This window comes from Sorex araneus, chromosome X (genome assembly GCF_027595985.1).
Source record: "Sorex araneus isolate mSorAra2 chromosome X, mSorAra2.pri, whole genome shotgun sequence".
In the NCBI taxonomy this organism is placed as follows: Eukaryota; Metazoa; Chordata; class Mammalia; order Eulipotyphla; family Soricidae; genus Sorex; species Sorex araneus.
Genome location: NC_073313.1, coordinates 278304940 through 278447810, shown reverse-complemented (window position 1 = coordinate 278447810; position 142871 = coordinate 278304940). Strand labels below are relative to the sequence as shown.

The 142871-nt window shown below is 46.9% G+C and overlaps 2 protein-coding genes across 2 annotated transcripts; both read left to right on the top strand.

Annotated features, from left to right (window-relative positions):
• Positions 1–76099: 76099 nt before the first annotated feature.
• CALM2 (calmodulin 2) lies at positions 76100–91370 on the top strand. Its single transcript, XM_055122596.1, has 6 exons — positions 76100–76227; positions 81974–82004; positions 89106–89249; positions 89357–89463; positions 89635–89770; positions 90721–91370. The coding sequence occupies exons 1-6, from the start codon at positions 76225–76227 to the stop codon at positions 90747–90749; spliced, it is 450 nt and encodes a 149-aa protein (XP_054978571.1). The 5' UTR covers positions 76100–76224; the 3' UTR covers positions 90750–91370.
• Positions 91371–103728: 12358 nt separating this feature from the next.
• STPG4 (sperm-tail PG-rich repeat containing 4) lies at positions 103729–141193 on the top strand. The gene is made up of 5 exons (XM_055122599.1): positions 103729–103975; positions 120804–120847; positions 122372–122426; positions 138877–138981; positions 140836–141193. The coding sequence occupies exons 1-5, from the start codon at positions 103874–103876 to the stop codon at positions 140950–140952; spliced, it is 423 nt and encodes a 140-aa protein (XP_054978574.1). The 5' UTR covers positions 103729–103873; the 3' UTR covers positions 140953–141193.
• The last annotated feature ends 1678 nt before the right edge of the window (positions 141194–142871 follow it).

The following is a 142871-nucleotide window of genomic DNA, read 5'->3' as shown; positions in this document are numbered from 1 at the left end:
CTGAAATTCAGTCATGAACAACTTTGCAGCTATCTCACTATGATTCAATAAAATGAACTATTTTTTCAATGCAAGTCTGCTTGGGGAGGTTGGGAGACGGCACAGAGGGGGGAGACACAGTATAACTAACGGGATTCCCTGCAGCTTCAAGCGTCCTCAGGCCCTGTCTCTGGGCCTGACCTTGTTTGGGGGCTCTCTAGACCCCTGGGGCCGGCTGGAGACGGGTGCTCAGATCCCTGGAGAGGACCTCAATGTTCTAGGTGGCACCCTTGGGACGACACTGGCCCATGTGTCCCACTGGGGTGATCAGGCGTGGCCACAGCCCTGGAGACAACCCTGCCAAGTGGCTTGTCACAGTTGTGGCCCATGGGGCAGAAAGTGCTTGAGCTCTCCGGCCCACTGGGTTGCAAATGGGTTTCTTGGCAACCTTTCCCAGACTTAGTTCCCTGAAGCCTGGTTAGATGAGAACTTCCAGAACCAGCACTCAATTCAGTTTAAATGAAGAAGTACTTACTCCTCTTGGAGTGTCAGTACTGTTTTTGGAAACCAGAGGAGAATTTAGCTCCCTCCTTCTGTTCCAATCCTTTTAGTTTACATCTTTTTTTTTTTTTTTTTTTTTTTTTTTTAATTTTTTTTTTTTTATTTTTTTTCTTTTTTTGGGGTCACACCCAGCAATGCTCAGGGGTCACTCCTGGCTCATGGACTCAGGAATCACCCCTGGCGGTGCTCAGGGGACCATATAGGATGCTGGGATTTGAACCCGGGTCGGCCGCGTGCAAGGCAAACGCCCTACCCGCTGTGCTATCACTCCAGCCCCTTAGTTTACATCTTGCTAGTGACTGTCTTTCAACCTAGAATATTCTTGGGTTCAAATTCCTCTGCCACTCACTAATGACGTGACATTTACCATCCCTGAGCTTCAGTTTCTGGACCTTTCTTCCGTCTAGGAGAATGAAAAGAGATTATTCCAGAGCTCAGTCCAGGGTCCAGCTCCCAGAAGGCCACGCGCGGGCAGGGGGGCAATCACACCAATAAGCAAATCACACTCTCTGGCTCCCTGCTCTCCACTCCCTCCCCTGGCACCAGAGGACAAAGTGCCACCTCCCTTGCCTGCCCTCAGGCCTTGCACTAGGGCTTTGTCTCCAGCAGCAGCTGTGGTGAGGGCTGCCCTAGCGGGTGGCACGAAACTGAACCCTGCACCCTTGCAGACAGTCCCCGGGCAGCCTGCTCTGGTGGTACGATGGGTCGCTCGCTCGCCCCAAGCCCTGTTCCTGACAGTCAGCAGGAAGGTTCCAGAAGGGAAGAGCAAACCTCAGAAGGGAGCTCAGGTTCCCAAGGGGAACCATCCATTGTTTGTTTGTTTTGCTTTCTGGGTCACACCCGGAGATGCTCAGGGTTACTCCTGGCTCTGCACTCAGGAATTACTCTTGACTGTGCTCGGGGCACCATGTGGGGTGCCGGGTATTGAACCCAGGTCAGCAGCATGCCAGGCAAATGCCCTACCCTATGGCTCCAGCCCCAAGGGTCCTTCTAACACCTTTGGGCCTCTCCCCATTTGGCCTCCTGGGGCGAAAGGGGGTTGCTGAGAGCAGGGCAATAGAGAGCAATAGATAGGGGTCAATAGAGAGCAAAGAGGAGGCTGTGCTGGTGGGAGTGCTGAATCCTAACCACTAGACCACCAGGGAGCTTAGAGGCTGTGCTGGTGGGCCTCTGCCACTTCTTGCCTTTGACCCTCCTCACTCCTGCCTTCTCTGTCTCTGCTTCTCTAGCTGGCGGGGAGAGCAGAGACCACCTTACATCTGCCCAGACACATGGAGAGGATTTAGCACGGGGTATAGCCTTTGCTTACACTGAAGCAACCCCCCCGCACAGGAAAGGCTGTTGGGATGAGCGTGTGCTTGTGTACTTTACAAAGGAAGCCAAAAAAGAAGAAAAATGGAGCAGGCCTTTCCTTAAGAGAGAGTGCTGCCTCCCAGCACACGGTCTCTCCACTACCTTTGAAAACATCACACTGGGGAAGATGGATAAAAGAAGACTGGGCCTCAGAGAGCACAGCGGGAAGAGCGTTTGCCTTGCACGCAGCCAACCTGAGTTCCATCCCAGCATCCCACATGGTCCTCCAAGTATCACCAGGAGTAATTTCTGAGTACAGAGCCAGGATAAACCCCTGAGCATCGCCGAGTGGACTCCCCCACAACCAACAACATCAATAAAAAAGATTGACTTTGACATGGTCACTTCGGATGCTGGGTGAGAGCGAACAGCAAGGGCTTGCTGTTTGCTCTCTTTTTTTCTATTCTTTGAGTGCTTGAAATTTTTCATAATGAAAAGCAAGTTTTAAAATGATTGGTGGCCGCCCAGAGATGAACCGAGAGCCGTGGCACGAGAAGCAGAGCCTCCGCGCCTATTGACTGTGATCCTGAGGTCTCCTAACCCATTTTGGCACCAGAGCGGATGCTTGAGCCATGCATTTTGACTGTGAACTGAGCTACAACCTTGTGCAGCCCGGGGAGGGATTTTTTTCCCTCTCCACCCCATTTTTCTGAGCGAAAATGGCGGCAGCGGCAGCAGCCACGCGGTGAGAGCCACCCTCTAAGACCCCTCCACCAGGAGGTAGGACTTTCTTTAGTGACGTAGCCTGTAGGTGGTCCTGGGAGGGGGGGTGTTCCCGGCGCGCCTTCCGCCCAGAGATGAACCGAGAGCCGCGGCACGAGAAGCAGAGCCTCCGCGCCTATTGACTGTGATCCTGAGGTCTCCTAACCCATTTTGGCACCAGAGCGGATGCTTGCAGCCATCCATTTTGACTGTGAACTGAGCTAAAATATTAGAAACCCAAAACCGCGCGGCCGCTATCACGGCCGCACGGACTCAAAGTCTTCACTCTTACCAATGAAGAGAAATTATTAAGATGATGCCTATTCGGCAGGCCTGATTGTTGGGGAAAATTTCCAATCAATAATAGTGAGTTCTGTATGGAAATATGAAATGTACTCAACATATATAGAGAATAATGGGAATATCATTAGCTACTTAAATGGGGGGTAGGGTGGGAGGGGGGTGTATTGGGGTTCTTGGTGGTGGAACGGGTGCACTGGTGAAGGGATGGTGGTTTAATCAGTATTTGACTGTGACTTGAACCTGAAAGCTTTGTATTTTTTTCTTGTTTTCACGGTGGTTCAATAAAATATTTCTTTCAAAAAAAAATAAAAAATAAAAAAATAAAATGATTGGTGTACTTCCAGTAGCACTTCATGTTCAGGCTCTAGGAAGAGGAGGAAGAAGGTGAAGGAGATAAAGAAGAGGAGGAAGTTAAGGAGGAGGGGGGAGAGGGAGGCTGAATCTCTGTCAGGTACCCAGAGTGGGGAGGCAGCTGGAGGAGGCAGCGGGACTGTTACTCCTGGATGTTCCCATCCTATATCTGTTTATTTGAGAGAGAACCTGAGCCTCCGGCCTCTCTGGTGTCTCTGTTGATTCGCAGTGGCCTGCTGGTGCTCCTGACTGGGCCCTGGGCTAAGTGTTCTGGTTGCCTCTAGGTGCACGCTCAGAGGGCTGGGCCTGAGAGCCTCAGGTCAGAGGCAGGACTGAGGCAGGACTGAGAGCAGGAATAAGGAAGGACTGAGGCAGGACTAAGGAAAAGACTGAGGAAGGACTGAAGAAAGGACTGAGGCAGGACTGAAGACAGGACTGAGGCAGGCCTGACGAAAGGACTGAGGAAGGACTGAGGCAGGACTGCGGAAAGGACTGAAGAAAAGACTGAGGAAGAAATGAGGAAAGGACTGAGGCAGGACTGAGGAAAGGACTGAAGAAGGACTGAAAAAAGGACTGAGGAAAGGACTGAGGCAGGATTGAAAAAGGACTGAAGAGAACTGAAGAAGGACTGAGGAAGGACTGAGGAAAGGACTGAGGCAGGACTGAGGAAAGAACTGAGGCAAGACTGAGGAAAGGACTGAGGCAGGAGTGAGGAAAGGACTGAGGCAGGACTGAGGCAGGACTGAGGAAAGGACAGAGGCAGGACTGAGGAAAGGACTGAGGCAGGACTGAGGAAAGGACTGAGGAAGGACTGAGGAAAGGACTGAGGCAGGACTGAGGAAAGGACTGAGGAAGGACTGAGGCAGGACTGAGGGAAGGAATGAGGCAGGACTGAGGCAGGACTGAGGAAAGGACTTAAGAAAAGACTGAGGAAGAACTGAGGAAAGAACTGAGGGAGGACTGAGGAAAGGACTGAGGCAGGAATGAGTAAAGGACTGAGGAAGGACTGAGGAAAGGACTGAGGAAAGGACTGAGGAAGGACTGAAAAAAGGACTGAGGAAAAGACTGAGGCAGGACTGAGAAAAGGACTGAGGAGAACTGAAGAAGGACTGAGGAAAGGACTGAGGAAAGGAATGAGAAAAGAACTGAGGAAAGGACTGAGGAAATTACTGAGGAAAGGACTGAGGAAAGGACTGAGGAAGGACTGAGGCAGGACTGAGGAAAGGACTAAGGAAAGGACTGAGGCAGGACTGAGGAAAGGACTGAGTAAAGGATTGAGTAAAGGACTGAGGAAGGACTGAGGAAAGGACTAAGGAAAGGACTGAGGCAGGACTGAGGAAAGGACTGAGTAAAGGATTGAGTAAAGGACTGAGGAAGGACTGAGGAAAGGACTGAGGCAGGACTGAGGAAAGGACTGAGGCAGGACTGAGGAAAGGACTGAGGAAAGGACTGAGTCAGGACTGAGGAAAGGACTGAGGCAGGACTGAGGAAAGGACTGAGGAAAGGACTGAGGCAGGACTGAGGAAAGGACTGAGGAAAGGACTGAGGCAGGACTGAGTCAAGACTGAGGAAAAGACTGAGGAAAGGACTGAAGCAAGGACTGAGGCAGGACTGAGGCAGGACTGAGGAAAGGACTGAGGCAGGTATGGGGGCTGCAGACATAGTACCGCAGCCTTGCACATGGCTGACCAGGTTCCATCCCCAGCACCCATGTGCTCCCTGAGCCCCAGCAGGAGTGATTCCTGAGCATAGATTCAGGGATAAGCCCTGAGCACCACTGGTCGTGGCCTCCCAAACAGAAACAAAAGCTGGGTAGGACAGAGGCAAGATAAGTAAAGGGAGGAATGAGGGAGTGAGTGAATGGGTCTGACCGGAGGGAGCCCCTTCTTGTCTGTTTGTCCCATCCTCTCTTCCCCAGGGACTCTGAGGCAAGAAGAGCGGGGAGAGGAGGGGTGGGCAACTCATCTAGGCCAGTGGTCGCAGCAGGAACCAGCGGGCGTGTCTGTCTGTCTGTCTTTTACTGAACGCCGGCAACCAGGGAAGGGTAGTGGGTGCTCAGAGTCTCAGCGAGCTGCTGAGAGTGAACGGGAGGAGTGGGAGGGAGGAAAGGAGGTGGTGGGGGTGAGGAGCGGGACCGGGGGTGGGGCGCGATGGGATGGGAGAGTCTGCCAGGCTGCGGCTCTCCCTGGCACCAAGTGCTGCAGTTCTGACACCGCCCTGCAGTTCCAGTGGGAGAGCGAGTGTGAGATGACATCAGGCATCAATAATACAGGCCGGCGCGAGCCTCTGCAGCCAGCGTGGGGGGGCTTCCGAGCCCAAGGGAGCCCGGGGGCACCAGATGCCTCTTCTTTCCGGCCCTCCCCTTACCCCCTCCCTCAGGCCCTGGGGGATCTCCCCGATTTTCTTCCTTATGTCTCCATCCCCTCCTGGGGCTCAGAGAGGTAAGACAGCGAGTGGCCTGCCCCGGCCCAGCAGGTTCCAACCCCTGAGAACACCTCTGTCTCCTTTTCTCCCACTGGATCTGCATCTCTCCTGCAGGACACAGGAGCTGCCAGCCCATGGAACATCACTCAACCCCCCGTGTCTGCGCGCGCCCGCAGAGCCTGTCCGGGACAGTGCCCATCCCGGGCCGAGCACCTGCAAGAGCCAAGGGCACCCCAGACTTTTGTTTGTTGGTTTGGATTTTGGGCCCGCACCCGCCTGTCTGTGCTCACAGCTTACTCCTGCCTCTGTGCTCAGCCATTCCTGCTGGTGGGGCTCAGGGGACCCTGCATGGTGTAGGATCTGGCGTGGGGCCCAGGGCGTGCAGGCAGGATCCTTGCCATGTAAGCATCATTGGTGCTCTAAGGCAGTAACATTTTTTTAAATGTCAAACATTTTTTTAAATGAAAAACAATTTTTTGTTTTCATTTTTTTAAATGAAAAACAATTTTTTGTTTTTCCATTTGTCTGCGATATCCAGGTCTGGAACATCTCCAGACAACCCTCAAATTTAAGATTTGTCATTCTGGGATCCAAGGTGATGTTTCAGAGTGTCCTAGAAGGGACTCACTCCCACACCTCTGCATGGTTATGCAATATTCTGTACAGTAATCTTTGAGAATAGGTGCGTTCTTTGGAAAGGAGGGCCTACAGCACTGCCTGGTCTTAGGTTCTGGGATGGCTCCACAGCTCAGGTCTGCTGAAATGAGGACATAGAAATCTGAGGCACTAGGATGGGCCCTTCTTTCCTTCTCAGCTTGTTGACTCTAGTTGGCTCTAGACAAAACCCTTCTTTCTGCACCAGCAGTTATGTCAAACAGCTCAGAAAGTTAAATATAGAACTTTCACATGACCCAGTGACTCCTCTCCTTGGCATCTAATCCCAAAGGCACGAAAACATGAATTTGTAAAGATCTACGCATACCTATGCTCACCACAGCACCAACGACAACAGTCGAGAGCTGGAAACAGCCCAAATGCTCAGAGATGGAGAGTGAATAAAGACTTTGTAGCATACACACACAATTCATACGCACAATGTACATACTGCTGTGCGACAAGGCGAAATTCTGTCCTTTTGTTCCTTTTGAATGGAACTAGAGGGTGTCATGGTAAGTGGATCAAACCAGAGAGAGGACAAAATGCTGGTGATGTCACTCCTCCCGGTGTGGAGAGAGGAAGAGAAAGGAAACAGATATTGGTCAATAAAAACAAAACCCTGCACTAGGACAACAGAACTGAGGTTACTAAGGAAGGGGAGAGGGCAGGGGAGGAAGGGATGGTGGGAAATAATTAACTACTGTAAGAAAAAAAAAGAAATGAAACCTTTGTCACAGAAAAAGGGGGGTAAGGGTTAGAAATAAAGGAAGAAGAGGCCCAAGCTTCATTTCAGACTCAAGTGAGAATGAAAACTCAGGCTTCGAGTGTTGGCATCTGAGAGCATGCCGGAGGGCGTTTCTCGGGAGGGCTGAGTTTGTGTTGGCAAATGAGGTGTTCTCTAGAACCGCTTTCTTTTCCAAGGGAGATGAGCGTGGCCTGGCAGCTGTCACGGGCACATTCTTGAGACTCCAAGAGATAAAGGGACTCGTGTGTGGGGCTAGAAAGATGCTCTAGGGCTTAAGGCATGAAGCAGACTCTGGTTAGATTCTCCATATGGTCCCTGGAGCATGACTAGGAGCAATTCCTAAGCACAGGGCCAGAGTACTGTCATATGTGGCCCCCAATTCTCCCAATTCTCCCTCCACCACCCCGCCTGCAAAAACAGCAAAGAAAACCTGAGTGTGTAGCAGGTGGAGATGTGAATGTAGACCTTGGTGTTGTATTTCACTCTCTCGACACTGCCTGGGCAGCAATAGCTCTTGAAGGTGCTTTTGGAGCACACAGGCTTGACTGCTCCCCACCAATGGGGTTCCACTTCACACCCATGTTCTCCAACTACCCAAGTCTTATCACCCTTTTTAAAACCCAATTTAAACCCTTTTTCCTCCATAAAATGTTTTGGAGATAATTTTTTTTTTTTTGCTTTTTGAGTCACACCCAGTGATTTACAGGGGTTATTATTGATTCTGAACTCAGGAATGACTCCTGACAGTGCTCAGGGAACCATATGGGATGCTGGGAATCGAACCCGGGTCAGCCTCGTGCAGGGCAAACGCTTTACCTGCTGTGCTATTGCTCCAGCCCCTGGAGATAATTTTGACCCAGAGTGACCCCTTTATATGAACTGATGAGCATGAGTCAAGTAGCTGATGACTGGACTGATAAAGGGTGACTGAGCTGGACACTTTTGGCTTTAACCAACATCCATTTCTCCATTAATCAGTGTTGCATTCATGTCAAGATCCTGGTTAGTTATGTTTCCTCTTTTATCAGTGGCCAGTGATCTCATTCCCTATTCAGAAGTGGGGTGTGGTTGGTCTAAGCCAGTTACAGAAATCCTACTCTTCTCTCAGCGTGGTCAACTGGGACACAGGCAACCTACTTCTGCACCATGGCATGAGGCAAGAGATTCTTGGGAAACTTCTGAAAAAGAGCTGCAGGAAGAGACACTAGCTACTTCAGTGTCTGCAGTGGCTGTGAGTGCCCATCACTCAGCCAAAGGATGCAGCCCAGTCTAGCAGGGGAGAGTGGGAGGCAGCAGTGCTTAGGGGCTATCACTAACATTCTGAGTCTGCCCTTCCTCTGAACCTCTGCAAGGTGAGATAATCAGTTTTCTTGCAGTCAATGCCAGTTTGAGTTGAGGTTAGACTTTTTGTTTTCTGTGGCTTTCTTCTTTCTGGTTACTTGCTGACAAAAACATCACCGCTGATAGTCTCCGTCTTTTACTGTTGTCTGTTCTGTTTGCCTGACACATCTCATGTCTTGCCTTGTCATCACTATTGCATTGTTGTCTTGTGTTGTTTAACTTTTTCTGTGTTTATGTCTCAAGTGAGAAGTCTTTCAGCCCTCATAGATGTTCTCTGAATTCTTATAGAGTTTCTGAATGACAATCAAATCTGTCATGTATCTATTCATTGAGCAATATTTGTTGAGCCTCTATTATGTGCCAAACTCTGGGCAAAGGCTGAGGATACAGTAATTAGTGTGATAGACATGCTCCCCACAGCTAAGCTTATAATTGATTCAGGAACTAATGCTTTTGTGTCCTGAAATTTGTAGGTTGAAATGATTGTTTGTTTGCTTCTGAGCTGTGCTCAGGGCTTACTCCTGGCTCTGTACTCAGGGATCTCACCCAGTGGGCTCGTGGGGACACATGGAGTGTTGGGGATTGAACTCGGGTTAGATGCATGCAAGGCAAGTACCCTGTCAGCTTACTATCTCTCCAGCCTTCTCCTAGGTTGAAATGTTCACTCCCAATGGGATAGTATTAGGAGGTAGAGTTTGGGGAAGGATGGACCCCTTGTGAACAGGATTCGTGCCCTTATAAAGGGTCCCAGGGAGTTCTCTTGTCTCTACCAAGTGAGGATTCAGTAGGAGACAACTCTCTGTGAACCAAAAGGTTGACACATAGAAGACACTCAGTGCCTTAATTTTGGACTTTCCAGCCTCTGGAACCATGATAAAGAAATGTCTTTTGTTGGGGCTGGAGCGATAGCACAGCAGGTAGGGCATTTGCCTTGCACGTGGCTGACCTGGGTCGATTCCCAGCATCCCATATGGTCCCCTGAGCACCACCAGGAGTAATTCCTGAGTGCATGAGCCAGGAGTGACCCCTGTGCATCGCCGTGTGACCCAAAAAGCAAGAAAAAGAAGGAAAGAGAAAGAAAGAAAGAAAGAAAGAAAGAAAGAAAGAAAGAAAGAAAGAAAGAAAGAAAGAAAGAAAGAAAGAAAGAAAGAGAGAGAGAGAGAAAGAAAGAGAGAGAGAGAGAGAAAGAAAGAAAGAAAGAAAGAAAGAAAGAAAGAAAGAAAGAAAGAAAGAAAGAAAGAAAGAAAGAAAGAAAGAAAGAAAGAAAGAGAGAAAGAAAGAGAGAAAGAAAGAGAGAAAGAAAGAAAGAAAGAAAGAAAGAAAGAAAGAAAGAAAGAAAGAAAGAAAGAAAGAAAGAAAGAAAGAAAGAAAGAAAGAAAGAAAGAAAGAAAGAAAGAAAGGTCTGTTGCTTAAGAGTCTTATTCCCTTTGCACCAGCCCCTGCCCCAACACTCTGCTGTTGGGGTTCCCACCCATCGCTCTGCAGCAGAGTGAGAGGTTGTCGGCTCAGAGCCAGGTATGTGGGGTACAGCCCCTGACAAGAACTACCAGTAAAGGTGTGTGAGCACCCTGGGCTGGAGTCCGGGCCTCAGCCATCACAGCCAGCAACGGAGAAGGGAGTGGCGAGAAACCACTCAAGCCTTCTCCTCCTCCTGCCCTTTGGGAAACTACTAATGAGTCCAGCTCCTGCTGCCAGAAGCGTAAGGGCCGGCCCAGGAGGAAAGATTTCCTAGAAAAGTGAAGATTGATGGAGAATTCCCTGACCCCTTGCCTCCCGGACACCTTGACCGTCTGAGTGGGCTTCTCCTCCTGATGGAGGGGCCGGAAGGAGGGGTGACTTTGACGGTGTCACGCTAGGCCCTCTGGTTTTCTCTTTCCCGAGTCTGGAGATCCTCCCCCCTGGGCGCCCCCACTAATGGTCTGAATTGCTCTTTTCTGCAGGCCCAGACTCAGGAGGTCTCGGGAGAGGCCCAGCCTGGAGATGAAAGGCAGACGGCTCTCTCATGAGCAGGCGCGGCCTGAGACGGTCCGGACCACAGGCAGCAGCTAGCGGAGGAGTTGCTGAGTGAGCCTGCAGTGGGAAGGCAGGAAGGAAGAGGGAGTCCCCTGCGGTGTGTCCCTTTAAAAATCAATCAGCCCGGCCTATTTGTGGGCAGAAGTGAGGCTTCACCTGCTGCAGGAGCCAGCGCTCCCCAAGGGCCCCCTGCCCCTGGACTGGCCTGGACTGTAATGTCAGCCCACCCCGTGTGGCCAGAGCTGGGCCTTGAGCCACCCTTGCATTGCTGGACCAGGAGCTTATTCATGGCACTCGGGGCAAGAGGAACCTGCCAGGCCCTGTCCTAGTGCACTAGGAGGTCCAGAATGTATGAGGGCAACTGCAGGGTCCGTGTAAGTGACCCTCCCCTCGCCCCCTCGTGACACCACAAGCCTTCCCATGAAGCCCACCCATGGGCTTTACAGGAGTAAAGGGTTTTATAGGAGAATCGTTACCTGAAACAGCTCATGTGACTTACAGGCAACATGTGACTTACAGGCAGGGAATTCAGGGCCTGAGAGAATAGTGTAGTGTTGAGAGCGCCTGTCTTGCAACGGTGCCTAACCATATGGTCGAGAGTTCAAATCCTGGTGTCCACATGTGAATATGATCCAACCATTCTAATGCTACTTGAGTCAGCACAGAGTCTGTGATCACCTGGCACTACACACGCATACACATACACATGCACAAGCACACAAACATACATACACACACCCACACACATGCACACAGACATGCACAAGCACACACTTGCAACACACACATGCACAAACACACACACATGCATGTACACACATATACACATGCACATGCACATGTACACACATGCGCACATACATGAGACCTGCACACACTGAGGTATTTGGACTCAAGTGCTGTATTGCTCCTTCCCACAGCCTCATGCCTGGCCAAGAGCCTTGCCTTCCTTCTTTGCCTTCCTTGAATGTCACCACTCCCATTCACAGCATTAGTTTGATGAACCAGGAATTGTCGGGGTCACATGATCCCTCTCCAACCCTGTTTCCCTGGATCACTGAATGTGGGGACTCTTTCAGGGCGTGGGTATGAGAATGATGCTCCCATGCAGTGCTCCCTCAGGGGTGCGAGGTGGGGGACACTTGCAGCGCTACTCAGCCTGACTTCAACACTCTGGCCCAGGGGCCTGCATGGGGGCGCCAGGGCAGAGCCGGAATGGCCAGGGCTGAATGCAGGAACCAGCCTTTGCACCGACTCTCCCACCACAGGTGGACGTCCTTAGTCTCTCCCCTGACGTCCCTAGCAACTGTTCCCACAGAGAAACTCACTTCTCTAGGAATTAGCTTTGGGGAGTGAGCACTAGGAGGGGGGGGTGCAATCCCCATGGCAGCAGTGTTTCCTCCCAGAGCCCTTCCTTTTCGTTCTTGTCAAACCCTGGGCGCGCAGAGAAGCAGCCGTTTTTCTAACCGGGGCCGAGTCTGGGCTTGAGGTGGCTTCCTAATCTTCCTTCCCCACTCCATCCAGCAAAGACCATGGAGCCCTTGCTCGCTGGCTGGCTGGAGTCACTGCAGGGGTCTGGCTGGGACGAGAGAAAACCAGCCACGGTGAGCCCCGCCCCCAGCAGGAGTCGACGGGGGTCCGGCGTGTGGGCTCGCCGGCTCTGCGGAGAGAGCCATTTCTTATTTTAACACTGCGGCATGAACTGAGAGGCTCCCAGTGCTGCTTCCAGCAGGTGCTGCAGCTCAGGGCCCGCCTGGTTCTCCACAGGTCCTTGACACAGGCCTGCAGAGACACTTGGAGGAGCTGGCAGGGCTGGGGGCCTCTGCTCCGGCCCACACCCCTCCTCCCAGCCCCCTAGCCTGCTGCAATGCACCAGTGATTCGGGAAGACATTATCCCAGCCTTCCCGAGCTGCTGGCTGTGCGCTCTGACAATTAGACTCGGAGCTGCAAAGGAGTGCTCAGCCCCACGACATATGGCTTTTTAAAGTGATAAATTACATTAGCAAATTTCTTATTAGCTTTTCTGTCAGGAGGGAGCTTCTGCCACGGTAGCCAGCTGAGCTGCAGAGAACTTCCTGGACGTTAATTATCATGCCAAAGGGCTAAAGAAACTCAGAGGCTGTAGGGGGTGGGGTGGGCGTGGGGGAGGCCCCAGGTCTGCTCCCCCTCCTGTGGGAGGCCCAGCCGGGCCTTGGTGTTGAGCCATCTCGGCTCTGACGCTGCAGTGCGGCTGCTGGCCGGCAGAGTGAAGGATGCCCCAGGACCATCTGGCCTGGTTCGGGTTAGGCTCCCCACCCGCACTCCCTCCCCTCAGCCCACCCCACAGTGTCCTCAAGACTTGGCTTCCTGGAAGCTACATGGCCTCCTTTTTGGAGCTATGTGCTTCAGGCAAAGTCAGACCTGCCTCCCAGAGAGGCCCTTGGCCCTCGGAGGGGCCAGAGAGACTTTGCAGGTGACAGAACCGGTTTGATTCCTGGCAGCCCCTACGGTCCCCCAAGCACTGCCAGGAGTAATTTCTGAGTGCAGAGCCAGGAGTGACCCCTGAGCATCAGCTGTAGCCCAAAAACAAAAACGAAAAACAAAAAAGGAAGGGCCCATGGACACTGTCCCAGAGGTACAGGGCTGTTAATTCTCCTCATTTCTCCTCCTAAAGCCAACTCCTACTGCATCTCCTGTCCCATCTTCTCCTGGAAGTTCAGCTACACTCTTCAGGATTTCCACCCTCACTCTGCACACCCCCCCTTGTTGTTGTTGTTTTGGGGCACACCCAGTGATGCTTAAGAATGACTCCTGGCAGTGCTTGGGGGACCATCTGGGATGCCCGCGATGGAAACCGGGTTGACTGCATGCAAGTCAAGTGCCTTACCCGCTACACTATCGCGCTGGTCCCTGGTTTCCCTTTGTTGACACCAGGAATTGCACAAAACTCAAACTCACCACGGAGCAACAAGAGAGGGAGAGTATTTCCATTTCTTTTTTGTTGGATTGTGTTTGGAGCCACCCCCAGTGGTACACAGGGGCTGTTCCTGGCTCCAAGGTTTAGGGACTGTTCCTGGCAGTGCCTGGGGGCCGAGGGTGGGGTAGAGGGCAGGGAAGCATATGTGGTGCCAGGATTGAACAGGGATCAGTTACTGCGTCCAAAGCAAGTGCCTTGTCCATTGTCGTATCTCTCTGGCCCTATTTCCATTTTTTGGTTTACTATTGCACAAGCCATTTGGAGGGTCTTTGAGCCTTTGATGATGAGACAGACCAAGTAGACCCTCGTCTCCAGGAATCAATCAATACTCTCTCTCCTGTGCATCCTGGGTTCAGGCCTCCCATGATTTCTGCAGCCCATTCAGGAAGGCACACTGGACTAACACCGCCCATCTGGGTCTTGCTCGGTCCTGACTTTATGCCTGGGAAGGGCCCGACCGCCCCTGCCAGGAGAAACGGCCAGCCTTCCCCATGTGGGGGGCGGATGTCTGGATCAAGACTACAGGATCAAGATAATCACCTCAGCCGAGATGGGCTCCACACAGCAGTGCTTGTGCAGCCAGGCCTTCGGGAGATGCTCCTGAGAAGCCAGTCCTGGGATGGGAGGAGCTTAGGGTGACTGTCCTGGAGTGCCCCCTCCGGGGGAGGGCGGGGAGGAGGAGAAGGCAAGGCAGAGACTGAGGCAGAAAAGAGAAGGTTCTGAGATGGGTGCGGGGGAGGGTGCGTGCGTGTGTGTATGTGCGTGTGTGTGTGTGTGTGTGTGTGTGTGTGTGTGTGTGTGTGTGTGTGAGAAAGAGAGAGAGAGAGAGAGAGAGAGAGAGAGGAGAGAGAGAGAGAGAGAGGAGGAAGAAGCTGAGTTCCTCTTTCTTCAGTCCAAGGATGCTTGAGGTGGAAGCTGGGAAAGGGGCTGGCTCTGTGTTCCTTCACACACATGGTTTCCAGTGCTGCATGATCTGAACATTGGCTCACAATCATGTTCTGCGCTGAAAAGGAAAAAAAAAAATTGCCTCCCTGAGGGAGTGAAGGGAGGCAAAGCTGTTGTAAGAAGACGAGATCCCGGCTTCTGGAGGCTGCTTTGGGGAGGAAGACACTGATAACCAGCCCTTGGCATGTTCTCTTCCCCGAATGTGGGCGTCGGGTGGGTGGCACCTCTGTAGCTCTCTGCCCGGTGGCTGGCCCCAAAGCCCCCTCACATTACTGGGGTTCTGACAGCTTCACTCCAATGCTCCTCTTTGGGCTTTCAAGACCTGCCTCACAGGCCTCTCTGTGCCATTAGCTCAGGCTCCAGAAATAGGGACATTGCAAGCCATGTCCCTGGCACCCTTTTTGTCCCTCCCACCCCCCTGAATGAACACCAGTCTGCCCCAGAGAGAACAGACTTGTAAAGGGTTCGAGAGCTAGGGAAGAGGCAGGCCAGCTGATGTAGTTCTCAGAGAACCCCTGGGCTGGGGTCAAGTGAATCTTCTCCTGCCATGGACGACTGACCAGGGTAAGACAGGGAGGCAAGAGGCCCAGTTCAGGACCCTGCTGGCTACAGTCCCCTGCATCTGGTAGGCTTTATCTCATTGAAAGTGGGTTCCACTTTGGCTAAAGTCAGGAGCCCTTTGCTTGGGTCTTGGGAAAGAGTCAACTCACTGACCCAGTGAAGCCAGAAACATGGGATGAGGTTCTCCAATCTCTCTCTCTCTCTCTCTCTCCCCCCCCCCCCTCTCTCTCTCTCTCTCTCCCCCCCCCCTCTCTCTCTCTCTTTCTCTCTCTGCATGGGGAGAGGAGCATTTGGGCTGTACCTGGCTGTGTTCAAGGGTTAGCCCTGGCTCTGTGATCAGGGATCATTCTTTTTTTTTTTTTTTTAAGTCAGGGAGAGGTCACACCCAGCAATGCACAGGGGTTACTCCTGGCTCTGCAGTCAGGAATTACCCCTGGCAGTGCTCAGGGGACCACATGGGATGCTGGGAATCAAACTGGGTCGGCCGCATGCAAGGCAAACACCCTACCTGCTGTGCTATCACTCCAACCCCAAGGGCTCATTCTTGACAGTGCTTGGGACACCATGTGCCATGCCAGAGATCCAGCTGGGGTCGGTCGCATGGGAGCAAGGCCACTGTTCTAAGTTCAGATCCAGAATGTTTCAGGAAGCAGTGGGTTCTGGTTTCTTCAACAGGAACTTGCTTCTGCCTCAGTGCCTTTGCCAATGCCTCTTCACCTCCTGAAATCTTCTCTTCTCTTCTCTTCTCTTCTCTTCTCTTCTCTTCTCTTCTCTTCTCTTCTCTTCTCTTCTCTTCTCTTCTCTTCTCTTCTCTTCTCTTCTCTTCTCTTCTCTTCTCTTCTCTTCTCTTCTCTTCTCTTCTCTTCTCTTCTCTTCTCTTCTCTTCTCTTCTCTTCTCTTCTCTTCTCTTCTCTTCTCTTCTTTTCTCTTCTCTTCTCTTCTCTTCTCTTCTCTTCTCTTCTCTTCTCTTCTCATCTCAGGTTTAGCTTCTCTTCCTTCAGCTCTCAGCTAAGGTGTCATCTCTGGGGCTGGAGTGATAGCACAGCGGGTAGGGCCTTTGCCTTGCACGTGGCCAACCCGGGTTCGATTCCCCGCATCCCATATGGTCCCCCAAGCACTGCCAGGTATAATTCCTGAATACAAAGCCAGGGGTAATCCCTGAGCATCACTGGGTAACCCAAAAGGCAAAAACAAACAAACAAACAAACAAAATAAAATGTCATCTCTTCAGAGAGGCTTTTCTGTTGCTCCTTATTTGGGAGGCTTGGGTATTGGGGTCATGGGCTACACCTGGTCCTGCCCAGGAGCCATTCTGCTCTGGACCATTGGTCCTGGAGATCCAACAGGGCTGGCTGCATGAAGGCAAGTGCCTTGGCTGCTGTTCTAGCTCTCCAGGTCCCCTCTTTTGTGGGTCTGAATGAAAGCCGCCTCCTGGTTCCACCCCCCTCACCCCACCCATCTTCCCCCACCCCCATTTCTGTTTTGACGTTACTTTTCTTTTTCTCATCATAGCACTGATCAAGGTCTTCTGTTTAGTTGTCCATTTCCAGGATTGTTCATTTCCTGCTATCACTCCTTGAGTTACCTCACTTGAGGGGCCCTTACTGAGCTTATGACCATGTTCCAGGGTCCAGTAGAGCACCCGGCTCATAGGTAATATACAGGCGTATGACCAATAGTTGTGGTGTGAAAAGGAATGGGGGGATTCGAAGCAGAAACCAGGAGCCAAGACCATCAGCGAGGAAGGGATAAAAAGGACATTTGTCACTTCCTTTTCAGCAGCCTTCAGGGACTTTCAAGGCGAAGTGGGTGATGTTCAAATTGGTGGTCTTGTTGTTCGAAGCTCCAATCCACCCTTCTGTGCTCATTTCCTGCCAGCCTCCCTCCTTGCCTCCCAAACTCTAGCTTCTCCAAATTACCAAGCGGTGCCCACACTCTCTTTGCCTCCTTTGGCATATGTTTGCCCTGAGAATGCCTTTTCAGAAATACACTTAGGAGTTCCCATAGGGACGTTGTCTGGTGTTCCTATACCACATTTGAGGCAGCATGTAGTACAGGACAAGCACCTCACACAGCTCCTAGCCCAAGTCAGTGCTGTTAGCAAGCAGCCTCTACTTCCCCTGACGGGGGACTGCATCCACACAGCCCTTCCTCAGTCCTCATCGCCTGTACATGCTCGGACTCGGGCAGTTGGTCGCCCTGGAACCCCTAGTGCGTTGTTCTTTGCACAGCGAGAGATGAGCTCGGGGTTCAGTTTTTCTAGTCTGTTTTTCAGGGCAACAGCATCTGTATCTCCCGTGCTTAGCATGGTGTGTGACATACAGTAGTTACTAAATGTGGGTCCACTGAAAAACTGGAACTGAAGTGGATCGAGAGCTCACCGGGAGATTGGGTTCATCTTTCTGGAGCTAGAGCACACATCTCCCACTGACACCATTGGGAAGCAGGTCAGTGTCTGAGTCCTCTTAGGCTGGGAAACCCAGGAAGGTGGAGGGGGGAAGTGCCCCATCCCTACACACAGACACACACAGACACAGACACAGACACAGACACACACACACACACACACACACACACACACATACAGAGCCTAATCCACCATCTGGTCTACCAGACCTTGAAATCAGAATCCACATCCCAGGCACATCGTCCCATCCAACTTTCCATCAGTGGAATATTCCGCCCTCTGCCAGCTCATCTCTGGGGCTGCAGGAAAGCTGTCCCTACCTCCCAGTGCCTGGCTGTCATTCAGCCCAGCACACACCATCCTTCCACCTGGCGCCAGTCCTTCATTATTCTTCCTCAGCACCTTTTCGCATGCTCTGTGGTCCCATCCTTCCCAGTCAGGACAACATTTCCTCCTCCTTGCTGATGATCCAACTGGTCAGTTCTTTAGATATAGCGTGGGACCTTGGGCCCCACACTTCCCCTCTCTCCCCCAACCCCACTTCAGAAGTCACTAAGATGGAATTAGTTCTTTTTTTTTAATTTTATTTTATTTTATTTTTTTTTGCTTTTTGGGTCACACCCAGCGATGCTCAGGGGTTACTCCTGGCTTTGCACTCAGGAATTACTCCTGGCGGTGCTTGGGGGACCATATGGGATGCCGGGGATCGAACCCGGGTCGGCCACATGCAAGGCAAACACCCTACCCGCTGTGCTATCGCTCCGGCCCCAGATGGAATTAGTTCTTCATTGGACCCACTCATCCTCATTCATATGGAATAAAGACTTAGATTCAAAGCAGCTAATCTGGATTCTCCCTTGTAGTTTGGGTTCCTACCAAGCTTGGGTGCTTAGTAGAATGTAGGAATGGGAATTTCAAATGAAAATGATTGCTTGTATCTAGGAACCTCAGTCAGATTTGGGCTTCTTCAATCTTGTTCTGTTCTGTTCTGTTCTGTTTTGTTTTGTTTTGTTTTGTTTTGTTTTGTTTTGGGGCCAGCAATGCTCAGGAGTTACTTCTGGCTCTGCACTCAGGAATCACTCCTGACGGTGCTCAGGTAGACCATATGGGATGCTGGGGATTGAACCTGGGTCTGACATATGAAAGGCAAATGCCCTACCCACTGTACTATCTCTCAGCCCCCCTCTCCCTCCCATTTCATCTTGTCCCTCCTCCAAGCCACTGTACTGCAGTGCCAGGGCAGGGAACAGTGGAGCTAAATAGACCACCATTGTTCAGCTACAATGTACTGCCTGTTGGCCTCCATGGTCCATATGGTTAGCTGGAGATGCTCTGAGATTGCCAAGGGGCACAGCAATGAGCTGAAGGCAATATACAGTAGAGTTCTATTCTGAATAGTCAGGCTGGGAGCCCTTACTTTATGCATCACCAAGTTAGGTGTGACTAGATGCTCATAATCAAGCAATTTTTTTTTCTTTTTGGGTCACAGCCAGCAATTCTCAGGGGTTACTGCTGGCTCTGCACTCAGGGATTACTCCTGGCAGTGCTGGGGGGGCAATATGGGATGCCGGGAATTGAACCTGGGTTGGCCGCGTGCAAGGCAAAAGCCCTAACCACTGTACTATTGCTCTGGCCCCAAAATCAAGCTAATTTTTATACATCATCATCATCATCATCATCATCATCATCCCATTGATCGTCGAGTTTCTCGAGCGGTCTCAGTAATGTCTCCATTCATCCTAGCCTGAGATTTTAGAAGCCTTTCTTTACTCGTCCTTTCCAATGGTGCCACATTGGAGGCTCTTTCAGGGTCAGGGGAATGAGACCAATCATTGTTACTGGTTTTGGCATATGAATACTCCATGGGGAGTTTGTGAGGCTCTCCCACATAGGCAGGAAACTCTCCATAGCTTGCCAGGCTCTCCCAGAGGGAAAAGTAGGCCATAAGATGTCCGGGAGTTTGGTTTTAAGTTTCTGGATGCTGGCCGTTGGTGGAATTACACAGTGCAGGAGGCAGTCCCTGGGTGTGACCGCCTAGCTACTGGAAAATAGAGAATCTGGGCGGAAGAGGCCCAGTCCCGATCCAAGCTGCTTTGGAGGTCTCAGCCCCAGGTCCCACCACCTGGGTTCCTCTGTCAGTTCCTTCATGTGTGAGGCTCACCCAAACGTGTGGAGAGGGGCCTTGAGCATGGCTGTGGCTAGGCTCCGGAGGTCTTCGGCCGCGGGAGCTCTGCTGGGGCAGGAAGGGAAATTGAAGCCCACCCCCTCCAAGGGGCCCTGGGGAAGACAGCCAGGCATGCGGGCAAGAGACTCTCTGCAAACCATATACATACCATGCAATAATGTTTACCACTAGAAAGTGACTCGAGTTGACCCTTTGCTAGCAGCAAGGTGCAGAAACCTGGGGTTTAGATTGGGGGTCAGGCAGATGAGGCTTGAGGGCAGACTCTGAGTTTTACTCAGTGAAGCAACCAGAGGTAGAATTTTGCCTTTCTGAGCATATGTATATGTATATGTATATGTATATGTATATGTATATGTATATGTATATGTATATGTATATAAAGGCACTTTGAATTGATGTGTTCGTGTATGTGTGTTTAAACTCTTCATACAACTATCATGTTTTGGTATTTTTCTTTTTCTTCTAGTTTTTTATTTTTATTTTTTTGCTTTTGGGGTGACACTGGCAATGCACTGGGGTTACTCCTTCATGGCTCATGCACTCAGGAATTACTCCTGGTGCTGCTCAGGGGACCAAACGGGATGCTGGGAATTGAACCTGGGTTGGCCACGTGCAAGGCAAACGCCCTACCCACTGTGCAATTGATCCAGCCCTGTTTTGGTATTTTTCATTGTTATTTTGGGGCCATACCTGGCGATACTCAGGGGTTACTCCTGGCTCTGCACTCAGGAATCACTCCTGGTGGTGCTCAGGGGATCATATAAGATGCTGGGAATTTAACCCAGGTCAGTCACATGCAAGACAAGCACTCTACCCACTGTACTATCTATCTGGCCCCAATACCATCATGTTTTGAGTATTCTTTATGTGCTAAGTAGCCTGTGAAAGCCCTTCTTTTCTTTTTTTTTTTTGATTTTTTTTTTAATTGAATCACCATGAAAAAAGTTACAAAGCTTTCAGGTTTAAGTCTCAGTCATAAAATGATCAACCCCCCATCCCTTCACCATTGCACATGTTCCACCACCAAGAACCCCAGTATACTTCCCATCACACACACACAACCCGCCTGTGTGGCTAATGATCTTCACTTTATTCTCTCTATACTTTGATTCACTTGTCATCCTGTTGATCTTCGATATGCTCGAGCGGGTACCAGTAACGTCTCCATTTGTCCTTGTTGTGAGCTAGCACAGCCCAATAATATCTGCTTACTCCAGGCACAGGAAGAGCCTCAAATTGTTCATTCAGGGATTTGACGAAGAAATCTGACCATCTAGTTGGTGGGCGCTGAGAGGTCTTCTGGCATCCCGTGGAATCCAGTTGGTAACAGCTCTAGTCCAGCAGTTATCTTTGAATCGCATTACATGACCGGCCCATCTGATTTTTGATGCCTTGGCAAAGGAGACAGCATCCCTGATTCTTGACCGTCGATAGAGGTCAGAACTCCGGATTCTTTCTCTCACTTGAGTGAGATGTGATACTCCTAGCATAGCTCTTTCGCTTCCTCTTTGGGATACCCTAATAGCGTTCTCATCCTGTTTGCGTAGGGCCCAGGTCTCTGAGGCATATGTTAGTGTAGGAAGAACAGTGGCATCAAAAAGATGTGCCCGGACTCGGAGTTTCTTCGTTCTCTTAACCACTTCTTCGACGCTCTTGAAGGCATTCCACACTACTCTCTTCCTCCTGCGCAGTTCTGGCACCAAGTCATTCCTCATGTTGATTTCTCGACCCAGGTACACATAGCTGCTGCATTCGAAGATGTTCGTTCCATTGAGAGCAAATGGAGCTTCAGGGACCATTTTGTTTTTCATGAACATCGTCTTGTTGAGATTCAGCTGCAATCCGACCTTTCCACATTCGTGATCGAAGTCGGCCAGCATTTGTGCCACTTGGCTAATGTTTTGTGTTATGAGAACGATGTCATCAGCGAAGCGGAGGTGGTGTAATTGCCAACCGTCTATCTTCACTCCCATTTCTTCCCATTCCAGTTGTCACATGATGTTCTCGAAACTCTCATGAAGAGTTTCGGTGAAATGGTATCACCCTGCTGCACCCCTCTCTTTACATTAATGATCATTTCCTTGTAGAATGGTGAGATCCTGGTGGTGAATTCACAATACAGCTCAAGGAGGATTTTGATATACTGAGTTTGAACACCCTGTTTGGCCAGGGCTTCGATGACCGCCTCAGACTCAACAGAATCGAAGGCCTTCTTTAAGTCGATGAATGCTAGACAGAGTGGCATCTTGAACTCTCTCAAAACTTCAATGAGTTTGGTCACTGTGTGGATATGGTCTATCATGCTGTCATCCCTTCGGAACCCGGCTTGCTCACATGGTTGTCCTTCAGTCTAGTGAAAAAATCTCGGGGACGAACTAGACTGCCAAAACGAAGAAAGACTAAAATGATTGTCTGTACTTTCAACACACATATGCTGGCATCAGAATCATCCATCGAGGACCTGATGGTGCAAGCCCAGAAGATCAAGTATGACATCATTACCTGACCGAAACGAGGAGACATCAATCACATCACGCCATTTGCGACACTGGAGAAGAATTGTTCCTCGGAACATGCAACAACAGAAGCGTTGGTGGCGTTTGTGTCCTTGTCAACATGAACTTAGCCATGAGCATTGATTCATTTGAAGGCCTAACAACCCGAATTGGACAATTACGCTTGAATAGATGTGGCTCACTGCCTGCAGTTTCTATCTTCGTCATCTATGCACCAACTTCCAACTACGATGAAGAAGAAATTGAGAGGTTTTACATGGAACTAGAGAAGTTCTATAAAGAAGACCACACCTTCTACAAGATCATTGTTGGTGATTTTAATGCCAAGATAGGTCCGAGAAGGTCACCTGAAGAACTCCACATTGGGACACATGGCCTAGAATGGAACAATCAGGGTGAGAGACTGTCTGAATTCATCATGTTGACCAAGACCATCCATGGTAACTCACAGTTTCAAAAGGCCGAATCTAAACGTTGGACATGGGAGTCTCCCGGTGGACAGTTCCACAATGAAATTGACCACATCATATTCAATCAAAGGTTTTGCCTGACCGATGTCACTGTTGTTCCAAAATTCCAAATGGGATCGGACCACCGTCTGCTTCATGCAAAATTCTACTTCACAGAGCGGGGAGAAAAGTCTGCAAAATTTAAGTCTAAGAAGGCAACTCCCAGAATGAACACCAACTCGGAGTTCTTTGGCACTATTGCAGCAATGTAGGAAGATGCCGTCCTTGACAACATTGACGAAGAATACGATCGACTGGTTCAGCACCTCCATGACTATTCGAAGAAGTGAGAAAGTGAGTGAGAGTGAGAGTGATAAAGCCACAAACAGACGCCTGTCTTCAGAAACTCTTGAGCTCATTCATCAATGTAGTATGGCGTGAGCCTCAGGCAACCACAAGCTAACGTCCGAGCTCACAAAGCTGTGCAGAGATGTGAAAAAGGAAGACCTCAAAGAGAGAAGAGAAGCAGTGTTGGCCAGTGCAGCAGAAGCCAGGAAACGTATTCGCAACACTCGCCTGTCCTTCGCCAACTACAAGACCAAGATGACCGCCCTCCGACGTCCCGATGGATCTATCACATCCTCCAGAAAGGCAATGGAGAAAATTATTCACGACTTCTACTCGGATCTCTTTGACAGCCATGTCCACCTGCCCACATACCAAATTCCGCAGGATAGATATGTCGTTCCGAACGTTCTCCTTTCTGAAATCCAACACGCCATTTTGTTGGTAAAGATGCGTACAGCATCTGGTCTGGACAAGGTCAAACCCGAACACCTGAAGAATCTGCCGCCAGTACTCATCAGTACACTGGCTCAACTCTTCACACGCTACCTGTCTGAATGCAAGGTTCCATCTCAGTGGAAAACCAGTAGGACCATTCTGTTGTACAAGAAGGGAGACATCAACAACATCGGCAACTATAGCCCAATCTGCCTGCTGTCTGTCGTCTACAAGTTGTTCACTTGTGTCATCCTATACTTTGATTACATTCAATATTTCAACAGAAAACAGAAAACTCGCTATTGTTATTTGGAATTTTTCCAAATGATAGTTGAATCAAACCTGCTGAAAAATTATCAAAATTATCATTTGATAATTTGTTTTACATTGCTGAGAATGAAGAGTATATGAGGTCGCGCGGCCGCTGTTTTGGATTTCTAGTATTTTAGTAAGTCCAGAGAAATTTCTGCCAGAAGTTGCATCACTGCAAGCTCATATCTCAGTTAGTGGGCTGTATAAGATGGCGGTTGCCACACAGCCACCGCCGCCGCCACCGCAGAAAGGAAAAGCCGAGAGAGAAAAACATTTCCTCCCAGAGCGGCATGGGGTTGCAGCTCAGTTCACAGTCTAGAGGCATTTCTGTAAGAAGCCGCTGGGTGCTGAAATTAGTTAGTAGGCTTCTGGGATCATGATCTTTTAGGAGCAGAGGAGATGTTCATGTGCGGCCACTCCGGGTCTCGTCTGGTCTGTTATTTTCAATACTCACATTTCATGTTCAAAACAACTCTGGGAGGAAGATATTATCCCCACTCTACAGTTGAACAGAGATTTAAGTTAATTAACCTAAATCACATTGGCTACAGAGCAGACCTCAGATTCCATGTCCAGATTCCTAAACATTATGAAAGTTTGTATGCCTGTAAAATGGGATAAAAATACCTCCTTGGGTTGTCAGAAGTATGAAAGTTAGAAGGCAGTCTTGTGCACTGTAAAGCACTATTTCCCAAAGGGGAAGATGCAGGCTTTGCCTCCAAGCACTCTGCTTTGCTCTGATGCTAGGAATCAGACCAGGCCAGATGCACTGCAGGTAGACATTCTAACCACTGGGCCACACCCCAGCCGTGGTCATGCAGCACCTTGTCACCTGACTGGGGCTAATCCACAAAGCAATATGGTACTTAGCTAATGAAACCAAATGTCCAAGAGCACTGCACACCTTTCCCAAGTGACCCAACCTAGTATCATCACCAGTGGGGTAAACAGACATGGCGCGCAACACCAAACGCCAAAGGAAGGACACTGCATCAACGCATAGTATAGCAGTGGTAACAGAAGTATTTCAACCACACTTAGTGCTGTACAGGGGCTATCCTAGCTACACTCTGTGCTCAGGGGTCACTCAGGGGGTGCTCTGCAGTATATACTTGTACAAAATCTACCCACTCTAGTCTGTTCTTACCCCAAAATATTTAGTTTGAATTAAGTCAGCATAATCCATCAAGTGTGGGACATTTTATAAAACAACTTGCCTGGATTCTTCAAAGATGCTGGGTAACATAATAAAAAAACAAAACCAACCACCCACAGCTAAGACAGGGAGGCTGTTTCAGATAAAAGGAAGCCCAGGAGACGCAGCGATGGAACAGACCACATAATATGTGTTTCCCCCCTGAAAATCTATAAAGAATACTTTCGGAGAATTAGGAAAATTTCAATATCAACTATGGGTCAACTAATAGTATTGTGTCAATGTCCTGTCTCTCAGATAGAATAATATTGTGATTAGAGAAGCAATATTCTGCTCCTGAGTATTTGGGGTGAAATGTCATGATGCCACAATTTTCAAACACTTTTGCAAAAAGAAAGTGAACGCATGTATATATAAATATGCATATGTGTATTCTATAAGGAGAGGAAATGGCAAAATGTTAACACTTAGTAGATTTAGATAAAAGCTTTATAGAATGTGGGGGTTGAGGAGGGATGGGGTCCCCTAAGCCATGCTCAGGAAGCCCAGAGCCCCATAGGCAATTCTTGGCCCCAGGACCGGAAGTTTAATGCAAAGGTCTTGACGATGAGGCTGAGCACCAGGATTAACTAGCCAACCTGACAGTGCTTGGGCACCTGGTGATGCAAGATGACAGTAACTTCAGGGACAGTGTGATGCTGGAGATCAAACCCAGACTGAGGTCATGCTAGGCATATGCCCTAACCACTATACTATCCTCTGGCCCCTACAGGGTTGTGAATATGGTTTTTTTTTTTTTGGCCTTGTTTTGTTGTTTGCTGTTTTTGCAATGCTGGGCATTGATTGTGGTCTCACACATGCACGTCAAGGGCTCTGCCACTGAGCTACACCCCCAGCTTGAACAGTTTATAAGTGTTTCTATAGCATCCTTTCAACTTTTCTCTAGGTTTGAAAATTCCCCAGTAAAAACTGAGAAGTTAAGCAAACAGAGGTTTAATAGGGAGGGCTAATAACCAGCCATAAAACACATTTATTAAAGGGCATGTTTGCAATTCAGCCATTACAGTGCTAGGGGGAGAGAGCTATTTAAAGGAGCCTGAAGCAGAGCGCTTCTGGAATACAAAATTATCTCCACCAAACTTATTTCTTTGTTGGTTGCACTTTGAATCAGTGGGGAAGAGGCTCAAGTGGGGTCCCAGGTGGTCCTCGGTCTGAGACAGGGGTGATCTTGGCTCCTCTGGCTTCAGCAGAGTCAAAGCAATTCCCTGCCCGGGTTCCCAGGAGACCGGGAACCCTCTGTGGCCCCTGCCGTTTCCATGGTGCAAACAAAGCCCCAACATAACCCACAGGAGGTACAGCCTGTGAGAAGAGGACTTTGGCAAATGTGTCCTGCGCCACCCTCAGTGTCACCTAGGTGGCTTGTTTAAAAAGCCCCCTATGGGGGGGGGGGCGCAGGTCGAGCTCAGTCCGAGAGCACTTGTCTTGCATGTGGGAGTGCCTGAATTTGATCACTGACACTACAGGCAAAGCCAAAGTTATTTTAAAAAATCCTTCAGTGACTGGAGCGGGCCAGTTTGATTTGAACTCGCACCTCAGGGAAACCGACAACATTCCCAAACTTAAGAACCAGCAGTCTAGGCCAGCAGCCAACCCCTGACAGCTGGCATGCAAGACCGTGCAGCCTCTCTCCCCTTCCTCCCCAGATGGAGTCTCCCCACTGCCTCCAGCCTGGGCTTTTGTGCAGCCCTGCAGGCCTGCCCTCCTCTGGAACCTTCCACTTCCAGTCCCCGGATGCTTCAAGACCCAGTTCAAATCTCAATTACTGGGGCTGAAGCAATAGCACAGCAGGTAGGGTGTTTGCCTTGCACGTGGACGACTCGGGTTTGATTCCCAGCATCCTATATGGTCCCCTGAGCACCACCAGGAGTAATTCCTGAGTGCAGAGCCAGGAGTAACCCCTGTGCATCGCTGGGTGCGACCCAAAAAGCAAAAAAAAAAAAAAGATCTCAATTACTCCCTGAAACTTTCAGTCCCCCTATGATTGCTCTGTCTTCTGATTTTCCTCAGTGTTAAACTGGCAGCATCTGCCAAAAACTCGGCTACACCATGCTGTGGTTTTCCCTTGGTAATGTCGCATTACTGACCAAGTGTCCTCCTGCCAGCCTGTGAAGTTGTTCCGGAAAGGGGTCAGATCTTGATTAAAAAAAATTTCCTCAACCCACATCTCACTTTACTATCCCACTGTACTAAAAATTTCCCCCCCAACCCACATCCCAGTGCCTTACCCACCTACTATCTGCTATGTAAGTGATGACCCCAATCTACAGCTTCACAGCTGATCTCAGAAGAGGTGCTAAGCCAGGTTGATGGCACTCATTGGTACATGGGTCTTTGGGATGAAAACTCTGGGGCCCCCTCGTGAGGGAGGTGACTGAAAATCCTTCCCCGGCCTTCCTCCGGCCCTCGCCCAGGCCCCCACGTCTATTTGCATGCCCGGCCAGGCCGCTCTGGGATTCCCTGCCCCCAACGACAATTTGCATCCACAGATTTACATAGACGCGTCGGGGCTTCCGGCGGGGTGGGAGGGGAGACCCCAGCCACCTATTGCCCTGTCCAGCCGAGAGCCCGGCGCGGGAGTGGCTGGTGCGGAGACCGCGGCCCGGAGCCCCCTCCCCGGCCCGGAGGGCAGCTGGCGCGTTTCTGCCTTTCCCAGCGCGCCGGGCCGCCCTGGGCCTGCGCCCCCCCCTCGCTGGCCAGCCGCCGGGGTGGGGCCTGCGCCCTGCATCATGCCCCGCGGGCAGGACTCTGTCGGCCTTGGACGCGGGTGGACCCTCCGCACCCGCAGCAGTGTCACCCTGAGCACAGTCGCGTGGGGCCCCCACACCCAAAATAACTCCAAATAAGGCGGGATCCCCCAGGGGGGCGGCGAGCGAGCCAGCCCGACAAGGCCGCACAAAAACTGCCCTCTTCCTTCCACACTCACGGAGGAGGCCCCGAAACCCGCTGCCCCCGACCCACAGGGCCGTGGGGGTCGCGCCCAGGGCGGCTGGGGACCCTGTGCGATGCTCCTTCTCCCGGCTCCGTCCCAGTCGGACAAAGGATGCTCAGGGACGCGGCCCCGAGAGCCCCAAGCTAGCCGGGCAGGGGCAGGTCGGCGGCCCCGGGAAAATCAGCCCCGTTGGGACCGGGAGAGGCAGCTAGCTAGAGGGGGAAAGAGGGGCAGGGGGGAAGGAGCAGGGGGAAGGGGAGAAGGGGGAAAGGGGGGAAGGGGGAAGGGAACCAGTGATGCAGGGAGCGGCCCCGCGTCTCCGGCGGCGCTGCGGGCGCAGGCGGCGCGCCGGGTACCCGAGAGCGGCGCGTCCCCGCGGCCCCTCCCGAGACGCAGGACAGTCGCTGCTGGGGGGCGGGGGACCGCGTCCGTGACCCCTTCAAGGTTCACTCGTCTGTCCCCGCGCAGGTTTCTTGCAAGACAAAGAGCTCGGGAGGCGATTCTGCGTGGGCACCTCTTCTAGGTGGTGGCACTCCCTGCGGAAACCCTCGGACCAGCACGAGTGGGGGGCTTTCCCATCTCTCTGCTCTCTGCCACGCGGGTTTTAATTTCAAATAACGGTTTAAAAAATAAATAAAAGCTCCGTGTTCCTGGAATCCTTAAGACAGAGGCTGGGCAGTCCCGGATAACAGGGTCGCTAGCTCTCATTAGAAGTGTCTTCGCTTCTCTCTGGTTAAAGGCGGGTGGGCTGGGTTGAAATATTAATATGCGGCATTTAGACGAAGCTCTTAATTTGAAAAGAATGTAAGAATTAATGTCTGACTTTAATCGGAGCCTGAATCATCATGGATAGGTTTTTACAGTCTTCTCCATAATCAATTTCACCCTAATTAATTCTTCTGTGACTGAGTCTTGTTACATTAGATAGTCTGCTGATTATTTCCACAATCAAGAGACTGTATATTCATGCATTTTTAATAAGGAGCGACTGCATCCTTTTTTCATAAGTGATCCTGCCGCTTGGCAGTTGCAGCAGCTGAAATAATTATAGAGCAGATTACTTACTTTTAAAACAGTTTGCTGTCATTTTCATTCGAGGTGACAATTTGGAAGTACTCAGGAGACTGCTGTAATCGGGTGGAGGAGCTGGCTACTTAATGTGGCAGTTTTCAATGTCAAGTGCTGTTTATTCATAGGTCAGTGCCTTAAAAAAATCAAACACAAGGGTAGTTTGGTCTTGCTCGACGATGAAAGACCATTTTAATTCCACGCTTCGTGCTTCGTTTCTAATCTTAACTCTGGGAGGAAGCTACTTCTGAACTGCCCAGCATCCTCTGCCTTCAACTCAGAGCCCACCAGAGGTAGTCTCCACTGCCTCTACCCCACTACTCCACTACTCCTACCCAGGTGATAGGATATTTTTCTTATCTCACCCTAGAAGGCTTGAAGCAAAGAACGCAGAAGGTCCAAAGTTTCTGTTGTTTGCAGTTGAGGAAGAGGAAGATGGAAATTCCAACTGGGGGTTAGGGCGTGGAGTGGGAATCTGCTCTTTGTTTTTTGTTTTGGGGAAAAACACCGGGTTTTTTGGGTATGCAGAGGAAAGCGCCAGCTGATTCCAGAATGGACATGTTGGGACAGGAGGCAGCAATGGCCATGCATGCTAATGGGAAGGCAGACTCGCCTCTCTGGAGAAGGCCCCTACCCCCCCCAGTTCACTGGGCAGAGGGGAAACTTTCCTTTCCTCTCCTGGGGAAACAGAGCTGGCGCCTGGATTCCCAGAGCCCTCCTGTCAGTGGGAGTCAGGTCAGCCCTGCAGGTGAGATGGCAGAGCTGAGGGATGAGGACCTGGAGCCTCTGAAGGCAATTTCCAACTCGATTGCTTTTCCCATAATTATAACTCTCGCTGGCCCATCTCAAGCCCTGAGCAGGGGTATTTACCTTCAGTCTTAGGAAAATAAGACATGAGCCCATATCACTGCATAGAACAGGGCAGGGGTGGGCATCCAGGGAACATGCCTTTTCCGTAGACCCATCACCACCTTTAAAGCCTGTTAAAGGTGGGCCAGGAGCGACAGTACAGTGGGTAGGGCTCTTTCCCTGCATGCGGCTGACCCGAGCTCAATCCCTGGTCTCCCGAGCCCCATGAGGAGTGATCCCTGAGCACCACTGGGTCTGCCACCACTTCCCACCCCCTCCTCCCAAAAAGCCCCAAAACAAGGTATAGGGGTCCTGGAGGTCCTGTGAGGAGTTAGGGGAAGGAGAAGACTCATAAGATCCATGCAAAGAGAATGACTCAGGCTTGAGTCTTGGTTCAGGTGGACAAGGCAGAAGTGGAATGAGATAAGCTTCCTTCCCTCTTCCAGAGAGAGAGAGAGAGAGAGAGACAGAGACAGAGACAGAGACAGAGACACAGAGAGAGAGAGAGAAACAAACAGAGAGACAGAGACAGAGAGAGACAAAGAGACAGAAACAGAGATAGAAGCAGAAAGACAGAGACAGAGAGAGAAAGACAGAGAGACAGAGAGAGAAAGAGAGAGAGTGAGAGAGAGAGAGAGCGCTTCAGAAGGGAAAACCACAGCTTGCAAATCACACAGGCTGGGTGGTTGGCTGGCAGCCATCCGGGCTGCCCTTAATATACATGGCAGTTAGCTGGAGCCTCAGAGGTTGTCCTGCCTCCCTGCCCGCCGCACCAGCTGCTCAGGAAAAGAGCCAACCCTCGCAGTCCCCAGCTCCTCTCCCAGGAACGCCACCGCGCCAGCTGCTCTGCAGAGCCCAGAGCCAGTAACTGGAGGTGTCTTTGAGCCTTCTAGGTCATTTCTCCTTCCCCTGCTGCAGACAGGGAAGCTGACGAGTCGGGGAGGTTACTGTCTGAGGGGAAAGGATTGACTGTGGTCTGGGAGACATTGCAGGGTCAAGGCGGTTGGAAGGGCAACACCGGAAGCAAATTCTGGTGATGACGTAGATAACTGGCATGCTGGCTGAATGTCCTGAGCCAGCCCTCGGATCCCCGTTTCTCTAATGGGGAAACAAGACTCAGAGAGGTCATGTGGCTTGTGTGAAGCCATTCTACTGATCAGAAAGAGACCCAGGCCTTAGAGTCCACATTCCTCTACTCCCTACCTTGGGTTGGAGCCTCTTTAGCAAATTAATTAAACCCAAGAAGGAGGATATGGAAAGCCCTGATTTATAGCACAGATGATTACCTGGACTTGTTCTTGTTCTCCAAAGAGAAGGATCATTGTGGGGGACTGACTCCCTGCTTGTGGGGTCAAGGCTGTCTCCAGGTAGATAGTGTTAGAACTGAGTTCAATTTGTAGGACGCCCAGCTAGGGGGGACAGAACTGTCTAGTGGATGGAAGACCCACACGCGTGTGGAAGACATGAAGTTGTGAGAACTCTTGTGGGAAAAGCACATGTGTTTCTTCACGCTGGTGAAGCCGAGTTTCTCTGCAGTAAGCTTTTCGGGGACGGGGGTTGGGCCACACGTGGCAGTGCTTAGGGCTCACTCACTGCTTTAGGGCTCACTCACTGCTCTGTGCTCAGGGGTCACTCTTGGTGGTGTTTGGGGGACCATGTGCAGTACTGGGGAATCTAACTGAGTTCAGCTGCGTGCAAGGCAAATGCCTCAACCCTCCTCCTGTTTCTTCAACCTTGCCTAGAAGGCTTCTCAGTCAGCTCACACCAAGTCTTGCTCTGCAACAGACCACCCTGGTCACAAAGGGTTATTTCTCACTCATGCCCCATGCTCCTACTTTTCTCTGATCAGTGTCTTCTTCATTCTTGGACTTTGCTAGGCAGGTGAGACCTCTCTGGGACAAATCTAGCTCAGCGCAGAGACTGAAAACAACAAGAGCCACTTGGTGATCCTCAGGTGATCCCATCCTCTGGGAAATGAAGTCACTTGGCTAAGTCTGATCTCACAAGAAGGAGCCCCAGGGAGGGACCTGGGGGTGGTAGCAAACATTTTAAACTATGATACAATCTACCTGCAGAGCAGTTTCAGATTAGAAATGGACTCTGGCTTTCAATATATCATTACTGTAATGATACACTTTATATTTGCTATACGTGAAATCTATGTGCCTCTTGCCTATTATCCTAACTTTTGCCCCTCTTTCCTCGTACGTGTTGTCACCTTCTTTAAGCAGCCTTATTTACTGATTACAGCCTTGATTGCTCCTCTGATCCCTTCCACTGCTATTGCCAGCATTTTCCTAGCAGATCATCTATGTCTTATCTCCTCTAGTAGATTAGATGTCTTGAAGCTCAGGGAGGACTTCAGTCTGTCTATGCAAGGGATGCTCAGTCCTTATGGCGCTCCACTAAACACTTGAGGGCTAGGAAATAGTGACTAGTGGACTCCTAGCACGTGCCCCACCAGGTTTTGAAACAGGGTACCACATGGCCCCCCAACATCACTGAGTACAGTCCTGGGAGCTGCTGTGCCAAGCTGGGTGCAGGTCAGTTGTGTGTAAGGCAAGTGCCTTACCCAGGAAATTGCACATTTAGAGAGCAGTCTCCCAGCTAATGTGACATTATTTTTCATTGGGCAGATGGGGAAATCAAGGACTGGTCTTACACACACAATCAGGACTGGCCTCACATCTGTGACCCTAACCCACAGCTTTTATGGTCCATGCTACCTCTTCCCTATGGGATGCATGTCTAAAACACACTAAATCGGGGCTGGAGTGATAGCACAGTGGGTAGGGCATTTGCCTTGCATGTGGCCAACCCGGTTTCGATTCCCAGCATCCCATACGGTGCCCTGATCACTGCCAGGGGGCAATTCCTGAGTGCAGAGCCAGGAGTGACCCCTGTGCATCATTGGATTTGACCCCAAAAAGCAAAAAAAAAATTAAATTAAAAGAAAACCACACTAAATCTCGATGGATCTTTGCTAGGAGCCATTTCCAAGACTGACTGGGAGCTGTATCCCTGCGGGAAGATAGATGGCATCCCCTGCGTGGTCAGCTGCTGGAGCTATTGGGTTAAGAGAGCTAAGGAAGTAAATCACCCCATCAGTGAACTTAGAAAGGCCAAGATGCTAAACTCCAAGCCAGCTAGGATTTCATTTATTTGTTACTGAGGTCAATTGCCATTTTCACTGCATGCTAATAAAAGCCTGAGCTCTGCAGCCCAGCTTCAAGGGAGATCCTCATTGTCATTTTCCTCTCCACTGTTCAGAAAATGGAGACTGTCAATTCAGGAAAATAAGAGAAAAGAAGATAAAGGAGAAAATGGAGCTCGCCAGTCCCTTTTTCTCAGCAATGTCTGTGTCCAGGATGGACGGAGTCCTGCTGTCTTCATCAGCATCATGGCTGCTCTAGAAACAGAGATCTCTTTCAGGCCCCAGTGTTCCCCTTTTGGTCCCTGTTACGAAGGTCCAGATGCTTTGGACCAGAACATGATCAACTCAGAATTTGGGCAGATGTGAAGATCAACAGGGAGAACAGTGTTGAGAAGCCTGGATTTCCCCATTCCACCCACCCACGACTTCTGTCCATTGTCTTTAATGTCTTTAACTAGCAAAGCCACTGCCAACTCACAAATGCCTGGCTTTCCTTAATTCTAATTTTCTTTTGTTCTTGTGGGCCACATCCAGCTGTGCTGGAGGACCCAACCCAAAGTCTTACATGTGCAAAGGACCACTGGAGTACCTCCCCAGTCCTGGTTCACTTTAAACTGTAGGTCACTTAACCAGCTTCTCCCCCCACCCCAATGCTCTCTTCACACCTGACAGTCATGCCGTACCCCATGCTTGCCTAGAACAGTCTTTAAACAAGCTAGAGAAGGTAAATGAGGCATAGAAGTTTGGCTTAGGTTTATCTGGATGTCATCATTCCAGAGACCCACCCTCGTTTAGGAGAGTTATACAGAACCACATACATGGAATCTTCTTGACATCAGGCTGGTACTTAGAGGGCCAAGAGACTTAACTATCCAGCCCTTACTTGATTAATGCATGTAGTCATGGTGGTGACTGTGAGTTTAAGAAAGCAGATTACCTCTCTGGACTCAGTGGTTTTGTTTTGTTTTGTTTTCTTTTTAAATCATCTAAAACAATGTGTGTCTACCCATTAGACCTTATCCAAATGATTAAAACATTGTACCAATGGTAATAATCATGAGTTATAATATGTTTTTCATTTAGCAAATTCTATTTATTTATTTATTGCTTTTTGGGTCACAACCAGTGAGGTGATGCACAGGAGTTACTCCTGGCTCTGCACTTCTGGTGGTGCTCAGGGGACTATATGGGGTGCTGGGAATCGAACTCAGGTCGGTGTGTGCAAGGCAAACGCCCTACCCACTGTACTATCACTCCAGCCCCTCATTTAGCAAATTCTTACTGAGCATATCTCTTTCCTAATTCTAGAGAGACAGGTGTGAATGAAAGAAACCAATTTCCTACTTGGTTTCAGCTTCTGCTTCAGTAGAGGGTCATGGGAAATAACCATCATCGAAATAAACATGTGCCTGGCTAGCAATTACTGTGTGACACTTTGAAATTCAGCTTGAAACAACTATTGTGTTATTATTATATCTCTCAACTAGGTGATTCTTTATTTTTGTTTGGTTTCGGTTTGGGGGACACAACCAATGGTGCTCAGGGATCACTCCTGGCTCTCCATTCAGGGATCACTCCAGCAGTGTTTGGGAAACTGTGTGGGGGGGGTAGGAACCCAACCCAGGTAGGCCACACACAAGGCCAGTGCCCTAACCCCTGCACTATCTTTCCAGCCCCGCCAGCTACTCTTGTTCTTGCTCAGAGTTTCTCATGTGGTATCAGCCAGGAAATGACTAGAGGAGAGCTGTAGCCACCTCCAAGTCTTCCTTATTTGCATAATTATTAATGCTTGCATAATTATTAATGCTATCTCAACCCCAGCTGGACCTGTTAGCACAAACAACCCACTTGTGATTTGGCTTCCTTACAACATGGCAGCTGATGCCCAAATACACATATCTCCAGAGAGACAGGAGTTCATGGCATTTTGATGACATAGTCTTGGAATGCAAGTTGCTTCAATTTTGACATCCCCTACTAGAGAAGGTGGGTCACAAAGACCTACACTGGGTTAAAGGCAGGGACATAGGTCTTATGCCTCAAGTTTCTATTTGAAATGAATTAATGTCTGTATCATGTTCAAATTTAAAAGGAGTATGTATATCAGATTCAAAAGAAGACCAAGGGACTGGAGAGATAGCAGAGGATAACGTGCTTGCATTGCATGTGGCCAGCCCTGGGTCAGACTTCGGTACTATATAGAGTCAGTCCCCTGAGCACTGCCAGAAGTGACCCCTCAGCACAGAGCCGGGGGAAAGCCCTGAGCACTGCTGGATGTGACCCAACACCCTAGTCAAGGGATGTAGTAGGGCAAATACAACTTGCCACATTATAAACAGGAAATGATCAACAGGTGCTTTTAGATGCATGGAAGAGATATCACAAGTTTTGGTGATTCTATTAAGGTCAAAATGTTATGTAAATATGAGATTGACCTTTTAAAAAAAAATAAAATAGTTAACAAACTCACCTATCATCCTTTCGCAGGGTCTGACTAATCTCTGTATTATGAAAATCTTTTAAAAACAACTCTGGCTATAAGTTTTCTAGGAGAAAAGACCACAACTTTTCACTTTTTTCCTCAATTACCAGAAAACAGAACCCCCTTTTGGGTAAATGTTGCAAGAATAGGAAGGAAACGTCAAGAGCTGTGTAGTAAGAGTGTTCTGATAGAAAAAACCGTGGGGCCAAAGAGATGGAGATAGACAGCACATAAAGCACTTGCCTTGTGTGTGGCCCACCCAGCTTCATCCCCAGCACTACATACTGTTGCCACGGGGCCCCACCAAGAGTGACCACTGAGTTCAGGCCCAGGAGTGAGCCCTGAGCACTGCTGAGTGTGGAAAGAAAAAAAGAATTAAACTGTAAAATCAACACATAATGGATAAGGCCTCATGTATTTTACATGTTAATGTCACATATATAGTATAAAAATGTATATTCCAGTAACTGATTGCTATCTAGAAAATCACAGTAGGTCTACATTAATAACCATCTAGTCCATCAGGATTTGGGCAGGCAGGAATCTGGCTCAGCTGGGACACTCATCTTTGTATTCTCTGGTGTCAGCTGTGGCATCTTAGGAATCCACATGGGGCTGAGGAGATACCCAGTGGGCTGGAGTGTATGCAGAAAGCCCAGGTTCAGTCAGAGTCCTGAAATCACATGGCCCCATGGCACTGCCAGGAGGGACCCCTGAGCTCTGATCCATGCAGACGACCCCACTCCCAAGTCCTGCAGGCTAATAGCTGTCTGCTGACATCCTTGTTCTTTACCACATGGCTTCTTGCCCCCCAGACTTTCACTTCAGTGGTCTCCTCAATAGACCAGACCATTTTTCATTCCAGGAAACTAGCTTCCTAAAGATGCAAGGACAGGAAGACCTGGAAGATCCAGAGTGTTGCTTCTGCTATCGGACCAGCCCAGCGTCGAGGAGGGAAACAGTCCAAGCGGACAGGGGGGATTGTGACAGCTGCCTCGGAAACTGTCCTCCACAATGATTCATGGCCAAAGGCTTGCGGGAGCTCACGCCTGCACCACGGGCTGCTCGAACAGCTACTGGCAGATTGACTTATTCTGCCCTTCGGACTCTCTAAGGTGAGGCCTGTTAGGAGCTCTATGACACATTTGGGGAAACTGAGGCACAGAGTGTTTATACAGACCATTCATGAGTCCAGAACCCATGCCCTAGGCCCACCCTGTGCTCTGGCTGTTCCTAAAGTCTTGACAAGGACCACAGGCTGGGGAAGAACCGTCGCAAGAACGGGAACTTAAAATAGCTGACCCAGAATGGCCACTATCCACCAGGGGCCTGACTGAGCACGTTCTTGCCCTGATCTTCATCTCCATGTCAGAACTCTGCAAATGGGCGCTCATTGACCTCATCTCACTGCGAGGAGAACAGAGTTCAGTGAGGAAAAGCGCCGAGACAACTGAGCTCAAATAATTTGAAATAAGCTGCCCACGGCAAGATTCAAGGTAGCCACCAAGGGTGCATTGGCTGACCGGGGAGAGGATAGAGGAGTGGGTGCAGTGACAGGCCGTGGCTGCAGCACCGTGTGTCCACCCAGGCCCTGGGCAGCCTGGGTTCCTCCTTTGCCGGAGCTCCTCACGCACCTCCCTGTACTGTGTGTGTGGGGAAAAGCTGTGTGGGGGCGGCATTTACAGCCCGGACTCCCACCAGCCTTCTCTCTCTCTCTCTTGAAATAATTCTGTATTTCTTTATTTTTTTACATTTATTATTATTATTTTTTTACAGATTTACAGATTTTCGTGATTACGTTTCAGTCATACAATGTTTGAGTACCTATCCCTCCGCCAGTGCCCATTCTCCACCGCCAATGTTCCCAGTATCCCTCCCGCCCCACCCCCCCCATCCCCTGCCTCTTGACTCGGAAGGCTTTTCTCCATGTGTCTCTGGTGATGTGCCCCTTCTCCATATTTCCTAAGCCCAACCTTGCACTTTTCATGGGGCTCAGCAATTCTTCACAAGGATCTTTTTCATATTATTTTTTTCCCACCAGCGTTAGCACGATGGAGGTGAGGGTACAGAAAGGTTTGGGCAGATGCCCCCTTCCCCTCCCCAACACCCACTCCCCAGCTAATGTGATGCATTTGTTGCATCACTAGCAATGCAAATCATGTTAACATGTATATACCACATATGATACTATATGTGTTATTATACAGAATCATTTTACTGTTCTCCGAGCCCTCAGTGTTCCTCCTACCATTCCTTCCTCCTCTCTGTACCCAGCATTAATTGTTTTACTGTCTCTAGAGTTTTGCCTTTCTTAGGCAAATGAAGCCAATACTGGGCGATTCCAATTTAAGTTTCTTCCATGTCTTTTCATGGTTGAATAGTTTATTTATTTTCAGTGCAAAAAGATATTTCATTATCTGGATATTTATCCATTATCATGATAATGGATATTCATGATGATGATGATGATGATGATGGAGAACATCCAAATGGTTCCATGTTTGGACAATTATGAATGAACATGTGATATAAATGTGTGTGTGTGCATGCATGCACACTTTGAGATGGACATAAGCTTTCAACTCTTGGAGGTAAATATCAAGGAGTGTGATTGCTGGGTCATTTGATAAGAGTTGGTTTAGTTTTGTAAGAAATTTCCAATTGTGTCTCAGAGCAGTTGGAACATTTTGCATTCCCACCACAGGGCCTGTGTACTGTATTGCTCTAGAATGGCATTCTTCACCAACTCTACACCTGCACACCACCACCTGTCCTGTCCACATCACACACACCAACGGTTCTGACCAGAGGCTTTCGACCTTTCTGCACCTGCGGACCACGCTAGCTCACAGGCCCAAGGCTGAAGACCACTGGCCTAGAGCGGCAGTGTGTGTTCTCCATGGCGAAATGGTCCTGACCATTCAGTAATGGATTTGGTGCTCATTTGTTGCTCTTTAGATTTGCATTTCCTTACTGTCACCTGCTGTTGGGCGTTTGTCTTTGTTTTTGTTTGGGGGCCCAACTATGCTCTGGCTTGCTCTTGGCTCTGTGACCAGGTGTCACTCACATTGGAGTTCAGGGGACTGTCGATGGTAGGGATTTAATCATATTGGTTCATGCAAAGCACGCGTCTTGGCCATATTTTTCTGCTCGTTTCCATCTGTGTCTTCTGTAGTGAGGCTGCTATCTGTTCAGATCTGTTGTCCAATTTATGAGTTGTTTATTTTCTTATTGTTGGTTTTCAAGTGTTCTCTGTATATTTTGTTTAACATTTCAGGTACAACCTTTTGTCAATATTTTCTCCCAGAGTGAGCTCTTTCTTTTGGTTCCTTGATAGACATTTATTATCTCCTAAAATAGAATGTATGCTCTATGAATTTAGAAACTGCTTTGTTTACAGCTGCCTACTGCATTAAATATAAGAAAGAAAGAAAGAAAGAAAGAAAGAAAGAAAGAAAGAAAGAAAGAGAGAGAGAGAGAGAAAGAAAGAAAGAAAGAAAGAAAGAAAGAAAGAAAGAAAGAAAGAAAGAAAGAAAGAAAGAAAGAAAGAAAGAAAGAAAGAAAGAAAGAAAGAAAGAAAGAAAGGGAGAGAGAGAGAGAGAAAGAAGGAAGGAAGGAAGGAAGGAAGGAAGGAAGGAAGGAAGGAAGGAAGGAAGGAAGGAAGGAAGGAAGGAAGGAAGGAAGGAAGGAAGGAAGGAAGGAAGGAAGGAAGTAGAAAAAGAATAAAATAAAGAACAGGGCCAGGAGGACTGGTCAGTGGTTGGAAGTCTGTCACAAGTGTGTGTGGGCGCAAAGGGTAGTTAGGATAGAGAAGGGACCAGTATAACAATAGTAGTTAGAAATGATCACACTGGACAAGAACTGAGTGCTGAAAGTAGGTAAAGGGATATACATGATAGCCTAAAAGGCAGTGGTAGGGGTGGAGGAGAGAGAGAAAAAGAGAGAGAGAGAGAGAGAGAGAGAGAGAGAGAGAGAGAGAGAGAGAGAGAGAGAGAGAGAGAGAGAGAGCAGAAGGGGAAGTAAGAGGGGGATGGAGAAGAAAAGTACCTGCCACAGAGGCAGTACAATAGAGGTAGCCTGGGGAAGGGGGTCAGCGGGGAAACTCGGGACATTGGTGGTGGGAAATGTAACTGCTGAAGGTCATTGTTGGAACTCTATATAACCCAATCATGAACAACTTTGTCCCTGTGTAACTCACTGTGATTCAATAAAAAAAAAAAAAAATTAAAATTCTTGAAAAAAGGGAGAGAGGCAGAGAAAATCAGTCTCACTCTCAGGGTTTTTTGCTTTGCTGCTGCTGTGTGAGTGCCGGGACTGAAGGGCCTCCTGGCTTCAGCCTCTTGTGCTGCCTCTCTGGCTTTTGCATTAATCTGGCCCTTCAGGCCTTCCAGGGACCGGAGAGAAGGCAACAGGCTGCATATTCAGGAAACCGGGGTTCCCGCTGAGGCACCACCAGGAGCACCCCCAGGCACAGAGCCGGCAGAAGCCTTTAAGCACCGCCAGGAGTGGCCAAAAAGAAATATTTTATTTTATTTTGCTTCTTGGGTCACACCCGGCGATGCACAAGGCTTACTCCTGGCTCTGCACTCAAGAATTACTCCTGGCAGTGCTCAGGGGACAATATGAGATGCTGGGAATCGAACCCGGGTCGGCTGCGTGCAAGGCAAATGGCCCTATCCGCTGTGCTATCACTCCAGCCCCTCAACATGACTATTTTGAGGTTCATACATGTTACTGCTTATATCAACAGTTCATTCCTTTTTACTACTGTGTAGTATTCCATTAAATGAATATACTTAATGATTTATCAATTTAGTTCTTGTTTTTTGTGGTGTGGAAGCCATACCTGGTGACGCTCAGAGCTTACTCCTGAATGATCCCTTACTCAGGGGTCATTCCTGGTGGGGCTCTAAGAACTAGGGCTCTAAGGTGGGATGCCTGAAATCAAACCCGGTCAGCCACATACAAGGCAAGTGATTTAACATATATACTATCTTTCGAGCCCCTGGACATTTGAATTGTTTCCAGTTTCTGACTAGTGCAGATAAAGTTACTATGAATACCCAGTTATAAGTCTCTGGTTATATGCCTTCGTTTCCCACAGGTAAATATCTAGGTATGGCTCATAGAGTAGGTAGAGGCTTACTCTAGTAGAGAGGACACACCATTTCCATCCCACAATGTTCTGTCCTCTCTACCTGCTCCAGTTGCCCCACTGCCTTGTTAACACTCTACATTAATTGTAATTTAGTCATTTAGTAGGTAGAGAGTAATATTTTATTAAGCTTTTCAATTATGGCTAATTATGTTAGGAATTTTTAAATGTGCCTTCTTGCCATCTACCTATAGATCTTGGGAAGTTTATCTTATTATCAAGTTGTAAAAGTAATTTCTGTAGTTCGGTACATATTCTTTGTCAGATAAGGTTTTTTGCAACTTTTCACGTCTCATTTCCATATTTATACCAGTGTCTTTTTGGAGGTGTGGGGGTCACACTTGACTGGCTTAGTCCTTACTCCTGACTCTGCACTTGGGGATCACTCCTGGCAGGCTCAGGAGAAGATACAGGTGTGGGAGATTGAATCCAACTCAACTGCCTGTAAGGCAAGTACCCTACCCACTGGACAATCTCTCTGGCCCCTCTAGATGTCTTTTAGAGAGCAAAAGTTAAAAATGCTTTTGTTTGTTTCTTTTGGGTTCACACTGAGCAATGCTATCAGGTTACTCCTGGCAGTGTTCTGGGACCAAATGGGATGCTGGGGATCAAAGCTGGGTCATCTGTGTGCAAGCTAAGCATGCTACCCAATGTACCATCTTTCTGGCCCCCAAAGTTTTTCTTTCCTTGGATAGTTTGTGGGCTTTATCCTTTGGGAATTTTCTGGAGGGAAAGTATCTCTGATATTTTCAGAGACAGCATATAGTATATCAAAATACTTAGTTTTTAGCATTATTTTTGTGGTTAAACTATACATAACACAATTTACCATATTGACTACTTTGAAGTGTACAGTTGAATATATTAAGAATATTCAGGCTGGAGTGATAGTACAGCGGGTAGGGCGTTTGTTTGCTTTGCACGCTGCTGACCTGGGTTCAATCCCCAGCATCCCTTATGGTCCCCTGAGCACCACCAGGAGTAATTCCTGAGCGCAGAGCCAGGAGTAACCCCTGTGCATCACTGTGTGACCCAAAAAGCAAAAAAAAAAGAACATTCAAACCTGGGATGGAGAGATAGTATAGTTGGCAGGGTGCTCACCTTGCACACATGTCCAGGCCTGGTGCTATCCCAGGCATCGTATATGATCTATAGCACCGCCTTCAGCCATCCCTCAGTGCAGAGCCAGGAGTAAGACCTGAATACTGCTGGGTGGGAACCACGCCCCCATTCCCCCCCCCACCACCACCACCACACAAAAAGGGTTTCTAAAACTATTTTCTTATTCTGCTTTCCCTAACTCTAACTCTGTATTAGTTGACTTTTGTTTTCACGTGCTGGCCTGATGGACGCTCCCCGCCGTGCCTCTGCACTGCTCGGCTCCCGCCCTGAATTCCCGCCCGAGTATCTCTAGGCCTTATTCTCCAGGCCTGACCAAGCCGCTCATTCCCCTCCTCCGCATTTGGCCTTGCTCCTGCTTTCCTCATCTGGGCTCTGTGCCCAGCGCCTGGTCCTGCAGCTGCCCACGGACACTGCTGGGAGATCAGCATCTTGGAGGTCAATAGCTACCACCGTGCTCTGCTCGGAGCCCGGGAACTGGAGCCCAGGAAACGTCACCCCAGACCAGAAACACAGCTCAGCACACTCCCAGCTCCCCTCCGGACTTCACTGGTCATCTGCATCTAACTAGTCTGAACCCCACTTGGACCCAGATATGAGATTTGGCAGAAAGAGATATTGGTAGATCAAACTGAGCAAGGGTTAGGAATGGAGCATAGTACAGTGGGGAGGGCACTTGTCTTGCTTGTGGTCAGCAAGACTTCAATCCCCGGCATCCCAACAGGGTTCCCCAAGCCTGTCAGGAGTGATTCCTGGATAAAGAGCCAGGAGTAACCCCTGAGCACCGCTGGGTGTCTGCAGACCGGACAAGGGCGTGTTGAAGAGACGGGACAGGAGGTTTTTTTTTTCTTTTTGGGTCACACCCAGCGATGCTCAGGGGTTACTCCTGGCTTTGCACTCAGGAATTACTCCTGGCGGTGCTTGGGGGTCCATATGGGATGCTGGGAATCGAACCCGGGTCGGCCGCGTGCAAGGCAAACGCCCTATCCGCTGTGCTATCGCTCCGGCCCCCGGGACAGGAGTTAAAGACCCCATCTTGCATGCAACTGATCCCTATTTGATCCCTGGCACTGCAAGGCTCTCCGAGATCACCACATATAGCCCTGGAAGTCCCTGCCCCCCATTACCTCTGTGTCCAGGGGATCCCTGGAACCGAAGGGCCTGACTAGTACCTCTACTCACACCCTCCCTGAAGGTCTGATTGGCCAAGAATTACCGGGAGGCACTGCTTTAGGGACTCCCCCTCCCACCCTGAAAAGGAAAAAAATAAAAGGTGGGGGAAATGCAGAGACTTGGAGATCAGTGTCCTTCTGCAAGGAAAGAAACCTTTTAAAAGCGAACTACTCTGCTGAGATGGAGAAGGGACCACCATGACAATGATGGAGGGATGCTCGGCATGGGAGATGTGTGCTGAATGTAGATGAAGGACCAAACATGATGGCCTCTCAGTATCTGTATTGCAAGCCACAGTGCCCAAAAGAAGAGAGAAAGAAGAAAAATGCTTGCTATAGAGGCGGGTGGGGGTGGGTGGGGTGAAGGGAGGGATACTGGGGACATTGGTGGTGGGAAAGGTACATTGGTGGAGGGATGGGTATTGTATGATGAAATTCAATCATGAATGCTTTGTAACTTTATCTCACAGTGATTCAATTAAAAAAAGTTTAAAAAGGGGTGGCACTGGCCCAACTTGCGCCGAGATGTGATCCCGGGGGCTGCACACGTGCGGCCCCTTCATGCCAGCTCAGGAGGGGAAAAGTTTTTCTCTCTCTCGCCTTTTCCTTGTGGGACGGGGCGGGGGGGAGGAGGGAAGGGCGTGGCGACCGCCATATTATGAGGACCACAGATGAGAGGTACAAGCTTGCAATGATCCAATATCAGGAAGAAATTTCCCTGGACTTAGTTGCTAAAATACAGAAATCCAAAACTTTATTTTTAAAAAGAAATCCAAAACTTTACTTTTAAAAGAGATATGAGGTCGTGGCCACGCGACCTCATATCTCTTCACAACAGGTCTGACTCTAGTGGGGAACTCCTAACAATAATAGAGAGGTTTTTGTTGAAATATTGAATGTAACCAAAATAAAGAGAAAGTAAAGTGAAATTTATCAGTTACGGGGGCGGGGGTGGCAGGATGGGAGCTATACTGGGTTTTTTTCTTTTGGTGGTGGAATATGGATGCTGGTGAAGGGATGGTTGTTTCAGCATTGCATAACTGAGACTTAAGCCTGAAGGCATTGTAATTTTCCACATGGTGATTCAATAAAAAAAAAGTTAAAAAAAAAAAGAATGAACACCCCCCTGCCCCCATACTTCTTGTGGATGGGTTCCTCAATGTTCCTAAGGGTTAGAGGCAGGGGCCTCAAAGGCTCATCGCTGCCTCCCCAGCCATGGCGCCTGGGAATGAGCCCTGCTCTGGTCACACTCCCCTGGAGGCCGGGAGAGAGTCGAGAGGAATCCCCGTGCCCACAGCAGCGCAGGCCGTGGCGCATCGTGTTTAGCCAGGATTGTGCACCTTCTGGCCTGGCTCCTGTTGGAACCTCACAGAGACCTACAGGAGAGGAGAATCTTCTGGAAGGCTGTTCACTGCAGCTCTTCTAGAATGGGGTATGGCACGGAAAGTCCATGTCAGAGCTGGGACTAAGACCTTTCACAGCAGGACTGAAGCATCCAGAGTCAAGCACATGGTCAGGGGAGCGTCGGAAGAGGGTCTCCCTCTAGGGCCAGCAGCATGAGCGGCAGGAGCCAGGAGTCAGCCTGCTCTCTATGCGGGCACCCAGCTCTCAGCGGGCGCCCAGCCCTGGCTCATGTCTTGTCTGGGAATCAACAGCACAAGTGTGGGAATGACGGGGCTGGAGTGACAGTACAGTGGGGAGTTGGCCTTTGTGTTGGCCTTGCACAAAGCTGACCCGGGCTCAATCCCAGCATCCCACATGGTTCCCCGAGCACTGCTGGGAGTGCATAGCCATTAGTAACCCCTGTGCATTGCCGGATGTGACCCCCCAAAAGCCCCCAAAACTAGAAAAGTAAGAGCATGGGAGGTGACAGAGATTGTGGAGGGAGGAAGAGCACAGCCAACAGTGCTCAGGGGTTACTCCTGGCAGTGCTCAAGGACCCTATGGTATGCTGGGGATCAAATCTGAGTGGGCCATGTGCAAGGCAAATGCCCTACCCGCTGTGCTATTTCTCAGGCCCCCTTCGTGCTATTTCTGCTTCTCTTCACCCCATACTGCTGGCATCTAAATGAAGAAAGCGGCTGAAAACATCCCTCTCATCTGTGGAGAAAGAGACACTAGCCCAACTTGAATTCCAAGGCACAAGAACGAAGGGAGATCCTGCCCCAAGCATGCGACTCCAGGGGGACGGCCGTGAGGCAGCAGAGGAGCAAATTGGCTGGTCCTGCCACATCACTCACCCTTACAGGAAGTTTCGAGTTCCCACTGGCCACAAGGGGCTTCTGTACATTTGCTTTTGAAATCTGAGTTGAGGAAAGGGGCAAAGATGGCTCCAGACAGAGAGCACCTTTCCCAGCAAAACCAAGTCCCCAAAATAAAACCCTGGTTTTGCCACGGTGCCAAGGCAATGCCACCAGTCCCACTGTCTGAGGACCCAGGAGAGCAGAGAGGGGGCAAAATGAGTAGAAATCAAAGGGGGACTCAGAGAGGCCTAGGAAAATTCTGTTTCTGCATCATTAAATTTGGGGGAGCACCTAGAATGAGGGAGTAGGACAGTGAGCAAAATCTATCAGAGGCTTAAAGTCAAGGCATCCTTCTCTCTTGGAGAGCCAGGGCAGGAGGCCCTGAGAGCAGACAGAATTCTCTAGACCTGAAGACCCCCACTGGGCTCACAGCAGTCCCCCTATTCTTTTTTTTTTTTTTTTTTTTTTTGCTTTTTGGGTCACACCTGGCAATGCACAGGGGTTACTCCTGGCTCTGCACTCAGGAATTACTCCTGGCGGTGCTCAGGGGACCATATGGGATGCTGGGAATCGAACCTGGGTCAGCCGTGTGCAAGGCAAACGCCCAACCCGCTGTGCTATCGCTCCAGCCCCAGTCCCCCTATTCTTGACACGGGTCCCAGACGGAGGCTGAGCTGCTTAGAAAACCGTCCTGTGGTTTCATAACTCATAAAGCACATCTAGGAAGCGAGCGAGTCTCCTCGAGGATAATTCTAGAAAGTCTATAGAATCCTCTGTGCAAGGCAGCGTGAAAGCAAAGCGTCACACTTTGAGAGAGAGCTCTCTGGGGTTTATGTAACTCATCTCTGAAGTGCTTATAAAAAAAAAAACAACCAAAACCAAACTTAAGTTTCCTGCTAGCCTTATTCCACTAGGAATTCAGGCCCCATAAAGACCACAGCCTGGCCTTTTATTGCTTTCCAAAGAAAGTTCTACCTGTTTATGTCTTTTTGTTGCTTGTTTTGTTTTATTGGGGAGGGGGGCATTTGGGACTGCTCACAGCTCTGTGATTGGGTGGTACTTAGGGATCAAGGCATGTAAGGCAAGTGCCTTAACCCTGGTGCTGTCACTTTACCCCCTAATTATGCTTTTTATTTTGACTTATTTGCTTCTCTTACATAAAATTATATATTTATATATAAAATTATATAACCATATGATATCATTAGGTTATATAATTATTAATTTTAAATTGCATATAATATATTCTATATATAAAACCATAGTTTTAAATATTCACATCTAGAAATAAATATAAAAAATTGCACTGCATGCATTCCTATTAAATAGCTAAAATCCAGAACTCTGACAATACTAAATTGCTGCTGAAGGTATAAAACAACAAAACCCTTGCTCTTCACTGTGGCACAGTCACTTTGGTGATTTCTTACAAAACTGAGCATATTTGAGGCTGGAGAAATAGTACAGCAGGAGGGGCGCTTGCTAGGCATGTGGAAGAATCAGGTTTGATCTCTGGCATACCATATGGTCCCCGAGCCTGCTGGGAATGATCCCTGAGCCTAGAACCAGGAGTAACCCCTGCACAATGCTGGATGCAGCCTACAATTCAAAACAAAGCAAAACAAAAATAAATACCTAAGCATGTTCTTGCTGTATACAATCCAGCAATGAAGCATTTTGGTGCTTTCCTAATTGAGTTGAAGATTTAAATCCACACAGAAGACTGTACTCAGAGATGTATAGAACTTCATGTCTCTGTTCCTGATCTCCCGAACTTGGAAGCAATTTGGGGCAGGTGGGTAAATAAACTGTTACATTCCGATAATGGAACTCTATTCAGAGCTAAGATTGATGAGCTATCAAGCATGGAATAACACAGGAACCATAAATGCCTACTGCAAAGTGAAAGGCACCCGTGGGAAAGGCTATGTATAGGATGACTCAATATGACATTCTGGAAAAGCAAGAATGGAAAAAATGTGGGTAGTGGGGGATGGGTGGCGAGAGTGCAAAGACTTTCTATAATAGTGCCATGACTCTGTGACCACGACAGTAGGTCATGTCATTACCTACTTGTCCAAATCCAAACATCATGAATGAACATTTGAGAGCAAGATGGACTTTGGATGAAAATAATGTGTAAATGTAGTTTTCCTTGATTATGACAAATGTTCTATGTTTGTGGGGTTGTTGATAACGGGGAGTTGCCCATGTGTGGGCATATATGGGATCTTTCTATATCTTCCTGGTGAAGATATAGAAACCTGAAGCTGATATCAAAGAAAAAAAATATATTTTTAGGGACAGAGCGATAGTATAGCGGGAAGGGCACTTGCCTTGCACATGGCTGACCCGTTTTCAATCCCTAGAACCCCATATTGTCCCCTGAGTCCACCAGGAGTGATTCTCTTTTTTTTTTGCTTTTTGGGTCACACCTGGCAATGCACAGGGGTTACTCCTGGCTCTGCACTCAGGAATTGAACCCAGGTTGACCACGTGCAAGGCAAACACCCTACCTGCTATACTATTACTCCAGCCCCAGGAGTGGTTCTTAAATGCAGAGCAGGAGAAAGGAGAAAGCCCTGAGTATTGCTGGTGAGGGTATAAAGCAGCAAGAACCTTTGCTCTCCACAGTAATAATAATAAAATAAGCAAAAGAACACTAACTTGCACATAGATGATTGGCCCAGTTAAAAAAAATCTTTAAAAATATAAGTGATTCCTGGGAGTTAGAGCTATAGTACCATAAGGAGGGTGATTGTCTTATATGTGGCCAGCCCAGGTTCAATCCAGGCATCCCATATGGTCCCCCGAATCCTGCCAGGAGTGGTCCCTGAGTGCAGAGTCAAGAGTAGGCCCTTCAAACAAAAATAAATACATAAAAACAAAGTCATTTGGGGGCTGATGGTAATGTTGCAACAATGCAACGGCCCAAGGCAGACTCAGGTAGTGTTCAAACCACTGGTCCGACGTTCTCTAGTCGTCAGAAAGTCTGTGCATTAGGGCGGGCCTGAGAAGGAGAGAAGAAAAGGTACCAGCCCCTCTGATTCCTATTTGATGGCTCCTTCATCACATCTGCTGCCGGGAGTTTATCTGGGGCAGCGGGAAGCAGGGCAGGCCTGGGATACTGGTCCAGCAGGGAGGCCTGTGCGTTTGGGCAGAGCAGTCAGGGCCAGAGAGTGGCAGGAGAGGCCAAAGAGTCAGAGGCCCCTAAAGGTCACAGTTCAGGTGGAACGAGGTGGGGAAGTCCCAGTGCTGTGCGCGGGCAGGGTGCCCCCACATTCGAACAGAATGTCCCCTCCTGCTGTGTACAAAACAAGTCCAAAGCACTGTGGGAGGTGGGGCTGCCCAGAGGTCTGAGCAGGTCCAGCGGCCGGACCTGGCAGCGGAACCCCAGGAGATACCTTGCTCCAGCTCCCAGTGGGTTTTGCAGGCCAGGCTGGTGAGAGGTGCTGACAAGGGGTCTTAGCTGCCAGGCTCTGGCCTGTGAATATTATTCCTGGGTTTGGGGAAAGCAAGTGTCAGCTCCTGCTTACCTGGCATGTTTTCCTCAGAGTGTTTATAAGCCAGAAGGAAAAGTGTCAGGACAGGGTTCTGAAGGGGTGGGATCTCTGGCAGGTCTGGGCAATATTTCAGGGCAAATCCTATTCATGGGACACAGCTCTGCAGCTAGAAATTTCAGGGCTGGTGCTAGAGTAAAGCAGGGAACATGTTTGCTTGCATGCGGCAGACCTGGGTTCAATCCTCGGCATCCCATACTGTTCCGTGAGCCTGCCAGGATCATTCCTGAGCCAGGAGTCAGCCCTGAGCATCATCAGATGTGGTCTCAAGCACACAACAATAACAATAAAAAAAAATTCAAATTTCAGTGAAAGAGCAAGAAAGTGGCCACCCTTTGGCCTTGCTCCATAGGAATCTGCCATGTGCTTCTTGAAACTGAGGCCAGCAGAAGGAGAGCGTGGAGGTAATATCCAAGGGGTGCTTGAAGCTGAGAGGGAATGCGGCAGGGCCAGTGTGATGAGTATAGATGGGGGAGGGGGCACAGAGAGCCCCCCGGGTCTCAAGTGGGACTCAGTCTGCTCCTCTCTCCCATGGTTCACACCCCACCTTTATTGAGACCCAAGAAACATGTCCTTTCAAAAGCCTGACCCCAGGGGTCTTCTAGGCTTCAAGATTCTCTTTGCTGGGCTGGAGCCATAGCACAGGGTTTAAGGCATTGGATGGTGTTTGCCTTGCGAGGCTGGTTCCGTCTCTAGCACCAGAGATGGGGTGATCCCTGAGCAGCACCAGGTGTGGCCCCAACACAGACAAACAACACGAAATCAAGTCACCCAGATAGCCTTTGCCCATTGTCATCTTGAGTACCCCATTGGGAGTGGTGGGGATGGGGGATGGCGGGGTGCGGCCAGGGCTGGTCGCCATCAGGCTAGCATTGTTAGCCCAGCAAATCGCTCCCGTCCACACCCTGCACACCTGCCATTCCCAGAGCGTGGCTACCCCCACCCCGGCACTCAGGCCCACATCTATCTCATACCATCCAATTTAGCACTTGATTACATATTGCCTTGAATTGTTCTCCAGCCCACTCTGATGGGAGCAGCCCACCTTCCGCCCGCCCAGCCCTACCTCCCAGGATGCTCGTCTCCCACCTACTCGCATCCCTCAGCCTCTCTCCCTCGCAGCGCTCCGTCACTGCATCAGAAGCCGCCCGGCTTTGCGGCCTTCCCTATTTAGCCTACCTTCCCCAGCCTGCTGCCTACCAGCCCGGCCAGCGCCGCCTCCTCCCTGACATCTGGGTCCTTCCTACTTGGGAAAGTCACAGCCCACACAGTTCGGTGCTACCACCAAGTCGTGGCAGCGCCCAAGGCCACGGGACACCTGGCAGCCCTGCTTCTCATCCGTGCCAGCACACTGCCCTGGACCCACGGGGTGCGTCTAGCTTGGAAGCACTGCCCGCCCCTGCGCTTCGCTGGGATAGTACAGGGCCTGTGTAGAAATTCCCTCGCCCTCACGAACCTCCTCACTTGTCCTCCGCCTGGCATGTCAGGGACCTCTCCACAGCCTTGGCACATCCTCAGCCTCCTTGTTCCCCTCTTCTCTCCCCTCCTTCGCCCTCTGTTTTTCATAAGAACCTTTTCCCCATGCTGAGACACCTTCTTCCCCAGCTATACTCACACAGGAGATGCCTGGGATTCCTTCTGGCTCTGTACTCTGGAATCACTCCTGGGGTGCTCAGGGGATGCTGGGGATCAAACCTGGGCCTGACACATACAGGGCAAGCACCCTACCCTCTGTACTATCGCTCTCCCCCCCCCCTCCAGACATATTTCCTCAAGGTTATTGCCCACCACAGTTGTCCGGATGTGCCCAGCACGAGTGACCTTCTTTATGTCAAGTTCACGGCCACTTTCAACAGGCCTTACCTGACCTTGCTGGACAATGACCCTACTGACCCTCTTCTTGCTTCTCTCCTTCTCTTGACAGTCTCGTCTGTTTTGTTCCTGCTCCTCCAACCCAGGCATCAGCGTCCTTAGATGCTGCTTCTCCCCGAAGCACCAGCCAGTCTTTGCATGACACTTCGGTTCCTTCGTCCAGCAGACAAGATGGCCACACCCAGAGCCATGTGAGCTGCCCACCCACCCCACTGGCCATGTTCTCTCTACGTTCTGTGCCTTCGGCCAGTGCCCCCTCTCCCTCCTGCCACCCACCAGGGTCAGCTCACGGGTTGCCTCATCCCCAGGTCAGTGTTTTCACAGTCAAACTTCATCTCAGTCCCTTCATCTCAATTCCTCAAATTGAGGAATCGCGGCTACTGAGCATGTCTGAGGCTTAGCCTTATTTCACTAGATTGAAACGATCTGTTTATGGGTGTCTGCTTCTCTATCCTCTCTCGTCCCTCAGAGCTGGGGACAGGCCTCATCACTCCCATGCACAGATGCCTGGCACAGCTAAGCATGTAATACATGACGGAATTGATTTAATTCATGCTTGCTGAATGAGTAAATGTACTTGTTATTGTTCACAGCGAAGCTACTGAGAGCATGTTAATGTGATAAATAGATCTTCCATCTATAGGTTTGTGATAAGTACATATAATACAAACATTTAAATATTCAACTTAGTAACACTTAGTATCTTCCTAATGCAGTTCAGATGTCACTGCTTTCTAGCTCCAGAACCTTTATTATCACACCCAGAAGAGACTCTGTAACATTAAGGAGTCATTCGCCATTTCCTCACCCCACCCTCTACCCCCCTTGCTCCCAGAAACCCTTAATCTGCTTTCTATCTCTAAGGATTTAACCTTGTTGAGGGCTCATACAGATGGAGTCATGCTTTAAGATTGACTTCTTTTACTGAGTACGTTTTTAATGTCCATCTGTGCTGTAGCAAATAGCAACTTTTTTTTCCTTTTAATGATACATAATATACTATCAATGGCTAGACCCCCATTTTCTTTATCCATTCATAAGTTTTTTGTTTCATTTTAGTGCTCAGGGCTTACTCCTGGCTCTGTGCTCACGGGTCACTTCTGGTAATGCTCAGGGGACTATATGTAGAATCACAAACTATCCCTGAGTTCAGGGCAAGGATCCTTCCCACTTTACCATCACTGCGCCCCCTACCCATCCATCAGTAATAAACATTTGGTGTCTTCACGTTGGGGTTATTGGGAAGAATTTCTCTATGAAACTGTGTATTCAACTTTTTCTTAAAAGATCATTTTCTGTTCTTCTGACTATACTCTCGGGAGGAAGATGGCTAGGTTGCACGATAATGTTATGCTTGATTTATTGAGTACCATTTTTTTCCCTTAGCAATTGCATCATTTTACATTTATATCTATATTAACCTTTATATTACACACAGGTTCTAATTTTTCCACATTTGGTTATCTTTTTTACTCCTGACCCCTTTGTTTTTTAGCATCAACCATTCGAGTGGGCATAAGTGTTAGATGTGTTTCAAGATAGATGCTCTGTTTAAATGATTCCTATCCATAATTTCCTTATTTCCTTCTACACAGTATGACTCCCAATGACTGTTTATCCCTAACAGGACTTTGACCTCTGGTCATAGTCGATAAATCGGTGAGGTGAGATACATGAGCCACAGTAGACTCAGAGAGTTCCCTTTCTGACAGAAGGGGAGAAGACTTGGCTAGTGTGACACAAATGTGAGCTTTAGAGCTGGGGGTGCCTTTATTCCACATGTGGACAGAAATGAAGAGGGATACTCCCCAGGAGGGGTGGACACTCAGACTTAGGAACACAAGGAGTCAGGAGCAACAACAAAGAAGATGAGGAACAACAACAAAGAAGTCCCCGTATTCTGACTGCTGGCACATCCCAGTTCCAGTCCTCGGCAAACCTGATGACATTCCTGCCCCTGGGCCTGTGAGCTATTTTTCTGGTCCATTGTGATTACACCAAACTCTCATGAATTCTGGTTCTTGCCAGCAAAAATAAATAATAAGTAAAAAGAAATAATTGTGTGTGAATATAAATACTAGGAAATATGCTGTCAGATCTGATAAACATCTTTGCTCACAAAAAATAATTTTTAAATAAATAAAGCCTTGGAAAAGACAAACATGACCAGCCAGGTTCCATTTCTGGCACCACACGTGGTTCCCCGAGCCCCACCAGGAATGACCCCCTTTGCTCAGAGCTAGGAGTAAGTCCTTAGGTGTGGCCCCCAAATAACAACAACAACAACAACAACAACAAGCTTGGGCAATAGCAAAGAACTGCTTGGCATTTTCACAACCTGTTTCTTTATAAGAGGAGCCCTGGGACGGTGGGCCCAGACCGAGGGCCTAGAGGCCTATTTTTGTTATGTTTCGCTCTAAAAATCATTTATTGACCTCACCCCTGTCCATTAACCTTGTGTAGTTCTGGAGGCAAATCCAGTGTATCTCATCATCTCACATTCACGAGGCATTTTCAGGGCCCAGAGTCCAGCACTTTGCTATCACCTTGAGGGGTCTCTTGGCAGCTATTTTAGAATCCCCCCTCACCCGCCCCCAGAAGCAGAGCTTTTGATTCAGCTCTCTAAGTGTTCCTGTGTCATTTATTATCCCTCTAACTTTTCCCGCTCTGAAGAGCTTTTCAAGAGCATTGAGGCAACATGGTGTGCAGAAAAGTCTATTGAGCTGGGCATTTTGAAGAACCAAATCCCACTTTTTTCCGTGCCTTTAGCTTTGCTGGGTGATGCTGAGTAAATCATGAGACTCTCTTGATCTGTTTTCCCATCTGTGTAAGTGGGAGAGAAAAATAATACTTTCTCTGCCTACTTCCCAGAGATGCAAGCTAAAATTAGGTCATGAATGTGAACATTCTATGAGGCAAAAATGTATAAATTGCTGTACCCAGCCATAATGGTAATGAATTCCCTTGATTTCTATCCCACTCCCAGACATCAAGTTCAAAGTCTTCACACAATAATAATTTGAATTTAACCCTTGTTGCTTTTTCCCTCCTTAAAATTTTTTATTTATTAATTAAGTTATTTTTGGTTTGGGGGCCAGACCTGGCTATGCTCAAGGCTTACTCCTGGTCTGTGTTCAGTGGGCCATATGGGGTGCCAGGGACATGGGTCATCCTTGTGCAAGAGAGCTCCTTGCCCGCTATTTTCGCTCCCTAGCCTGGCTTCTTCTTTTCTAATGTGGCTTTTCATTTCTCTTGGACACTGATAAATGCCTTAAAATATTACAAAAATAGGAAATGAGAAGCAAGGCAAATGTGTTCTATTCTAAAATACACTGATTTATGCCATTTCTTGATGACTGTACTTGTTCTCCTTTTACCTCTTTGGTCATTTCCTACAGTGCCTCCACCATGTACAATGCTCATTCGTCAACGGTTCCCAAGCCTGTTTGCCCACTGGATTCAATGAGAAGTCGAAACATTGCCCATGCATATGTCCCACCCTGGAAACGATCATATCATTGATCTGCAGCGTGCTCCAGGTTCTGGAAAGTTTAAAAGGTTCCCAGGTAAGTTCAAATGTACAGCCCGATGTGGAGACTTCTGCCTGTTGGGTGTTTCTTCTCAGTCCAGTTCTAAATGTCTTGCTGTGAATCCTCAGCTAGGTCCTCGCCTGTAGCATCACCTTACAAATTGCTGAAGGAAGCGAGAGATTCATTTGAAAACCGTCTCTTCTCTTCACCATGACTGTCCTGATTTTCATCAGGCCAATGGAAATCCCTCCTGATCCACACAGAGAAGCCATCAAAAAGACTCTGCTTATCTGTGTGGCATTTCCTGCTAGGCTGTGCCTTTCCTCAAATAATTTAGTTAAGATTTGCATGACACCTTTTTTTTTTTTCCATTCAAATGACCTTTCGCTGAACCTAGAGCCTATCTGCTCTCCACTTGGATGAACAATACTTTCCTCTCTCCGCTTCTGGGGTCTCCAGCTCCCACGTCTCACTAGACCTCTTGGTGAGCTTCTTTTGAGAGTTGCTTGGGAGAAACCTCAGACAGAAACCTTTCACAATTTGGGGCAAAATTTAGAAAATCAATTTTGCACATTAATGTTTAGCCAGTGGATCATGGATAAACATGAATGCAAGGGGGTGGAGGGTCAGGATGGATTCTGCTGTTGACGCCCTAAGATAAGTATATCTAATGATGGCTACAGTCAACACCATATCTGCCTTCAGCAGGGTTCAGGGCAGATTGAAACCTGAAGGCAAATGCCCGAGGGCCTTTTGGATCATCTCATATTTCCGAGGAGCATATGAGCTTGCTCTCAAAATGGGTAAGAATACTTTAGTAAAAACTGGGACTGCCAGGCTAGAGAGTACACAGGTAGTATGCTTATCTTGCAGGTGGTTCAACCCCCAGCACCCCAGATGATCCCCCAAGCCCTGCCAGGAGTGATCCCTGTGGGCAGAGCCAGGAGTGCTCTAAGCATCACCCAGTGTAGCACCCAGACCAAGAATAAACAAACAGATCTGGGGCTGTGGTTTTGTAGGAACACCCTCCTGGCCATAGATGACTCGCTGTCTTCCTCATCTGTCTTGGTCCTCTGGGGCTACGTGCCATCTGATCTTCAGGGAGTGAGGAAGACAAGGAGATGCTTGCAGTCAAACAAGCACTGCTGAGTGCTGGCTGGTTTCAGCCATATGGTGCGCAGTCTGCGACAGACCTTCCCTCCCTAAAGCTCTCTGTTCCTCCAATTGCCCAGAGCCTGAGCGTTCATCCCAGCAGGAATGAGAGGTCACGCCCGCCACATCATTCTCTCTCTTAAAAGTAAGAATTTCCTAATTCTCTCAGTGGTTTACATTTTTTTCTTCTCTGTTATCTCTGAAAAAAGCAATTTCTTTTTTGTTTGTTTTTGGGCCACACCTGGCAATGCTCAGGGGTTACTCCTGGCTCTGCCTTCAGGGAACACTCCTGGTGGTGCTCAGGGGATCATATGGAGTGCTGGGGATCAAACCTGGGCCAGCCATATGCAAGGCAAATGCCCTACCTACTGTACTATCTCAGTGGCTCTGAAGAAAGCAACTTCTATGTTAAAATAGAATTTTAGGGGCTACAGAGTTAGTACAACAGGTAGGTAGGGTGCTAACCTTGAATCTAGCCAACCAGGTTTATAATGCATGTGACACAATTTGTGTATAATATACATTGCATATATGTAACTTGATTTTTTAACTTTAACTTTTGTTTTACAAAGTTGTTCATAATACAATTGTTACAAGCATTCAATGTTCCAACACCAATCCCCCCACCAGTGTGACATTCCCTTCACCATTGTCCCCAGTTTCCACCCAACCCCCAAGCTTGCCCCCTTAGCAGCACTGTAGCACTGTAGTCCCGTTGCTCATCAATTTGCTTGAGTGGGCACCAGTAACGTCTCCATTGTAAGCAATAGCACAGCGAGTAGGGCGTTTGCTTTGCATGTGGCCGACCTGGGTTTGATTCCACTGTCCCTCTCGGAAAGCCCGGCAAGCTACCGAGAGTATCCCGCCCGCACAGCAGAGCCTGGCAAGCTACCCGTGGCATATTCGATATGCCTCTTAGCAGGCACAAAATAATTTCTTTTATATTGCTTATTATAACTAACTGCTAATGGAATTATCAGAAAACATTTCAGTAAAAGAAAACTTGCAAAAATTGTTATATCTCACTATGGGGTGATTAAGTCCTTGTCTGAGTGTTTACTAAGCTGTTTATTGCTAGTTGAGCCTTCTGTGTTATCATTTTTGTTTATTAGCTTAGTGGACTCCTATGTTACTGTACCATCTAATTCACTGTGCTCCGACCTTGTTCTCTAACAGTGCCAGGGTCTGTAGCACTGGGCCTGCGACTTTACATGGTAGCAGCTGTATGATGTGGGTGTGGCTGGCAGGCTTCCGGAAGTACGAGAGGAGGGGAAACTCTAGAGTTTTTGGCCTGAAAACTGGTGTACCTGCAATTTTCACTGGTCTGGTGTCTGTGCAGAGCATTAGTCGTGAAACAGTGGACTTGGGCCACTGGCAAGGCAGCAGTGTGGGGTGTGGGTACACTGCCCACTGGGCCCTCCCCCGTCCTAAGGGTACCAGAGTTTTCACTGAGAGTCCTGTGCACCCATAAATTTCAGCTGTGTGGCTTGTGTCTCTTCCAAGATCTAGTCTTGAATCTGTAAAGCTGTGCCGATGGATGAGTCTACATGTTGGCAGCTGTGGGATGTCATAACTTGAGATATTTTCAAGAAAAAGAACATTACCTTGAATGGTTGAAACATAACGTCTCCTTCTTCTTTCACCTTTGTTTCAGGGACCCAAGAGAAGTAAAGAAATGTGTGTGTTACCTGAGGCTTCTGTCACTTTTATAAATTAGGGCAGACAGGGACATTTCACTCATGTATTATTAATACAAAATTACTTTAATAATAATAATGCCATCTATTGAGCATCTTATCACATGCAGATGTTATGATAAAGACTTTTCCATTATTCATTTTAGCTCTGCGGTAGGCATTGGTTATTGTCTCCATTTTACACCGACAGGCAGGGACTCAGGAGCTGGCAGCTAACTCAGCGTGTCAATGGTGGCTCGGAAACTCTCGCCTGTGAGACCCCTGCATAGCCCACACGCTCCTTCATTTGTCTGCTGAGAGGGTCTCCTTCACAGCAACGTATTCCTGAATCACAGCATTTTCTCATCTTGAAAGTATGCACTCTGTCATTGTTGGGTCGTAAACGAGAAGGGGCAATAGTTTTGTGCACATAATAGACACGGGAAAGGGTTCATAATGGGTTGCTAGACAGACAGTATTTCATCTACTCAGTGTCGGGCTGGATTCTGGAGGGTAGGACGTTGTGGCAGGGGCTAATTCAGCTTCCTGGGGCATTGGTCCGACAACTTTCCCAGTATGCTTCTGCCTGTCTTTGCTCAATCCCAGTCGACAATAAAAGGTCTGATTTCTTGGGTGCTAATAAAAAAAAGCCACAGGGCTGGCTGACAAGCTGAGGACTGCAGAGGCTTCTGAGGGAAGAGATAGCAATTTCAGAAAATGAATCCTATGGTTTAGAAAGAAATCAGTCGAACTTATAATCTGAGCTCATTTTGTTCTGTCCTATTTTCTTTAAAGGAAGATAGGGAAAAATTGTTCTCATCACAAAGGAAACATTTTCCTTAGGCTGAGAAAATCATAGTCTATCCAGAAAGCTTACAGCTCTCTGAGATACCTAGATTTTTAGATTAATTCTAAAAGGGACCTTTAAAAATAGTTTCCCCTCCCTCCCCACTCTGAGTCTTAAATTTTACAGAAAGGAAAGTGAGGCCCTCAGAGCATTTGGGAAGCGACCACAATTCATTAGTAATAGCAAGTCTTGATTCTCTTATCTTTTCTCTCTCACTCCTCTTCAACTTTTGCATTTTGAATGACAAGATAGTCACCAGGCCCCTGGGAGGGAAAACAAAACAGTTTCTGCTTCTTTCAGAAAGGTCAGCGAGAGCTCAAAACTTCTAGTAAGAGGAGAATCAAATTATTTAATCTAATTTTCAAGAATAGCCTTGATCTTGTTAGCTGAGGGACAGAATAAAGAGGCAGAGACCCAACAAGCAAGATTTATTACAGTTTTCCATGAAAGCAGAGGGAAAATGAGTATTGGCTTAATGGGGATTTGGTCCTATAATTAAATTTTTTGTCTCAATTTAGAGAAACAGCCCCCAGACAAAAGGTCAATGGATGCTAGAAGTGATCTTCTGAACTACAGAGGAGGGAGGTTACCTGATGTTTATTGATACAGAGGGCAGGGTACTTGCCTTGATACCCGGGTTTGAACCCCAGCATCCTATATGTTCCCCTGAGCACCATCAATAGTGACACCTGAGTGCAGAGTCAGGAGTAAGCCCTGAACACAACTGGGTGAGGCCCACAAACAAACAAACAAACAAACAAAACCAAAACGGAATGCCCTGCCACAGAGGCAGGATGGGGTGGTGGGGGATGGGGTGGGGGTGGTGAGAAGGATACTGGGATCATTGGTGGAGGAGAATGGGCACTAGTGGAGAGATGGGTAAATGATCACTGTATGAGTGAAATGCAAACACAAAAGTTCATAAGTTTGTAACTTTACATCACAGTGATTCTCTAATAAAAAAATTAAAAAAAAAAGAAATCAGAAGTCACCTCTGTGATATAGGGTTGGGAAAAGTAAACTACAGGATGGCCTTGCATGTCCTAGAAAGTGCATCCAAAACATCATTGTTTCACCAGACCAGGAAAGCAATGAATAAGACTTTCTTAGAGAGAAAAATTCCCTGCAAAAATGCGGTCAGTAATACGAATATCAATTCCAGGAGGAAGAATTTGAGATGAAAATGAAGAAAAGAGAGGAAGGCTGGGCCTGTATCAATTCTGGAAGCATTTAGTGGATCCCAGCTTGGAGCCGAGAGATACTCCAGCCCTCCCCATGCCTCAAAGTGCAGTCGGTAGGAACATACAGCCACACAGGCGCTTGTTCCCAAGACTCAGATACCAATATGCAAAACTGCCCCGCATCCTCGTAGCTCATTTCCATCGGAGGCCCTCTTTCTGTTACCATTGCTGGGCAGTACAGCTTACTCCTGTGGCTGTGAAACTCCCCGACTAATTGGGTGTTCATAGATGGAGGCCTGATAGCTATTTGCTGGATAAGGCTCCAGCATCCAACCAGAGCCTAGGGATGTTTAAGAGAAGAAAGAGAACTTCAGAGTTAACTAGAGCGCTTGGTTCTCCTCCCTTGATGCCTATCGGTGCCAGTAGGCATCAGGCCCAACCCTGGCAGCTCAGATGTACTGGTCTAGAAAGGTGTCACAGTGCACCTAGCAAGACTTGTATTGAAGAAAGAAGCCACTTGTTTGCCTGTGTTACGAAAATCCAAAGAGCCTGATCCATCATGGGATCCCATACTGGTCAGTGCCAGATGGATCAATCAGCCCTTTAAGAATCTTTTTAGGATAAATATTCAGCTACAGTCATGAATTAAAGATGTGAAGGAGAGAAAAATAGTGCACAGTTTAAGTGCTTAACCCTAGGTTTAAAAGCAAAGTGTGGCACTGCATTAATCTTCCTGAAGGATGATAGGAATGGAGCTAAATATGTTTTAACTGGTTTTGTTCAGATAAATGGTAAAGACTTTCCCCCTTCCCTATTTATTCATAGCTCTGGTGTGCTGGGGGTCTCAGGTCTCTGGATGGGAAACAGAGCCTGGGATAGGCCTCCCACATGGGGCCCGGGTACTTGACCACTGAACCCTGGCCCCTGAACTCTTATTAGATCCTTTACTTTTGTGAAAGTAGGAAGGGGATTAACACCCTCCTTCACTGCTGGTGGGAATGTCGACTGGTCCAGCCTTCTGGGAAAATAATACATGCACTTCTTAAAAAAACTAGGAATTGAGTTTCCATATGACCCACCAACTCCACTTACTGGCATCTACCCCAAGGACTCAAAATTCTATTTAAAAAAAAAAATGCATTGGTGTTCATTGTAGCACTATTCACAATAACCAAAATCTGGTTTACAACCCAAGTATTGAGGACAGATGACTGGATAAAGAGACTATGATACATAGACACAATAAAATACTATTTGGCTTTAAGAAAAAAATGAAATAATGCAATTTGCTACTGCATAGATGGATCTGAAGAGTATTGAATTGAGTGAAGTTAGTCAAAAGGAGAGGCACAGATGATTTCTCTCATATGAGGAATATAAGGGAACGTGGAAGGGGAATAACAAATGCACATCAGGAATAAGAACAAAGAACGTGAGAACTGGTCTGATGAAGGAGGGACACTGCATGCAAGGGTGGATGGGGAAGGGACACTGCATGCAGGGGTGGTTGGGGGAGGAACACTGGGACAATGGTGGGGAAAAACAGACAGCCTGGTGAAAGGTGTGGTGCTAGCTGTTTTGTTCACCAAACCCTGCACTAACAGTTTTATAAACCACATGGCACTTTAAAATAAAATTTTGTAAATATCTCTTCAAAAGAAGGGAGAGGGGATTTACTCCGTGATGCAGGTAGAAGTCAAATTAACCTTCTTTTTTTGTTGCTGTTGTTGAATTTTTTTAAAAGTGTATCTGCTTCCTAAACATTATATAAGTGCCTTGTTGGCCATTTTTTGCTCAAAACCTGCCCCTCCAGCCCCATAGAATTCCAAACGATGAATCCTCATACACAAAAAACAGCATGTAAGGTCAGAGGGGGCATCCATAGTCATTAGGGCCATTTTTATGAGTTCCTCTAGAACTACCCATGGTTCTCTGTATTGTCACAAGGATTTGAGCAAACAGCAAGGCTAGCTTCCTGAGTGCCCTGAGACAGGGCCTCACATCCAGAAAGACTTTAACCTTTGATCCCACATTTGTTCTTTAACCGCTCAGCAACTGCCATCTTAAAATGGTTGGTCATTTCACCTTTGAATTTGTGTTCCGAATATGAAGTCCTTGAGGCCTGGCCATGGGGACTGGAGCCTTGACCTCCTGTGACCCTGACTTCCTGTCTTCGAGCTGGGCTCTGACTGCTCTCTGTTCCCCGCTATGGCCTCACTGGACCTCTCACTTCCCCTCCTGCCCCTTGAATGCTGGACCCAGGAGTGGAGGCCAGCCGGCATCTGTTCTAGGTGAGCTCTGTTCCTGGGAGGGCTGGTGGGGGGGGGGTGCTTGAAGACCATGGAAAGATGGCAGCAACCCTCCCCCAGGCTGGCAGTGCCACATGCCTGTGGTTGATGAGCCAGGGATACCCGCCAGGAAAGGCGCACTCTTAGGGGAGTGGCCTGTTGACCAAGGGTTGCAGTGGTGCGTCCTGTGGAAAGGGGCAGCTGGACTATTTGCCCCTGGCACTTGCCCTGCGCTTTCCCCTTACCATGGACTCTATTGGCGAATGTCAATGTCAAAGACAGTGGGAACGGGCAGGAGCCCACTTCTTAACCTAGGCTTTATTTGGCACTACCATGGCATAAAACTGGTAGGTAATACATTAGAAGAAGAAAATATTAAGATTTTACCCTGCGAAGGGCTTCTTTGCACTGGGGGATGGGGAGGGGGGGTGTGCCCACACCTGGTGGTGTTCAGGACTTACATCTGGCTCTGTGCTCAGAGATCACTCCGGAGATGCTTAGGGGACCAAATGGGGTGCTGGGGATGGAACCCAGGTCAGTTACAAGTGCCTTATTTGGGACTATCTTTCCTGTCAGTGGGCTTCATATTTGTTGTGAATAGATGAAAACAACCCGGATATAAAAATGTCTCCTCTAAAGCATGTGGAACCAGGTCTTGAGGTTAGGCTTTTCCTCTGGGAGGTGGGGGGAGGGGGCATGATACCTGTTATGCTGAGCAGAGGTCTAGTGCAGAGGAGGCTGGCTGGGGCTATGCTCTGGGTTTAAGGCATACGGGAGGATGAGGAGAGAGGAAAGGAACCCTGGGTGGGAACAGGCCTGGGATCGCTCTCCTGGGGGTGAGCCTGACAGAACATCTGGTGGTGCTGAAGAGAGGAAAACGGGTCGGATGCTCCAGCCGTGTGGTGTGAGGTACAGAGCGTGGGGTGGCAGCTGCGGAGACTCAGGCCCCTCCGCCTTCTCTCCCGTTCTCGGAAGACAAGACAAAGGCGCTGACCTTGCCCTTCAGCCAGTGATGGAGCCCAGGCAGGTTTCACAGCAAGCTGCTCCGTGCGGAGGGGGAAAGCAAATATTCTCTGGCGAAGGTTGACTTAATTAGCCGTTTTAATAATTCATGAGTCTTTAAAATGTTTGCCAGAAGAGTCAGAGCTCAGAGTCTGCTGTTGGTGCTTCCTTCGCTCTGGATTTTCTCTGTTACAAATTGTGCTGCCTCACGGAGCAAGAAGCAGGAGCAAACTGGGACGTGTGGCCTGCTGCCGCCACAAGCCCCACGGAGCTCAGCCCTGGGGGCTTGGGGTTCTCTGGGAGAGTCTGAGAAGTGACGGACTGGCCTGGGGAAATGTGTGTCTGTCCCGACTAAGGCTGTGCAAGCCCCCTCTGGGGGCTACTCCTGGACTCCAGTGTAAGAGCCCCAAATTTAGATAATAGGTAAGCATCCTTTTGGCATTACCCCAAGGGGGCCTGCGAATGTGCCACCTGGAAACTCTCTGCGTCTTCAGGCTGCGGGCAGGCAGCCTCGTGGGGCTGTTTGGAAAGTGAGAAACACAGAATGCAATATTTGCTCATTAGGCTGAGGCCGGGCTCATGCAGGAAAGAGGAGTGAATGAATCAAAAGCCGTGAGTCAGCTCCCTCCCGCCACCTGCTCGGAAGCAGTGTGGGAGCCAGCGCTGAGCTCCGAGTCCTCCAGCCAGGGCTGGGTGGGTGGCTCAGTCCCAGTGCTGTCACTCTGGCTGGGCTTGAGAGGGCCACAGAGCCTCCCCGTTGGTGAGATAGGCCCAGTGCTCCCTCTCACCCCGCGTCCTGCCACATACGAAGTCCCCTCTGGAAAGCATTTTGCAGAATGCCTGGGCTTGGTCAAGCAAGCCCATTGCCCTTGAAGGTCCCGTTAGGAGGCCTGGGTGCCAGGAATGCAGTGGTTTGATGATGCGCAGTGGGACCAGCCCAGCGTGGTGCCCACCACCTTTCCCACACCCCGCTAAGGCTCCCCAAGGGAGTGTGGTCTGCGGCACCGTGTCTAACCCTGGAGCAGCTCCCGGTTCTTCTCCATCTTCTGCTCTTGAGTGGGGAGGCTGCGGGGAGGCTGGGGAGAGAATTTTTTTTCCTCTGCTTGCAGCTCTGACTGCGGTAAAAGCAAGGGAGGAGGAGAGAGAGGGAAGAAGACAGAGGAACAGAGAGGGGGAGAGCTGGGCAGAGAGGAGGGTGGGAGGGGGAAGAGAGAGAGGGGGAGAGAGAGAGAGAGAGAGGGAGGGAGAGGGAGAAAGAGGGAGAGGGAGGGGGAGAGAGAGGAGGGTCTGTCTGCTTCTGTGTATGGCCGTGTCTACACAATATTCTGGAGTTGCAATCAAGTGGGGGTTGGCTCCCCACGGCATAAGCAGAACTGGGGCATACTCCTCTGCTCTAAGAACCTCACAACTCTGTCAGGGAAACAGCCCTGGGGGGAAGGGGACAAGGCCCGGGACAGCGTGCTGGATGCTAATACCTTCATCCATAGGAGTCCCCAGAAGGGAGGGAGTGGAAAGAACGTGCCTCCTGGGCTGCCAGGCTCTGCCAGGCACAGGCCTCCCCCCCCACCACCACCTCATCTCCTGTCTGATCTCTGCTCTGATCTCTCCCTGTCCCACCAGGCAGCAGTGGTTCTGAGTGACTAACAGCTGGCAGCATTGCACTCAAACCAGGTCTGCCTGCTGCTGAAGCCTCTTTCCCTGTCCGGGGGTGGGGTGGGGAGCAGGAGCCTGCACCCATGTCCCCCCACCCCCGCCTGCCAGGCTGCAGCTGTGCAGTGTGGGAGATCCCACACATTTGCTGGTGGATGGGACAGAGGTGGCTGGCCGTTGTAGGCAGTCGAGGCAGTTCCTGGGCTGTTCATCTTTCCCCACAGTCCCTGCTGCGAGGAATCATGGGCTCTCACCCTTCCTCTGCTGAAAGCCAGGCAGTGTGGAGGAGGGAAACACCTGGTTGTTCAGAGCCGGCCGCTTGAAAGCTCCAGCTGAAACAGCTCACGTAGGAGAAACACTTAGAAGGGTTGAGTGTCGCAGCCCCAATGCCATGCAGGGCTGAAGGGAGGCAGGGGCTGGGTTGTCTGCGGGCAGCATTCCAGACTGACCATGGTCCACTCAGAACCCACCCAAGGCGAGGCAACAGGCATGCTCCCGTAGGCTTGGGGCCTCTGCAGGGGAGAAAGCCGGTGTCCTGGGCTGCCTCCTGGCCTGATTGGTAGCTGGGGCTGTGGATGTATTACCTAAGGCAGGGTACCAGGCACAGAGCCAGGGGAGACTATCTCTCCATCATCTCCAGATATTGCTTTATTTTATTTTTTTGGTGGGTGGCACAGCCAGTGGTGCTCATTGGCTGACTGCTGACTTGGCTAGGCTCAATGATCATATGGGAACCTGATTCGCTCGCCAGCAAGCCAGGCAAATGCCCTGCCGGCTGTACCAGCGCTGGCTCCTGCCGTCATTGCTTTAAAGATGTGGAGGAATGCTGGGTTTTACATGGAAAGGGTTTTGTCATCGTGGTGATTGAATAAAACGTTAGCACAGCTCTTTGTTGCCTGACCACAGCCCTTGGGATCCTTTCTAACATGTTGGACAGGACATGGTCACGGGGTCAGCCTTTTATTTCATTGCCATTTTAAGAGTATCAGATCATGAGGCTAGAATTTACATCTAAATAATAGATTAATGGAGAGTAAAAGGCTGTCTTATTACTTACACTCAGTAAAACCGCTTTGGATAGTAAGAAACAGCATAATGTTAATTTTTCTTGCTGTCACTTGACAATATAAATTGGTTTTGTGTGAGAACCAGAAGCTCATTGGGTTGAATTTTGGAAACAGGTAAAACAAATTTTGCTTCAGTGAGTTTGAATGATTATAATGTAATAAACATATAAGAGCTGGGAAGCTCACTTATCCTTGCTTTCAGTTTTATTTGTTAAAAACACTGGGTAATCAGGCTTTATGAATATTATGAATTCAATTTCCAAATGAGCTGTACATGACTTTAGAGAGAGATTACTTGATTTGTTGTTTTCCTGAATAAAACATGTTTTTGCCCAGTGGGGTTATGCAGCCCATATATTACTATTGGAAGATTATTCTGTTGTGCTCAGCATCTATGATATGCAACGTTTGATTTGTTCTCTGATCTGTTTGTCTTCACTCTCTTTCATAAACACTGAGACAGAACACATAACCTCTGAAGACCTGTACCCCGATGAATCACAAGAGAATGCCTGTGCGTGGCAGTTTATCACTTGAATGATAATTCTGGTTCCCCTGAAAAATGTTAACATGTCTGCTCTTCAAAATAGACAGCAGTGAGAGGCACCGGAGGTGCTGGGGTCACTGATGGGGAATATAATTGACCCGAGCTTTTGTTGCCTGGTGACAGATTCTCTGGGATTAATGGGTCATTGCACAGCCCACAACCCACTGCTTTCAATGCCGGGGAGATGCACGCAATTTAGAACGCTAGAGAGAGCAACAGACCCTCGTGGAAAGAAGCTTCCTGTCTGCAGTGGAGCCTTCCAGAAGCCGGCTCTATTGTGAAAAACCTATTCAGTTTTAATCCTTTCGGAGAAGGATTTTGCTGTCGCATCCTCACAGCCTTGTGCCTGCTGGAATAATGCACCCACACAAATGACAGCATTGGAAAGGGAATTAGTATCTTCGTGAAGAATCTCAGAATGAGAGGCTGAGATATCTAAGGAGAAGACATGGTGAAGCCATTTAATGTTTCCAAGCCCAGTTGGCATATTTTAATATATCGAAGCTATTGTCTAAAGAGCACCAAAGGGGAATTGTCTGAAGAAGCAGGATTCTGCTGCTCCCCAGCAAACCGTATGTTGTTGATGTTGTTTATCTACACCATAAGAGGCCAATTAATGAATACAAAGTTCCAGTGGAGAGGAAGTCATGGCCCAATATCAGTTTGGGTGGAAGTGATCCCACTTTTATTTTGTTTCATTTTTGGTTTAGAAGCCACACCCAGCAGTGCTCAGGGCTTACTCTGCGCTCAGGAGTTACTCCTGGTGGTGCCCAGGGGACCACATAGGGTGCCAGAGATCAAACCTGGGTCTGCTGCATGCAAGGCAAGAATCACACCCGCTGTCCTATCTCTCCAGCCCCATGATTCCCCTTTTAAAGACGGTAGTATGTTCACTTCATAATTCATCATCTTTAAGGCAGTCTCCAAAGAAGAGACTTGGGAATGTCAACCAAGCTAAATTAGGATACATACCAAACTAATTTCAAATTTATTGTCATAAAGATTTTAAGTCAACTCAATAATTCAAAAGTCTGGCAAAGAAGCACAAATAGATAAGCTATTCATTCACCAATGTGCTGCACCCTCAGGAATGATTCAGTCCAAACCAGTACAATGAAAACAAATCATATTGCCCATTGAGAGCCAGAGAGATAGTGGGGCCTTTAGGGGGTGGTGTTAAGGCACTTGTCTTGCATGTGGCCAACCAAGGCTCAATCCCCAGCACCACACGTGGTTTCTCAAGCACCACCAGCAATCACTCCTGAGCACAGAGCCAGGAATTGCCCCCTGAGCACTGCCCAGTGTGGCCCCACATAACACAAAGCTAAAAATTAAATACTCCATTGCTTAGAGGGTAATGAGAAAGAGGATGGCCTGGAATAGTAACTTTTATCACCCTCACTTGAAATCCAAAATTCCTCACCTTAAACTCCCCAAACATACCTCTTCATCTTTTAACACTATATTCCATCAGGATATAATTCTTTTTCTGTATTTCAGATAATCCTACAACCCTGCCCCTTTGCTGACATCAATATAAGGCATTCCGTTTGTCTTCCTTCCCTCTGTCTCTTCTAGCAGTTTATCATACCTAGTACATAGAAGGCATTCAACATTTCTTCTTGCTATTAGTTTCTAAAGACAGTTCTAGTGGGATATGCAGATTCCGAATTAGCTTAGGATTTTATTTTGACTCTCAGTAGTAAATCTGCTTTCTCCATCTCAACCTCACTTTTCTATCTGGCAAGAGATTATTTCCACTTTCTATCTGGAACCTATTGTCAAGAAACTATGGGTTGAAACTTTGCCTTCAAAAAGTTTCTAGTCTATTAATAGACAAAAGAACAAGGAATTCCTCTAATATGCATCTGACCTTGAGTGTTCCTTGTTTCAAGTTATAGGTTTTACCTCTTGGGTTAGAGGAGAAACTTTCACTTCTTTTTACTTCATCATATACAAATTCTGTCCTCTGACAATGCCAACTAATGATTTTATTATCCATTGATGACATTTACCGAATGATAAACTCACATTGCAACTTGCAAAATAGTGGTTTCTCTAACTTAAAAATTTCTTCTATAGAAAAAAAATTCTTCTATAGGTATTCATTGGCATTCTTTCTGTTTTGATTTTTTGGGGGAGGGGTCACACCTGGTAGTGCTCTGCACTAGGATTTGGGGGACCTGCAATGCCAGGTATGGAACCTGGCAGTGTACAAGAAAACTCTCAACCACTTAATCCCTCAGCCCTTCAGTGACATTCTTTTGATAAAGAAGTACTCTCTCCCCTTCTTTTCTGAGCATCGCTATTAATCACTGTATTCCTCTTTTTAAAAACTGCTGTATTATAAGAAAATACATCCATTTTAAGACATAATGCTCAAGTTGTCCTAAATTTGGTGAGTGAGCGTGCTTCCGGCCAGCTCCTGTGTTCTTTTGCTGGTTCTTCATCAGTTTCTGAGTAACTTCTTGATTCTGGTACAAAATGTTTCAGACCTTGTACTTCCCTTGCCCAGACCTGGAGCCAACCATTTTGCTCAAGGATCCTTAAAGATTTTTAGTGCATCTCTTCTTTTACTTTTTGATTTTTATTCTAAACTTTTAAAAATCATCATCCTGTACTTGGCGTGCCTAGCCTATTCTCAACACTTCAGTGACTCTCCCAGGTACTCAGATTTTCTCAGCAGTGCCTTTATTCAGACCCTTATGCTCAGTGCTTAATCCTCGTGCCGTCTTCAGGGAACATTAAGCATCTCCTTCAGTCGTTTTCCAAGGTGTCATTTGTTGGTGTCAAAAGTGAGCAATGGGGGCTGGAGTGATAGCACAGCGGGTAGGGCATTTGCCTTGCAGGCAGCTGACCCGGGTTCGAATCCCAGCATCCCATATGGTCCCCTGAGCACCGCCAAGAGTAATTCCTGAGTGCAGAGCCAGGAGTAACCCCTGTGCATTGCCGGGTGTGACCCAAAAAGCAAAAAAGAAAAGAAAAGGGAAAAAAAGTGAGCAATGAATTACACAAATGTGGATCATATCCCAAAGCCCATTGGGAAACTGCAGGTGAAAGACCTAAACAAGCAGAACCTGAACAAGCCATGCCTGAAGCCACCGGTTGCAGTTCTAAGTACCCTTGGCGGAGGCCCCACCTTCCTTGAGTGCCCCCACCTTCACCCCTCAAAGGACTATGAGAATAGGAGCAGGTGTTTAGTTCAGAATTCTTGTTTTTGATTTTGGGCCATACACAGCGATGCTCAGGGTTTACTCCTGGCTCTGTGCTGAGAGATCTCTCCTGGCCGTATTCAGGGAGCCTTATTGCACTGAACAATGAAGAAAGAACCTTTACAATGCTGACTCCTCACTCATGAGAATTGGAATCTTTACTTTCCCTTGGAAAGCCAGCCAGAGGAAAGTGAAAAACTAAGCCAATAAGCAAAAGAAAAAAAAGGAAAATTTGAGGTACGATTTCAAGAATTCACATTTCTGTGTAGCTCCTAATGTTGCCCATATACCACCAAGCACAGTATCACTTTTCTGTGAAACCATTTAGAAATAAAAGTACTTTTTTAGTTTCATTGTGTGAAAATTAATGTTATAGTTCTTAATTTCCTCAAGCTAATATAATCATGACCATACATTTTTTTCCTTTTGCTTTTTGAGTTACACCTGGCAATGCACAGGGGTTACTCCTGGCTCTGCACTCAGGAATTACTCCTGGCAGTGTTCAGGAAACCATATGGGATGCTGGGAATCGAACCCATGTCAGCCAGGTGTAAGGCAAATGCCCTACCCACTGTGCTATTGTTCCAGTTCCCTTTAAAATATATATGTATATTTTTTGCTTTTTGGGTCACACCCATAGATACACAGGGGTTACACCTAGCTTATGGACTCAGTAATCACTCCTGGCAGTGCTTGGGGGATTATATGGGATGCTGGGAATCGAACCCAGGTTGGCCATGTACAAGGCAAATGCCCCATCCGCTGTACTATCGCTCCAGCCCCCATAACCATACATTTTTTTTAAAAATAAGGTGCAAAACATAATTTAAAACTGTAAGGGCTAGAGTGATAGTACAGTGGGTAGGGCACTTGTCTTGCATGCAGTCTACCTGAGTTTGACCCCTGGCATCCCATATGGTCCCTAGCACTGCCAGGAGTGATTTCTGAGTGCAGAGCCAGGAATAACTCTTGAGCATCACCAGATATGGCCCCCAAATAAAAACGTATAAACATTTATTGCACAATAACTTAAAAATACTAAGGAATTGGGGCCGGAGCGATAGCACAGCGGGTAGGGCGTTTGCCTTGCACGCGGCCGACCCAGGTTCGATCCCTGGCATCCCATATGGTCCCCCAAGCACCGCCAGGTGTAGTTCCTGAATGCAAAGCCAGGAGTAACCCCTGAGCATCGCTGGGTGTGACCCAAAAAGCAAAAAAATAAATACTAAGGAAGATGAGAATTATATTTGATTAAGTACACATGCAGCATTTAGAAACTGATTTAATAATACAAGAGGATCAGAATCATCCTGTTGACAATTCTCTGATACACTGTTATTATTATTTCATTAATTTATTTTTGGTTGGGGCCACACCTGGTGATGCTCAGGGGTAACTCCTGGTTCTGCACTCAGAAATTACTCCTGGAAGAGCTAAGGGGACCATACACAGTGCCAGGAATCAAACCCAGGTCAGCCGCATGCAAGACAGGCACCTTACCCTCTATACTATCTCTCCACCCAAGATTTTATTGTTTATGACAACTCACATTTCACAATAATCTTTTGAGGGTTAACTAAAAGCCATGTGATAAAGCATATATTAAAAAATAGGATCTTTGTCCATTTATTCACCTTTTCAATCATCAATCAACAAAATGCATTAAGCATCTATTATGTTCCAGCACCATTCAGGATTGTGAAGGTACAAACATAAGGCATGCCAAGTTAGAACAACCAATCTGTCAGGAATTAGTGCCATAAATCATTTTAATGCTATTTTTGTAGGGAAGTGGAGGGAAAAGAGTGAAAGAGAGAGACAAAAAGAGAGTGTGTTTTGTGTCTCTTTAGGACTAAGGAAAGGGCTAGTGGGTTAGAAAGAACTCACAGGGGATATGGAGTGAGGCAGTAGGAAAAGGAGGAAGGATATTCCAGACAGAGAGAGCAGTGTGAGCAAAGAGGGGAAATGGGAAACAGTGCAGCACATTTCCCTGCTCATTCTCATCACAGTTATGCCATAAAACAGACTATTGGGACTGTACTTACTGGATGTTGGGTGGGGGGTGGGGGGATGGGGTCGTGGTTTCCAGGGTATCTAAACACCTTGGTTTTATTTTTATTTATTTTTTATATTTTGCTTTTGGGGTCAGACCCGGCGGTACTCAGGGGTTACTCCTGGCTCTGCACTCAGGAATTACTCCTGGCAGTGCTCGGAGGACCATATGGGATGCCAGGGATTGAACTCAGGTCGGCTGCATGCAAGGCAAACGCCTTCCCTGCTGTGCCCGGCCCAACACCCTGGTTTTAGCATTGGGCTCAGGATAATCCTCAGCAAGCCTAGATTTTTTTTTTTTGGCCTTTTGGGTCACACCTGGCGATGCATAGGGGTTACTCCTTGCTCATGCACTCAGGAATTAACTCAGGGGACCATATGGGATGCTGGTAATCAAACCTGGGTCGGCCTCGTATAAGGCAAACGCCCTATCCACTGTGCTATTATTGCTCCAGCACCCAGCAAGCCTAGATTTTGCAAACTGAGGTTGTTGGTAACCTCAACTGATACCTGTTTTTTCGAATGAGTAAATTAATGTGTCAGCATGTCCATCATCAGAACTAAAGCCAAGTTCATTCAACTTGTCTAAAGAATTCAGTTCCTTTTCTTCACTCTCCATCCTTCATCAAGTGGAGGATGCTGGAGACAAGACATTCTAATGAACTCATTGCACTCCAGCCTAGCTCTGTTTCTCCCATAGTCTTGGAAAAAAAAATAGCTTCACTTTCTCAAGCAGGGCTCCTGAACCAAACCATAAAACAAGAAAAAAACGATTCAACTACTATTTTCTCGGTTCTCTCAAGGTTGGCATGAAAAAATTGCCATTCTAGGTGCATGGGGAAATTGGTTTATACAAATGAGGCCTTAGGGCACCAAGAGTGCAGTTCTTTTCTTGCTGTTGTGAGACCAATAGTGTCTCTGTTTCAGCTTCTCTGCTCTTATTCTCAGCACAGCTGATTGACCAAGAGAAGTCATGGGAAGGAAGTGTCAGAGGACGGGCTTGTGTTATCTCGGCTCTGCAAAATGAGGAACAGAGGCCTGGAGAGGGTGTGCAAAGGTAGAAAGCTAAAGTTCTCACTGTTTAGAAGGGGGAAATAGACCTTAGTGTGATACTTGTCACCAACTTTGCTCTTGGCTGGAAATTGTGGAATTTGGGCTGCACTGTATATAGTTCTTGTGGAAGACAAATGCTCTAAAAATAAAGTAAGTTGGACTAGTTTCAAAATTACAAACCACAATGGCTTTAAATGTAAGTGTTGACTTTTTTCTCTCATTTTCTTTCTTGTCTTCTTTCTTGTCTTGGAGAGGTAGGCAAGGAAGTTTCTGTAAGATGCCTTACTGAGGTGCAACCCAAGAAACCGGGAAGAACTTCTCTGTATTCTCTCTAACAGATGCATTTCATTAACAAATATTTGTATAAAAGCTCATGGATTCAAAGTTTGTATTACCAAGCATGCACCTGTACATTAGTCTCAAGACTGGGCTTGTTAAATGTAATGTATCAATCTTTGTAAAAATTCAGTTTCTAGGGGAGGTAATTATTCATTTGTCATTCAATTTCCCAGTATTAAAAGTTTCATATGTAAATTGACTGCATACTGATGGGCTACTGTATAAAGGAGGAGCACTTTTAGTGACTGAGCTGAAAGAAAGGGTTGCTGATGGCTCTTCCATCTGAAGATAAATCAGACATGTTTCTGGGGGGCACCTTGCAAGCAGCTGGGAACTTCCTGGGTGCAGGGGAATGGAAGGTGCCTTAGGCCTCTGCTTTCAGCTTAGTTTCTGCAGCAGCAGCATCTACTTCCACATAAAACTCTGCATGGTTTATTATTGGAGGGATACAGTTATTTTTGTTTTGTTTTGTTTTGTTTTGTTTTTGGCTTTTTGGGTCACACCGGGCGATGCACAGGAGTTACTCCTGGCTCTGCACTCAGGAATTACCCCTGGTAGTGCTCAGGGGACCATATGGGATGCTGGGAATAGAACCCGGGTCGACCGCATGCAAGGCAAACGCCCTCCCCGCTGTGCTATCGCTCCAGTCCCCTCTGAGGGATACAGTTAGATGCCGACGTCCCCCCTCCTTTCCATGTCAGCCTATGTAACCACATTGGCAACGATGATTAGCAGGATGGGGTCCTGAGTTTTCACTGAAGAGTCATTCATCTGAAAGAAAGGTTGCAGGTTTGCCAATACTCATTAAACGCTCACTCAATTTATGTCTGATTTGTAATACTCAAAAAAAGAGGACCCGTCTCTAACCTAGTCTAGAAAATATTTTTGATGGCATATGAAATGTCTAACTTGGCTCTAGGAGGTTAAATTTCATCAAGCCTCCCAAGAGGGTGCAGACAGCTGAGAGAGAAGAGCCTGGTCTTGCTGGGCAGGAAGATGTTTCAGAGCATACCTTCCTCCTTAGTAGCAAATTGATGGTCACTGCTTTTCTTGGGGAAGTGTTAAGGCATTGATACAACCTAAAATGATTCTTTCTGGATCGTGGTTCTAGCAGAAAACTTTTTGAGGAACAGAAGTTTATTGAATTCTAGAAATACCAAACCACTATAGTTCCTCCATCATGCCAGGCAGTTGCATGTTTCTGGACCTCTTGGTCTAGAACTCACTTCCTTCCTCCTTCCTGACTTCATACTCCCCCGGTTCATGGCCTCTGCTTCTAATCAGAGGAAACTGGAATGTTGCATTGCTGTCTAGGGACAGCGAAGATATGAAGAAGATCAGTAGGACCACCTGTAACACTCAGCCCTTCCCAATGCTTGAAGTGCGTCCCTGGCATGGCATAGGGGGTATTTCTAGTAAGTGTCTACTTTGACAAGCAGGGTCTCGGCTGCTTCTGCCTTTTTGGAGTTTTTTATTCTCTGCCCTGCCTTTTCATTGCCCACAAAGTGTGTCACACGCAATTTAGGAGTCATCTACTTTGGGGACTCTTTCTGGAACCTCTGTAGCCAGTTAAGTGCCCTGTAGTCCTTTGTGCCCTGTAAGTTCTATGGTAAACAACACATTATCCAAATCAAGTCAACAAAATAGGTATTTATTCTCTGCTTGTTAATCAGCCAAGGTTATACAAGCCCTTGCTTAGTTTCAGCAGGATCAAGTCATCTATTTTTAAGAATGTTGGGACTGGAGTGATAGCACAGTGGGTAGGACGTTTGCCTTGCACGCAGCCAACCCAGGTTCTAATCCCAGCATCCCATATGGTCCCCTGAGCACCGCCAGGAGTAATTCCTGAGTGCAGAGTCAGGAGTAACCCCTGTGCATCGCCGGGTGTGATCCAAAAAGCAAAAAAAAAAAAAAAAGAATGTGATAAAAATACATATAAAATTGACCAATTTATCTTTTTTTTTGTTTTTGGACCACACTAAGCAGTGTTCAGGAGTCACTCCTGGTGGGGTTCAGAGGCCCACATGGGTGCTAGGTTGGCAGCATGCAAGACCAGTACCCCATCTACTATTTCTCCGACCCCCAATTTAACCATTTTTAAGTATATGGCCAGTGGTATTAAGAATTTATAATTTTGTGCAACCACTACCATTTATCAATCCCCAGAACTTTTCATATTGTAGAACTAAAACATTTTCATTAAACATTAACACCTAGACCCTCTGCCCCCAACCTTGTTTTATTCAAATTCCACTTTCTAGCACTATGATTTTGCCTACTCTATAAGGACATTCTTTAGTTGGAATCAGGTGACATATCTTCCTGTGGCTAATGTATTTTACCAGCATAATGTCTAGATGTTGTGTATGCTGCCATATTACAGGATACAGGATTTCCATCCTTTAAAGATAATATTCCGTTGTCTGCACATCCATCCATCCATTGGTAGGTTACTTTCACATTTTACTTCTGAATAATTCTGGGAACATGGCTATACAAGTATCTCTTGAACTCCTACTTTTAATTCTTTGGGGCACATACCCAGCATTGCTTGATAATGGGGTTCATTTTTACATTTTAGGGGGACCAGCCATACTGTTTTCTACAAGTAGCTGTACCATTTTATATCCTCACTGCTTTTACTTGTGTTTGCACACACTTTGGCTTGCAGTACTCATAAGGGACTGCATACTTGGTTGCAATACTCTCTATAGCTGGCACACCAGCTGTGGGTGCTCACATACAGATAGATGTGGGGATGGGGCCAGGAATCAAACTCAAGGCCTCATACCTCCAAGGCAGACCAGCTTCAGTAGAAACATGGCACTGCCTAAGGAGGTAAGTTTTAAGTGGTTCTTAAAATTATCATTTAAATCTGAGACCAAAAGAGACTCAAAGGACAAATTCATCATGAAGGTACATTACAGTGCTCACTTCCTTGTTGAATGCCTATCTGCCAGTTACTTCAACATTTTACACTAACTCTAAACTTTATGATCCACAAAATCACAATCTTTCAACTACTATTACCTGCATTTTACATATAAGGTTAAAGATCAAAGGGGCCGGAACAACAGCAGAGTGGGGAGGATGCTTGCCTATTCAGTCCCTAGCATCTGACCCGGGTTTGAACACCAGCATCCCACGTGGTCTCCTGAGCACCGCCAGGAGTGCTCCGCGCATCGCCGGGTTGTGGTCCAAACACCACCTCCCACCCCCGCAAAAGATTCAAGAGCCAATCTTCCACGGTCGTATGGCCAGCTAAGCAAGTGGCACGAAGGCCCGGATGTAGCCGAGGGGTAGAGCAAGGGCGCTGCGTGCGTGCGGTCCTGGGTTCCAGCCCTGGCACAGGGCTGGGGAGGGGGCCGTGGGGCAGCCAGAATCCCACTATTGTCCCGCAGTAGTAAGAGGGTATTAGAAACGTTAAATCCCCCAAAACGGTGTTTTTGAGTGACTTTCGGCAAGTAACCCCTGGCACCGAAGGCAAGGTGGCAGACGGCAAGGTGGCAGACGGTTTCAGACCGGTCTCTTGCATGAGAAGCCGCACTTGCCCTCATCCCCATTTCTTCCCAACTTTCTGAAAGTGAAATGGAATCTGCGTGGCCTCCCCGAGCTGGGGCCGAGGGCCGGTTTTCCGGGGTCTTTCCGCCTCGGCCTCGGTCGGTTGGGGTGTGCGACTGCCTCGTGCCCCCGGGTGGCGGGGCGCGCGCGAGCGCGGCGGGGCAGCCGGGGCGCAGGCCGAGCGCCGCCAGCGCCCGCCGGGCCCGGAGCAGTTGCCAGGGCTGCGCGGCCCGGGCAGCAACGGCCGCAACTGCGGGGCGGCGCAGCGGCGGCGGCGGCGGCGGCGGCGGCTGCGAGGCCCAGTGACGCATTGCAGGTACGAACCGGCCAATCAGCGGGCGTTCCAACGCTCTTCGGCCGCACGTCGCCGCCGCGGTACTCCTCCGCGCCGCAAAGTAGCGCCCTACGGCCTGGCCTTTTAACGGCCGCCCGGAGGGTGGGCGATAGCCCCTGACGTCATGGTTCCCCCCTCCCTCCGGTCCGGGCCCCCGTCGGCCCAACAGCCGCGGCCCGAGGGCTCTCAAGGAGGGTCTGCGGGGGGCCGGGACTCGTTGGCGGAGTTCCGTTATCTGGCGGCGGCGGAAGGATCCGGCGGCGGGCGGCGTTTATGAGGCGCGGGGGGCGGAGGGCAGCGCGAGTCGGAGCCGAGCGAGCGAGCCGAGCGGTTGTGTGGTCCTGTCCCGGAGAGCGCTAGCGCCTGCAGCATGGTGAGTGCGGCGCTCGGCCGCGGGCGCCGGCCCCGGGGGCGGCCGCGGGGAGGACGCTCGCCTCCCGCCGGGCCTCGCGGGGCGGCGCCCGGGGTCGGGCGCGAAGGGGCCCGGGGCTCCCGCGGCGGCCGCGTCGCAGGTGCTCCCTGCCCCCACCCGCCCCCGCGAGGGCGCGCCCGTGGGTGGGCTCGGGGGCCGGCGCCGCGGACGGCGGGGCCGGGGGCGGCCGGGGGTGGCCGGGCCGGGCCCCTCGGGAGGTGGAGCCCGGGCGGGTGGGCGGCCGCCGGCGGTTGGCGCGGGCCGGGCGCGCCTTTGTCCGCGCGCGCCGCCGTTAGCCCGCATCCCCCGGCCGGGCAGCGCGGGGGGCGGGCGGGCGCCGTGTGGGCCGCGCCGCGCGGGGCGGGGCGGGGCGCGGCGGGGCGCGCGGGCCCGGGGCCGCCGCCCCAGCTGCTGCGCTGGCACCTGCGGGGCCGCGCCGGGGCCCGGGACCTCCCGACCACAGCGGCGCCCGCCGGGACGGCCGCAGAAAAATTATTTTTAAAAAATTTATTATTTATTTTGCGGTGTCTTTGTGCGGCCGGAGGAAGCGGGCGGGGGCCCTCAGCCCCCTTGGGGCCGCGTGTCGCCGCCCCGGGTTCTGGCGATGTGTCCGGGAGGCAAGGTGACATGTCCTCGGACCCGCCGCTGCCAACTGAAACCGCCGGCCCGGGCGTGGGCCGCCGCCGCCCCCGCCCCAGCCGCGCCCCGACACCGAGTCCGTCCGGGCGGCACGTGCTGTGGGACAGCGCGGGGTCGCGGCGGGGGTCTCGCGGGCTGCGCCAGCCGCGAAGGCTCTGCCCTCGCCTCGCAGGCCCGCTTGCGGGAGCCGGCGCGCCCCCCCCCCCCCCCCCCGGTCAGTCACGCCCGCGTAGCTGCGGCCCGGCAGGTTCGGGTGTTGCCCGAAATGGACCGGCCGGGTCTCCCGGCAACCTGGGGACCGGCCCGGTGACTTCCTCTTCCGGAGCTCGGACGTTAAGACGCCGCGGAGTGGAAGAACAGAGCTGACGGGGGCGGAATTGGCGCCCACCTTCGGGCCTGCCTGGGCCTCCCCCTCCGGGGAGGATGCGGGGGCTGGGACACCTTGCTGTCGCTTGGGTGTTAAGAAAATTGCATCAGAATGCGAGGAATTTTCTCTGTAAAATGAGACTTCGTTATGGCTCAATATTCAGAGACGGAGAATGTTCTAGGTTGAGCTAGGAATCGGGCCTAGAGCCTGAATGTCAAATTAGGCTTTTTAATTGTCGATTGTCCATTTTCATTTAGTAATTTGGTCCAGTGGTTTGTGTTAGGCATAAAGATGTACTGCAGCTTTATTTTAGGATCTGCCTTTGTTATCGATAAAGCACGTACCTTAACCTCTGGAATAAAAATTACTTTTACATGTCCTTATACCGAAAAGCATTTGATACAAATAGGAGTGAGGGGTAGGAGGTCGTTCCCGTTGAGGACGGAGAGATGGTCCATTTGGTAGGGCGCGTCGCGCTTTCCTGTCCCGGATTCTGTCCAGCCCGCTGGATGTGATTCCTGAGCATTACTAGTGTGACCCAAAACAAAGTTCCAGTTCAAACCTGAAGACCTATACATTTATTAAGAATTAGAAATTCATTTTCTCCCACTGAACTCTAAATCTATATATCCACTTAGTACGTTTTAGAAAATGTTGAATTAGGTACATAGTACCTTTAATGTTGCATGCGTACTTTAAATTCTGTTTATCTTGTATGTACAATACCTGTGATTATTGAAGATTTGGGATGCAAATTGAGATAAATGGATTTCATGTCTGGAACTTTCTGGAATGATGAACAATAGAAAAAAATATAAATTGTGAAAACACAGGAGTAAGAACCATCTCCATAGTGAATTCTTCACTTGACTGAGATGAGAATACACTAGCTTTTCCCCAGGAGTTTAATTCTTCTAAAATGGTGGCATTATTCACAGACAAACAGGAATGGGATTTGTTTAGGTTGGGAAAGTTTACAGATTAAAATGCCAAGGAGTTTCCATCACAATCCATCCACCCCTTTCCTAGGTGCTTGAAATTGAACCCAGATCGTGCAACAAGGTCTGAGTTTTTCCCTTGAGTCACATCCCTAGCCTGTATATTATTATTACCTTTTTTTTTTTTTTTAACATTACATGCTTCTGGGCACAGTGGGGAAACTATGTGGTGCAAAGGACTTCAGCCCTATCTATCTTCAACTAGCTATCTCCCTAGTTACTTTATTGTATTTTATTTGGCCACTTCTGGATGTTGCTGCTAAAATATAAAACGTTGAACCCTGGATATAAATAGTAAATACAGAATTTTGGTACATTAAAAAATTCCACACAAAATTAAAATCTTTCTGGCCATATGAGTTTGTGTGCTTTAAACTAGTTTGTAATCCAAGATTGCATTTGTTCTCAGGTAGGGAGCTGGCTAAAATAGCTTGAGGGCTTTTAAATGTTGACTTTTCCAGCAAAATTGTAAATTTGTTTTCTTTTTTAGCTAACATTCTTGTTTTCTTCCCTAAGGTTGCCTTTAGCTTTCACTTGAATCCTCTCAAATCCTCCCTCCCTTCCACCCCTCCCCCAACTACCTTCTTGCACATAGCTATCATTCCTTCACCCTTCACACAGACTGCAGTGCTTTCCACACATTTTGTTTTAATCCTAAATTGATATCTTCTGCCACATCTGTCCTTGGATTGCACCTCAAGGTTTCAGTTTGCGGAAGAAAATATTTTCTTAACTTAAACCAAAGTTAACATGGAACACTAGATTTTAGCATTTCCTAATGCCATGCATTTCTATTTTTCTTGAGGAAATTAAACTAGGTTGTTATTTAATATTGTGGGTTTTTGATTAGCTTATAATTGAACTCTCTGACCTAACCCTTTGCATAGTTCTTTTATTCTGTGTAATAACCTTGCAAAGTATTAATATTATATTACAGATGAAGTTAACTGAGTGGTTGAATAACAAGTCCCAAGGTCACGCAGCCATTTAGCAGACTAATGGACAGAATCCTGCTTCCCTCCACTGTGCTGTGCCATATTGCCCTTCCTTCAGAAGTGATAGTTCTAAAAGTTTGAATAAGACTAGAAGTAAATGCTCTGTATCCTCTAACAAAATAAACATGAATTTAGGGGATTTAATGGGTTTTAAATATAAATCCTAGGGAATGCAGGACTGATTTTAATACCAAATAGTTGGTGGAGATTAGAGATTTGTAAGGACACAAAACCTACAAAAGTAGATTTTTGTTTTTCTCCCCCCCAGTAATGTTGCATTGATGAGTTTAATCAGGTTGTGATGCTCACAGTCAGCCATAGTGCTCATCAGAATTAGCATTTCTGTAGTGGGGATGCTTGTGTGCTTGGTTCAGACACAAGCTATGATTGTGGTTCTCTGTTGACAAACCTACCTTGCATCCCCTTCCTTGTGGTGCTCACATGCAAACTGATACTGCTGGAAAGTGCTAGCACTACTGAGAAGTGCTACTAGCAGTATTGCCAGGATGGCGCTATCACATATGGGATGCCAACAATTTGTGCTTGTGACCATGTATTTTCTAGCAGTGCAGGTACTCTAAGCCCCAGCACGGTTCCTCAGAGTCTAAAAGTGGTTATATTTATTTGTTTTGGAGTCATACCTGAAGGTGCAGAGGAAGGGAGGGGAGCCTTACTTTGAGGGAGGGGCCATTTAAAAGTAGATAATTTTTTTAAAAATCTGCATTTAAACTTTCTTGCTCTTGAATGTTAAATTACCAGGTCCTGGGCCTTTTCACTTTTTGGTGGTTATAGGGATGCAAGCCCTGGCCTCATGCTAGAGACATGATTTATCACTGAGCCATACCTCTGGCCCCCTTCCCCTCTAAAAAAAGAGAGACAGGACCCAAGGGATAGAACAGCAGGTATGGTGCTTGCCTTGTATGCAGCCTACCCAGGTTTGATCCTGTCATTCCATATAGTTCAGGGAATGATCTATGTGATCTATATAATGATCCCGCCAGGAATGATCCCTGAGTGCAGCCAGGATCTACTGAGCATTGCTCCTGTGGCCCAAAAGCCAAAAAGGAAAAATAAACACAAACGGATTTGCCTTGAGGTTAAAATTGTTGAGTGGGGCTGAGTGTCTGACAAAGACACTCCTGCTTTGTAGGTTTCTTTGGAAACTTCCTCTACCTGTACTCTACAAACACAAGATGCTGTTCTCTTTAACAAGTTAACCATTGTAAACAACAAGGAAGTTTGTTTAAAAATGAAACTACATTTTATATAAATTGATTAGTGTATTAATTGGGCTGGAGCGATAGCACAGTGGTTGGGCGTTTGCTTTTCACACGGCCGACCCGAGTTTGATTTCTCTGCCCCTCTCAGAGAGCCCGAGAGTATCAAGCCCGCACGGCAGAGCCTGGCAAACTACCCGTGGCGTATTGGATATGCCAAAAACAGTAACAATAAGTCAGTGAGAGACGTTACTGGTGCCCGCTCGAACAAATCAGTGAGCAACGGGATGACAGTGACAGTGTATTAATCACTGTTACTAAATATTAGGAGATGTTCCTTGGCAGTGCCTCACAGGTACTACTATATAAGCAGTTTATTTTAAAAAAAGAAAGCGAGAGCTATGAATTTTGCAAACATCTCATTTGTGATTCTTTGAATTTATAACTTAAAAGTTGGGTGTGGGAAATCATCTTTTACATAAGGCAACCCTTACGTAAAAGATGGATGTGGCCCCAAAACAAGAAAAATTTAAGCTTTGGATAATCTGGAAACTAGTAATTCTGACTGTACTTGTTAATGATTTTATGCTGACACTTACCCCACACACCCCCCCAGATTTAACCTGAGCCACTAACCCTTACATATACTGTGAAGATTTAACAGAAAAGAACTTTTAGGAAATGGCTGGGCTTTTATTTATTGGGCCTTGCCTGGTGGGGCTTGGTGATGAGAGAATGACAGAACTGCATGCGATGCAGGGTTTTGAAACCTGGGTCACTGCTGCATGCTAGGCAATTGCCTTAACATTTTTGCTCTCTCTAGCCCAGGGCATATTTTTAAAGCAAAAGGAAGTAGTGCTTTTCTATATGCTTAAAAGAAACCTTTTTTTTTCCCCACAAAAGTTCAGATGTAATTTGGGATTTCAAAACCAGAGAGAGTGTTCAGAACTCTGGTTTCCCTTGCAGTTAAAGTAAAAAACATGTAAGCTGCATATCAACCAGGATAGGTTGAATTATTTTTCTTTTTAATAATGAGTTTTGCTTTATAAAGCTTTTTGAGATTTAGAAATTACTTTATGCCCCAATGATTTATAGTATTGTTTTTTTAATGTAGTTCTTAGAACTTGGAGATTTCTGGCCATGGTTTGTGTATGCCACAGTTGGTGAGCTTAGTTTTTGGAAAACGGAATAAGCCCTTGATCCTTAATGATTCTATTAAACTTTCTAGTGTTCCAGGCTACAATTTTTTGGTTTACATAAAATTGGGCTTTAAAATTCTGAAATAATTTCATATCCTAAATGTAAGATCAGAACAGATAATTAAGCTTTGAAGATAAACCAAATATGTGCATTTTTTATCCTCTTATTGTTGGTAGTAGTAAGAAATGTTTATATGAATTTTGTGTATGAGATAAACATTGAATATTTTAAAAGTCGTTTTTGCAATTGTAATTAACATGCTTTCAAGCCACTTTTTTTTTTTTTTTGTAGGCTGACCAACTGACTGAAGAGCAGATTGCAGGTGAGAAATACTTTGTTCTAGATTATAATGTTTGAATAGCCAACCTCAGAGTGAGGTTGAACTTGACTAGAATGAAAACATTGACTTTGGTAATATGTATTAGATGGTAGTGATAAGTGGATATAATATCACTGATTCATAAGAGTAAACTTGTCTTTGAACAATAGAGTGGCTCTGGTAACTGAAGACATGTGTTTTTAAGATATACTTTGATGATCTATTTATTTTGAAGTTTTTCCTACTCAAAAATGTGTATTCTGGACAGTGTTAACACTACAACTCCAGAGTTGTAGTTTCCAAGAAAACGTAATAGTATCCAGTACGTCATTGGAAGTGTAGAATTAAAAATTTATTCTAGTTTAAAATAACTAACATTTTAACTTGAGAATACCTAAATTTAGGACATATACAATCAGGGAATAATTTTTCTAGGGGAAAACTGAAATTTAGAAGTTAGCATTCCATTTTATAGATGTAGTTATTTTAATTTTGTATTTTAGAACAGTGACAGCTATTGATAAGATTTTTCCTAAAACTTCTTGTGGTTTACTGTGAAAAAAAGAAAAGTACAGAAAACCTGATCTTATAGTTATAAAGATTTGAGGTGGATAGTTAATGCTCAAATGTCAAATAAAGTATTTTTTCCTAACTGCAGTGTTGAATTTATTTTTCAAGTTCTATCCCATTGTTTTTATTAACAACAAACATTTGGCAATTTCACTTCAGTTTCCTGGTAGGTTAGGAGTTTGAGTGTTCTAAAGCATGCTTGCACACACTACACATGCACACAATAATTTAATGATGAAGAAAACTATGAATTGTTGAACCTCAACTATTTAGAGCTTTTAAAATAAGCACAAAAATTGGAAACACCAGATACTAACAGGACTATACAAAGTGGGAACTATACTGGCATCAAAAAACAAATTCCAGCTGGTGAAGTTTTGTGTGTTGGGGGGGGTATTAATTTGGCTAGGGATTTGTTTAATAAATTATACAATTGTGTGTTGCTCAAAGGTTTGGAAATAATTTCTTGATTTAAACTAGAGGTTTCCAAATTTATTTTGTCTACAACTCCCTTTTAAGAAAAAATTTTTTTGTCCTTGGCTCCTTTGGTAATTACCATTAATACAACAAACAAAAAGACATGCTAGGCTAAAGCTATTACTGCCCACTGCCTCATTCCCCTTCTCCCATCTCCCAGTGGGAAACACTGACTTATACTGCATCAGATAAATGCAGATTACTCTAAAATAAATGGTTTTGTACGATTTAAAGAGAAACCAGAGTATTTCAAATTGTTTTTAATATAATTTTCCCGTATAGTAGCTGACATGGACTTATTTCTAGTTGTAAATTCTTTTTTTTGTTTGTTTTTGGGTCACACCGGCGATGCACAGGGGTTACTCCTGACTCTTCACTCAGGAATTACCCCTGGCGGTGCTCAGGGGACCATATGGGATGCTGGGATTAGAACCCGGGCCGGCCGCGTGCAAGGCAAACGCCCTACCCGCTGTGCTATCGCTCCAGCCCTCTAGTTGTAAATTCTTAAGATTCACTAACACACCTGTCTTCCTCTCTACTTTTAATTTTCTTTATTGAATCATTGTGAGATAGACCCTTAGAAAGTTGTTCGTGATTAGGTTTGTCATATAGTGTTTCAACACCCATCCCTCCACCAGTGTACATTTCCTAGCACCAATGTTCCCAGTTTTTCCCCCATCACCTCTCACTACCCCTACCTCCTTCCCCGTCCTCTATGTTTTGTTTTTCGGTATTCCTAGTCAGATAATTAGGAATAATAATAATATAATAATACACACCACTGGTTCATTTCAGGGTAGACCGTATACTCTACATGCCTCTCGCAGGATTGATACTATTTACTGCCCTCCAACCATAGCTCTTTTTTATTTTCTTTAATTGTGGAGGGGCACTTCAGTAATTGAGGGGTTGGGTGTGGGGGTTGTTCCTGATGCTTGGGCTTTTGATGAATGCAGGGCACATACTGTACCACTTAAGGCACATTTCCAGTGCATGTGCAACTTTTTAAAAAAAAGAAGTTTGTCAAATACAAGATTAATCTGATGATTGATAGCATTCTTGTAAAAACTGAACTTCATTGGAGCCTTGTCTTTAAGATGAATGGTGTCATTTCATTGACTTCCAGTGGAAGTGGGAAACGTTGTGCTAGTAGTATTCCCTTCCCTTTTTTCCTTTTGTTTTTAAGTTGTTCCTTAGCCAACTTTCAAGGAAGAAGAGCCATGACTTTCATGTTACTAAAACTTACTGATAGTGACATTTTTTTCTTTCTTATCTGCCCATTGACACATGTTAAGGACTTTTTTTTTTTTTTTGGCGTTTTGGGTCACACCCGATGATGCACAGGGGTTACTCCTGGCTCTGCACTCAGGAATTACCCCTGGCGGTGCTCGGGGAACCATATGGGATGCGGGGAATTGAACCCGGGTCGGTCGCATGCAAGGCAAACGCCCTACCCGCTGTGCTATCCCTCCAGCCCCAGGACTATTTCTTGAATATTTTTTTTTAAATAATTTTGTTTGGGGGCCACTCCTGCCTGCGCTCAGTGCTTGCTTCTGGCTCTGCGCTCAGGTATGACATGCCTGGCGTGCTTGGGGATCATATGAGATGATGTCCAATTTGAGATGAAGACAGATTTTTAATCTCTTTGTGATATATTATTGTTGTATTACAGTAACTTCTTAGAGGGAGGCTTTCTACTTGGAGGGAAAAAAGTTATTAGCTTCACATACTATAGTACAACATTGAATATACTTTTATTACAAATTTGTTTAGAGATTCTAACAGCAAATTACCTGGTTTAGGAAAAGCATACTTGTTTAGGTGGTTACTAGAAGTGTCTGTGCTCAAGAATCACTTCTGGCTTGCTTGGGGGGGGACTATACGGGGGTACCAAGGTTAGAACCTGGGTCAGCTGCGAGCCTACCTACTATACTATCTCTCTAGCCCCCCAATTATTTTTTTCTTTGTAGAAGAAACTTGTGCTAAAGTTTCACTAACTTTCAAGGGTCCAGGAAGGAATAAAACTTACTTGATAAAAAATAATTAGCGATACTTAGTTTATAAGAACAGTTACATAGTGCCGGTAATGATCCTGAATGGATTAAGTTTAGAAATAGAATTTAGTAAACAGGCTTTCTTGGGGGTGGTGGGGGTGAAGGGTAACTTTTATGATGATGACCTACTACATTAGAGAAGGGCGCTAGAATTTCTAGTAAATAGATGAAACTTGAATAATGTGATGTTTGGAAGTTTTAATTTAAGCATAACTGGGATAAATTTGTAACAGTTCTATCAGTTATGTTGAAGATAGCAACTCTGACGTAAAGCACATATTGCATGTTTAGTGTTTAGGTTTTGAAGTGTGCTTATGTTTTGAGTTATTCTTGGAAATTACTCTTCAGAATAACATGACGTATGAAGATTATTCAGTTAAACTATAAATGTTAAACTGTTAACATTTATGAATATTCAGTTAAACTGGAAATGTATGTGAATGTCAATTGTACTTTGAGATCATTCCTTTTTATTTCCGGGACTTAATCTGATTTATTAGTCTAAAAATGCTAAATTTAGAATAAGCCTTGATCTTATCAAACCTTGGTCCTTATCAAAGTAAATTAAAGTATAGATTTGATTATATTTTCTGCATATGTATCAGTTTGACTCTTAACCGTCTGATGGTCAGTTAAGCTTTAAGAAGTAGTAATGCCCAATCACGAACAGCTTTGTAACTGTCTCACAGTGATTCAATTGAAAACAAAAAGTAGTAATATTTAAACAGTGGAGCTATATTACTTGCTGAAGTACTAATCATGTTATATCTGGTGTAGAACAATTAAAATATAAGTTGGAGGACTGGAGAGACAGTACAGGGATTAAGGAACTTGTCTTGAATTTTGCTGACCCCATTTTGATAACCCTGGCACCACATATGGTCTCTCCCCCTCCTGCCTCCCACCCAGCACAGAACCTGCTAGGGTTTTTTTTTTTTTTTTTCTTTTTGGGTCACACCCGGTGATGCACAGGGGTTACTTTTGGATCTGCACTCAGGAATCACCCCTGGTGGTGCTCAGGGGACCATATGGGATGCTGGGAATCGAACCTGGGTCTGCTGCATGCAAGGCAGACGCCCTACCCGATGTGCTATTGCTCCAGTCCCCCTGCTGGGTTTAATCCCTGAGCAGCACTGGGTGTGATCCTTGCTCCCCAAATCAAAACAAAACCCTTAAAAGGTGAAAAAGGGCTGGAGAAGATAGTTGAAGATAGTAATAAGTCAATATATATCAGGCAGTGTTAAGATAGCTAAATTTAGGGTAGAGAGACAGTATGGGGTTATAAAATTCATTTTAAAAATTATACTTGAGAGTTGCCAGGGGATATGTCCCATTGGAAGTCAAAAATAAAGGTTATGTTAGATAAATAAGCTAATAGAAAGTCTTTGTTATAAACTGGGCCAGAGAGATTGTATAGTGGGTAAGTAAGGCACCTGCACCACATGCCGTCCTCTGATCCCTGCCAGGAGTAAGCCATACTGCTGGGTGTAGCATCAAAACAAATCCTAAGCTGGCATAGGTTAAGGAACTAAAAAGAAGAGAAATGAAGAAAATGGTCACATGTAAGAGATAAAGTCTGGTTGGAGGGCACTCCCCATGGTGCACTGGGAATTCAGTGGTGTTTCCAGAAATACAGACAGACCTACAGTATGGACTAGACACTTGAGTGTTTGGGCCAGGTGCTGGGGGATAGTGGGCGACCTTGGCTATATCCAGTGGTGCTGGAGGTAGGGAACATATATTGCAGAGGATTGAACTTGGGACTAGTGCATGTGTAACTCCATCCCAATTGAGATCTCTTCCTGATCTTGTAATTACATTTAAGAAGTACATATTGTTATGTTATGACCATGAGGGCAAAAAGATAATTTGCTTACTTGCCCAAAGGTGCATTGGTTGGTAGTAAATGTGTTGCAATTCTTAAAGCCAGTGCGATTAAGTTTAGAGTTTGCTTTTAGTTTCTATGCTGCGTGACCTCACATGCTGAAACACTGGATTGAGCTTTTTTACTTGTGGGTGAATTTAGCATTTTCAACTGATAAAACTGGGTGTAATTTTAATAGTAGATAAGAGAAAAATAAGTATACATGGTGCTTTTTAATTTGGGGGGAAATAAAAGCAAAAACAAAGATGTGGAACTATGGTAAAGGCAAAGTCAGGATAGTTAAGACTGGAGAAGACAGGTTATAAGAACTGGAGCAGGGATGGGCAGGGCGGAAAATTATACTTTGAGGTTTTTTGAGGCACACAAAGTGTCAATTATATATTTTCTTTTGGGGCGGGTGGGGAGAAGTAGTGTTGGTGCCATACCTGGCGATGCTCAGAGGTACTACTCCTACCTCTGTTAAGGAATCATTCCTGTCATGCTCAGGGGACCATATGGGATTAAACCCGGGTTGGCTACATGCAAACAAGTTCACTACCCACTGTGTTACCACTCCAGTCCCACATTTTCAGATATATAAAGGTGTACTGGAGAAATGCAATGACCTCATGAGCTTTACAACTTCTTTTATACATGTTTGCTGAAAAGTACTGCCTTTGTTCTTAGTTCATTTATGTGACTTGATGCTACCAAATTTAATCTCTGCTTTATAGTTATTTATTAAATAAGTGAAAAGACATGATGACTCTGGAGTGCTGCTCTAATAGCTTTCTGTGTAATGGTGAATTGAGAGCAAGAAATGTTCCACAAAAAGTTTTGGAACATCTTTTTCACTGATGAACTTGGTAGAAAAGTGTAAATTATCATTGTTCTCAGTGATACAGTACTTTTAGCTCTTGGCTAAAATTTGCAGTTTATAATCTTGATCAGAACCTTGTTTTCGGGGCTGGAGCGATAGCACAGCGGGTAGGCCATCTGCCTTGCACTCGGCCAACCTGGGTTCAATTCCCAACATCCCATACGGTCCCCTGAGCACCGCCAGGGGTGGTTCCTGAGTGCAGAGCCAGGAGTAACCCTTGTGCTTCGCCAGGTGTGACCCAAAAAGCAAAAAAAAAAAAAGAACAAACTTTGTTTTCATCTTTGCACATTATTTGGTGAAATTCCTACTTTCTAGAAAAGGAAACCAACCCATTGTTTATTCTGAAGTTTTAAGGGTTTTGTTTAAAATTTAATAATGTGGTTAAAAACCATTTGTGAGAATTAATCCTAAGTACATGAAGTATTTGGTTCTTTATTGTTCTGAGTGTAGAATAGGTCTGTAATTTGAATTGTGTATCATTGAAGTATAGCTTTAGTGGAAAAATAGGAAATCCAAATGTTGAAGATTGGAATTTCTTTTCTCTTTCAGTTTTGAGAATTTGACTGTGTAGAGTAAAATAGTTTAAAGAAATTAGAGAAAGGGATGGGAGAGCAAGAGAGATGTGTTCAAGAGAGGAACACAGGCTTCTCCATAGTAGAATAATCTGTAATTTGATTTTTATCTTTCCTACATACTGACATTCTGTTTAATTATTTAAGTGAAAAACTTGACAAAACAGTATACAGTATAGGATTTAAGGTGTTCCAAATATTACATGATTTTTGCCATTGAAAATTTTTTCAGGTGTTATTTCCATATGTATCCTTGCTTTTAAGAATTAATAAATTGGGACTGGAGTGATAGCACAGCGGATAGGGCGTTTGCCTTGCACAAGGCCAAACCAGGTTCGATTCCCAGCATCCCATATGCTCCCCTGAGCATGGCCAGGGGTAATTCCTGAGTACAGAGCCAGGAGTGACCCCTGAGCATCGCTGGGTGTGACCCAGAAAGCAAAAAAAAAAGGGGGGGGGCTGGAGCAATAGCACAGCGGGTAGGGCGTTTGCCTTGCACAAGGCCAAACCAGGTTCGATTCCCAGCATCCCATATGGTCCCCTGAGCACCGCCAGGGGTAATTCCTGAGTGCGGAGCCAGGAGTAACCCTGTGCATCGCAAGTTGTGACCCAAAAAGAAGAAAAAAAAATAAATTTAGGTGGGGTTTTTAAATAATCTATACATCTGAATTGTACTCTTTTAAACAGAATTCAAAGAAGCCTTTTCACTATTTGATAAGGATGGTGATGGAACTATAACAACAAAGGAATTGGGAACAGTAATGAGGTCTCTTGGGCAGAATCCCACAGAAGCAGAGTTACAGGACATGATTAATGAAGTAGATGCTGATGGTAAGTCATTTTTGGTGGTTTGGGGAGGGAGTTGAAGAAATGGCATTTACATTTAAGAAGTGGCATTTACATTTTCTTGTGATGTTTCAACTAAAACACTATTTCAGGTAATGGCACAATTGACTTCCCGGAATTTCTGACAATGATGGCAAGAAAAATGAAAGATACAGACAGTGAAGAAGAAATTAGAGAAGCATTCCGTGTGTTTGATAAGGTAGCTTGATGGACTGGATTTATTAAAATTAAGTTTAGGGAGAAATGAAGTAATTGAGATCTCTTGTTCTTTGAAGATTTAAGTTTGCATTGGTTTCTAAATTGCTTTACTCCCTGATGTGAAATTTAGTAGATTTAGTCTTATTTCAGTTATTTCAATTTGCTTTCCTAGGATGGCAATGGCTATATTAGTGCAGCCGAGCTTCGCCATGTGATGACAAACCTTGGAGAGAAGTTAACAGATGAAGAGGTTGATGAAATGATCAGGGAAGCAGATATTGATGGTGATGGTCAAGTAAACTATGAAGGTTGGTTTTTCATTCTCATCGCTTCATTCCATGCTTTGTCTTTAAATTTGGAGATACTTATTAGATAACGGATTATATCAAAATTGGTGACTTTTTTGCTCCCCAAATTAGATGTTAAGACTTGACTATATTGGGGGCCGGAGTGATAGCACAGCGGGTAGGGTGTTTGCCTTGCACACGGCCGACCCGGGTTCGATCCCCGGCATCCCATATGGTCCCCCAAGTACTGCCGGGAGGAGTAATTCCTGAGTGCAAAGCCAGGAGTAACCCCTGAGCATCACTGGGTGTGACCCAAAAAGCAAAAAAAAAAAAAAAAAAAAAGACTATATTAACTAGGAGACCTTTCGCTATTAAATAGAAAGTTTGTAGACTAGACTGACTCGCATAGGAACTTTCTCGAATTATTTACTAGCAGGTCCTACTGGCCTTACACCATATAAAAACAATGATTGGGTGATTTCAGACACACATTCAAGTTTGAGAACTTTAAATGAACTCTTTAAAGCTTACTCCAAACTAAGCTTTAAAAGAGTTCTTGCACAATAATTGTGGAACAACTTGAAAAGCCTCAAAATGAAATTAGTTGGCTTTCCTCCATTGCATTTTTTCTCTCAGTCTAATTGACTTTAATCTGAAAGACTTATGATTCATTTCAGAAGTATGTGAGGGGCCTGGGTATAACAAAGAGTCCATGAGGTAAAGGTGCTTCGCACATGGGTGGCCTTGGTTTGCTCCCGGGTGCCACAGTATTGTCCCTGAGAACAGTGCCAGAAGTAAAAGCTGAGCATAGTCAGTTGTGACCCGAAAAAACAAACATCCTAAATTTGAAGTTTTCCAAATTGTTTTCCTTCTTAGTTTTTGAGGCACGAAAGGGGGTGAATATGGAGACTGCCCTGTAATGGTTTTGTCAGTTTTGTTATTGACTTCAACTCTCTATACTTCTTTTCCAGAGTTTGTACAAATGATGACAGCAAAGTGAAGACATTGTACAGAATGTGTTAAATTTCTTGTACAAAATTGTTTATTTGCCTTTTCTTTGTTTGTAACTTATCTGTAAAAGGTTTCCCCCTACTGTCAAAAAGAAATATGCATGTATAGTAATTAGGATTTCATTCCTCCATGTTTTCTTCCCTTATCTTACTGTCATTGTCCTGAAACCTTATTTTAGAAAATTGATCAAGTAACATGTTGCATGTGGCTTTCTCTGGATATATCTAAGCCCTTCTGCACATCTAAACTTAGATGGAGTTGGTCAAAAGAGGGAACATCTGGGTTATGCCTTTTTTTAAAGTAGTTTTCTTTAGGAACTGTCAGCATGTTGTTGTTGAAGTGTGGAGTTGTAACTCTGCGTGGACTATGGACAGTCAACAATATGTTCTTAAAAGTTGCACTATTGCAAAACGGGTGTATTATCCAGGTACTCGTACACTATTTTTTTGTACTGCTGGTCCTGTGCCAGAAACATTTTCTTTTATTGTTACTTGCTTTTTAAACTTTGTTTTAGCCACTTAAAGAAAATCTGCTTATGGCACAACTTGCCTCAAATCCATTCCAAGTTGTATATTTGTTTTCCAATAAAAAAAAATGACAATTTACCCAACTGTTGCTTTAAATCTGAGTCATTTATGAGGTTGAATAAGATGTGGAGGTGGTTTCTACTTGGTATAACTTAGATCTACTCAAGATTGTATTTAGTGTTTAAATCAGGATACTTGAAAAATTTTAAACGGGCGTTGGTGCTGAGCACTTGGTGGTAGATTGCTCAGTGGATGCCTCTAACCCGAGGCCAGTGTGATCCTTGATCCCAACAGTTGAAAACACACACACACTTAAGAGGCGTCAGCGAGGACATCACTAAGTGTGTTCAGCCTGTTCCACAGAAAAGGGAAGGGGGATTGAAAAAGAAAAGAAGCTTAAAGTTGAGGTGTGAGATACTAAAATCAAGTGGATCTCGAAGGGAAACTGGTATTTCTTTGGTTTGGGCCCCAGTGAGGTGGGAGGACTCTGTAGCTCTGGGGTTGAGCCCAGGCCACCTGCAACCAAACCATTCCTTCCAGCACTGTTGAGTTCTCTCCATGACAAGTTTCTAATGTAATTTTTAATTTTGGTATGTTTTTTTAAAACTATGCCTTTAGTTATGCATAGATGATGGGGGGGGACGTTGGGGAAGGGCAAAGTGTTTATTAGAATATTCTTCAGGACTCCTGGCAATGCTCTGGAGACCTTATAGAATGTCGGATCAAAGCTGGGTCAGCTGCGTGCAGGGTTAACTTCCCTGCTGTACTGTCACTCTGGCTCATAATGGTGACCTTTTTAGGTTGTTTATGGAGCCACACCCACAGTTGCTCTGGGGTTAGTACTGGTTCCGTACATAGTGCTCAGGGGATCATATGGGGTGCTGGGTCAGCCATGTGCAAGGCAAACACACCACCCCTGTCTTGAAAGACTGGGATTCTCAAGAGGAAAAATGTAAAAAAAGGAAATTTTGTGCCTAATGGATATAACCTTTGGGTGAGAGCTGTAACTTAAGATTGACTACTGTTCCCAGAATTAGGGTGTTAGTGGCCCCAAAGCAGGGAGCCCCTTAAAGTTTTTTTCCAAGGGGCCAAAGCAGTAGTGCAGTGTGCATGCTGCTAACCTGGGCTTGATCCCTGTATGGTCTCCGAAGCCCAACGAGATTGGCCTAAAAACAAAAACAAAAAGTTATTTTAATGTTTGAAAAAGAGTCCAAATCCAGGGTAAAGGGTCATTTTGTTTGTAGTTCCTAGGTTCTACGGTGCTTTTTAGGTCTGTGCACAAAGTAAATATTTTTCATCAGAATGCTCATTTGGCACATGTTTTACTCCAAACACATTTTTAGGAGTAGATTGGTAGTAACTAAAACTACTTTTAGTTTTTAGCTTTTTACCATTGCTTGTTTTAAGCTACTCAAAATGGTGGTTATCCAGGTGTTTTGTAACTATTAAATACTTAATGATAAGAGTTCATAGTAATCCAGAGCCACTATTTAAACACAATTGTTAACCTAATTATTTTGGGGAAAGGTTTTTAATTTCCCAAGAGGAATTCTCTTAGCATGTTACTACCCATTTTTGACTATTCCAATATCACTGTTACACCAGAAAAAGAACTGACTAGATAGTGAAGGAAGAGGATATAGTGTTTTAGATAGGACAAAGGAAGTTAGCACTGATGGTAGTACTACATATTGGGCAATTAATAGGAAAATCTTTGTTAGATATAATGGTGTGACCACAAAATTTGGGAGTTTCATAAAAGTTAATCATTTTAATACAAGAAATTGAAGTCTAGGGGCTAGAGCAATAAATAGCACAGCGGGTAGGGCGTTTGCCTTGCATGCGGCCGACCCGGGTTGATTCCCAGCATCCCAAATGGTCCCCTGAGCACCGCCAGGAATGATTCCTGAGTGCAGAGCCAGGAGTAACCCCTGTGCATCGCCAGGTGTGACCCAAAAAGCAAAAAAAAAAAAAAAAAGAAAAGAAAGAAATTGAAGTCTAGAGTGGTTCATTTAGTTGGTTATATTGAACCTGGATTCAAATCTTAGTTCTTCCTACAAAAATAATTTGAGATGCTCTCAAAAATAATCTGGCTTTGTGTTTGGGACCTTATGGGACCTTATGTGGTGCTGGTATCGAACTAAAGTTGGCTGCGTGTTAGGCAAGCTCCCTAACCCATGTAATTTATTCAGCCACCCTCCAACATAAACTAAGGACTATATTTTTGTTTTGGCCCACACTCAGCAGGGTTCAAGTATTAATTCCTGCTGGGGCTTGGAGACCATACGTGACGGGTAGAGCCTGGGCTGAACACACCTTACTATACTATCTCTGACCCAAGGACTATAATTTTAAAACAGCTTGAGAGAAAGCACAGGGGTTAAGGCACTTATCCATGGAGGACCTTGGTTCTGTTCCCAGCTCTGCATATGGTCCCCTCAACCACCCACTTCCAAATAATTGTACAGTCACTGTCACTGTCATCCCATTGCTCATCGATTTGCTAGAGCGGGCACCAATAATGTCTCCATTGTGAGATTTTTTACTGTGTTTGGCATATCAGATATGCCCCGGGTAGCTTGCTGGGCTCTCCAAGAGGGGCGGAGGAATCAAACCCGGGTCGGCCTTGTGCAAGGCACACGCACGCCCTACTGCTGTGCTATCGCTCTGGCCCAATTCTAACTATAACTTTTTTAAAAATATATTTTTTTAATTGAATCATGACATAGTTATCTCTCTGTCTCTTCTCACATCTCCTTTTCCTTCCCCCTATCACCCTCTCTCTCTTTCCTTTTGGGTAGTATGGTTTACAATACAGGTATTGAAAACTTGATATATATCACAATCACTATCATCCCATTGATCATTGATTTTTCCGAACGGGCACCAGTAATATCTCCTTTCGACCTAGCCCTGACATTTTTTTTTCCTTTTTGGGTCACACCTGGCGATGCACAGGGGACCATATGGGATGCTGGGAATTGAACCTGAGTCAGCCACATGCAAGGCAAACGCCCTACCCGCTGTGCTATCGCTCCAGCCCCTAGCCCTGAAATTTTAGCAGCCTCTCTTTACTCGTTCTTTCCAGCAGTGCCACATTGGAGGCTCTTTCAGGGTCAGGGAAATGAGACCCATCATTGTTACTGTATTTGGCATATCAAAAACACCACGGAGAACTTGCCAGGCTCTGCTGTGCAGGCAGGATGCTCATGGTACCTTGCCAGGTTCTCTGAGAGGGAGAACTAGGTAATAAGAGGTTGCTTCCAGGAGCGTTATTTTATAGTCTCTGGATGTTGGCCGTTGATGGGATTACACAGCGAAGGGGGCAGTTTGTGGGTGTGGCTTCCAAGCTACTGAAAAATAGGGGGTCTGAGTGGAGGAGGCCCAGTCCCGGTCCGAGCAGGCTTGGAGATCTCAGCCCCAGGTCCTGCACACCTGGGTTCCTCTGCCAGTTCCTTCATGCTTGTCTGAACGTGTGGAGAGGTACCTTGAGCATGGCTGTCACTGGGTTCCAGAGGTCTTTGGCTGCCGGGACTCTGCTCGGACGGGGAGAGAAACAACCTGCCCCTCTTCGAGGGGCCCCCGTGAAGACAGCCAGGCGCAGGGGCAACACACACACACACACACACACACACACACACACACACACACACACACACACACACACACACACACACACACACACACACACACACACACACACACACACACACATTTACTTACTTTGAATACTCAGTTCTTGTCCAGAGTGATCATTCCAACTGTTACTGTCATAGAGGTCCCTTCTTTATCCTATCAACCCTCTGAGCCTCCCCTCTCACCCCCCCCCCACACACACACAGTTGTGGCAAGTTTCCAACCATTGAGTAAAACAACCTTTAATTGTAAACCATCACCTACAATTTTCAACCATAGTACCTATTTTTGTTAGAATCATGGTAACTAATAATTTTCAAGTGCAGTGTTTGCTCTCAAGTAGTTCAATAAAAAAACATCTCGTAGTTAGAATGCCTTTTACCTCAGTGTTGCATAACAGGACTTCTTGATCATCACCCTGTAGTTTTGTATTCTAAAAAAAGTACTCTTCCTTTTATTTCCCCACCTGATCTTCACCCTACCGTGCTCAGGGCTTACTCCTGGCTCTGCACTCGGGTCACCCCTGGTAGGACAGAGGGACAGTGGGGCTCAGGGCTGTGAGATGCTGGGCCTTGAACCTGGATGGGAAAGCGCTCTGACCGGAACCACATCCCCTACCACCAACATCTTTCTTTTTTAAATAAAGCAAGATAGTTTTTATTGAGCAAATGATAGGAGAGAAAGAAAGGAATAACATGTTCAAGAGAACAGGAGCTTGAAAAAGCAAGCAAGCAGCAACTCAGGAAAGACAAGCAAGGTACTTGTTCGAGGGAGAACCCAGGCTCCAAGAGCAACCCTCCCCGCCTGTGCCACCCCCCCACCCCGCCTTTGTAAGGATTGCTGATAGAATCCTAGAACACAAACGTTTCCAGTGTTACAGTATGAGAATGTTTTCTTCAAAGGACATATATCCTACATGCTTAATCTGTTTTTATTGGTCAAGTCCTTGAAATCACTGACCCATGCCTTTTCTATTTTTGAGATACTCTCAAAAACTATTTTTTCATCTAATCATTCCCTTCCATTTAACACCTTGTATGGGTTTCTGGACTTCTCTGTACCCTTTCTTCATGTTCTTTCGTCTCTTGGGTATTGGTCCCTGGTCTGCTGAGCCAGTTTTACAAGCTCAGCCAAAATAAGAAAAATGAAATGAGGCACAGTGATGAGCTTATTAATCTTTTATGTTTGTGAAAACTGATGCTGGGGTAGGTTTTTTGGTTGTTTTTTCATTTTGGTTTTTGGGATTCATTCTTGGCAGTGCCCAGAAGTGGTGCTAGGGCTTGAACCTGGGCCTCCTGCAGACAAAGCACAAGCATACATTGCCGCCCTTTGAGTATCTCTCACCCCATTTGTTTTTATTTATTTTTTATTTTTTATTTTATTTTTTTTTTCTTTTTGGGTCACACCCAGCGATGCTCAGGGGTTACTCCTGGCTCTGCACTCAGGAATTACTCCTGGCGGTGCTTGGGGGACCATATGGGATGCCGGGGATCGAACCCGGGTCGGCCGCGTGCAAGGCAAACGCCCTACCCGCTGTGCTATCGCTCCGGCCCCTTGTTTTTATTTTTAAGACTGTCAAACGAATTTAGATTCCTAGGGTTTGTTTTTTTTTTAAGAGAAATGGAAATGTATTTTGAACATATTCAGATAATTCTCAGAATTTTATTACCCAAAAAAAATCTTGCCCTGGAATAACCAGATATGCCTTGTTAGAAATTATCTTGGGCTATGGCTCAAAATTTGAATCTGAATCTACTTTTGGGGGGGATCCCCTGGTGTTTTGCCTACATGCTTTAGAGCAGCATTGCTATAGCCCATCCTCTGGCTTCATTAAAAGAGGAAAGTTGGTCAGTCACAGTCAAAAAGTTTCTCCTGTGTTCAAAGGGATCAGTATTTAAAAACCTGTGATTTATGTGCTCAAAATTAAAATACATCATCTAAGTGACTTCAATAAAGATTGGCATAAGGGGGCTGGAACGATAGCACAGCGGGTAGGGTGTTTGCCTTGCATGTGGCTGACCTGAGTTTGATTCCCAGCATTCCATATGGTTCCCTGAGCACCGCCAGGAGTAATTTCTGAGTGCAGAGCCAGGAGTAACCCCTGTGCATCGCTGGGTGTGACCCAAAGAGAAAAAAAATATTGGCATAAGATCCTTTGGGTTAAACTTAAGAGGACTTCTCAGAGTTAGGTTTGTCAGACTTTTAAAACAAGTGCATGGGCTGGAGCGACAGCACAGCAGGTAGGGCGTTTGCCTTGCAGCTGACCTGGGTTCAATTCCCAGTATCCCATATGGTCCCCCAAGCATTGCCAGGCATAATTCCTGAGTGCAAAAGCCAGGAGTAACCCCTATGCATCGCCAGATGTGACCCAAAAAGCAAAAAAAAAACACACAAGGGCATAGCCTTTTAAGCAGAATGTTAACGTTCTGGACATCTGGATAATGGAGGTATGACGATAGCTTGCTTGTATGTATATCCGAACATGAGTCTCTAAGGAGGGAAAGGTAAGAATGGATTTTGAAATTTCCATTTCTCCTACAGTTCCGAACATTTCATTCAATCATAATCCCTTGGGGGTAGGTACTGACTTGCAGAGCACCTTCTTTATAAACGAGGACAGTAAGTGGCAGGAAGACGCAGCCAATATTCAAATTATAGATGCCAAGGAAGGGCAGCAATTTCAGAATGAGGAAGAGAAGCAATTAAGGCAACAATGACAGAGGTTATTTGTGATAAGCTGAAAAGCATCCGAAGTGCTCAGCAATTGATTATGGGCTGGCTTTAGTTTTAGCACATTAAATTGATGGGGGAGGGGGGTTTGAATATGGGAGATTTAGGTGTTTTAGGAAAGAGGGAAGTCCACACTCTTCTTGTAAGCTTTTGAGAGGAAGCGGAAACTTCATCCTCTGCTAGACGAAGTTGAGCCTGGATTTGAACTCTGGCTGAATTAACTGGGCCTCTCCAAGGGCCAGTTTCCATGAAATGGGTTTAATACCTACACAGTGACCATGAGGATTAAGTGAGACTAACGCACATCACATACTCTGAACACAGCAGGACTCCATGGAGTGGAACGGAGATTGTGTGGGGTTTACTGAGGCTGGGGAGAGTGTTGTGCTCAGGAGATCATGTTTTGTCCGCAGGATTCCCTGGTTAGGTCCCGTGCAACCTTGGGCCTGGAGCTGCCAGGACTAGTTTCCCCTCTCCACTCTTCCACTGGGCAACTCAACACTACCACTACCACTCCATCCCACACCCCCCAAAAATAGGGGGGGAAGTCAGGCTGAAAGAGAAGGGTCTCAAGGTGGTCCATGGTGTCAGCCTGTTATGCCATGAGAAGTGGCACCCAGAATCTGGAGAGGCTTAGAAAGAACCTTAGCAAGGCGCTTGAAGCTGCTGTTTGCTTCAGAGTACTCCCTGCCAAGAATTCTGCCTCCCAGGGCGGCTGGGCAAAGGGCTGGTGGAGTTCAAGTACACTCAAGCCCTCAACGAGCTTCCTTCCAAACTCAGGCACAGACAGGTACCTAGAACGCGCTACAAGGAATAATTTTTGTTTTGTTCCGGGGCCCCACCCATGCAGGGGTCTCTCCTGGGGATGCGGGGGATCGACCCAGATGAGCATGAGCAGCCGGGCATTCTCAAGCACACACAAACAGGGTTGGACTTCTCATGCACACGCGAGCAGGGCAGGGCATACACGCTGAGGGTTGGCTGTTCTGGGGCACACGCGACAGGCGCGACAGGGAGACCATCCTGTGGCGCACGTGAGTGCTGGCCGTCCTGAGGCACACGCGAGTGGGTCCGGGCGTCCTGAGGCACGCGCGACAGGGCGGCCGTCCTGAGGCACACGCGAGTGGGTCCGGGCGTCCTGAGGCACGCGCGACAGGGCGGCCGTCCTGAGGCACACGCGAGTGGGTCCGGGCGTCCTGAGGCACGCGCGACAGGGCGGCCGTCCTGAGGCACGCGCGAGTGGGTCCGGGCGTCCTGAGGCACGCGCGACAGGGCGGCCGTCCTGAGGCACACGCGAGTGGGTCCGGGCGTCCTGAGGCACGCGCGACAGGGCGGCTGTCCTGAGGCACGCGCGAGCGGCTGTCCGGGCACCCGCGTGGACACGCTGTGGTTGGGGCCCACCTGCGGCTGGACCGGGTCGGCCCGGCCTCGGCCCGGGAGCGGGGCAGCCGCCACGGAGCACCCGGACGCCAACGTCTCCTCGGCCCCCGTGAGGAGCAGGCGGGCGGGAGGGCGCGTCTCCCTCTCCCGGGCTGCCCCTCGCGGGCGCCCCTCTGCGGCCCGTCCGTCCGTCCGTCCGTCCGTCCGTCCGTCCGCGGGGGCCGGGCGCGGCTTGGGGCGGGGGCGGGCGAGCCTCCTGCCCACGGACCTGTGAAATGCGTGAATCTATCTCATTTAGTCCTTAAACAGATGTGGGTAAAAGCCATCGGGGGCGTTATTCGGGCCTCTTGGTGAAGCGGGTTTTAAAGACAGGCGTGGGGTGGGGGTTCTGGCTCTGGAGAGCGGTGGCCGGCTCTGCCCGCCTCAGTTTCCAGGTCCTAGGACAGCTCAGGTGGGGACCTGCCCGGGAAGTCTGGCGCCTGGGACTCCGGGTAACCCTGCTCCTGCCTGCTCCGAACCCTACTCCGAGGGCGACAGGGAAGATCGCGTAAATCTAAGCGGTGGCTGGGGGGAGTTCAGACTCCGTGAAACTCGTCTCCGGAGAACAGCCAGTGTTCTGTAGGGAGAGCAAAGGGCCGGGGGTACCCGTAAGTGGAGTAGATACAAGCTGCTGACAAGAAGAATGGATCCCTTTTTCTGTTCAGACTGCTTTATTTATTTGTCTGTTTGTTTGTTTGTTTGGGGTCACACCTGGCGATGCTCAGGGGTTGCTCCTGGCCCGCACTCAGAAATTACTCTTGGCAGTGCCGAGGGCCCATATTGGGCAGCCACATGGAAGGCAAACCCCTTACCCGCTGCACTACTCTCTGGCCCCTAGACTGTTCTAATTCATTGTTGCTGGAGATAACCCAGTTTTCACAGTAATTGTGAAAAATCATTATGAAAACCCTGTTTTCATAGTAATAGTGAGAGTCTGATAAATGCAAACAGAACTCAGTGTTTTAGTAATTTTATCTAGTGGAAATAGTACAAAAGAAAAAATACTAAATGCAACTGTGTTGCGGTCACAGCAGAGTCAAAGCAAATGTGGAATAACAGTCAACAATTATAATAAATGGGGATACACTGCTTACTATGAAGACAAAAGCATCCTGGAAATGAAGGAATAACAGCATACTTTGATGCTTTAATTGGGCAGCTGAGACCTTCAAAGTAAAGCACTTGTAGGTGCCAGTCTAGGCCTCATTCTCCTGCCAACCCTAATGGTATCTTTGTTTCGTTGTTATTGCGGGTGCTTTGATGCCACACCCAGTGGAACTCAGAGCTTACTCTTGGTTCTGCACTCAGGAATTACTCCTGGTGGGCTGGGGACCATACGGCGTGCCCAGGACTAAACTTGGGGTGATCATGTGCAAGGCAAATACCCTATCTGCTCTACTATGGCTCTGGTCCTAGAGTCCCTAATTTTTTGGTTTTGTTTTAGGGCCATACCCAATGATACTCAGGGCTTACTCCCTGCTCTGAACTCAGGAATCACTGCTGGCAGTGTTCTGGGGACCGTTTGGGGTGCTGCGGAACTAACCCTGGTCAACCATGTGCAAGACAAGTGCCCTACCCAACAATACTATCTCTCCAGTCACATCCCTTTGTTCCATATTCCCGTGAGGAAGCTGAGACACGTAAGGGCTAAGTAAACTGCTTCATACTTGCTCCAGGCTTCTGGGAGCTACAGTTCATGCCCTAATCTCACTGAGTCCCCCATCATTCTGCTTCTTCACGGTTTCGAGGCTCTCATCAGAAAGCTAAGACAATCGGCAGCTTCATGTTTGCATGACACATAGGAGATCGTATGTAAATAAAGAAACAGCCATTTTCAACATTTTGTATCCAGGAATTTGTATCCCTGAAAGAGCGTATAGCAGGGAGGATGCTTACAAGGCAGCTGACCCAGACTTGACCCTAACCCTTCAGGACCCACATGGTCCTGGAGCACCCCCAGGAGTGATCCCTGAGCACACCAGGAATAGGTCCTGAGCACCGCTGGGTGTAGCCTCAAAATTAAAACAAAAATTTTCTCAAACTCCATATCACATTAATTTGATATTTACTTTTGCTTTGAACTTCCAGCATAATCAACTAAGCCATAAATCTTAATAATGATTTAAGATAATTTTGGATTTATACGATTCTTTTCCCCCTAAGAACACCAAATATTGACACAGTTATCCTTAAGACATCTCTATGAGCTAGATGTTTATTTTCCTAATTTTCCCAAAGAGGAATATTTATTCAGAAAGCACCTAAGCTCATAAAATAGCAATTTAAAAAGTAAATTTGCAGGTAGAAATGATTATTTATAGCTTTTATTTTAGGATGATGAATTTGCTATACATAGAGGTAAATATTTTATTATATATTTTATGAAATATTTAAGTTCTGGGGAACACCTTTCAAATGAATAAACACATTTTATTTGTTAATAGAGAGCATCCCGGAGGGCCTCGTCAATTGCAAGAGAAGGATGGTGGAGAACAACATTAACTGTATGTACATTTTTGGTCCTTTCTATTCAAATATTTTTTGTTCCCTTAATGATTATTCTTGCCTTTAAGTCATTAACCATTAGAAATACTTTTTTTTTTAAAAAAAGCAGTGGTGGTTCAGATATGCTGGGCCTCATTTCATACATATAATTTTAGCATCAGCATAAAATAGGAAACTAAATTTTAACTGCAGTAAATTGGAAAAGGAGAGGAAGCCCGTGAGTCCAGAGCCATTTCAGAGCAAGCAATAGGGGCTGGAGAAGTGGCTCAGTGCTAAGGCACTTGCCTTGCACACAGCAGAATCAGGTTCAATCCCCTGTCACCCCAGATGGCACTGCCAGGAGTCACCCCTGATCACAGAGCAAAGAGTAAGTACTGAGCACAGCCAGGTATGGCCCGAAAGCAAAATAAAAAGAGCAAAACTACAAGAGCTTTACCGAAATCTCGGTAAGATCACCCTAGCTTATACACAGTCTTGGGGAGGTCACATGATGGAGGAGCTTATGGCCCACACACTTGGCTTTCAGCATTGTCTTAGTTATCTTATGGGCTCCTGATAACTTTTATTAAAATTGTGTATGAAAGCCTGATTGGTAATTCAGGAAGGAAAAATGACAAGGCATTTTTCTTGGGAGACATCATTTCTGTGCTGATGCAATGGTTTGAGCAACAGTCTCAACACTGTTCAACAACAAGGGTCAAACTGGGAATTGTGCCTGCTTTGGTGGTGGGACTGAGCTGGGTGCCCAGCTAAGGTTTCAAGGGCTGTTCAGCCATAGTGTGGTTGTGGTGGAAAATGACCAAATTTTTTTTTTCTTTTTGGGTCACACCCAGCGATGCACAGGGGTTGCTCCTGACTCGTGCACTCAGGAATTACTCCTGGCAGTGCTCAGGGGACCATATGGGATGCTGGGAATCGAACCTGGGTTGGCCATGTGCAAGGCAAATGACCTACCCGCTGTACTATCACTCCAGCCTCCATGACCAAATTTCTTGACTCATCAGACCATCTGCTCTTCCATTTTATTCTGTCTTCTGCTGCTATCCTTTAGGTTCCCACTGAGAACAATAATGTATTTACTAAGCACAACTAGAATAACTTCTATTGAGCCCAACAGTCCTGACTGGACATTTTGAGCTGAATGGCATCTCAAGCTTAAATATCTCTGAAACTGGTTTTAGTTACTTATTTGTTTATTTTTGGCTCTCACACAGTGGTGCTCAGGACTTGTTCCTGGCTCTGCACTCAGGGGTCACTCCTGGCAGACTCTAGGCAAGGGCATGTGCCAATTGCTCCTTTAAAGACAAAGCTTGCTCAAGCATCACTCTGTTATTTGCTCGGGCCTGAAAGCAGGGGATTGAACCCAGATTGACTGCATGCGAGGTAAAGTGCTATTCAGTGGCTCCAGCCCCTTCAATTACCTTTTTAAATGTCAGAACTGGCTGGGAATGTCATTCAAGTGGAAGAAGGTAGGCCTTACTTGTGTGAAGTCCCGAGTTCGATTCCCAACCCACATATCTCTCTGAGCACATCCACAACAATGATTCTTATTTTTTAATGAAAAATGAAAACTACAGTGTTAGCCAGAACCTCTTGACTACTATTTGGCAGTTGTCTTAAAAAAAAAATGTCATGATCAGGGCCAGAGCAATAGTTCAGCAGATAGGGCACTTGCGTTAGCACCCATATGGTTCCCCTGCCCAGCCAGGAATGATCCCTGAGTACAGAGTCAGGAGTAAGCTCTGACCACCACCAGATGTGCCCCCCACCCCAAAAAAAAGGGATATAATCAAAATTCCTTTTGTATATTAGTCAGCCAGACTGTTTATTCTATTTTAAAGGATTTAAAGGATTTTATTAAAGTTTAAAACAGGGGCTGGATAGCACAGCAGGTAGGGAGTTTGCCTTGTACGTGGCTGACCCAGGTTTGAACCCAGCATCCCATATGGTTCCCTGAGCACCACCAGGAGTAATTCCTGAGTGCAAAGCCAGTAGTAACCCCTGTGCATCGCTGGGTGTGACCCAAAAAGCAAAAACAAAACAAAATAAAACAAGAACAAATTGCTACTTGGGATTAATAGGATTATGTTTTAGAAGATGTCACCAGTTTGCACACTGATTTGCTGTCAATTTCACACAGAATACTCCAGCCCCTGGCACTTACCACTTGAAAAGTTTCCTTGAAGACGCCCTGTCAAATCCAGTGACAACCACCTACAATTTTAAAAACGAGGGGAGGAAAAGGCTACCTCTTGTGCAGAGAAATGACCCGGTGCTCACGGACCTCCCGCAGTACATGCCCCCTGACTTTGTAGAACTGTTAAGTAGGCAGCTAGCCAGTTACTCCTTTAAAGACAAAGCTCGCCCGAGCATCATCTCTGCGATTTACAAAGATCAGGTAAAGCGCAAGCACGGGGCTCGGTCGGAAGGTTGTTCGGGACCCTGCGGGAGGTTCCCCGGGATGCTGCACTTCCCACAGAACCCACATGAGCTCGCTGCATTTGCGACATACCCAAAAGATTCCCCTGTGAGAGCTGCTGGGGATGTCCGGGGTGCGAGTCTGTGAGGAGTACACAGTGAAAGTTGTCCCTTGCAGGGAGCTCTTAGCTGTATTCCCCCAACTCGGAAAGCCTGAAGACTTCATTCTTTGTGCATAAATTCGGGTTTTGTGCTTCTGGTCCTACCCTCTTTCTTTTTTAAAAGAGAAAACGCTGCTTTTTGTTGAGCGGTACAGTGCAGGGAGAAGGAGGTGCCAGAGGGAAGCTCCCAGAAGTGTTTCTTGTGGAACGGAGCACTGTGGTTCTGAGAGGGACAGACCTGATGTCACTAACACAGGACTGTGACATTCATGGCCCTTTGTTTGGCTCTGTGCAGAGGGAAGGTGCTTCTGACTTAGAAATATTTAAGTAACAAAGGCTGTGATAAAGAGCGGAGCAGGAAATGTCAGGGGGAAGTTCAGTGTAGTTGAGATTGAAAGGCTGGAAGGCTCCCTGGATTAAGTAGGAGTCGAGCTGGACCTTGAATAATGCATGACATTTATGCGGTTCTTAATCGCTAGCCATGAGCATCCACCTCTCTTCTTCCGTTTTCCCTCTCAAGCTTTCTGAACAAGGCGGTTATGTTATCTCCATTTAATGGCCGCGGGGACTGAAGTGAATTGAAATTAGTGTCACTTGATTGAAGACGTAGTGTTCAGGAGTGAAGAGGCACTAGTTTCACTCAGGGCTTCTGCGTCCAAATTCTGGGCCCTGGCCAGCCTACCAGATAACCGTGACCTTGAATGAGGACCAGGCTTTGGCTGGGTGGGGTCTGGTGGAGGGGGAGAGCATTGTCAGAGCCCTAGTCAGGGCCAGAGTTATGGCCTGAACTTTGTTACTTTGGATTTTGGGCCTTTGTATCATCCTTATACAGAGAAGTGAGTCGTAAGATGAAATCCTCACAACTTCATCAGACTACTTCGATAACCTGGGGATAAAGTGCAGTTGGAGGTTGAATCAAAGGCAAGGAGGTGTGGCTACAGGAATGGACAAGGAATGTGCCAAGCAGGATGAGCCCCTGGCACATGTGACTGTGAGCCCTTCCGACTACTTTGCAGATCAGAGCTTTGGAGCAGGACAGTGCGATAAATGTCCACTGGGTAATGCTTGTCCTGTCCGCTTCAGTGAATGAGTACAAGCGCTGAATTATCTCGAGACCTTCACGCCCAGCTATGCTGCACTTGAAACTGTCCTGGCCACCTGCCCTGAAGGGCGTCTTCCTGCTTCTCCACCCCAAGCTCTACCCTCCCCTCTCCTCTCCTTTCTCGCAGGGTGTCTAACACAGTTCCTCTGCTCAATGGCGAGATGTCAGAAGATGGACAGCAGGCACAGTTTAGGACTTTCAAAACCAAAAGAATTTGGTTTGCCCAAAAGAATGGCTAACACTGCCAGAAAACATCCTTTTTCTGTCTCCTGCCTCCTTCTGTTTCCTCTTTCCCTACCTCCCACAAAAGACTGAGTTCTACAGGCTGGAATCATGATGCTTTTCCCTAAAACAGAGATTTTAAACATGTATATGACAATATGAGTCAAGGGGGAGATATATTCAGATGGAATGTTCTTTATTCATTTAATTTACTTTATTGTGTTTACAGCAGTAAGATAGTTTGAATTTAAGCTAGATAATATGCATTGTTGTTGCTTATTAAGACAGAACAATGTTTTCATGCTCCATGATTTTATTTTGTTTTTATTTTTGAGCCATCCCTAGCTGTGCTCAGGGTTAAGTGCTAGCAGGGCTCTAAGGCACATGTGGTTGCCAGGAACTGAGCCCAGGTTGGTCACATGAATCAGTGCACTAACTGCTGTACTATCTCTTCAGCTCCAGTACATTCACTTTATACCTCAGTTCTGCTTTTAATTTGTGATAAGGATTTTTCTTTGTTTGGTTTTTTTCTGGGCCATATTCAGCAGTACTCAGGGCTGACTCCTGACTCTGCACTGAGGGATCATTCCTGGTGAGCTTGCAGGACCATATAGGGTGCTGGGGATTGAATTCCAGATTGACTGCATGCAAAGCAAGCACCTTACTCATTATATTATCTCTCCAGCCCCAAGACTTTACTGGGGTTTTTGTTTGTTTTTGCACTTTAAAAAAATTAATTTTAATGTAGTCAAAAGCCACAACTGTTGATATAGCTTAGAGTTGAAATGATTAGATAACAGAGCTCCAATAATAAAATTGATAAGTATTAAAAATAAATCATCGGGGGCTGGAGAAATAATACAGTGGATAGGGCACTTGCCTTGCATGCAGCCAACCTGGCTTTGAGCCCTGGCATTCCATATGGTTCCCCAAGCACCACCAGGAGTAATTCCTGAGTGAAGAGCCAAGAGTTAAACCTGGGTATCAATGGGTATGTGCCCCCCCCCAACACACACAGACACAAACAGACACACACACACACACACACACACACAGATACATACACCAGATCCTTCTTTTTTTTTTAGGCTAGAAACCTGTCTTATTTATTTATCTGTTTTATTGAATCACTGTGAGATACAAAGTTGTTCATGGTTGGATTTTAGTTATTCAATGTTCCAACACCCATCCCTTCACCAGTGTGCATTTCCACTACAATGTCCCAAGTTTCCCTCCTGCCACCCATCACTCCACCACCCCAGCCTACCTCTACAGCAGACACTCTTCTCTCTTGTTCTTGCGCATACACACTCTCGCTATCTTTCCTTTGGGGCATTACGGATTGCAGTGCAGGTACTGAAAGGTTGTCGTGTATGTCTCTTTCCTCCTCTCACAGTTCTTGTCCAGAGTGATCACTTCCAGCTATCATCGTCATAGTGGTACAAGATCCATTTTTCAATTGTGAAAATTGTTACATCTCATCATAGGGTTGTTAAGACCTTGTCTAAGAATTTATTAAGCTATTTGTTGCTAGTTGAGCCTTCTGTGTTATTGTATGTCATTTTCCCATCTATTTTTTTTTAATTTTTTATTGTGGAAAGTTACAAAGTTACAAAGTTTTCAGGTTTAAATCTCAGTTATACAATGCTCGAATACCCATCCCTTCACCAGTGCTCATATTCCACCACCAAGTATCCCAGTATAGCTCCACCCCGCCCCCTCACACCCCAAACCCCCCCTCGCCCCTAGCCCCCCCACCTTAAGCCCCCCCCCGCCTGTGTAACTAATAAATTTCACTTTACTTTCACTTTGATTGCATACAATATTTCAACAAAACTCACTATTATTGTTTGGAGAGTCTCTCCCCTAAAGTCAGACCTGCTGAAAAGGAAGCATTAGATAATTTGTTTTCCATTGCTGAGGATGAAGAAGTATGAGGTCGAGTGACCACACTTAGCGGCCTCTCAGTTTTGGGTTTCTGTAATTTAGTATTTTAGTAACTAAGTCCAGAGAGATATCATGTATCATGTTGAGTGAAATGAGTCAGAAAGAAAGAGACAGACATAGAAAGATTGCACTCATATGTGGAATATAATGTAACTGAGAAGTACAAGTTGGCAACGATGCAACTTCTGGCAGATATCTCTCATTTTCCCATCTAATTCGGTATGCTCCTACTGGAATTTCAGTGAGGAATCAGGAGTTGCCGCATGGAGACTTCAGGGTCTATGGTCTGGGCCAGGAAGTTGGCATGGTGGCTGCGGGGCATCCAGAAGTACGGGAGGTGAGGGAGGCTCAGTCCGGGCACCAGGGTACCTGAAATTATTAGCAGTTTGACATCTCTGCAGGGAATATTTGTAAAGTACTGGATTCGAGTCCCTGGTGTGGGTGCAGCTGCTGGGGCTCCGGCAGTGTGGGAACTTGGCTGCCTGCCCACCGAGGGCACCTTAGAGTTTTCAGCTGCAGAGACTGGAGTATCTGTGAATTTAGCTGCTTGGCTTGTATCTCCTCAGAGATTTGGTCAGGAGCACGGCCAGTGGGTGAATTAACATGGTGGCGGCTATGGGAGATGGGCCAAGAATTTACTATTAGCATTTTTATTCTGAAGCTTGTAAGTAGGGAACTAAATCAAAGGATCTAGTAGCTATATAGACACAGCTACATATTGGAGTGTGTGTGTGTGTGTGTGTGTGTGTGTGTGCGCGCGCGCGCGCTTACATTCATCTGTGTCTTGCTCTTTCCAAAGAGGGTTTTAGAAGATCCTCCAATTTTCACAGTAGCTTTTTCCTCATCAAGGAAATACATTTTTTAAAAAATTGTAGAGTGTACCCAAGCCTGGGGACATTCTCTCCATATCTGGGTTTATCTACTTCCCCCACATCCAGCCACTAACAGGAATTTTCTCCTAATGTTGTTAGAGGTTTTTCAGTCGCCTTTGCTCTCTGTCCCCTCTGCCAACATAATTTCAGGGCAGATGTAGCCCGGAGTCTGGCCTCAGTTTCTTTTTTTCTGTTTTTGGGGGATGGTTTTGGAGCCACATTCGACAGTGCTCAGGGGTTACTCCTGGCTCTGCCCTGAGGAATTACTCCTGAAGTGCCTAGGGGACCATATGGGATGCCAGGGATGGAACTGGGACAGCTATGTGCAAGCTAAGCGCCTTCCCCACTGTACTTTTGCTCTGGCTCTGCTTTCTTAAACTCTCCTCTGCCATAGCTACTCCGTAGATTTTTTTTCAAGACCAATCATTTCAACCCCCATAATCCAATAATCCAGATAATCCAAATTGCTGTGCACCCCACCCTCATGCTGTTTAATCTCCTCACCACTGACTCACTCTCGTGACCATTTTTCCATGCATAATCTATAATCCCTCCATCCTATCACTTCTCACCTCCTCTCTATCTTTCGATGTTTCTTTCTTTGCAACGTTTAAGTTTCAGAGTTAATGATTGCTATTCAAAGTTAATAATGTATGCTATTCCCAGCATACACCCTCAATTCCCTTCCCCTGATGGCTCATCTCTCCTGTTTGGCAGCCACAGACCTGGTTAAATCCAAGTCTCGGTGAACTTTGGACCAGCATTCAAATGGTGGAATGATTGATCTCTCTCTCTTTTTTTTCTTCTTGGGTCACACCCAGCGATGCACAGGGGTTACTCCTGGCTCATGAACTCAGTAATTACTCCTGGCAGTGCTTGGGGAACCATATGGAATGCTGGGAATCGAACCTGGGTAAGCCGCATACAAGGCAAACGCCCTACCCTCTTCTCTGTGCTACCACTCCAACCCCTGATCTCATTTTAAATTCTGTATGTCACCTGGGCCCGGATCAGATGTCCCAGTTTATTTACTTTTCTCTTCTGCTGAGCAGTTTTATCTCCTACTCTCTCCCTTTTTTGTTTTTTGGACCACTCCTGGCAATGCTCAGGACCATATGGGATGCCAGGGATTAAACCCAGGTCTTCCACAGGCAAGGCCACCTATCTCCTCTCCTTTAAAAGTCCTGGCGGGGCTGGAGTGATAGTATAGCGGGGAGAGCGTTTGCCTTGCACATGGCCAATCTGGGTTCGATTCCCAGCATCCCGTATGGTCCCCAGAGCCCCGCCATTAGTAATTCCTGAGTGCAGAGCCAGGAGTAACCCCTGTGCATTGCCAGGTGTGACCCAAAAAGCAATAAATAATTAAATTAAATTAAAGCCCTGGAACATGCTCTTCAATCCCATCCTTTTTGCAGATTTCACCCTTTTCTCACATCCCCTTCTGCTTGTCGGGTTCCCACCCTGACATTCGCCTTCATAGTGAGCCCAGACAGTCTCAGAGTTCTGGATGCTACCCATTTATGATTTGCCCGTTTCACATCTCCGGCCCAGGCCGTTTCTCTGGAACCCCACAGCAGCTGTGGATAATTAGCTGGATTAGCTCATTAGCTATTAGGTGCCTTTTCCCACCCCCCCACCCTCCCCAGGGAGTTGAGGACTGGTTAGGCCCTCGATGGTGGGTGTGATCTCCCAAGGGTGTCCTCTGGGGCGCAGGTCTATTAGGCAGTGGTTCCGCTCCTGACCTGCTGAGTGCACCCCACTCCCTGGCACTCTCTCCTGCTCCACTGACCTCCTTGGGCACATTGGCACCCCTCTCCTTGCCCACCTCTGGTCTTTGCATGGGTTTCTTTTGTTCAAGAAGCTTGTATCCCTGCATGGCTCACACTCTTCTTCCAGGTGTTGTTCAAATGTTGCCTTTTCCACAGCCCCTACCCCTAAACTGGTCCCCTTTCACCTGACCTTGCCAGCCCTCTCATTCCCTGCAGTAAGCCATCATGCTATCGTTTATGTGCACTTTGCCCGGATTATTTGCTCTCTTTCTTCTGCTTGGACAGGGAAAGCTCCCGAGGACTGAGTATTTGTCAGTTCCATTCCCTCTTCCCTCTTAGCCTCTAAGTGCTGACTGTTCACGGTCTGTGAGTGAGGATGGAGGGGTGGGTGGGTGCTCAGGTACCAGGAACAGAAATGCTCCTTACTCAGTTTCCTCTGGGGCAGGGATCTTATCTTGCTTGTGGTTCCTGAAAATTTCTTTTAGTCGATCCCATCAATCCTCAGATCCGTGCTATCCTGTAGAGAAGGTGTGCTTTTGGTTCTGCAGGCACTCAGCGGGGCTTCCAGTCTGGTGCCCCTGAAGACATTCTACTTATGCATTGTTGAGTCACTGAGTGACGGGACTTTGGACCCGAATAGCTCCAGGGTGTGGTTCCCATGGTTCTGTTTAGCACCAGGGAAACTAACTCTAACTCTCTCTGTCTTTCTCTGTCTCTCTGTCTCTGTCTCTCTCTCTCTCTTCTCTCTCTCTCCTCTCTCTCTCTCCCCCTCTCCCTCCTCCTCCACCACCTCCTCCTCCTCCTCTTCCTCCTCTTCCTCGTCTTCCTTCTCCTCCTCCTCCTCCTTCTCCTCCTTCCCTGCTCTCTGCCACACCCAACTATGCTCAGGTCTTACTCCTGGCTCTGCACTCAGGAATTAGTCCTGGTGGTACTCAGGGGATCATATGAGATGCTGAGGCTTGAACCTGGGCCAGCTACATGCAAGGCCAGCACCCTCCCCACTGTGGTATTGCTCTGGCCCTTCTTTGTATCTCTTGGCTTTAGAATTCTGTGCTATCTTTATAAGTCAATTGATTTTTTCAATCAATAAATTAATTATATTAAGTTGTTTGGGGGCCACACCCAGCAGTGCTCAGGGCTTACTTCTGGCTCTGCACTCAGGGATCACTCCTGGCAGGGGACCATATGTGGTGCCAGGGGTCAAATCATGCAACACCAATCCTACCACCAGTGTAACTGACCGTCCACCAAAGTCCCCAGTTTTCCACTCCCAGGACTAACTCCTTAGCAGACACAGACAAATTTATTCCACATTGCTTGTTATAACAACATGGCAAGTGCAATTTTTTAAAAAAGAGCAATAAAAATCAATTTGTGATCATTGTTAGATCTTACAGTGGTGCTATAAAGTCATTGAGGACTTACTGAGTTGGTTGGTGCTAGCTGAGCCTTCTGTGTTATTCTTTTCACTGAGTGAGTTTGGTGGGCTTCTATGCAACTTTCCGATCAAATTTGCTGTTATCCCACTGGACTGTTGGTTTTGTGAAGCTTGGAGGCATCTCACTGCCTTGCATGTAGCCCTGTGCTCCAGGAGCTGTGGATCTGGGATGATTTGGTGACTTGGTGGTTTGATGAGGTTCAATATGGAGTTGGGAGTCTTTTTTTTTTTTTTTTTGCTTTTTGGGTCACACCTGGCAGTGCACAAGGGTTACTCCTGGCTTTGCACTCAGGAATCACCCCTGGGATGCTGGGAATCGAACTCAGTTTGGCCGCGTGCAAGGCAAACGCCCTACCCGCTGTGCTATCACTCCAGCCCCAGTCTTTTCTTTTTTAAGATTTTTTTTTAATCACTGTGAAATAGACCCTTACAAAGCTGTTCATAATTGGATTTCAGTCATACAATATTCCAACACCCATTCTTCTACCAGTGTACATTTCCCAGCACCAGTGACCCCAGGTTCCCTCCCATCACCCCCACCCCCTGCCCCTGCCTGCTTTTATGGCAGGTGCTTCTCTCTCTCTCTCTCTCTCTCTCTCTCTCTCTCTCTCTCTCTCTATCTATCTATCTATCTATCTATCTATCTATCTCTCTCTCTTTCTGAGAGCCATTGCTTATTTTGGGGTGGGGTGTCACATATGGTGGTATTCAAGGCTTATTGCTGGCTCTCTGCTCAGGGATCACTTCTGGCAGGGCTTTGTGCAAGGCAGCACCCTACCTGACAGCTGTTTCTATGCTGGAGGATGTTGGGTGTGAATGGGGACCCTGGGCTTCCAGCAGGGAGGGGATCTGGAAAGGCCTCAGAGTTCCCAGCTCAGACGCAGGTCCACCTGGGATGGTTCAGTGTTTTGGCATTCTTTTCCTCATAAAGTGCTTATGTAAGAAGCCCCTTGAGCCAGTGAGAGAGACAGCCTGTAATCACAGCCTTCACGGTGTGCATCGAGCCTGCTTGGGGTCAGTCCTCAGCATTGCCTGTGATCTCCCAGGCCCAGACAGGAGCGAGCCCTGAACACCACCGGGTGTATCAGTCAAAAGAATAAAAGAATCTGCTAATAATTAAGAAAAAAAAAGAAAAAGAAAAAAGAATCTGCTAATAGTACCTATTTCTTAAGAAGTCTGAGCAGTGAGTCAGTGGTGTATTCATCAGGCACAAAAGATTACTTGATGAAATAGTACTTGATAGAAATTTCTACCAATAGTGCCTAAAAGGTTGCCCTTGCTGGCCTTTGGCTATATTCACCTCTGATTATTCTGATAGATATCCTAAAGGAGTGAAAAAATTACACCTGCTATAAGAACGTCTGACCTATCTATTGATCTGAGTACTCAAAATATTGTCATACCAAGAGTTTAGTGAGCTTTGGGTTTTTCACTTATTCTCATTTTTGGACATTGTTGATATTGATAAAACAAATTAAATATCTACATTAATGTCACCTTGCCATTTTTTGTGATTCCAAACTGTGAAAAGATTTCTGAGTGCCTAATTTATATGGATTGAAACGTCGGGGCCAGAGAGATAGCACATTGGGTAGGGCGCTTGCCTTACATCTCCCACACCTCACATGGTCCCCCGAGCCCACCTGGAGTAATTCCTGAGTGCAGAACCAGGAGTAAACCCTGAGCAGGGCTGGGTGTGGCCCCAAAACAAAAACAAACAAACAAAAAAGAAACATTAACTAGAATAAAGTATTTTTTGTGCATTGACTAGCTTCTGTGGCCTGCTAGACTGAGAAACCTGTGAGATTTCGAGAATTGTATATACATATTACATGTACATATATTCTTTCGGAAATATGTGGGTATCTAATATGTAATATACTATATCTGTATATTAACACTAAGGACAGTGGTGCTAACTGGGTGGCTTCCAACAAGCTCAACAATGCACAGAAAGACAGCCTCTTACCTCAGACACCTATCTATTCAAGATTTTATGGGAAAAAAATCAGCCCTCCTTTAGCCACATAAAATAGCAGAGTGGTCAATGCCAAATTAAGGAGAATTTACACAAAGGCTCCAGGCCATCCTATTTCTTTTCAGACCACTGCTATATTGATGTTTTTCCATGAATGTTTCATTACAAAAGTAATCTTTGTGATTATTGAGTTGAATAAACAGCTGCTCAGCAGGGTTTTATTTCTTCACTTTTCAGTTCTTTCCTTTTCCCTTTGTATCTATTTATCTGTGTGTGAGAGAAAGAGCTAGGAGCAGGAAGCATATATGCAAGTTTAAGGTGAATGGTGAGCACATGCCTAAGTAAGCCTCATTCGAATCATCAGCTAGAATATTGCTACCTGGAAGTGTGTGTTAGGAGAATATCCACTTCCTTTTTAATTTTTTTATAGCAATTTATTTTATTTTATTTATGCTTTTTTTTTTCTTTTTGGGTCACACCTGGCAATGCACAGGGGTTACTCCTGGCTCTGCACTCAGGAATTACCCTGGCTGTGCTCAGGGGACCATATGGGATGCTGGGATTTGAACCCAGGTCGGCCGCGTGCAAGGCAAACACCCTACCCGCTGTGCTATCTCTCCAGCCCCTATTTATGCTTTTTAATTGAGACACCATGAGAAGTTACAGGGCTTTCAGGGTCAAACACGCATCCCTTCACCAGTGCACATGATCCACCACCAAGAACCCCAAACACCCTCCCTCCCTCTCCCCCTCTGCCTGTGTGGCAGATGATTTTCAATTAACTCTCTCATTGCTATGATAACATTCAATTTTTGACCGAAAACTCACTACTATTATTTGGAGTTTTCCCCCCAACAGTCAGACCTGTCAGAATGGCATCATTAGATCTTATGTTTTCTTTGTTGATAACAATGAGCATATGATGTTGCACGGTCGTGAAATTGGCTGCCCATTTTGGGGATTCTGGTATTAAGACCAGGGGTATTTCTGCCAGCAGCCACTGATTCCGAGATTGGTTTGTGTACCTCTGGGATCATGGCTGTTCAGGAGCAGGTGAGCTGTTTGTGGGAGCCCGTTGGGGTCTCATTAGGGCAGGAAGCAGGGCCGGTTCTGCCCTCCGCCCCCCTCATTGCGAGATTCCCCATGCATCTCATTGTTGCAACCTCCTGCCTCTATGTCCAATTGGCACTAAACGGTGTGGTCGCCATGCTGCCGAGAGGGGAAAAGAATGAGGACAAAAACCCTTTCCCTCCCAGGGCTGCATGGGACTGTAGTTTAGTTTGAAGTCCACGAGTGGAGCTGCCAGCAGCCTCTGGGTTTCTGTGCCTCTGGTATAATGGCCGCTCCGGGGTGGCGGAGCTGTTCCTGAGCGTTTTCTTTGGATATCAGAAAAGGTTGCTCGGCCACTTATGCGTTTGGAGAGATGTCCCAGTCCCACAAACCGCAGCCGTGTTAGTAGAAGCTCAGTGTCATTGGGGCTCCATCTGGAGAAGGCAGGGACTCTGCACCTTCTCTGTCCGGCGCCCCGGTGTTGTTGGCCCGGTCTGAGGTCCGGAGAAAAAGAATACCCACTTCTCTTTGGGGTTTATTGTGTCAAGTGAACAATGAACAAGGCACAGGTGCATTGGGACAATGTGTACGTTTCGTCATAAAATTTGTGTTTACCGTATTATCGCTATATCCACAGAAGGCTGCTTCTGCAATCAAAATTGTGTTTTACATCTGAAAGACAGCTGCAGAGTGAAATATAATAGTTGAACTTCCATGTAGCAGACAATGCCAGTATATGGACGCCTCATTGGCAACAAAGGCAGTATTATATTTTAAATCTGATTTGAAAGTACTGAGGGGTAAGGGAAGAGCATTGGCTTCAGGAAATACCCTTCCTGGGGTTTTGTAATCCAGCTCCTCCTAGAAAGTTCTGCAGGTCCAGCTGGTCTTGTTTGAGTTTCTCGTGCTCCTGCAGTCTCTCCACCCTTCCTTTACTTCGCTCATGTTCTCTGCTCACTGGTTTTCAACACTGACTTCTTGGACCTCTGGGCTCATCTCCAGACCCTGGTTGGCCTACGTTGTCTGTAGCAAGTTCCAGAAAGGAGAGAGACAGTCTCCTCCTCCTTGGACTATCCTTGGGTGTTGGCTGCCTGAAAACTCCACTGACATCTCACTTCCTGTACTATGTTTAGATCACTTTGAACTTCTCCCTTCTCCGACCCCAGCTTTACCGAGGTATAATCTACGAAACTGCATCTATTTAAAGTGCGTAGCCTGGTGATTTGATGTAAGTGCACATTGTGAAATAATCCTCACAATCAAATTAGCACATCTAACCCCAGGCATGGTTACTATGTGATAAGAAAGCAGAAGAGAAGGTCAGGAGAGATGAACGCTTTGCATGTGGCTGACCCTGGTTAGAATCCCCAGCACCACGTATGGTGTCCTGTACTCAAGACCATGGGTGTGGCAGAGAAGGGGGGTGGGGAGAATGTGGAAGATGTATTCTCTTAACAATTTCTGAGTGTGCAGTGCAGTGTTATTAGCCATTATCACCATGCTGTCCAGTAGACCCAGAGAACTTATTCTTGGACTTTGTGTCTCTTGGCAGCTCTCCATCTCCTTCACTTCTTACTCTTGGCAAACACCATTCTACTCTTTCCATGAGTAAAAATGTTTTGGATTCCATGTATATGTCATGCAATACAGGATATTTCTCTGTCTGCCTTTTATTGCTTAGCATAATGCCATCCGGTTTCATCCATTTTGTATATGGAGGATTTCCTTTTTTTTTTTAAGTGGCTGAATAATGCTCATTGTATATACAGTTTTGTGTTACTGGCAGCTGACCGCCTTCACTAGTCGCATTTATGATGATGACCCAAAGAACAAAACCATAAAGCCTAGGGATGCAGTAGACTGTCATATCTAGTTCACATGATGGCTCAGAATGTATCCCTGTTGGTAAACAATGCATGACTGTATATATCACATTTTCTTCTTCCTCTTCTTCTCTCCTCCCCCTCCCTTTTTTTGGCTTTTTGGATCACACCCGGCAATGCTCAGGGGTTACTCCTGGCTCTGCACTCAGGTATTCCTCCTGGTGTCGCTTGGAGGACCATATGAGATGCCAGGGATCAAACCCGGATTGGCTGCGTGCAAGGCAAATGCCCTCCCTGCTGTACTCACACCAGGTGATTTTTAGGGATTATTCCTGGTTTTGCACTTGCGAATTAGTCCCAGTGGGGTTTGGGGGACCATATATGGTGTCAAGGATTGAACCCAGGTCAGTCACGTGCAAGGCAAGAGCCCTACCTGCTGTCCTATCACTCCTGTCCAAGATCACATTTTCTTTATCCACTTCTCTGTTAATGAACACTTGGATTTTTCCTCATACTGTGAATAATGCTGCAGTGAATTTGAGAGTGTGCATACCTCTTCCAGATATTATTTTGTTTCTTACAGGTGTATACCTAAGAATAAGATTGTTGGTTCATATGGCAGTTCTGTATGGGATGGGGTGGGGGGTGTTATGGGGCAAACCATGGGGCTATGGTCAGGGGCCATAGCTAGTGGTACTTGGGGACCATGTTGGTGCCAGAATTTGAACTTTTGTTGAGGACATCACTGCATGCAAGGCAAATACCTTAATTTCTTCTTCTGTTTTTGGAGGGTTTTTTTTGGTGTATGTGTGGGAAGGGCAGATTGTTTGTTTGTTTTTTTGTTTGGGGGCCACACCTGGCAATGCTCAGGAGTTACTCCTGGCTCTGCACTCAGGGATCATTCCTGGCGGTGCTCAGGGGACTATATGGGATGCTGGGGATTGAACCAAAGTTGGCCACATGCAAGGTAAGAGTCCTCCCCTCTGACAAGTACATTAATTTATGTGCTATCTCTCTACTCTCCTCTATTTTAAGTTTTTGAGTTACCCCCATTGAGTGTCTCCTTATGGTTGTACCATTTTACATTTATAACAGCGCACTACGTTTCCTCTTCTCCACATCCTTTTCTTTACTTGTTCCTTCATAGGTATGAGGCAGTAGTTTGAACTTTCCTGTCTCTTGTGATTAATGTATTAATCCCTTTTCAGGCACCCATTGCTCTTTGTACACCTTCTTTGGTGAGCTGTGAATGCAGGTCTTTTGTTCAATACTTTATAATATTTTCTTTTTTGTAGCGGGGAGGGTCTCAGTCACACTGGATGGTGCTCAGGTTTATTCTGCCTAATTGCTCATTCCTGGCGGGGCTCAGGGAGACCATAAGAGGTGCTGGGGACAGACCTGTGCAGCAAACATTGGAACTCCTCTACCATCTCTCTAGCACCTAATTTTTTTTGCTTTTTTTTTGCTGTTTATTCTGTTTGTTTTTAAAAAATTGTGATTATTAACTTATTAGCAGAAAAATATTTGCAAATATCTTTTTCCATTCTATTAGTGGTTTTTCAGTTCTTATTTTCTGCACAGGGTAGAAGCTTTGTAGGTTGTTAATCCCATCTGCTTATTTTTTCATCTTTATTGCCTTTGCTTTTGGTGTCCCATCCAGAAAATAAGTGCCAAAACCAAAATCAATGGGCTTTTCCTTATGTTTCCTCCAGAAATTTTATAGTTTCAGGTCCTACAGTTTATTTTTTAATGTTATTAAAATTATTTTTTATTTTATTATTAAATTTCTATTAATTTTATTAATAGCTACACTGTAATGCCCTCACAAAATTAATTTCAGTTTAATTATGTGAGGGCATAAGATTGGCATCTGATTTAATTCTTTTAAGTCAGTTTAACTCAGCATACCCATTTTTCCAATACTGTTTATTAAAAATTTTTTCACTTCACCATTATTTATTCTTGGTGCTGTTGTCAATGATTAGTTGACCGTATATGCATGGGTTTATTTCTAGGTTCTTTATTCTGTTCCACATACTCTTTCAATTATTATTATTTTATAATATAGCTTGAAATTAAGAAGTGTGATGGCTCTAGTTAGGTTGCTCTTTCTCAAAGTTGCTTCTACTATTTTGGGATCTTTTGAGGTTCCACCTCAAGTGTTATCTGTATCTGTGAAAAAAATGCTATTGAAATTTTGATAGATGACATTGAATTTATAGACCTCAACTTTAGGTAGAGTGGATATTTTAGCAATGTTACATCTTCTAGTTTGTTTAGTTTTGGTTTTGGTTTTTGGGACACACCCGGCGGTGCTCAGGACTTACTCTGACTCTGAACTCAGGAATCATTCCTGTCAGTGTTCAGGGAACCACAGAGGATGCCGGGGATCCAAACCCAGATTGGCCATGTGCAAGGCAAGCATTCTACCTGCCATATTATCTTTCTAACCCCAATGACTTTTAATGGTCATCACAGGATATATTTCAATTTATGTGTCTTCAATTTCTTTCAACATTTCACCTTCTTAGTTAAATTTATTCCTAAAAATCTTTTTTTAATATTATCATAAATGAGACTTTTACTTAATTAAGATTGTTTATTATTGATATAGCTAAACCCAAGTTATTTTTATATGTTGATTTTATGTCATGCAGTGTTACTAAATTTATAAGTAGTTCCTGCTGGTCTTCAGGATTTTTTGTCTGTAAGATCATATCATCTTATTCCTTTCTGATTTGAATACCTTGGCTCCCCCCCCCTTTCCTTTCTTACTTGATATTCTCAGTAGGACTTCTCAGTAGGACTTTCAGCTCTACTATTGAATATCTTGAATAGGAATGAAGAGTGGATGGCTGGCCCTACTCTGGTATTAAAGAGAAGCATTGAGATTTTTAGAATTTAATGTGAGGTTAGCTGTGGATGGATTCAGACACTATCTCCTCTGATCCCCACCCTCCCACAAATCTTTAAGTCTCTTACCAGTGATTATAATATTCACTGTATCACTGTATTACAATCTTCCTGTTGTTCATCGATTTGCTGGAGCAGGCACCAGTAACGTCTTCGTTTGTCCCTGTCCCGAACTAGTGTAGCCCAGTGGCGTCTGTTCACTCCAGGAACACGAAGAGCAAGTTATTGTTTCTGTTTTTGGCATATCACATACATCACAGGCAGCTTATTAGGCTTTGCCATGCGGGAAAAAGAAAAAAAGAAATAAAATAAGAATAAAGCCTCACGCTCTGGGAAAAATTGTATCTCTCTCTTCCAGGAGCTTCGTTTTATAGTCTCTGGATCTTGGCCAAGATTACATGGTGCCGGGGGGCGGGGGGAGTTTGTGGGTGTGACTGCCAAGCTATTGGAAAACTGGGGATCTGGCTAGAGGAGGCCCAGTCCTGATCTGAACAGGTGAACAGGCTTGGAGATCTCAGCCCCGGGTCCCGCATACCTGGGTTCCTCTGTTGGTTCCTTCTTGCGTGAGGCTCCTTCGAGCATGTGGAGAGTGGCCTTGAGCATGTCTGTGACTGGGTTCTGGAGGTTTTCAGCTGCCAGGGCTCTGCTTGGGTCGGGGAGGGAAACCCAACCAGCCCCCTTCCAAGGGCTTCCTCCCCCACCCCCCACTCCCCGTTGATGAGATTACATGGGGAGGAGGGAGTTTGTGGGTGTGACTGCCAAGCTACTAGAAAACTGTAATTTATAATATTACAGAATAGCATTGCTTATGGGCTTGCCTTTTCTCTCCTGCTGGTCAACGACAAATCTGTTACACCTTATTCCCCAGCAGACATCACACAGTCCCACTAAACAGTGTTGAACTGACTTGTTGAATCAGTACATTCTAAAATATGGTCCTGGATCAGAGCTATAGTACAGTGGGTTGTGCATGTGCCTTGAGTGCAGCTGACTCAGGTTTGATCCCTGGCAATCCATATGCCATCCCAGACACTGCTAGGACTGATTCCTGAGTGCAGAGCCAGGCATAACCCCTGAGCATTACTGGGTATGGCCCCGAACCAAAAATAAGTATCGATGGGGCCGAAGTGATAGCACAGCGGGTAGGGCGTTTGTCTTGCATGCGGCCGACCCGGGTTCGATCCCCGGCATCCCATATGGTCCCCCAAGCACTGCCAGGAGTAATTCCTGAGTGCAAAGCCAGGAGTAACCCCTGAGCATCGCTGGGTGTGACCCAAAAAGCAAAAAAAAAAAAATAAGTATCGATATGGTAAGTTAGTTGTACGGCATGTTTCTACTCATCCTCTCAAGGAAAAAAAAATCACTGTGACAAGGAAACATTTTTTGTAGCTGTATTTTGAAAATATATCTCACTGTTACTAAATAGAAGATGTATTAAACATTGTTGTATGGTCATAAAAATATGATAAGTGACAGTTAATGAAGGAAAGTAAATCAAGACCTGTGTGAATCTGTTCTTTGTCCATCCTGTAGCTAGCCCAGGAGCAAAAGGCAGCTGCCTCCAAGTACATCTCCAGGTAATTACAGTCTTAAGCTGCTCTTGTCAACTTCACTTAAGCTTTTCTTTTCTTCCTTTCTTTTATGGGGTGGTGGGGTGGGTCACACCTTACAGTGCTCAGGGCTTACTTCTGGCTTTGTGCTCAGGAATTACTCCTGGAAGTGCTCGGAGACCATATGGGATGCCAGGGATTGAACCCAGGTCAGGTGTGATGCAAGGCATGCTCCATACCCACTGTATTACCTCTCCAGCCCTTCACTCATACTTTTCTGTTTGCAAACTTAATAACCAATATTAATAGCTTTAAAAACTCATTTTTGGAGCCCAGAGAGGGATAAGGGGTAAGGTGCCTGCCTTGCATGCGGTTGTCCTGGTCAAGAGCATGATTCCTTGAGCACAGAGCGAGAAGTGATCCCTGAGCATCACTAGTTAAACCCCTCCTCCCAAAAAAAGCTCCCAAGCAAAACATCCAACTCATTTATGCCCATACTATTCATATTAGCATTTTAAATCCTTAATGAGAATCATGTCCATGAATCACCTTGGTTCCATGTAAGCTCTTTCACCGGCCATGATCCAGAGACTCATAAATAAACTTTGAGAGAGAGCTCAAGAAGATGTTGACTCGTCTGGACCCCGTGCATAGCTGAGTCATCCAGAGTATTCCAGGTGGGCGAGTAAGCCCAGCACCACTCAAGCAGCTGAAAGCCTTCACCCTCTGCAGTCACCACCATGCTCCTGGCTGGACCTCCTGCCCGGGATGAGCCTCACCCAGAAATTAATCTGTTGAAAGCCTCAGGTGTGCAGGTTTTGTGACTGAAATGTCCAGGCTTTCACAGGGTCAGGGATGGGCTACCTCCCCCCATCTCCCTGGACTTCCAGAAGCAATGGCAGTCATGCAGATGCCCCAAAACGCCACCCAGCTAAAAATGTAACTCCAACTGTATCACCTCATTAAAAATTCTGGACTTCCTGGAGCAACACCTCAAACTCTACAACACTGATAAACCAGGAGTAGCACACCAGATTGGATGGGATGTAATGTAGAAGGCAGCCAATCTCTATTAACAAAGTATTAACAGAGAAGACTTAACCTTTTAAAATGTAAAACCTTTCAAAATGTAACAATATTTTAAAATCTCTTATACAAGGGTTTAATAGCTCCATGGTGAGATATACAATCTTCACTAACTTTTTACTAAGGAAACATTCTTTTCGATCAATCTTTTAGCAAATTACAACAAGCAGTATAAAATAAATTATCGAGGGCCTACTATGGGGACAGGTTTAAGGAGTGGTTGGGAAAATTGGAGGTAATGGTGGTGACAAGGTGCAGTGGTGGTGGGATTGGTGTTGGAATATTGAATGTCCGTAACAACTTGTCGTGAACATCTTTGTAAACCACAGTGTTTATATAAGGTGTAAGGGGAAAATAAAATAAAATTCTTAATGATATAGAATACTTTAACAAAAGCTCTCAGCTTGAAAAATAGAGAACTAATCAATTTATTTGAAAATCTCATCTTTGCATCTTTATATACAGGGATTTTGTGTTTCGTTCTGCAGTTCAAAGATTCCCAACAGGCTACTTTATTCCTGTAAGTAGATGTAGACAATTAACTCATGATAAATTTGATGTTTATGCAACGATTACATCTGATATTCTCAAGATTCAAAATTTTCTTCTCATAGAGGATGAACAAATGATTTGTTTTATTTTGTTCTGGGGCCAAACCCAGCAGTGTTCATGGCTCTGCACTCAGGTGTCACTACTGGTGGGCTCAGGAGTCCATTTCGGGTGCTGGGATCAAATCCAGGGTGGCTACATACTAGGTAAGCACCCTACCTGCTGTACCATCACTCTCATATGAGTGAATGAATAATGAATGGAATTGATTTGAGATACTTATATATGAAGGTACTAGAGGTGTCAGTGTAAATAACTCATGTGACAGGTTAAGAAAAAAAGGCTACTTAAAAAAAAAAAACTTTACCCCAGAGCCAGAGCGATAGTACAGCACATAGGGCATGTAGGACATTTGTCTTGCACAAGGTCACCCCTGGTTTGCTCCCTGGCATCCCATATGGTCCCCAAGCACTGCCAGGAGTAACCCTTGAGCATCATGGTGTTGCCCAAGAAACAAAAACAAAATCTTTGTCTCTTTCACTTCTCACAGATGCCATCCTACTCATTCAGAATTTCATGTCCCTTCTTCCTTGAATTATCATTGTTAGTTTTGGGGCCATACTTGGCGGTGCTGACATGCTACTCCTGACTCAGTGCTCAAAGGAACTTCTGGTGCTGGGAATCACACTTGTACCTCCGACATGCAAAGCATGAGTTCTAACCCACTAAGGCATCTCCCTAGCCCCTGGTTTCCCTTCATACTGCTCATCACTGTGTCTGACCCAGTTCATTTAATACTTTACCTGTTCTGTTTCTATCTCTCCAATTAATGTAGGCTCCATGAAGGCAGAAACTTTTGTTTATGGTGTGTGTGTGTGTGTGTGTTTGCAGATCCAACCCAGTGCTTCAAGCATGCAAAGCAGATTCTTTACTATCTTTATGGCCCTGTATAAGATTTTTACAGTTGAGGGCAGAGAGATAGCATGCCCCTGACCTGGGTTTGATTCCTGGTATCCCGTATCATCCCCCAAGCAATGCCAGGAGTAATTCCTTAGTGCAGTTCTAAGAGCAACCCCTGATCATTGCTGGGTTGACTTAAAAACTAAAAGAGAGAGGGATGGGATCTTAAACATTGCGTAAGGGAAAAACAAGAACAAAAATGTGTGAATCTGTAACTGTACCCTCACTGTGACTCACTAATTAAAAAATAATTTTCTTTAAATTTCAAAAAAAACTGAAAGAGAGAGAGACAGAGGAAAGACAGAGAGAGAGAGAGAGAGAGAGAGAGAGAGATTTTTACATTTCAGGGAATCGAGTGACAGTACCTAAGGATAACCCAGGTTTGAGCCTCAGTATCACATATAGCTCCCTGAGCCCTACCAGAAGTCATCCCTGAGCACAGAGCCAAGAGTAGGCCCTGAATGTACCACCCCGCCCCCCCCCCAAAAAAAAGGGAAAATAACATCAAGGTCAAGAATAGATAGTTCACAAAACAAACACTTCAAATATTGAATAAAGGTGAACAATATTTCTAAGAGATATATTTAATTCAGTTTCTCTGGTTCTCTTACCCTTCCTCCCCCTTCCCTCTGCCCATTTGCTGCTGCTCTCATTGTGATGCCCAGAAGTCATTCTCTCTCTCTCCTCTCTCTCGTTCTCTCTCTCGCTCGCTCTCTCCTCTCGCTCTCTTCCTTCCTCTCTCTCTAGCTGCCTCCTTGTCAGGGGCTTCACACTTCATCTGTGTGCCCTGTGGGTGCACAGTCATTTGCGCTGCCCACAACCCACACACTTAGTTGTGGGCAGACACCATGCGTGTGGTTGTGGCGCACTGGGCATGGCACATTTCTTGTTGTGACTCTGGGCTTGCAGGCAGCACTACCCCCATGACTGTGTCCAGCACCAGGGAAGATGCCAGGGATAGGACCGACCAATGGCCTCTGCAGGCCAGGCAGGTGCTTTGTGTCCCTGAGTGCTTCCCATACTGGGTGGTTGCTGCCCTTAGCTGCAGGGCTGGGGCCCTCTGACGGGGGCTCTCCCTGGGGTCTGCACCCTGTAGTGCTGTGTCCGTGCACAGATGCTGACGTCAGCCATGCTCTCTGTTGGTGCATCACGGTCCAACTGATGGATCTGCCTGTGCCACACGTGGCACATGTGGGCAGCATCAGAGATCAAACTGGGGGCCTTGTGGTTGCTAGGTAGGAGTTTTGTCGCTGAGTTATCCTCTGGGCTCCTAAGGGTGCTAAAAAATTCTTGGGGGCACCTCCTAAGTGATGATCAGGGGGCCTGGGGGTCACTCTGAAGACAGGTGAGTGGCCATACCAGAAGCCCTGGGGCATGGGGGACCATCAAGGCCACACCCAGCGGTGCTGGGCAGGGCAGGGATGTGGTCCTGGGGGCTGCCCAGGTTCCCACACAAGAAATGCCTGTGTCCTGACCCCTGTACAGTGCCCCTGGCCTCTAAAGATGAATTTAAGTGTGAGAACGGGAAATTATTCTAGATTACCTGGTGGGTGCTAAATGTCCTTGAAGAGGGTGGAAGGAGAGGGAGAGGGGAGAAGGTACTTAAAGCTCAGAAGCATCGCTTGTCCCGACCATCACTGAAGCACGGAATGCAGTGGCCAGGGTAGGGGAACAGCCCCAGTGTCCCAGGACAGGGTGGTACAGAGCTGTGGTGTATCTCTGAGACATTCCTGAGACTGCAGCTGTGAAGAACGGTGGAGCTATGCAGTCGATGCCACGTACACGGAACTGGAGGGACGCACAGTCAGCAAAAGAGTCAGAGGGAGAAGAGCGGGCACCAGGCGATCTCACTCGTGGGTGGCAGACAGAGAGACCAAGTGAGGGACAGATGGCACTGGAGGATGGCAAACCTTTGGCCCTGGATTGCAAAACTAATGAATAAGCAGTGGGGGGTGGGAGGGAGTAAAGATTAGGTTAGAGGTGACAGGGGGATGGGGTGGAGGGTCCTGGGCACTTCAGTGTTGGTGGATGCAGAAATGTTGTGCAGCGTTGCTTTAGCACGATTGAGTTCATCTCACTTAAACTATTAAAGGAAGGAAGGCAGCAGTGTGGGAGGGCCAGGAGCCCAGGCCCAAAGGGGAGGGAGCCCCAGGGCTGGGGACGGAGCAGGGCTTCCCCTGACACTTGGATTTTAGCCCTAGGAAAACTGGAGGAGAGTAGAATTCTGTTTTGCTTTGAAATGACTTTTGTAAAGCCACCAAGCTGATGCCAGTTGTGGTGGCCCAGGAAGTCATTGCGGGTGTCAATGATCCCCAGGGGCTCTTGAAGTGCCGAGGGTCTGGCGTTTCCCTGCTTACTTTGCAGGTCTCTCTTGGCCCTTCTCAGTTTATCCGGAATGGCTCCTCAGCCACTGGCCTAGAGGGGAGCCTCTGGGGGCCGAGTGGGGAAGGGGCGAGGTGAGGCAGTCTCACCATTTGGTGTGGGGGGTTTCCTTGATTCTTGCTGTTAGTCAGCCCCCTCCTCACACTTTCCGAGGCTCCTGAGTGCAGACACAGGACTCAGGTCCCTGGGAACAAGCCCCGGCTCTGTCTCCACAGGGAAACAGGCTGGGCAGCGCTGCAGGGCTGGGGGACAGGAGGCGGCACCGGGGTCACTCTGCAGTGCTCCACTTCGCTGCCCAGGAAGCCGGAGCACTTTTTTTTTTTTAAGGGGGGCATAATTCTGGGAAGCAAACCAGTCTGCTGCTCACTGATACTGTTCCAGGTACCTACGTGTTTCCTATTTCTCCATCACAGCAGGCGCCATTCCTCCAAAGTATGCTGCAGCTTTCCCAAGTCTTATCTCTTATCTGTTGGGAATCTCTCTCTCTCTCTCTCTCTCTCTCTCTCTCTCTCTCTCTCTCTCTCTCTCTCTCTCTCTCTCTCTCTCTCTCTCTCTCTCTCTTTCTTTCTCTCTCTCTCTCTCTCTCTCTCACACACACACATACACACACACTTTCACTGTCTCTCTCCATATATATTATACATATAAAAATAAGAGAATCTAGATAGCTGTAGATGCATAGGACTGGGGATATAGTAAGCAGATAGTAAGCAGGCACTTGCCTTGTACGCACTCAACTGCCCAACCCAGGTTCGATCCCCGGCATCCCATATGGTCCCCAGAGCACTGCCAGGAGTAATTTCTGAGCGCAGAACCAGGAATAACCCCTGAGCCAGGTGTGACCCCAAAACTTTTTTCTTAAAAAAGAGAGAGATAGAGATATATCTATAGCTGTAGATACATTAATAAATATAGATAGACACATCAAGAGATTGAGCTATAGCTACATCAATATATCTCTTCTTGTTAGACATGAAGGTCAAACTAGTTCTTCTTGTTCTATGCATATAGAAGAGATGGTCAGACCTCTATGCCCTTATATTTTGACGGGGAGAAGCAAGCAGTCCAGCTAGCAGTACTCCTACTCCCACTTTGCTCTCTCCTTTCCTCCATCCCAGCCCAATGCTTGATTCCATTTTTTCCTTTGAAATACACACTTCCGTGAATGACAGTAAGTGCATAGAGATTTGTGTACCGTGAGCAAGGAGAGACTTGATAGAAGGAGCTCTTCTGTGTCCTCCTGCAGAATTGTAGCCCAGATCTCAACCAAGCACCATGCAACCCATTCCGACAATTTTTGTCTTTGTTCCCCATGCCTTTGGGGAGGAGGAGATTTTTGGAGATCCTTTTTCTGGCATTTTCACTTGTGTCACTTCGTCCATTTTATAAATAAAATAATTCACTGATTTGGAACATCCTGTCTTTCAACAGAATGCTTTCATGGAAAATATTCCAAGACAAAGAAACAGCCTGGGGCTGAAGTTCAGTTTTTCCAAAACATGCATCATTCCCAGAACAGATTTATGGGTTTGGTTTAGATTCACAAACTGGTATGTTGCTAAGAGCGCACTTCTGATCCCAGCAGTGGGCAATGGTGACAGGAAGTATTATGATAAAGAAATGATAAGTGCTAGAGCATTACCTCAAATCTTCTTGAGATTAAGGCCCAAATCCTTAGGCCAATAATCTTATAATAATGACATTCAGTCTTTATCTGAAAAACTCATTTGATTCTATCACTCACTGAAATTGTTCTAGAAATTGGCATCATATGCATAGAACAGTTAAGGATTCTTGGAGCCGGAGGAAACTTTCTAAGTCAACCAGAGATAACTTAATGGGCTGGGCCCAGCTTTGCATGTAGGAGGCTGGTTTGTTCTCGGCATCACAGGGTGCCGTGAGCACCAGCAGGAGCAACCCCCAGGCAGAGGCAGGGAAACCTCTGAGCACTTCCGGGTGTGGCTCAAAAACCAAAACCCGAAAATAAGATGGTGATTGGCATTCACTGAGTGCTTCCTGCTGCCAGGCACAGTGCTTGGTGGCCTGGCACTGCCTGTCTTTTCACCTCACACCGACCCAGTGCAATGCCAGTACCATCTCTGTTTGGTAGTGCAGGAAGAGGAAGTTGCTTGCCCAGGGCCACACATATATTACTTGGGAGAACGTGGACTCACAGGGGCTGGAGCAATAACACAGTGGGTCGGGCACTTGCCTTGCACACAGCCAAACAGGGTTCTGCACCACGTATGCTCCCTCAAGCACTGCCAGGAGTAGCTCCTGAGGACAGAGCCAACAATAACCTTGGAGCATCACCAGGTGTGGCCCAAAACCCAAAACCACACTCCCAAAAGAACTTGGACATGAAGCCAGTCACTGGTGGCTTCAAAACCTGCTTCCAATGCCAGAGCGGTGAGTGGGGAGGGCATTTGCCTGGCACACTGCCAACCCCGGCCAGAGCAACTGACAGCAGAGAGGGTGTTTGCTCTGCAATCCTGCCAACCCCGGCTCAATCCCCGGCACCTCCATATGGTTCTCTGAGCACTGCCAAATGTGGCCAAATATATATATATAACTTTGGGGGGGTGGGGGTGGGAGGTGGGGAGTTTTTCTTTTATTGCATGTAAAAACTCCTAAAAGAAAAAAATATATTGATCCAGTTCATACTAGGGTATTAGCAACTTTATAGATTCTCTTTCCTCCCTCACCATGCTCTCAGGCACACAGATGAAACAAGAGTTTGTATACTTAGGATAAAGGAGAGGAACTGAAAAGATGGAAAAAGGTGAGGAGAGGAGTCTCAGTGTTTAGGCCTCCATAAATTCACTGTTTATGCTGTGCAGAAAACGTGTGCTATACTTTCAGGCACTGGCCCTCAAATTCATCTCATAAAAACATCTATAAATAAAGTAAAGAAAAATAAGATTCACAAAGATTTTTACCAAGATAAATCTCTCTCCTTCATTTGTTTTGTTTTGTTTTGTGTTTTGTACCATCTCCAGCTGTGCTCAGGGGTCACTCCTGGCTCTTCATTCAAGAATCACTCCTGGGCGCTGGAGCAATAGCACAGCGGGTAGGGCGTTTGCCTTGCACGCGGCTGACCCGAGTTTGATTCGCAGCATCCCATATGGTCCCCTGAGTACCACCAGAAGTAATTCCTGAGTGCAGAACCAGGAATAACCCCTGTGCATCACTGGGTGTGAGCCAAAAAGAAAAAAAAAGAATCAGTCTTGGCAGGCTCAAGGATGCTGGGAATAAACTCAGGTAGGCCACATGCAAGGCCAGCACCCTACCTGTTATGCCCCAACAAAGATAAAATCTTATCTTGCCAATAAGATTTACCAATTTTCACATTTAGGAAATTTTAAATACCTTTTTTCTTGCCAACTAGATGCCTGTTGACTATTATGAAAAGTCTGATTTTAATATAAATATGAAGTGGCATAGTTCCAGAGAAAACCCATGAGAAAGAATATAAATATATGAGTTTCTGTTTCTGTGGGGCAAACTGATTGTGCAATTTTAATATCCTTTTTTTATGTGATTATGGTTACAATAATGACTTGAGTTTGGAATTGACATTTTCTGTTCTAAAAACCACTTTATGATGGGGTTGGAGCCATAGTAGAGCAGGTAGGAGGTTGGCCTTGCATGCGGCTGCACCAGGTTCTGTCCCCCACACCCCAGATGATCCCCGAGCATTTCCAGGGGCAATTCCTGAGTGCAGAGCCAGGAGTAACCTCTGAGCATCACTGGGTGTGACCCAAACAAAATATACTATATGAATCCCTGTTCCCTGGGGCCAACTGGCCACATGTCAGTCACCTCTCTCAACCTCAGTAAGTGGTAGTCAAGGAATAAAAAAATTTACTCAAATAAAGAGAAAAAGAGGAAGAGGAGTGATTCCTGAGCAGAGATCCGGGAGTAAGCCCTGAGCACTGTGGGGTATACCCAAACTGTCCCACAAATAAGTGAATAAAAGATGAATAAAGGCAGAAACACCTCTCGTCCTTTCTTTCCATCACATGTCTAGCTCATCAGCTGTGCACAAAGTGTGAAGGAGCAACTTGTTAAACCATCAGTAAATGACCTAGCACATTAATTTTAGTTGTTAAAAAATTAATTTAAAAAAGATTGACTGGTGCTGGAGCAATAGCATAGTGGGTAGGATGTTTTTGCCTTGCATGCGGCCGATCCAGGTTCAATTCCCAGCATCCCAAATGGTTCCCCGAGCACCACCAGGAGTAATTCCTGAGTGCATGAGCCAGGCTTAACTCTTGTGCATTCATTGCCAGGTGTGACCCAAAAAGCAATAAATAAATTTAAAAAATAAAGATTGACATTTTCCACCCTGGAGAAGCCCATGTTCCCTCTTGACTACTTATATTCTTTTTCTGCTCTCACATCTAAGTAAATTTCCTTCAATAAAAACTATTTTGCTTCACTTGAAAAATAAATTTCTTGTTTGGGGATCTTATGGTGCTCAGGGCTTACTTCTGGCTCTATCCTGACAGTGCTCAGGCATCAAACCCAGGTCAGCCACAGCAGAACAAATGTCTTAACCTCTGTGCTCTCTTTTCAACCCTTAATTTTTTTAAATTGCAGTATATTGCATAATATGAAATACATTCATTTTGAATTTAAAAATCCTCTAGGATGCCAGAAGCTTCTCAGCCTGGAAGAGCCTTTCTCACTTGTTAGAAAACATTTGTTTGTGTCTAGACTTTGGTTGGAGAATTACATTTTGTCCCCAAAGTGTAGATGGCTCAAAGGAGAAGCAGTTGGTAAGGGATTTGTCTGATTAGAAAATGGTTTCCACCCCTGGTTAAAGAAACTTTGGTACATCTACACAATGGAATACTATGCAGCTGTTAGGTGAGATGAAGTCATGAAATTTGCTTATAAATGGATAAACATGGAGAGTATCATGCTAAGTAAGATGAGTCAGAAAGAGAGGGACAGACATAGAGGGACTGAACTCATTTGTGGAGTATAGAATAACATCACATGAGGCTGACACTCAAGGACAGTAGATATAAGGGCCAGGGGGATTGCCCCACAGCTGGAAGCCTGCTTCATGAGCAGAGGGGAGAAGGCAGATGAAATAGAGAAGGGACCACTAAGAAAATGATGGCTGGAGAAATCAATCGGAATGGGAGATGTGTGCTGAAAGTCGATAATAGACCAAGCATTATGACCTCTCAGTGTTTGTGTTGCAAGCCATAATGCCCAAAAGTAGAGAGAGAGTATGGGGAATATTGTCTGCCATGGAGGCAGGGGGAGGGTGGGAAAGGGGGCGGTATACCCGGGATATTGGTGGTGGGGAATGTGCACTGGTGGAGGGATGGGTGTTTGATCATTGTGAGATTGTAACCCAAACATGAAAGCTTGTAACTACCTCACGGTGATTCAGTGAAATTTTAAAAAATGAAGAAGAAAATTATTTCCAGGGGCCAGAGAGATGGTAGAGTAGGGAGAGCATTTGCTTTGCATGTGGCCGACCCGGGTTCGACCCCTGGCATCTCAGATGTTCCCCCGAGCACCTCCAGGAGAGATTCCTGAATGCAGAGCCAGGAGTAAGTTCTGAGCACTGCCGGGTGTGGCCCCACCAAAAAGAAAAAAGGGAAAAGTGGCTTTCTATCTTTACATTATCCAATTTAATATTTGATTAGAGCAGCATAATTGTTTGGAAGAAATCACTATAGGAAGAAATCTGAGAACATTTTTGTGAGCATTGAGGAATAGATATCAGGACCATGCGTTCTCCTACAAGTGGCTTTTGTAACTACTAATGACCAAATCTCACAAATCCTTAGACCAAAAGGTACAGAACCATCAGAGCAGGATTTTCTTGAAAAACAAGCTGCTACAAAACCCAATTGCTCTTCTCTAAGAGAACCCAATGAATTAAAATTGCCAGTTTGGGTTTCTTTTTCCTTCATCCCTTCATTTAATTGTCTTCTAAGTGACCCCAATCCCAACCTGCACCTAGAACTGCAATAATTTTGTACCCGCATGAATGTGTTTCCACAATGTCGGCATTAGAATATCAGCCAGTTGGCATAGCTGTTCTCAGTATATATGGGCGTCTGGTGATTTTATTTTATTCTCAACTAGGGTAAAGAGGAGAAAGGAAGGTTTTATTTTTCTAAATTATTCCCCCTGCCAATAGCTACTTGGCATGAGGGCCAGAGAAATTCAGTGATTTTCTTGGCAGCTGCTGGTAGGCTGATACAAGACTTTGAAACACAGTTTGGTCATATGGATTGAATTTTAAGAGCTATTTGTGGCTTCCTCTTGCTCATTAATTTTATTTTACGTAAGTAATAATCTTACATACAGGAATATCTGTCCAAAGGTGTCATTAGGGATTAGTTTCAGTAGTATGATAACAACATAAACTGTAAACATCCAACAGAAGGGAAATAATGAAAAAAGAATATTACAGATATACTCAGAGGAATGTCTTGTAGTCATTAAAATAATCATTAAAATTATAAGATAGCATAAAAATATTTACAATCCAACGTGTAGTTTTAAAATTCAGGGTACAAGTGGATGTGTAGCTTATGATTTTAATAATGTAAGACTAATCATCTATACAAAACACAGAAAATGCATCGACATGTCAGTACCTGTACTGAGGTTCTGTGATTAAGGATGTGCACTGTTTTTTCTCTTTCTTTTCCATTAATTTTATAAATTTCAAAATAAAAATTTAAAACAAAAATATTTGACAAAAGGAGCCAACAAAATGGTCACCAAACAAAATATTGTTACTTAAATAAAAATAGTCCTACTTGCTACTACTTAACTAGAACTCAGTCATTCACATGACTTGGGGTTTGCTCTGCAGAACCTCTGTCATTATTTCTCATGGTTGCATATAAAATGAAAAATGAGACTTGCTTATCTTTCTGACAGTAGGAACAAAATATTACAGTGCCAAATGAAAGGATTTCTTTTATTTGATGTCAGAAATATTTCAAGATGGTTTTGTATTTCTTAAAACCTGACATGCCTATAAATAATATGGGAAGGATTAGATAAACAGGATAAAGTCTGTTCAGATACCATAAGTGTCAGATGATTTGTCTGTTTTAGTCACATTTTACTGGAATTTGAAGTGGAGGACTTCAGAAAGAAATCTGCATTTTGAAAAAACTGCATCCTTCAGAGTTTTTGCATTTAAGGAATTAGTTCAATTAAAAACTAAACTTAAAAAAAAAAAGTTGAAATTTTGTCTAAATCTCCATAAGAGAGCTGGAGAGAAGAAAGCCAGTAAGGCATTTGTCTTGCGTGTGTCCAACCTGAGTCCAATCCCCACACCACATACTGTGCTCTGAGTCTCAGCAGGAGTGAGCCCGAGCACAGAACCAGGAGTGAGCCCTAATCTGGGCCAGGAGTGAGCCCTGAGCACAGAACCAGGAGTGAGCCCTGAGCACAGCTGAGTGTGGCCTCAAAACCAGCTGCTACAAACTCCATGAAGAGACAGAAAAATCATTAGTAAACATGGTCAGATTGACAGGGCTGGAGCGATAGCACAGCAGGGAGGGCGTTTGCCTTGCACGCGGCCGACCTGGGTTCGATTCCCAGCATCCCATATGGTCCCCTGAGCACCACCAGGGGTAATTCCTGAGTAAAGAGTCAGGAGTAACCCCTGTGCATCGCTGGGTGTGACCCAAAAACCAAAAAAAAAAACAAAAAAACATGGTCAGATTGAATAACCCGAGCCTGTTCATTTCTGTTTGAAAGGAATCTGAGAATTAGGACAATTAAAATAAATGCTACTCTCTCTTCAAAGGTGATTTCAGTGGTAGATAATTTTTATTTTAATTGAATCACCATGAAATACACAGTTACAAAATTGTTCATGACGGGGTTTCAGTCATGTAGTGTTCCAGCACCCATCCCTTCACTAGTTCACTAGTGTACATTTCCCGCCACCTGTGTCCCCAGTTTCCCGCCTGCACCCCAGGCCCCAGCCTGCCTCTATGGCAGACACTTGACTCTCTTGACTCTGTCTCTCTCTTTCCTGTAGGCACTGTGGGTTGCAATACTGTTTACTTTTGAAAAGGTATCATGGATATCACTTTTCCTCCCTTCTGCACCCAGGTTTTGTCCAGAGTGAGCATTCCTAACTATCACTGTCAGAGTGGTCCCTGCTCTGACCTAACTGACCTCCCCTCTCCCTACCATGGACGGATCTTCCTGGCTCTCATTTCTACTGGCTTTGGGTATTGTTACCACACTATGTATATATGCTATGTATAAATATACAGTATTCTATTGTGTAGAAGTACCATAGTTTATATATTCTCTGGAGTGGCAGTTAATTTTTTAGGGGAAAGTATAACATTTTAAATATAGTTAGTGATATACTAAGATTAATTTTTTAAAAAATGTATGAGAGGCTGCAGTTATAGTACAGCAGGTAGAGCGCTTGCCTTGCATGTGTCTACCCAGGTTCAATCCTCATCATACAGGTCAATCCCATATGGTCCCCAGAGCCTACCAGGAGTGGCCCCTGAATGCAGAGCCAGGAGTGATCTCTGAGCACTGCCGGGGGTGGCCCAACAACAAGGACAAAGGTTTTTTAGGCTCTCACTGTGTTTCAGGGAAGGGAGCCCCACCCGGCAGGAATGAGTTGGGGTACTTTCTTGACTCTCACAGTCTTTGTCTCCGAGCGGTGGCGTGCAGGTGACCTGCTGCGTCCACTTGTGCGGCATGTCGGGGTTTGCGAGACACCTGTGCTGGGCCTGGAGCCCTAAGTCCTGGAGGCTCGTCCTGGAGCGCCAGGAAGCCCCTGAGAATACTCTCCCAGCGGGCTGTGTGTTCTGAGTGTCGTAGTAAGTGGAAAGTTCCACTCTTGGCAGCGTCCCATTGAGATTGTACTGTAACTTCGAAGGTCCAGTTCCCTGCCACTTGAGGGCCACCTGAGTGGCAGGCAAGCGGCCAGGGTGATGGCACAGCAGGTTTGACCCACGGACCCACAGATAGTCCCCCCAGCACCACCAGGGGGACATTCCTGAGTGCAAAGGCAGGACTAAACCCTGAGCACCACCAGGGGTGGCCCCAAACTCAAACAAAAAACTGCAACAACAGACAAGATGCTAGGTGAGGGGGATGGGGTGGGGGTGGTGAGAGGGATACTGGGATCATTGGTGGAGGTGAATGGGCACTGGTGGAGGGATGGGTAAATGATCACTGTATGAGTGAAATGCAAACACAAAAGTTCATAAGTTTGTAACTGTACAACACAGTGATTCTCTTAAAAAAAAAAAAACCTGAAAAAAAAAAAAGATGCTAAGTGAGAAAACCTTACCAGACCGTCAGGCACCCAGCAGGGCTGGAAGATGGCTCCCGTCCTCAGACGTTACAGGGACAGAAAGAGGAGAAAGGATGGGCAAAGATGGCTCTCAGAATAAACAATAACCCCCTCACAGACTGGTGTCTTGAGGCTGTCTTTTTTTAAAATTAATTTATTTATGTATTTTTATTAGTGAATCACCGTGGGGTACAGTTACAAACTTATGAACTTTCATGTTTGCATTTGGTTTACATCCCTCCACCAGTGCCCATTCTCCCCCACCAATGTTCCCAGTTTTCCTCCCACCACCCCCACCCCAACCCCCACCACCCCGCCCTGCCTCTATGGCAGGAATTCCCTTTTGCAGATCTAGACAGAGTAAGGATCAGACCTTGGGCAAAGTTAACCCACGGCTGTCCTTTAGGTGCCGGCAAGAACATTCGTCCTTATCCAACACTGATCTCTGGCCAGGTTTCAGCTCTTTGCTAGTGCTGACCAGACACAGAAAAGTCAGATTTAGCAGGTCCACACCTAGCTGACTGCTCAGCCCTCAGGCAGCTGCATCTAGCTACTCACAGCATCTTTCTTTAAATTTTTAAAATATTTATCTATTTAATAAATCACCGTGAGATATAGTTACAACGCTTTCATGATTGAGTTTCAGTCATACAATGATGGAATACCCATCCCTCCACCAGTGCACATTTCCCATCACCAATGTCCCCAGTATCCCTCCTGCCACTCCCACCCCACCCCACCCACTGCCTCTGTGGCAGGCACTTTACTTCTTACTCTCTCTCTACTTTGGGGCATTATGGTTTGCGATACAGATACTGAGAGGCCATCACATTTGGTCCTTTATCGACTTCCAGCACACGTCTCCCATCCCGAGCGATCCCTCCAACCATCACTGGCTTAGTGATCTCTTCTCCATCCCAGCTGCCTTCTCCCCCAGCTCAGGAGGCAGGCTTCAAACCGTGGGTCCTCACGGCATCTTACAGCTTCATTGACTCTTCTGGGGATACTTTTTTTTTTCTTCTTTTGGGGGTTTTGGGTCATACCCGGCAATGCTTACAGGTTACTCCTGACTTTGCATGTAGGAATCCTCCTGGCGGTGCTCAGGGGACCATATGTGATGCCGGGGATTGAACTCAGGTTGACAGTCACCCAGCAGGGTTGGGAAGCAAGTGCCCTCCCCACAGTCCTATCACTAGGACCCCTGTGCATGTTTTTGTTTGGTTCTCTTCCATTCCTTCCTGGCTTGAGGTCAGAGATCTTGTTTGATTCATCTGTGTAATTCCTGGTGCTCTCCTTTGTTAAATCTGCCCTCAAGGCAGAAGGGTCTTTTCCAGAGGGCAAAGAAAGATAAGATCTTGTCCGGAGGGTTGAGATAGAATCACCCAGACTGGGCAGAGGGTACTCCAAAAGTTCACAGCAGTCTCGTAGGCCAGCAGGTTCTGGGAAGGTAACAAATCTTGTTTCTTTTGGCACTGAATGTTAGTGGTGCTGCATGTGTTTGGGTATGGGAAACCCAGAGTGGCCCAAGCATGGCTCAATACAAGTACCATTTAGGGGCTGGAGCAATAGCACAGGGTAGGATGCTTGCCTTGCATGCAGCTAACCGAGGTTCGATCCCCAATATCCCATATGGTCTCCCAAGCACCACCAGAAAAATTCCTGAGTGCAGAGCCAGGGCCCTGAGCATCCCCAGGCATGATGCTCAAACACAACAACAAAACTAAACAAATATATGGTTTAAAAACCAACATGACCAGCACATTCCAGGGTAAGGTGCCCACCTCCCCTGCAGCACCACCAGGAGTGAGCTCCGAGCACTGCGGGTTGTGAATCCACCCTCCACCCCTGCAGATAAAAGAACTAGCACATTCCACTTGTGTAAGCAGTGCTTAGTAGCTCAGTACTGCCTGTTCATCCCAGGAGCCACCACCCCCCCCCACTGACGTGTGCAAACATGAGCCCAGAGCAAGCTGGGGAGCCCCTACATGGTGGGGGGTGGCGGACAGAATCTGCAACATGGAAAAGTAGCACCCGGGTGCATGTCCTTTTAAACACGCTCTTGCCCCAGATCTGTCTGTCCCCACGAGCTGTGGGGACCAGGTCCCCTCCCTCCTCACACACTCAGTCCTCCTAGTGGGGCAGGAGGAGAAACAGTTGCCGCTGTGGACTCAGGAAATGCCTGGAGACTTCTGGAATAGGACTCTGGGAATAAGCAGATACTGATCTGCTTCCCTAATGCACCCTCTTTCTGGGTGACAGGTTTGGGGCGGCCCTGCAGTATTCTGGGGTTACTCCTGGTGCTATGGCCTGGGGTCTCTCCTGGCCATGATCAGGGGCCCAGGGTCTGCAGCATGCCAGGCAATACCTCACCCCTGCACTATCTCTCCAGCGCTGATAATTCCCATTTCAATGATTTCTTCTGGGTTCTGAAGCAATAGTACATTGCTTGCCTTGCACGTGGCCGACCTGGGTTTGAGCCTTGGCTCCCATATGGTCCCCTGACCATCATCAGAAGTAATTCCTGAGTGCTGAGTCAGGAGTAACCTATGAGCATTGCTAAGCCTGGCCCCAACAAAACAGAACAAAACAAAAGATTTCTTCTGTGGCCCTGGGGGGCAGTTCCATGGCAGTGTGTGTGTGTGTGTGTGTGTGTGTGTGTGTGTGTGTGTGTGTGTGTGTGTGTGTGATGGCAGCTCCATGCGTGTGTGATGCAAGCAACATTGAGAAGGTTCCAGCTGGCAGAAGTGAAGCACACAATCGGGGGTCATTCCTTTCTGCCCAAACCACGGTCCCTCTGACTCACGACCAAAGGCAGGGAGGCAGCTGGGTGGCCCGTTAGGGCTTCCCGAAGACTGACCTGTATCACGAGGGACTCACAGCTCGGATGCTGGAAATAAAATTGCATCAGACATGGGGGAATCTTGCACTTTTCCCTTAACATTATTCAAAAAAGCCCTTAGGTCCATAAAAATTTATCCTCCCCCTACAGTTGAATGGAAGAATTCCCGCCCCCCCCCCCACTTTTTTTTTCACTTTTTCATGGAGGTGGCACACTTAGCTGTGCTCAGGGCTGACTCCTGACTCTGTGCTCAGGGATCACTCCTGGTAGGACTCAGGAGACCATATGGGATGACGGGGATAAAACCCGGGTCAGCTGAGTGCTCAGAAAGTGCCCTGCCCACTGTACTATCTCTCCAGCCCCAGTATCCCCATTTATTAGATCAGTCACCTGGCCTTGGTATTTTTAATTTTCAACTTTCAGAGACATTATAGCAAATTTTGGGGACCAAGATTTTACATACTTTCCTCATGGTTTTCTTAGGATGAAGTCCTACAAAGAGAGGGTGGTTCAAATATGTTTAACTTCATGTTGCAAGGTTTTGAAATATATATGCCATCTGTGTATTTTAAGTATACATATATATATGTATGTATATATATATATATATATATATATATATCACTGTCATCCCGTTGTTCATCAATTTGCTTGAGCGGGCAGTAATATCTCCATTCATCCAGTAATATCTCCATTCATCCCAGCCCTAAGATTTTAGCAGCCTCTTCTTACTCATCTTTCCCAACGATTGGAGGCTCTTTCAGGGCCAAGGGAATGAGACCTGTTATTGTTACTGTATTTGTCATAACAAATATGCCACGGGGAGCTTCCATATCTATTGCGGAGAGCAGAGCAAGCATTCAGATGTCTCACAGATTAACAACTTTGCAATCTTTCTGCCTTCCCCCGCTGTAGCATGAAGGCCCAGGCCCAGGTCACTATGACATGAAAATTCCTCCAACAACTTGCATTACTTCTTGTTTTCAGTCCAAAGTACCTCGGTTCCTGCCTCTCTGTTCAGTGAGTATTCTGAAAGACAGAAGACGGGGTTCCGGAGACGTGTTGTTTGTCCCGGAGCACTGAAAGACAACTCTAATTCCCGTGGCCTTGTGGCTCCTGGCAGTGCCCTGGTCAAAGAACGCCCCTGAACTTGTGGGTCTGTAGAACTCGGTGTGAGACACCAATGGTGTCTGTGAGAAGTGGTGTGGGGAAGATCGGGCTAGCAGGCAGAGACGCCGCCCATGGGTGTCTGCAGGGCTGTGCCAGAGTGGGGTGGCCAGGCCTGCATTTGAGGAAAGCACAGGAGGACTGGCTGGTAATTAAAAACTAGCGGTAGGCAGGGCTGGAGTGATAGCACAGCAGGGAGGGCACTTACCTTACACACAGCCAACCCAGGTTCGATCCCCAGCATCTCATGGGGTCCCCCGAGCACTGCCAGGGGTAATTCCTGAGTGCAGAGCCAGGAGTAACCCCTGAGCATTGCCAGGTGTGACCCCAAAACTAAAATCAAAACTAAATAAGAATTGGCAGTAGGTGGCAGGCAGATCCCCTTGGCAGGTCCTCCCTACACACCCCTGTGTCCTTACTGAGGTGTTCCCCGCCCCTCCCCCACACACACATGGGTCTCTGTCAGAACTCAGACGGAAGCGGGAGTCACACCGGGTAGGAACTGCCTTCTCAGGAGCTCCTCTGGGCTCGGGTGCTGTTTGGGTCTTCCTGCACGGTGGGGAGAGCCTTCTGTCTCGTGGGCCGGCCTTCCAGAATGCCCCATGCACACCGCTGCTCCCCCAGCACCAGAGCTAAGGAAGGCCTGGGCTCCTTTGGACGCCCAGCTAGGACTTGACTCGGTTTCCAGGCTGCTCTTCCAGCCCTGATGAAGGGAACATCCTGTCATGCGCAGCAGCTCCTGCGGCCGGCTCAGCCCCACTCGCGGGCAACCCTGTTTCTGCGCTCTGCCTCCTGCCGTGATGACAGCCTGCGGGAGGAGGCTGGAGACGCCAAGCTGCCAATGCGGGCCTCACGCTCTGGTGAGGCCGGTGCTCTTGGCCCCTGCGATGGGCGGGTGGGGCGGGGCAGTGCAGATACTGAGACTAAGACTCAGACCAGGCCTGACCCGGACCCCTGCCTTCATGCTCTGCGTCTCTCCAGCAGAAAATGCCTTTGGTGCCAAGATTTGCACCGAAGTGCCTGAGCCAGAGAGATGGCACAGAGGGTAAGGCCTTGCACATGGCACGTTCCTGTTTGGGTCCCCGGGCCCCACCGAGGGCCAGGAGAAAGCACTGAGCACCACGGGTGACCCACAGCCCCAGTAAAAGTAAACACCTTAAAACACCTCCATCTTAAAAAACAAATAAAGACTGAGCTTGCCCCTGTCATGGGAAATGCTGCCTGGGACACAGAAATGACCCTCCCCCCTGCAACATGCCAGCACAAGTTGAGTTTCTGAATAACTAATTCCCCTCTCCCGCCTCAAATTTCCTCAAAACAGACTGACTTTGTGCCGGTGGAGATGCCTTGGGAAGACGGAACTTAGAGAGCTGTGGTCCCCAGGGCCCAGGCTGGGCCCAGGAGAGAAGCAGGCATGCCGGGTCTTTGCAGGGTCACTGCAGGCAGGACAGCAGCTGCTTGGGAGCGGGAGTGGCCCCTTGGGGGACACAGTTCCCTGAGGTGCGGCCGTGAGGTCTCCAGGCCTAGCTGTCATTTCTCCTTCTGGCACCCTCAGGGAGCCTCCAACAGGAAGGGGGAGCACTACAGCTCCAGAGTCCAGCCCGGGAGGGGGGGCATTCCGTCTCTCTGCAGGACCTGGGGCATCGTCCCAGCCAGGAGCCAGGCCACAAGGCACCACCTGATCACCGTTCTCTGTTCTGGTTTCAGAAAACCCCTGGCCCAGGTGCCTACACGTCTTCCAAGCAGTTCCCCAGGCAGTCCCGGACCATTGCCAAAATGGGCCGAGAACACAGCTTGTTCTTCAACAACACCATCGGCTTTTAAAATAAACACGTCTTAAAACAATCACTGTTCACTGGAGCACTGTCATCCTGTTGCTCATTGATTTGTTCGAGCGGGCACCAGTAACGTCTCTCATTGTGAGACTTATTGTTACTGTTTTTGGCATATCCAATACGCCACGGGTAGCTTGCCAGGCTCTGCCGTGTGGGCTCGATACTCTCGAGAGCTTGCCGGGCTCTCCGAGAGGGGCGCAGGAATCGAACACGGGTCGGCCGTGTGAAAGGTGAACAGCTCTAATAACAATAAAATAAAATAAAATAAAATAAAGATGTCTTTCCCCTTAGCTTACTTTGTGTTGGAGCAAGTTCTTATGTTGAGAAAACTCATCTTGTCCTGTTCCCGAGAAAGTTGGGACCACAGAACATCCTACATTCTTTTTGTTTTTGAGGGCCTGTGGGCACATCCGGCAGTGCTCAGGGCTTAGTCCTGGCTCTGTGCGCAGAAATCGCTCCTGGTGGGTTCAGGGGACCAAGTGGGGTGCCCTGCTCACTGTACTCCAGCTCCCACTCGACCTTCTTATCTGGAGGAGTCCCATGATTTCCTCGTAACTGATGTCACGGTCCCCATGACAACTACTCTCACCCCACCTGACGTTGTGCATGATTTATGTGAAGTGGGGAGGAGAGAGGCTCTAGAGAGGTCACCCACCTCAGCCACCCGGGGCACTGCCCACGGGAATCTAGGACTGACATTGTCTGACCTAGATCTCACATCTCCCCAACCCTACAAGGCAGCTGTCAAACTGCTTCCAACTCCCACTCGTTCTGCCCCGCGAGGGAAACGACCCCAGCGGGTGCGTCTCAGGAGCCGTGGAACACAGAACGGAATGACCAATTGCTCTTTGAGGGCAAGGGGAGTCAACCCTAAATCCAACCCAGGCTCTTCCAGATCTGTCGCCTTCTCTCACAGAAAAGAATTTCAGGAAGGAGACACAAATTGTGAAGTAAGAGAAAGTTTGGGACTGAGGAGAGAGAACGAGAGTTTCATGCTCAAGAGAGAGCAAGAGGGAGTGCAGGTTACTCTCAAGCAGAGAGAGCCAAGCACACCCCCCCCAGGAGAGTGGTGGTGAGAGCCCAGATGGAGACTCCACACAGCAAGTTAAAGCTTCCCCGGCATGGGGGGCAGAGGGCCTCGCTGCTGCCGAGTGGTCTGTGTAGTTTCCCCAAGCTGCCCGTTGCTAGGGCGGTTGCCAAGGTGGAGCGTTTGGAGCTGTTGACGGTCTTTGATGTTCTTAGCATGACCCTGGCCCCAGCCTCAGGCCTCTCCTAGGGGGCCCAGCCCTGCTCTGGGCCTGGAATTCTGCAGGAGGAGCTTTCCAGTCTCCTCTGATGGGTTCCGTGTTTCAGGCCTCACGTCCTCAAGCTGTCTCGACTCCTAGAGAGCCTGTGCCAGACCATGAAACTAGCGATGGCGGCGGGTCCCCGGGTGACTTCGTGAAGAGCAGAGGAGAGAGACAGCAGCCTGGAGAAGGGACCTGCCATTTTCTCTCTCTCCGCTCTGCCGCCCAGGAACAGCTGGGGAAATCTAGGACTGCGAGCCTAGCTCCGTGCAGGAGAGGATGGCACGTCTTTCTTATCTGCAGTAGCCCCGTCATTGGAAATGCTTCTCGGAAAAGAACTTCAGGAGATGAGGAGGGAAGTAGGAGAGATTTTGTTTGGAAGTTTGAAGGAGGGGCAGAGAGAGCAGAGAGCCCCCGCACTCATCCAGGTGAGATATGGAAGTCCGCATCTCAAGAGGGAACATGCGGGGCGACACGTGTGCCCGGGCACCACATGCGCTCGGCAGCAGCTCACGGGCCGGGCAGCACATGGGCTCAGGCAGCACGCTCACGCGCTCCCTTTGTGCGAGTAGGCTGCTCCAGCTTCCCCGAGGGGCTCTCTACTCCGTAAGAGTCCGTTGCT

Coding starts and splice junctions, on each gene's coding strand:
- CALM2 (XM_055122596.1), top strand. Junction 82,005..89,105: donor GACTGAAGAGCAGATTGCAG/GTGAGAAATACT, acceptor TCTTTTAAACAG/AATTCAAAGAAGCCTTTTCA. Junction 89,464..89,634: donor CATTCCGTGTGTTTGATAAG/GTAGCTTGATGG, acceptor TTGCTTTCCTAG/GATGGCAATGGCTATATTAG.
- STPG4 (XM_055122599.1), top strand. CDS start 103,874: ATGCCCCCTGACTTTGTAGAACTGTTAAGTAGGCAGCTAGCCAGTTAC. Junction 103,976..120,803: donor CTGCGATTTACAAAGATCAG/GTAAAGCGCAAG, acceptor TCCATCCTGTAG/CTAGCCCAGGAGCAAAAGGC. Junction 122,427..138,876: donor CAACAGGCTACTTTATTCCT/GTAAGTAGATGT, acceptor CCCCCGCTGTAG/CATGAAGGCCCAGGCCCAGG.